This window comes from Lagenorhynchus albirostris, chromosome 2 (genome assembly GCF_949774975.1).
Source record: "Lagenorhynchus albirostris chromosome 2, mLagAlb1.1, whole genome shotgun sequence".
Classification (NCBI taxonomy): domain Eukaryota; kingdom Metazoa; phylum Chordata; class Mammalia; order Artiodactyla; family Delphinidae; genus Lagenorhynchus; species Lagenorhynchus albirostris.
In genome coordinates this window covers 154,056,162-154,199,653 of record NC_083096.1, presented here as the reverse complement: position 1 = coordinate 154,199,653, position 143,492 = coordinate 154,056,162, and the positions used below count along the sequence as shown (strand labels likewise).

General features: G+C 46.3%; 3 protein-coding genes across 9 annotated transcripts; 1 reads left to right on the top strand and 2 right to left on the bottom strand.

The window, feature by feature from the left end:
* Nucleotides 1–38,889: 38,889 nt before the first annotated feature.
* Nucleotides 38,890–82,581, bottom strand: TRIT1 (tRNA isopentenyltransferase 1). Of its 2 annotated transcripts, XM_060140451.1 has the most exons (11): nt 82,408–82,581; nt 56,587–56,727; nt 52,031–52,129; nt 51,177–51,322; nt 48,330–48,472; nt 46,197–46,308; nt 45,726–45,838; nt 45,395–45,472; nt 42,698–42,807; nt 42,264–42,381; nt 38,890–39,707 (listed from the first exon to the last, which is right to left on the bottom strand). In XM_060140451.1, exons 1-11 carry the CDS (start codon nt 82,579–82,581, stop codon nt 39,538–39,540), a joined length of 1,404 nt encoding a protein of 467 aa, XP_059996434.1. In that variant the 3' UTR covers nt 38,890–39,537. The 2 variants fall into 2 exon arrangements, with proteins under 2 accessions (XP_059996434.1, XP_059996435.1); XM_060140452.1 differs by lacking the exons at nt 45,726–45,838; nt 46,197–46,308.
* Nucleotides 82,582–92,455: 9,874 nt separating this feature from the next.
* MYCL (MYCL proto-oncogene, bHLH transcription factor) lies at nt 92,456–99,644 on the bottom strand. Its single transcript, XM_060140453.1, has 3 exons — nt 99,437–99,644; nt 98,574–99,078; nt 92,456–95,613 (listed from the first exon to the last, which is right to left on the bottom strand). The coding sequence occupies exons 1-3, from the start codon at nt 99,515–99,517 to the stop codon at nt 95,015–95,017; spliced, it is 1,185 nt and encodes a 394-aa protein (XP_059996436.1). The 5' UTR covers nt 99,518–99,644; the 3' UTR covers nt 92,456–95,014.
* A 27,943-nt stretch (nt 99,645–127,587) lies between these two features.
* MFSD2A (MFSD2 lysolipid transporter A, lysophospholipid) lies at nt 127,588–139,158 on the top strand. 6 transcript variants are annotated; one of them, XR_009538978.1, is made up of 15 exons: nt 127,588–127,824; nt 129,265–129,396; nt 130,578–130,702; nt 134,289–134,412; nt 134,523–134,601; nt 134,965–135,122; nt 135,578–135,668; nt 135,787–135,908; nt 136,132–136,215; nt 136,759–136,842; nt 136,936–137,048; nt 137,497–137,640; nt 137,832–137,907; nt 138,292–138,417; nt 138,690–139,158. XR_009538978.1 is itself a non-coding variant. In XM_060140450.1 (14 exons), the coding sequence occupies exons 1-14, from the start codon at nt 127,732–127,734 to the stop codon at nt 138,751–138,753; spliced, it is 1,584 nt and encodes a 527-aa protein (XP_059996433.1). In that variant the 5' UTR covers nt 127,588–127,731; the 3' UTR covers nt 138,754–139,158. The 6 variants fall into 6 exon arrangements, 3 of the variants coding, with proteins under 3 accessions (XP_059996433.1, XP_059996432.1, XP_059996431.1); XR_009538976.1 differs by having other exon boundaries at nt 137,731–137,907; XR_009538977.1 differs by lacking the exon at nt 138,292–138,417.
* The last annotated feature ends 4,334 nt before the right edge of the window (nt 139,159–143,492 follow it).

Sequence of the window (143,492 nt, the reverse complement as noted above, 5' to 3'; positions counted from 1 at the left end):
CTCCTGGCGCGCCCACCCGCCTGGTTTCCGCGCGCTCCCGGCTGGCGCCTCCGGCGGGCCGCCCTGGCAGCTCCAGCAGCCGCACTGCCACCACTAGGTCTGGCTGGGCGCCCTTCGGACCCCGGTGCGCGCGGGATACGCGCACCCGCTTCCCGCCTCCCGCCGGTCAAGGAGCTCTGGTGCCCTTCCTGAGCCTTTGCGCATCTGAATTGTCACGGCCCTCAGCGGCTTGCGAGAGAAGGCTCCTCACGGAAACTCCTCCATTGACTAGCCCCGTTCTGCACACCCTGCTCTTCCCTAGGCGCCTTCTCACCGCATTTATTCGTTTATGGTTAAGGCGCCGCGCTGAGAGGAAGAGACACTTAGACTGAGCTCTGAAGGCCGGAAGGAATTGGTTGGGTCGAAGGAAAGGTCAGTGGGAGGAGAATGTTCCAGGCAGAGGAAATAGCTTGTGCGAAGGCCGAGACTCCAAGGAGCATAACAGTGGCAGGTGACAGTGAGCACCGTCCATGTGCCAGCCGTGTTCTGTACCATTTCTTCGTGCTCACACGTTGTCATAGGGTGGGTACCTAACCGCCCCTCCCCCACCTCACTTAACAGACGAGGAGGCTGAGGCACACAAGGGTTAAGGGACTTCCCTCAGGTCACACAACACTGGAGCTGGGCTGCAGCAGGTGGGCACATGCAGGTGAGCTGTTCAGTGGAGGCTGGAGAGCCTGGGGGGCAAATGGTCAGGTGAGGGTGAGGCTGGAGACACTGACAAGGGACAGACTACAAAGGGCCTTGGAAGGCTAGAAGCGGGCTCTTGGCCCCTGACCATAATGGTGCCCTAATGTAAATTCAAGATTAAACTTTAAAATTATGTCCAATAAAATTCACGTTTTTCCAAGATCACTTAAAAATTTAAGTATCAAATAAATCCTTAAATAATCATCTGCTGTTGCCTTAGCAACAACGCCTAGTCTGTCTTACCCAACAGATAGATTTCCACACCACATGTAAGGTGAGATAAGAATGCTGAACTTTATCACAAGGATAATGGAGATAAGCCATTGAAAGTGCCCAAGACAAGACCAGAGCCTGGATGCAGAAGGGACTCCAGGTAGGAAGGAGGGAGACTAGAGTCAGGACCCAGGGCAGGTACAGTAATAGGAGGGCAGGAAGGAAGACAGTAGCAATGGGTGGAAGGCAGAGGAGAAGTCTGTTTAGGAGGCTGAATCCACAGGGCTTGGTGACTGCATGCAGAGGCAGGGGACCGAGTTAAAGGGGTGTCCCCTTGTCACACTTTGTCAGGGTCTCTGAATCTCCTGCCCCTTTCACTGTCCCTGTCTATGTCCCTGGGCATCCCTCTGCATTCCCCTTTGAGTCCACACCACATCACTGGGGGGTCTCAGATAGAGCCTGTAATTCTCTGGTTGTGTACTGTACAATGCTGGCCTCCCAGCAAGACTGCAAGCAGCCCAGTACCAGTATTCTTGTAATAGCTGAGATCATTTATCTCAATTTCAGATGAGTGGAAATAACTGTGATCTTTAAACAATAGGCTCACATTCCCATAAACCTAAACAGCAGGTTATAGCCAGTCCAAAGGGCATCACCCCACAATTCAGTTTAGCAACAACCACAGGGGGCGCTCTGTGCTGTGCTCCAAGCCAGAGATGAAGCGGATCAGCTCCCCACCCCCAAGAGGCCCCCACTCTAACAGGGGTGGCCATCAGGTGAACGTACAATCTTTTCCAAAAGCAGAATGCGCTCTGACAGAGGGGCCAGCAAAGTGCCTGGAAAGACAGAGGAAGTGGGGACAGGTGATCCTGGAACTCCTGAACTGGAGGGGAACTGAAATGAGGAAGGTTTCTTGGAGAAAGTAGTGTCAAACAAGGGCTTCCCCAGCCACCTGGCAACTCTGTGACCTTGGGCAAGTTACTGAACCTCTCAGGCTGTCTCTCATCTGTCAGTAAGGCTCACGATTGTAGGACTGTGATGGGAATTACATGAGAATGTACACAGAGCACTTAGCACAGTGACTGGCACACGGGAAGCACTCAATACATGTTAGCTATGGTTATTGTCACTATTATTAACGTATTATAATTACACTATTCAAAGCACTAAAAAAACTATTTTTCCTGATTATGAAAACAGGTTGCTTATTGCAGAAACTTTTGAAAATACAGAAAGATTAAAAAAATAACAAAAATCACCAAACCCATGTTCAAGAGATAATCACTGGTAATATTTGGTGTATTTTTCTTAAACACATCTGTACATTTTGTTTATTTGTTTGTTTGTTTGTTTTGCGGTACACGGGCCTCTCACCGTTGTGGCCTTTCCCGTGGCAGAGCACAGGCTCCGGACGTGCAGGCTCAGCGGCCATGGCTCACGGGCCCAGCTGCTCCGCGGCATGTGGGATCTTCCCGGACCAGGGCACGAACCCGTGTCTCCTGCATCGGCAGGCGGACTCTCAACCACTGCGCCACCAGGGAAGCCCCATCTGTACATTTTTAATGCAAAAAAAACACAACAGGATCACACTTGCTCTATTGACTTACAATATATTGCAATATTTCACCATGCCGTTGATTATTTCTCATGTGTTTTTTTTTTTGGCTTCATGGTATTTTTTCATCATATGGCTATCATAACATTTAACCAAGTATACATGATTGAATAATATAATATGTTTTTTTAATATTATGCACATTGCTGTTACAATCTTGTCGAATAATCTGTGCTCACCCATGGTGATTTCTTTAGGATAAATTTCTAGAAACGGAATATTTGGGTCAAAGAGCATACACAGTTTTTAAGGTTTTTGCTACGTATTATCTGCTGCCCAAATAGTATGAGGGTGCCCATTTTCTTTCACCCTTGCCAACACTAGGTGTTATTGTTAAATATGTAAATAAATAAGTATCTGCCAATTTGGCAGGTAAAAACACATCTCTACCGCTATCATTTGCACGTAGGGGAATTACTGACTGTTTTCTTCTTGAAACACTCTCCTCCCTCGGCTTCCAGGACCCCCGCTCTCCTGCCTCTCCCCTTTCTCCCGACTACTCCGTCCTACCTACTTCTTCTTTTTTTCAAACTTATTTATTTATTTTATTTTTGGCTGCATTGGGTCTTCGTTGCTGCACGGGAGCTTTCTCTAGTTGTGGTGAGCGGGGTCTACTGTTCGTTGCGGTGCGCGGGCTTCTCATTGCAGTGGCTTCTCTTGTTGCAGAGCACGGGCTCTGGGTGTGCGGGCTTCAGTGGTTGTGGCACATGGGCTCAGTAGTTGTGGCTCGTGGGCTCTAGAGCGCAGGTTCAGTAGTTGTGGCGCACGGGATTAGTTGCTCCGTGGCATGTGGGATCCTCCGGGACCAGGGCTCGAACCAGTGTCTCCTGCACTGGCAGGCGGATTCTTAACCACGGCGCCACCAGGGAAGTCCCAGGCTCATATTTAAGATTTCAATAAATATCTGTGAATTTACTAGTCTCTGACAAAAGAGTAGCCTCCAACCTTCATGAATCCTTCCACTAAGACTTGCTCACTATCGCATGGGAGCAATGAACAGAACAAAGCTGTATTGGAATGTGGGTGTCGGTGTCCAGTAAGCCTTCCTCTCTTGCTGTGTGCCTGGCTTTCTTGCATGCCAACCACAAATGTAAATCAATGAACTTTCATTACTGAAACCACAAGGTTAAATTCATGATCGCCAAGACCTACTCTATATAGAATATGAAAAAGAGACAGCAATTTAAAAGAGCAGAGGGAGGGGCTTCCCTGGTGGCGCAGTGGTTAAGAATCGCCTGCCAATGCAGGGGACACGGGTTCAAGCCGTGGCCCAAGAAGATCCCACATGCCACGGAGCAAATAAGCCCGGGCGCCACAACTACTGAACCTGTGCTCTACAGCCCGTGAGCCACAACTACTGAGCCCACGTGTCACAACTACAGAAGCCCGCGCACCTAGAGCCCGTACTCGCAACAAGAGAAACCACCGCGATGAGAAGCCCCGCGCAGCCCAACGAAGAGTAGCCCCTGTTCGCCGCAACTAGAGAAAGCCGGCGCACAGCAACGAAGACCCGACGGAGCCAAAAATAAATTAATTAATTAAAAAAAAAAAAAAAGCAGAGGGAGTAGCTTGGTGGCCTAGTGATTAGGATTCCTGGCTTTCACTGCCATGGCCTGGGTTCAATCCCTGGTCAGAGAACTGAGATCCCGCAAGCTGCGCCAGGCAACCTAAATAAATAAATAATAAAAGAGTAGGGACAAGTTTCCCATAAGAGATACTACAGGAGTGGAGATTATCCGATGTTATCACCAATACATGTAATCTTTGCACTTTGTGATCTGAGGACCTATCACAGATATGAATACGATCACAGGATCCTGTCCTGAGCTCCTATCTCATGATCATGTCAGACCCACAGGCTGCCTTGGTGTAGGCGCACTATAATGCCTCATTAAATGACCAATGAGAGGCCTCAGAGGTGCGTCACTCACCTTCCTGACTGCATCCAGGATGCTGGGAAAATCCAGTTCATCATGCTCCGAAGGTGTGATTACATGGCAAGAATAAACATGCAGACATAACGAGACAGTCTTGTCTTCATGGGGAATCTCCAGCCAGTGGGTAAGGTCACCTGCCATTAATGGACTAAATGCTCCAATTAAAAGTCAGAGATTGTCAGATGAGTTAAGGGAGAAAAAAAAAGCAAGAACAAATGATAAGCTGTCTATGAAAGATGCACTGTAAATACAAAACACAGGTTGGAAGTAAATGGATGGAAGAAATATATCATGCAAATAAAAAAGTAAGAAGGCTAGAGGGACTGTATTAATATCAAGTAGACACTAGACTTCAAGATAAAGAATGTTAGCAGAGATAATGATAAAAGTGTCACTTCATCAGAATCCATCCTACTGAAGCAGGAGGGTAATGCACCTGAACATGACAGGCTCAGGCTACACTAAATATTGATGAGTATGGTTCCAAAGTGGTTAAAAAGTCCTCATGTTTATTTTGGGAGTCAGTGGAAATGGGTGTCTTTCCACCTGAAATTAAATCCATTTTGTGACCCAAATGACACCAATGGATGATTGGATTGGGGATGGGGGTGGAGGTGGGGCAAACCTCTCGAAGTGACGTTTACATATCGCCAAATCTGAATCAAACCAACTTTGGTAAATTCTTTGTGGCTGATGCAGAACCCTGGCAACAGTTTGTTTAAACACACAGAGCAAGGAGCTGCCTCTCTGACAAGCAGAGATACAGACATTTTGAGCCTTCCTTTCTCCCCTAGGAGGGTACCCTGAGCCAAAGGCACATACAGGTGGAGGACCCAACAGCTTTGCCCTCCACGCAGCCCAGATTTCATCCCTCACCTTATGGGCATCTGTGAGGTTCATGATGAGGTTGAGATCCCCGTGCACAGGCTGGCCCTCAAGCCAGCTTCGGCTCCACCTTGTACAACCAGTTGACCACGGCCAGCAAAGTGTCCATAAACTGGCCTGAAAACAGCAGGACCTCCATCAGCTTGGGCTGCCTGAGAAAAGCATACAAACCTTCTCAATTCAGGGGGTCTCTTTTTTATGAATAGCCCAACTGAAGGGGGATATTGATTAAACCCTATATAGAGAAGGACCTCCATATTGGAGGTTAGAATGGTTAGAAATGCAGTTAAAAGTTATCAAGACGATGGGAATTCCCTGGCGGTCCAGTGGATAGGACTCGGAGCTTTCACTGCAGTGGCCCGGGTTCCATCCCTGCTTGGGGAACTAAGATCCCGCAAGCTGTGCAGCAAGTTATCAAGATGACAACAAACCCACAGACAACAAAAGAAAAAATAGATCAATTGGACTTCTGGACATTAACAAAATTTAAAACTTTTGTGCATCAAAGGACACTATCAATAGAGTAAAGGGATAAAAGGCAACCCACAGAATGTAAGAAAATATTTGCAAATCATATATCTGACAAGGAATTAATATCCAGAATACATAAAGAACTCCTAAAACTCAGCAACAATAAAACAAACAACCAATTTAGAAATGGGCAAGGGACTTAAATAGACATTTTTCCAAAGAAGATGTATAGATGGCCAATAAGCACATGAGAAGATGTTCAACATTACTAATCATTAGGGAAATGAAAATCAAAACCACAATGAGATACCACCTTACATCCATTAGAATGGCTATTATCAAAAAAACAGAAAATAAAAACTGTTGGTGAGGATGTGGAGAAATTGGAACCCTTGTGTATTGCCAGCAAGAATGTTAAATGGTGCAGCCAATGCAGAAGACAGTAAGGAAGTTTCTCAAAAAACTAAACATAGAAATACCATATGATCCATGAGTTTCACTACTGGATATATGTCCCAAAAATCGAAAGTCGTGAGTTGAATAAATATTTGTACACCAATGTTCACGTTATTCACAGTAACCAAAATGTGGAAACAATTCAAATGCCCATCAACAGATGAATAGACAAACTGTGCAGTATACATACAATAGACTATTATTCAGCCTTTAAAGGGAAGGAAATTTTTTTTTAAGTATAACGAAAATAATTTAATGGTCAGTTTATAGCATTTCTATAGTTTAGTCTCAAAATTATAAAAGGAAAAGGTGAAAATATAGTAAGATAAATACATTAACTGACAGTATACTATAGATGGTGTGGTCTGGCAATGAGATACACATGTTTAAGTTGTATGATGTTTGAAAACTTTGAATCTTGTCAGGGTGTCTCTGTTGAGACAGAGACAGTATTATTATAGTGTAATGTATTATATTACATTATAATAACAATAATGTAAACGTTATTATTTTTAATAGTAATGTTTACATTTTTTTTACATCTTTATTGGATTATAATTGCTTTACAATGGTGTGTTAGTTTCTGCTTTATAACAAAGTGAATCAGTTATACATATACATATGTTTCCATATCTCTTCCCTCTTGTGTGGGAAGGAAATTCTGACACATGCTACAACATGGACAAACCTTGAAGACCTTATGCTTAATTAAAGCTAGGCACAAAAGGACAGATATTGTGATTCCACTTATATGAGATATCTAGAGTAGTCAAACTCATAGAGACAGAAAGTAAAATAGTGGTTTCCAGGAGGTGGGGGAGAGGGGAGTTTTTCTGTTTTTTTTAAGTTAATTAACTAATTTATTTATTTATTTATTTATGGCTGCGTTGGGTCTTTGTTGCTGCACACAGGCTTTCTCTAGTTGCAGCGAGCAGGGGCTACTCTTTGTTGCAGTGTGTGGGCTTCTCATCACAGTGGCTTCTCTTGTTGCTGAGCACAGGCTCTAGGTGCGTGGGCTTCAGTAGTTGTGGCTCGCAGGCTCAGTAGTTGTGGCTCGTGGGCTCTAGAGCACAGGCTCAGTCGTTGTGGTACATGGGTTTAGTTTCTCCGCGGCATGTGGGGTCTTCCTGGGCCAGGGCTCGAACCCATGTCCCCTGCATTGGCAGGCGGATTCTTAACCACTGTGCCACCAGGGAAGTCCCAGGAGTTATTTTTTTTAATGGGTATGGAGTTTCACTGTGGGATGCTGAAAACGTTCTGGAGATGGTTGGCAGTGATGGTTGGAAAACATTATGAATACACTTAATGCCACTGAACCGTACACCTAAAAATGGTTTAAATGGTATCTTTTGGGACTTCCTTGGTGGCGCAGTGGTTGGGAATCCGTCTACCAATGCAGGGGATACAGGTTCGAGCCCTGGTCCAGGAAGATCCCATATGCCGCAGAACAACTAAGCCCGTGCACCACAACTACTGAGCCTGTGCTCTAGAGCCCACAAGCCACAACTACTGAGGCCGTGTGCCACAACTACTGAAGCCCATGCACCACAACTACTGAAGCCTGTGCACCTAGGGCCCGTGCTTCACAACAAGAGAAGCCACAGTGATGAGAAGCCTGCGCACCGCAACGAAGAGTAGCTCCCGCTCGCCGCAACTAGAGAAAACCTGTGTGCAGCAACGAAGACCCAACACAGCCAAAAATAAATAAATAAATAAACAAACTTTAAACAAAAAAGCAACCCCCAAAAAATTAAAAAAAAAAAAGATATCCAGTCCACTGAACCTTCCAATTTCTCCCTATCCATCAACTCTTATCTGCCTTTTATTTTGCTCTTTACCCAACTTAAGTTTCACGTTCCATTGTTTTTTTTTGGAATCACGTTCTATTGTTTTAATCACTTCCTGCAAACATCCTGAACACAATTGCCCTCAGCACTTGCCTAACAAAACTCCAAACTCTAGATGAACCTAACTGCCCATCTCCTTTGTGCCTGCATCCAGGCTGCTCAGCACTGCTGAAGAACACAAACAACCGGCCATATAAGTGACACTGTAAATTCATAGTCACCAGCCTCAAGGCTGCTAAACACTTCTATTATGTTTTGTTGTTTAGATACACTGTTCTCAGACTTCTGTCTTCCCTTCTACCCTGCTCATGCTCAGCAGATGACCTAATGTTCTACTTGACAGAGAAAATAGAAGCTATCATACAGCTGCCTTCTCCTCCCTTCCTTTCCTCCTATCCAAGGACTCCTTTTGTGCACAGAATTCCATCCCTCCAGATTCCTGGGAACTTTGCACTATTCTTTGGAGGGAAGTGATATAGTGTGAAGGGAGAAGAATTAGGAGAGAGCTGCAGAGGTGCTTGCTTTAAAATGCAAATCTGGGGCTTCCCTGATGGCTCAGCGGTTGAGAATCTGCCTGCCAATGCAGGGGACATGGGCTCGAGCCCTGATCTGGGAAGATCCCACATGCCATGGAGCAACTGGGCCCGTGAGCCACAACTACTGAGCCTGCACGTCTGGAGCCTGTGCTCCGCAAAAAGAGAGGCCGCGATAGTGAGAGGCCCGTGCACCGCGATGAAGAGTGGCTCCTGCTTGCCGCAACTAGAGAAAGCCCTCGCACGGAAACGACGACCCAACACAGCCAAAAATAAATAAATTAATTAAAAAAATACTTTATAAAATGCAAATCTGGGTATGTTCATTCCCAACAGGTAACCCTACAGCACCTTCCTATTGCTCTCAGGATTTTAAAAAAATGCTTGACATGGCTCTCATCGATACATAGTTCACAAGAAAAGAGATGCAAGCAACTTTTAAATATATTGAAATATGCCAACTTCACGCATAATAAGAAAAGTACAAATTTAAATTACATTGAGCTAAAATTTCTCACCTATCAAAAGAACAAAAAAATCAAAAAGTTTATCAACACAGACATGATGAGGCTGTGAGGAAATAGGTAGTCGTAAATTCCTGATGGGAGTACAAAAATAGTACGATCTCTACAGAGGGCAATTTGACAGTACCCTTCAAAATTTCAAACACATTTACACTTAGACCCAGCAATCCCTCTTCTGAGAATTTATTTTATAGGCATATCTCTGCACTGAGAAATGACATATGTAAAAAGGTGATAGTCAATATATTTAATAAGTGGATATGATCATTAAAATGTATACATATATGTGTCTGTATATATGTATAACAATAATTTAAAAATAGTCCCTCTTATTGTCTAATTTATCTAAACTATATCTTATATGACTGTCTAACAAGTGATACAAATTGTAGGTGCTAACCTATTCATCAAATTCTTCTAATGATTTCCAAATCATATATTGGTTTTTAGAAGTTGCGGGCATATTGTTCGTATAATGCAGCTGTCACTAGCTAAGTGATATTCTTGTCTGAGCCATGATTTGACATTAAACTCTTCTAACGCTTTCTCCACTAAATTGATCATCTGTAGGTGACGTGTCCTCTCAATCAGTAGAGAATTTATTCTTAAAAGCAGTCATATTATTCATAGGGCTGAAACTTTTCTTCTGCTATAATTGCTCTTAGGTCTTCTGAAGTAACAGCGATTATATTCAAAGTCCTTCTAACAATTATAATACTGTGTGAGATTTAAAAAAAATATTTCAGGGTTGTTTACTGGAGTCGGTAACATGAAAAGTCTTACATTTGTATATCAAATCATTGAAATTGTATAGAAAAATATATATACAGTGAATGAAGCTGAGCATCCCTTTAGAAGTTTTACTACTGATATTCTCCAGTTCAGATATGTGAGGTTTGTATGTATCATACAATATCTCTATTACCAATCAAATCATGAAGGTCATTAATTTGAATGTCATATTTAAATAGTTGGCTTAAGGTTGTTGATCTTTTTTTTACCTTCAACTCACATAACTTTGCAAGCATCCTTTGACCAAGTTTCAGGATTCAGTAAGAAGTTAGGAGAATTTAAAGTTCATTGTATATTTTACTTTTGTTCAAATAACCACTTTGGCTTGCTACAACGAAACGTGCCGGGCCCTTGGCCCTGAGTTCCTCAGCTATGGTGCAACCCACTGCCTGTATAGGTTCCAAACTGGCCCCACTGTATCACCACAAAGGTCTTGGAGGCGTATGTTTGTACGTGGGGGAGAGTGAGCCATTAAAGTCTTTCCATTAAGGATGGGTTTGCTTTCTGGCTTCCCTATCATCCTCTGTAGTTATTGACAATTGCCCTCCCCTTGGGCCACATTCCTTTTGTTGGGTCCCCGATAAAGAGGATAGTTCTAGGAACCGGGAGCATACACTGACTCCTGGTTCTATATAAGCAGTATGAGTCTTGTACCTTGTCCACAGAGACCATGCTCCAAAGACCATAATCAAAGACCCACCGGGAATTCCCTGGCAGTCCAGTGGTTAGGACTCCACACTTCCACTGCAGGGGGGCTAGGATCCCACAAGCCGCATGGCGTGGCCAAAAAAAAAAAAAAAATCAAAGACCCACCTTTTACTTTAGCCACCAAGCCACAGAGATGACACAAGTCCCAGGTCAACAGATCAGTCTAAGCTCTCTTGTGTGGTTGCAGTGGGTATGATTGTATGCATGTATGGTTGTCCACACCTCCTGTTAGATTTGAATTAATGCCATAGTTTAAGCAGCACAAGCACCTACAGCACAAGAAAGGAAGCTCAAAGATTATCTGAAACAACCCCTACCGATCCCTCTGGGACTTACGCATTTGGCTGAGTCAGGGATGCTGGGGTGCACGAATGAGGTCACTACTGCAGCCTGGCCTCACACTGCTGATTGGGGTTCTGCTGATGGTGTCTAATCCAAGTTTCTGATAGGATGGCCTATTCATGCGAAGATTTGAACTCATTTAAAAATGTGTAGGGCTGAGGGGTTGGATTGTTGGGAAAGGCAGCCACCATGGGCCCTGAGAGCCCCTGTCTATCCTTGCTGGGCTAAACCAAACTACCTGACACTGAGCAGTCTCTGCAGCTTTTCACAAAGATGGTGGGACAGGTCAAGGAGACCACAGGAGACTGATGGACCCATTCACTCTCTGGAGGATGAGACTGGTTTGTTTCTTGCTTCAAAATGTTCTGGGCCCTTGCAGGCACTGTGGAAAACAGTATGGAGGCTTCTCAAAAAACTAAAAATAGAACTACCATATGACCCAGCAATTCAATCCTGGGTATATATCTGAAGATAAACAAAAACACGAATTCGAAAAGATACATGCACCCCAATGTTATAGCAGCATTATTTACAATTGCCTAGATATGGAAACAACCTAAGTGTCCATCAACAGAGCAATGGATAAAGAAGATGTGGTACATATATACAATGGACTACTACTCAGCCATTAAAAAGAACAAAATTTTGCCATTTATAGCAACATGGATGGACTTGGAGGACATTATGCTAAGTGAAATAAGTCAGACAGAGGAAGACAAATACTGGGGGACTTCCCTGGCAGTCCAGTGGTTAGGGCTCCGTGCTTCCATTGCAGGGGGCATGGGTTCGATGCCTGGTCAGAGAAGTAAGATCTACACGGCGTGGCCAAAAAAAAGAAAAAAGAGAGAGACAAGTACTGTATGTTATCACTTATATGTGGAATCTAAAAAATACAACAAACTAGTGAATATAACAAAAAAGATGCAGACTCACAGATACAGAGAACAAACTAGTGATTATCAGTCAGGAGAGGGGTGAGGAGAGGGGCAAGATAGGGATTGGGGATTAAAGTATATAACTATTAGGTATAAAATAAGCTACAAGGATATACTGTACAAAATGGGGAATATAGCCAATGTTTTATAATAACTATAAATGGAGCATAACTTTAAAAATTGAGAATCACTATATTGTACACCTGTAACTTATATAATATTGTACAGCAACTTCACTTGAATTAAAAAAAAAAAAAAGCCTCGAGTGACTTCCCTGGCAGTCTGGTGGTTAAGACTTCACCTTCCAGTGCAGGGGCTGCTGGTTCAATCCCTGGTCAGGGAGCTAGGATTCCACATGCCTTGTGGCCAAAACAACAAAACATAAAACAGAAGCAATATTGTAACAAATTCAATAAAGACTTTAGAAATGGTCCACATCAAAAAAATCTTTAAAAAAAAAAAAGGGGGCTTCCCTGGTGGCGCAGTGGTTGAGCGTCCGCCTGCAGATGCAGGGGACACGGGTTCGTGCCCCGGTCCGGGAAGATCCCACATGCCGCGGAGCGGCTGGGCCCATGAGCCATGGCCGCTGAGCCTGCGTGTCCGCAGCCTGTGCTCCGCAACGGGAGAGGCCACAACAGTGAGAGGCCCGCGTAGCGCCGAAAAAAAAAAAAAAAAAAAAAGGCTGGGCCCTTGGCTCTGGTTTCCTCCGGTGTAGCTGTGGCACAACCCATATTTCGTGTGCAGCCTCTATCCGGGCGCATCACGTCACCCGTGTGGGACTTGGAGGCAAGGGAACGGGCACCATTATACTGATAGTCCTGCCATTGCTGTGCTATGAGTAATAGCTCGCCTTGCTCAGCCTCTGTGGAGTTGTGGCAGTGTTGTTACCTGCCGTCCACTGTGAGGTTAGAGTTCTTCCCTGACGGTCTTTTACTCTCTGTTTTGTATTTCCCATCCCTTTGTCTCTCTGTGACTGATTCTGGGTACTTTTTTCTGACCAGTCTTCTAGCTCACTAACTGTCATCCACTGAGTTTTTACTTTGAGTCATTGTATCTTTCAACTTGATTCTCTGTATTCGTTTCTTAGGGCTGCAGGAACAGAGGTCCACAAACTGCGTGGCTTAAAACAACAGCAACGAATTCGCTCATAGTTCTAGAGGCTAAAAGTCTGAAATCAAGGTGTCAGCAAGGTTGGTTCCTTCTGGAGGCTCTGGGGGAGAATCTGGTCCACACCTCCATTCGGGTCATTGCCGGCTCTCCTTGGTGTTCCTTGGCTTGTGGCTGCATCGCTCCAATCTCTGCCTCCATCATCACATGGATTCTCTCCCTGTGTGTTTTCACATCATCTTTTTGTAAGGACACCAGTCATCTTGGATTAGGGACCCACCCTACTCCAGTACGACCTCATCTAAACTTCTAATTACATCTACACTGACCCTATTTCCAAATCAGGTCACATTCTGAGGTATTGGGGGTTAGGACTTCAACACATCTTTTGTGGGGGACACAATGCAACCCATAACACTTTCCTTATCATTCTCTCTAGTTTCTGGTTCTCTGCTGAAATTCAAGCTTGCCTTTTATATCTTTGAATGTAGAAAGTTAACTCCTCATGTGCTTGTTGTGTGTTTGTGTGTGCACTCATGCATGTGCTGGACAGTCACTGTATTTGGAAAATTCCTTGGAGGAATTTCAGGCTGAGGGTAGTGTTAGCTTCCTCCAGAGAGTAAATCCAGAGAGGACTTACTTTTTTGTTTTTGCCCAGCACCTGGAGAAATTTGCAATCCGGGATCGCCTTAGTACAATTTCAGGGATTGTGATGGTACGGGAGTGGAGGTGAATTTTTTTTTTTTTTGGCTGCACCCTGTGACATGCGGGATCTTAGTTCTCTGACCAGGAATCGAACCCGGGCCCCCTGCATTGGGAACATGGAGTCTTACCCACTGGACCGCCCGGGAAGTCCCTGAGGTGCATTCTTTATTAAGATCTATCTACTTCCCATTTGTCCTTCCATACTCCCAGAGGTTAGCCTTTTAGTGTCCTAACTCAAAGGGAGGGGTGTTCACCAAGGAGCCCTCCTTGATGGTCCTTGACTCCAAATCCTGTCCCTCTTACCCTGCAAATTTGTGGAAGTACTACTCAGCTTCTAAGCCTCCCCCTCAGGGGAAAAGCAGCCCCAAATGTAAGCTCACCTCCCTGAACCTCTACATTCCCAAGAGTCTTGGCCCAGTCTTGGTAACTCTTCACTAACTTATTACCACTCCACTGCCTTTGTGCTAGTTATTGATTGCCAAATAACAAATAATTGCTAAACTTAGCAGCTTAAAATAATAAACATTTATTATCTTACACAGGTTCTGAGAGTCAGGATCCAGGATTGGCTTAGCTGAGTGGTCCTGGCTCAGGGTTTCTCATGAGGTTGCGGTAAAGCTGGTAGCCAGGGCTGCAGTCATCTGAAAGCTTGACTGGGGCTGGAGGACCCACTTCCAAATGCACTCACACCTGGTGAGATGGTGCTGGTTGTTGACAGGAAGCCTCAGTTTCTTCACCGCGTACACCTCTCCCTAGGGATGCTTGAGTGTCCTCATAACATGGCAGTTGACTTCTCCCAGAGTGAGAGCAGGAGGAGACTGCAATCTCTTTAATGGCCCAGCTGTTCACAGTCACTTACACTCTATTTTATTCATTAAAAACAAGCCACAAAGTCCAATCCACACTCATAGGAGGGGGAATTGGGCTCTACCTCTTGAAAAGAGGCATGTCATCAATAATTGGACACATTTTAAACCCATTCACTTGTTAAGTAGAATGATTTTTAAATGATTCTACTTTGTCCAACTTTTGTCCAACTTTTCTATTCCTCAAAAAGAGGATTGATCAGAATTACCCCGTCCATAATAACCTGAAGCACAAGACTATCAATTTGCTTTTTATTCTAGAAATGCAAATTATTAGTCTTATTTTGTACTGATTCTTGCATGTTAATAAATATTCTAGGCTCTTCAGATTTGGACACAGCAATAAACGATATCCCAGGCTGTGATGGATTATTATTGCTATTTCTTCTTTCTTCTTTCTCCCCGGAAAGGAAGATTTACATTTAAAATATTTAAAAGAGGGACTTTCCTGGTGACGCAGTGGTTAAGAATCCACCTGCCAATGCAGGAGACACGAGTTCCTGGTCCGGGAAGATCCTACATGCTGTGGAGTAATAAGCCCGTGTGCCACAACTACTGAGCCTGCGTGCTGCAACTACTGAAGCCCGCATGCCACAAGTACTGAAGCCCGTGCATCTAGAGCCCGTGCTCCACAACAAGAGAAGCCACCACAGTGAGAAGCCCGTGCACCGCGACTAAGAGTAGCCCCTGCTTGACACAACTAGAGAAAGCCTGTACGCAGCAATGAAGACCCAATGCAACCAAAAAATAAATAAATTAATTAAAAAAATAAAATATTTAAAAGAAATGTTAAGAAACATCCAACATTTCTTGTCTCTTCATTTTGGTGTTTGTTTTTAAAGTTTTACTATAAATCTTAAATTTACAAATATCAAAGCAGTGCCTTCATCCTACTGAACAAGAATGAAAATGAACCAGTAGAAGCTCAGTGAAAACTAAAATATTTATAAGCAGTAGCAGCTAGATAATTAGAAGAGAATGATAAACGGTGATGGTTCTAAAATACAGAGTGTTCTGTAAAGACTTCTCAATACATCAACACAGTCACCCTGCAGCATGGGCTATAGTCCTAACTGGTCCTGGCATTTCTTTTTTTTTTTAATTTTTATTAATTAATTAATTTATTTTTGGCTGTGTTAGGTCTTCATTGCTGTGCGCGGGCTTTCTCTAGTTGTGGTGAGCAGGGGCTACTCTACGTTGCTGTGCGTGTGCTTCTCATTGAGGTGTCTTCTCTTGTTGCAGAGCACAGGCTCTAGGCGTGCAGGTTTCAGTAGTTGTGGCATGTCGGCTCAGTAGTTGTGGCTCACGGGCTCCAGAGCACAGGCTCAGGAGTTGCGGCACACAGGCTTAGGTGCTCCACGGCATGTGGGATCTTCCCGGACCAGGGATTGACAGGCAGATTCTTAACCACTGTGCCACCAGGGAAATCCCAGTCCTGACATTTCTCATCGTCCAGAAGGCCCATTGGGCAAGTCCTGACATCCTACAACCATAGCTTGAACTAAAGAGTTATAGAAGAATTGTATTAAGTTATTGATTGTTACAGCTACAATTGTACTATTTACCAAACACTACAAGAGTATTTCAATATTTTAACAACTGGTACAGCCTTCCCGTGATACTCTTGCTTAATTATCAGCCCTGGGTAGGCAAGTTTATTCACTGCAGTATTGTTTGTGATAGCAAAAGTCTGGAAACAACCCAAGTGTAATTAAGGAAGGAGCTAGCTAATAAACTCTGCTACATCCCATCATGTACTAGAAAGCTCATAGAAGAAAGCTCTCTATGGACTAATTAAACTACAAAGCACCTTTTCAAGTGAAAAAGGTAAGATACAGAGCATGGTATGCCCTCCTTTGAGTAAAACAGGGATGTGAATGAATAAGAATGCATATTCCTATTTGGTTGTATTTATTCACCTGAAAAGGATACATAAGAAACTAATAAAGTGGATTACTTTTAGGGCATGGCTGAGGTAAGTGAATGAACGCAGACAGAGGTAGCAGAAAGCCCTTGTAAAGTATATCGTTCTATATGTGGTTTCTTGGATGTTGTGACTATATTACTTAACCATAATATTAAATAGAATAAAAATGTGTTGAATTAATGAATGTTCCATATGACCCTAAGGAACTTCTTTTCCCTAATCGAAATCTCAGTCTCCCCACGTGGCCTGGAGGACCACTGAGGGCCTTCCCATCACTGGTTCCCCTACTTTGCGTACAGGCTCTAGGACTCTGGTCTACTGCTCTGGCCCCAGGCCTGATGGAGGGTCGGAAGGGATCTGCCTCATGTCAGGTGCCTCCCTCCTCTTAAGTCAGGCTCAGGGGTGTCAGCGCTTCAGTCCCAGTGCTGCTGCCTGGGGCCACTGAGCCAGAGGGACAGTTCTCCATTTGGTCCTCCAGTGGGATGGGGTCAGCAGGATCACACTGAGGGGCCAACCAAGCTCTGTGCTTTACCTAGAAGCCGAGTCTGTGCTCACCTGCTCAGATGGTGCCCCTGCTGGGGTTGAGGGCCGTGGTGGGGTCTTGGAGCTCTCACCGCATTGCATGCCTCTGTCCCCTCCCTGCCCACAAATGTGACTCCCCACTGCACTGATGTTGGAACCCTCCTTCCCAACTGTAGGCACCTGGCTTCTGTCTGGTGGCCACTGTGGGCTACGTACTTCTGTATACTACCTCTTTGCATCCTCACAACAGTTCAGTTTGGCAGATAAGGAAACTGAGACCTAGAGAGGGTTTGGGGCTACAGCAGAGGTGGGGAAGGGGGAAGTAAAGACAGTTGAAGTAACCTTTCAATGAACTCACCTAAGTAAAGGGATGCTGGGAGCTGGGTGTGGTCAGAATATGGGGAGCAGAAAGGTGCAGGGTGACTGAGGCCGCAGAGGCAGGCGGGGTCCCAGAGGGCTTGGCTGAGCAACTTGGACAGCCGTCCAAGATGGGGCATTGGCAGATGGAGCAGGGTTGAGGCTTTTGGAGAAATCCAGATCATGAGGCCTGGTCTAAGATGTACAGGGGATACAAGAGGAACCAGAACCAGCAGGCCTTGGTGACTGGTAGGACGTGGAGGGGGAGGAGAAGAAGGGGTAATGATAATGATGGGCAGGTATTGGGCACATCCTGTGTGTGACCCAGTAGCAAGTGTTTTATATTCACTGTGATACTTAATCCTCACAACATCCTGATGATGTTGGTACTATTATTATCCCCATTTAACAGATGGGGACTGGGGCTCCAAGGGATAGGATCCTTGGTGGAGGACACATAGCTAGTGCCCAAGTCCTTGGGAGTTACTGTTTTCTGGCGGCCACTTCCCCGGGGTGCTAGGCTGCTAATGTCCACCAGGGAGCAGAGAGAAGCCAGGCATTCAGACTCGGGCTCCAAGTTTGCCTGAACTTCCTCTTGGCCTTTCTTTGTGGTGAGAGATCTTGGTGATCAGGGATCTGACCTCTGTTTCTCACTTTACAATAGGATAAACCAAGGCCAGGGAGGTATAGTGACCGACCCAGGTGGCACAGCCGATCAGAAGCAGAAGTGGGACCAGAGCCCAGGACTCCAGCCTCCCAGCAGCTATGACCTTGTCCCTAGACTCAGGTGACACTCAGCCCCTGGAGGGGAGATGGTGTGGGCATGGATTCTGGACTGTGATCGGGGCTCCTCCCCTAGCTGTGAACTCCACAGACACCCGTGGCCCCATGCACAACCCACACTGCCCTACACACAGAAGGGATCCAGCTGCATCTCCTGAACAAGGCTCATCCTCACTAAGTCATTACCCAGCTCTTTGTAAAACGGGGAGAGCGCCTCGCTCACAGCGCTGGTGTGAGGATTCATGCAAAGCACTAACACAGAGGAAGTTCTCGAGAAGTGGTGGCTATATTATTGTGCTGTTGCTGTTTTTATTATTAATAGGAAGTTCTCCAGCAGCCAAGGGAGACGGGCATCATTTAGGCCCGTTCTGCAGAAAAGGAGGTGAGGCTCAGGGAGTCCCACGGCAGCAAGGGCCGGGGTCCTGGCACCCCGGGCCCGGGCAGCCACACCTGCCCCAGGAGGGGCCTCTTCCTCTGGATGATTCTTTCACTCATTCATTTGTGCAGGACTCACCCCGAGCGGGCCCTGTCGTGGGTACAGGGTGCCATGCCCTGGGCCCTGTGGTGAATGATGGGGACTGAAATGAGCAGAAACACGCTTGCAGGCCCCGAGCCTACGGGTTCCCTGGTCTGGGCACTGAGCAGTGAGCCCAGGGGCCAGAAAGCCAGGCCTGAGTGTGCCGGCTCCATGCCACCCGTGCCTGATCTTCCACACAGACTGACACATTGCAGGTCAGAGCATCTCCTGGGTAGCATTCTGCCCCCAGAAGAGCCTCGAGGCTACCAACAGAGCTGGGAGCTCCTCATTCAGGGGCTACTCCGGGGCCAGGGAGTGCTGCCTGGGAAGAAGTCTCCTCCCAACGGTATTGGGAGCTTTTTCTAAGAGACCCCTCCTGAGTCCTTGCCCTGCTGTCTGGAGTTGGTTTGGGCCAGTGAAGAGGGGCCACCTCTGAAATGGCCTCCTTTTGTCCAGCCCGGGGAATATCCAGGTCAGGGGAACAGGGTTTGGCCTGGGAATCAGGGGCCCAGGGTCATGGTTCGGGGATTATCCTCCCAGGCATTGTTGCCCCTGCATAAGACAACACAGCTTGGATCTGCGCACGCTCACATAAATGAGAAGCAAACGGGGGTTGAAGGCCAGCTCCATGCCCTGCTCCGCTTAGCACAGCTGGGGGCCCTGGAGGAAGGCTGTGTCCACCTGGAGTAAAGAACTTCCTTTTCTGAATCATCATTAAGCACCACACGGGCTGGCAGTGGCCCTGATGTCAGGGGTCACTAGAGCACGGTGGTGGGGTATGCCTTGATGTCGGCCAGGGCTGGGAGCTGGGCCTGGGGCTCTGGGCTGGGCCCTGTTTGAATGAAAGAGCTGCAGTGTGGTGGTCTCTTGCCCAGATTTGTGCTCCCGAAGTTTTGCTCACAAGAAGGAAGGAAGGAAGGAGAAGGAACAGGCTGGCCACCCCCTCAGGAGGCTGCACCTCCCCTTTGAGGAGCTTCTAGTGCGTTGCTCAAGATATGTCTAACACAGGGGCTTCCCTGGTGGCGCAGTGGTTGACAGTCCGCCTGCCGATGCAGGGGACACGGGTTCGTGCCCCGGTCCGGGAGGATCCCACATGCTGCGGAGCTGCTGGGCCCGTGAGCCATGGCCGCTGAGCCTGCGCGTCCAGAGCCTGTGCTCCGCAACGGGAGAGGCCACAACAGTGAGAGGCCCGCGTACCGCAAAAAAAAAAAAAAAAAAAAAAAGATATGTCTAACACGAACCATACCACTGCCCTCGGGGGTCCAGAGTCTTTTCCACTTTTCACTCTCCTGGGCCCCTGGTCCAGACTTACTCTCCCAGATGCCTGGTGGCATGTCCAAATTCCTCTGCAGGGCCATTGGTTCTTTACCACAGACTGACGTCTGTCCGGTCTGCTCCTCTGAGCAGCCATGGCTGTTGAGACGGACCTCCTGGCTGGGAGGAATGCCAGGCCCTAGAGCCGTGAAGCCACCTGCCCTGTGAAGACCCTTGAGGGGGGCGGGGGATGGCAGTAACAGGAGATCCAGCAGCCCAGCAGAGCCCCTGGCTGGGAATGCGGTGAGATGAAGGCCTCCCTCTGGGACGCCCATCCCAGACAGTCAGGCAGGCGTTCCAGGCTGTGCATCCAGGCCTCCCCGTGGCCTCCTGAGGCCGTGTAAGGACCCGACCTGGCCTGGCCCGGAGGTCAGATTCCTCAGCTGAGGCGCTGCAGGCACAGGAGAGGCGGCCAGTGGAGGCGGGAGGACTCCTTTGTTCCAGGTATTTTCTCAACGGCGGGGCCGGGCTGCCTGCCAGGTGCCAGGGCGCGGCTCTGGCCCCCCCGCGCACGAGCAGCTTTGCCGCCAAGCTCTGCGCCCGGCCCAGCAGCTCCTTCCCGTGCTTCCTCTGCCAGTCCCGGCAAAGCAAGAGGCAGGACCCGGGGTTGGGGGAGGGCGGACAGAGCGGGCCCCCCAGCCTCCTGTCAGGACTCACTCAGGGCTCCTCGTGGTGTTTGGCATTGAGAACTACTTTCTTCCGGGAGAATGGGTTAAAGATGTATAAAAATACAAACCTCGGCTCAAGAAAATATGATAAAACTGCAACGTTGGGCATGGGCTCTGTCTAGATGTGAATCCCAGCTCCATCACCTCGTAGCTGTGTGACCATGGCAAGTTACTTACCCTCTCTGTACCTCAGTTTCCTCATCTGAAAATGAGGGATGATAGTTGTACCTACCTCGGGGGAATGTTGAGGATTTAACAAGCTATTACATGTAAAGCTCTCAGAACAAAGTCTGGGGTAGGGTAGGAGTTGTAGAAGTGTTTGCTGAGAGTGTGATGGTGACATCAGTGAGGTTAACGTTAGCCAAGACTCTCGATTGCACAAAACAAAAACCGCTCCAGCAAGTTGAGTAAAAGAGGAATTTAATACAAGTCTTCTGTGGTGTCACACGGAACCCAAGGGTAGGGGGGCAATCAGACCTCAAGGGAATGAGGATTCTGATTAAAACCATGGAGCAGACAGCAAGCTTCTCTCCCTCCCTGGGCCTCACTGTCCTAAACACACGGCCAAATGTGACCCGCTCTTGGTTCTCAGGGCAGGTGAGCAGCAGAAATGGACTGGCATCTCTGAATCCCAACAGCAAAATCAGGGGAGGGAGAACCCTCCCTGGGCTCTGCACGAAGAGCCCATCAGCTGTGGCTGAGGGCGCAGCCAGGCACCCAGTCCTAGTGCCCGGAGACAGCAGCACGAGCTGGACAGCTGTTCCCCAGAGCATCTACCTGCCCCAGGGGTGCTCTGGAGTAGAGTTCAAAAAACGTGTGCACTAATCCTGGTGTTGCCTCGGGAAATCTCTATGTCTCTGGACCCTCTTCCTCTTCCACGGTCCTTTATCTCGGCACTTGGGTTGTATTATAATTATGTGTTTGTGTATCTGTCTTCCTCACTAGGCTGTGATTTTCATTCATTCTTTCAACATAAATGTCTACCAAGCACCACCCATACGTTAGGGATACAGAGATGAATCCAACTCAGTGCTTGCTCCTTCCCAGGGGCTCCTTCCTCAGTGTGGCGTGGGGTGTCATCGTGTGAAACAGGTCAGCTTCAATGTCCAGTTCTGCCCAAGTTCAGGTGCTGCAGACTTTCCCACACCACTGATACTCAGCGTCAGGATCCCACCTTTTGTTTTATGAGGCTTAGAATGTCCCTGAGCTGTTGTGGAAAGTGAGTGTCCACAGGAAATGGCTCACTTGGGGCATGGCATGGGTGGGCATCACTCTGCTGGGTGATTCAAGGGCAACAGCAGGTAGCTGACAAGAGAAGGACTTCACCGGCAAGTGATCGTGGCTCCTCAGCACAGGTGGTGGCAGTGCTGATGCAGGGGGCCGTGAATGGTTACTGATGTTGGCTTGGCTGTCATAGCACAACCTCGCCCAGCTGCCGGGCAGTCTCGACACTGACTCTGCTCCTCTCCACATCTTTGCTTCCATCTCAGACCACCCTGATCTCCAAGATCAACTCCTGTCCCCATTCTCCACCTGAGTGACCCCTAACCAGCCTTCCCTAGGCATCCTTCTATGCTCTTACCCGTCCACCACTGGGGACTGAAGAGCGGGTGGGTTATAAAGGTATAAACTTTACACCGTGCTTCCTTTAGGACCCCCTATTTGGGTTTCCATAAAGCCCACCACTTGGCTTTCAGTATTATTCACACTGTCCACATTGAAGCCTAGTTTGGAAGTTGAAAACCTAAGCATAGGTATTTTCTCTCCTTTCTCTTTGTATTGTACTCTTGCTATAAAAATACTGCTTTTTTTTTTTTTTTTTTTTTTTTGCTAAAAATACTGCTTCTTGAAGGCAATGTGAATGACTCTGAGGGACTAGGCGGAAGGTCACATACAAGGACGTGTAGAAAAGAAAAGCACAAAGATTTATATTTCAAGATGTTTTCCTCCTACACACATCATCAAATAATTGTAAAAACAATATGATAGGGTCTCTAGTTCAGGTCTGCAGAGTTTCCAGAGTGCTGGCATGTGGTGGGAAGAGACAGCAGGGAGGCCTGTGCAGAGGAGATGATACTGAGCTGAGCCTTGAAAGGATGAGTAAGAATTTCCAGGGACACAGGAGTGTCGGGAGAGCATTGCAGACAGCATCAGTGGGTCTGAAAGAATGTAGAATGATGGAAGGAAAGACTACTATGTGCCAAGTACTGTTTTAATAAGAAGTACATTTAAAATATTAATTTAATCATCACAACAACCAGATTTTTTAAAAGATGAAACTAAGGCACAGAGTGGTTAAGTTATTGGCCCCAAAACTAATCTATGGCAAGTGGTAGAGCTGGGATTCAAGCCTGAGACACTTGGCCACAGAAGCTCTTTAACACACACTATTCTGTATATGGAGGCATCGAAAGTGGCTTTGTGAAGGCGGGAGGGAGATTCGGCTGAAGGACTGAGGGGAGAGACCACAGAAAACCTTGTACAGCATCTTAGGAGCTCAGACTTTATCCTGAGAGTAAAGAGGGGTCCATAAAAACTTAACCAAGAGACAGGGGCATACAAGATGCAATTTCAACGATAATGGATCGGAGGGGGCAGGAACAGAGGCAGAGACCAATTAGGAAGTGGTATTATGAGTCTACATGAGAGATGACATGACCTGAAGAGCAGAGACAGAACAGATGGAACAGGAATGTTAAGTGGGTAGAATGGTGTTAAAGAGCCACAGCCTAATGACAGGAACCTGTGGATGTCACCTTATATGACAAAAAGGACTTTACAAATGTGATCAACTTAAGGACCCCCAGATGGGTAGATTATCTTGGGTCATGTGGGTGGGCCCTATGTAAATCACAACGGTGCTTAAAAGAGGAAGACAGGAGATCAGAGTAGTAGGAGGAAGGCAATGGGAAAGGAAGGCAGAGACTGAAGTGATGCAGCTATAAGCCAAGGAATGTAGGCAGCCTCTAGAAGCTGAGACAAGAACAGACTTTCCCCTGGAGCCTCCAGAGGGAACCAGCCCTGCTACACCTTGATTCTACCCCCGTAATACTCATTTCTGACCTCCACTACTGTCAGATAGTAAAGCTGTGTTGTTTTGAGCCCTTAAATTTGTAGTTATCTGTTATATAAGCAATAGGAAACAAATACACATGGTTAAGACCCGATGACCATGTAGTTGTGCAAGAAGGAAAGGGAGGGGACACAGAAAGGGTTGAGGATGATGGCCAGGATTTGGGCTTGGGTGATGAGGCTGGTAGTGGGATCACTATAATCAGGATTGAGAATAGTGAGAAAGGGGCAGTTTGGGGACCGGTGGGAGGGTGGGATGTTCACTCTTGCACATATCAAGATTGAAGTGCCCAGGTGTGCCCAGGTGTGCCTGTGTGCACAGGCTCTGGTCTGAAACTGTTGGGAGACCCCTGTGGCCAGAGACATGGGTTTCCTTTTCTAGCTCATACCCTGTGATATGGGGTCAAAAGGCTCTCCTAAATGCAGCCGTTGAGCACCTAAGGCCCCGTCCTAGCACCCTCCTCATACCCCTCTTTGGACTGGGTGGCAGACTTGGTCCAGGTGGCAAACAAACTTGACTCTTCCAAAGAGGTGCCCAGTATCACCTTTGGTGGCACAGAAGCCTCACACCTGCCAGGGCCTTGCAGGGGGTGTGACCTTCACCCACAGGGCAAAGGTCCAAGTAGATGAGCTCTGTTGAGCCACTTCTGGGTGAGCTCTATGGGATCCCACTGGTTCATTGGAAGACGCAGTGTAGTGCATGAGCCAGTTTACCTCAGCTGTACCTGGGGACAGCACCAAGGTGTCTCTGACAGGGACAAAAACATCTCAGTGGAGTTTCCCATGGGTCAAACTGAACATTCAGACTCTGAATACAAAGTGCGTAGGGTGAAAGTCACATATGGTTAAAAAAACAAAACAAACAGAAAACCAAAGCCTGCTCATCCTGCAAAACAAGTGGGAGCTGAGGCCTGAGAGCAGATGAGATCATTGAGATCATTCAGGGAGGGCTTGTGGCCCAAGAGGAGAAGAGGGCCAGGGGACCCAACTTCCAGAGGGTGGGCAAAAGAAGACGGTGGGGGGGAAACCCTGACATCCTCAGCTTATATCCCCAGGGCTGACATCCAGTGGGAAGTCAACAGATGCTCGATGACTGGATTCATTTGTATTTTATCTTCTGTAGAATATAAAAAGGAAAGAAAGAGTATGTGGGGAAATATGTGTACCGATAAAAACACCACCACAAAAACCAAATGTACATTTATTTTCCAAATAATTGAATTAAGCATGTAAGTGTGAAACTGGATTCTACTCCGAAAGGGCTTAAACTATAAACAAGATGAATATAAAGTGATCTCAGGAAAATGATGGTCTTACCGGTGAATAAAATAACTGCAAATTCAGTTGCCTTAAGACAACATTATAGGCCCATAAAACTAGAAAAAAACAAAGATAGGTAACGAAGCCCCAAGTTGGTGAGGCTGTGGGAAACAAGGGCACCACCAGCCACAGGTGAGAGCAGTGTGGCCATCTGGACAGCAGCTATAATAGCATGCATACCCTGGAACAGGGGTCCTTAAGTTGCACATAAAAGAAATCCATTTAAGCAAAACTGGGGTTTTAATAAGGAAGCGGAGGTATCCAGAAACCCAAGGAAGCACCTGAGGCCTGGGCGGGGTCAGAAACCAGGAGTTGGGAAGCCAGTAGGAACCTCTCTCTCCTCCTCATCTGGGACTCCTTTGCACATCTGCTTCTTCTCTCCTTCTCTGCAGATCTTTTTGCCATGCACCCATTCACACAACAAATATTTATTTTACGTATATGCCCAAACATTACATTTCTGCATTCAAGTGTACCCAGCAAAGACTGAGTCGCAATTTGAAATTCTCGGGAGGAGGAGTCTGACTGGCTCAGCCTCGGGTCCTGCACTGCTCTAATCAGCTAGAACCCAGCGGGGCAGGGTATTTATCTCCAGGTGGGTTGGAAATCTCTGATTCCTTTTTCCACAGGAAGACCTCCATGTAAATTAGTAGATGTGATTAGATAAACTGGGGAGGGGATGTCCCAAAGCAGAGAGACAGCTAACATTAACCATTAACCCACCTAGAACTTCTGAACTCCAGGCCCTGCTTCCGGCCAGAACATCTTTTTCCTGCTTCCACATTCCAAATCTTTACAGTCCATTCTCCACATAGCAGCTAGATTTATCTTTTTTTTCGGTACGCGGGCCTCACTGCTGTGGCCTCTCCCGTTGCGGAGCACGGGCTCCGGACGCGCAGGCTCAGCGGCCATGGCTCACGGGCCCAGCCGCTCCGCGGCATGTGGGATCTTCCCGGACCGGGGCACGAACCCGTGTCCCCTGCATTGGCAGGCGGACTCTCAACCACTGCGCCACCAGGGAAGCCCTAGATTTATCTTTTAACATGCAGATCAGACTATATTCTTCCACTGCTAAAATCAAACAGACAAAACAAACCAAAAAAAAAACCTCTCCAACTCCTTCCAGTGGCAATTAGGATAACATCCTTACTTACCATCACTCTAATTTTAATTTAGCACCTCCCCTCCACCCCGTTACCTCTCTGACTTTATCTCTTATAAATCTCCCCCTCCTTCACTCTGCTGTAACACCTCTGACCTTGCTTGTCCTCGAATAAGCCAAATTCATTCCCATCTTAGGGCCTTTGCATTTGCTCTTCCCTCCCCATTTTCGCACAGCTGACTCCTATCATTCCAGACTCAGGTGACACCACCACCTCAGAGGCTCTTCCCCGACTGTCCCATCTAAACTAGTAACACCTACCTCAACACACATAACTCCAGTTACCCTCTAACCTGTTTTTTAGTTTTTTCTTCATAGGACTTAATACCTGTTGAACTTCCCTTGTTTGTTTACTAGTATATTTTCTTTCTCTCCATATTAGAATGTAAAGCTCTATTTGAGCAGGGACCTAGATATTTTCCCAGCAGCAGAACTGAGTCTGGTACATAGGAGACACCACATAACACGGAAGGAAGGCCTGAGTAACTTGGTTTCAGTGTGGGACCACCAGGCACGGCACTCCGCAGCTAAGGCTTTGGAGCTGGCCGCCTGGCTCACCAGTCCCCCACCCCATCCCCCCCCGCCCCCGCACTTCCTGTGTAAACTTGCACAAGTTGCTGGACTTATCATATGTAAAATGGGGAGGATAACAGTACCGCTCCCATGGTATCGTTTGAGGACTGAATGAGTTCACACATGTAAAAAAGCGTTTACAAAGTGCTTGCCACAGAGTAAGGCCTCAACGTGTTTTCACTTACTATTCATTATTAATCACTAGTCCATTCATTGTTGAATTCTTAAAATTCACCTTTCATTGTTCCGCCCTCCATATCTCCAATTTTATCTTCTTTTCATAGCGTTATCGGGCGTCCTCCGGGTTCTGGGAGACCATCTGAAGTTGGTTTTCCGTACTAAATCAACTGACGGTGTTCAACCTGGCCGTCACTGCTTCTATGCAGTTTTTAATTCAACAGCCACATTTTTAATCTCCCCCCAATCCTTCCTTATCCTTCCAACAAATGATTCATTTGTTGGATTGCTAGCTCTGCATTACTTATGTACATCTTTTTGAAGCCTATTGAAACATCCATCAGGCATTGCCTACATTTTCTTCTGTTCCTTGCGACAGGTCTTTTTCTGAGGTAGGCAGCTCCTCTGAATCTTCAGAGAAGTGATAAACCACCCTCTTTGCAGCTGCAGAATATTTCTTACTTAGCCTTACGGAGGGAAGTCTGTATCCAGGGTAACCAACCATCCTAGTCTGCCCGGACCGAGGGGTTTCCCAGGACATGTCACTTTTTCGTGCCAACACCAGGAAAGTCCCAGACTAAACAGGACGAGTTGGCCACTCTACCTCCAGCTGTAGACGGCGTCAAGGAGGTGCTCTGTCACATTGGTACCGACGCTCCTCCAAATCTTTCACAAAAGGAGGAAACCATTTTCTAGTACTTAGAACTACTAGCCCTTCCAAGCAGCATTTAAACATGTGACAGTGTCTCAGAAATAAAGGAAAACACCATCAACTCCAAGCCTCCCACTGGCTCTCTCTGTCCTTTGGTAACTTAAAGATCAGACCACACTCACTATGGCCACTCTCTCTCCTCCTGTTTATTCCTCAAACTTCTGAGATATGGCTTCCACTTTCTAACCATCCAATGAAACTTCCCTTGCCAAGGTTATCACTGATGTTGTCACTAAAATCCACTGAAATTTTTCTCATTCCTTATCGTATGTGGCCTCTCTACACGTTCTCCCCTGCTGCCCACTCCCTTCTCAAACTCTTTCAGTGATCCCAGCCTCCTGGTTTCTCCCCTCTCACTACTCCTCAGTTTCCGATGCAAGCTCCTCTTATGCAATTGTCGATGTTCCTCAAGTTCTGTTCTGGACCTTTTCTCTTCTCACTACACCCCCTGCTCCAGTGACCTCATCTCGCACAGCTTCAAATACCATGAGTGCTGATGACTTAGAGATCCCTATCTCCCAGAATTCTCTCCGGGCTCAACCTGAATATCCAGTTCCTTACTGTACCTCCCATTAGGATTCTCTGCAGACACTTCAATCTCAACAAGTCCTCAACTGAACTCATCTGATGCCTCAGGCCAATCCTCAGACATTCTCTTCCTCCAGTGCTCTCCATCTTGGCCAAAGGACCCACCATCAATCAACTGCTCAATTCTTGACTCCTTCTCCTCCTCACAATCATCAAATCCTGTCAATTCTACCTGGTAAATACTAGAACCATCCCCCCGGCCTCTATTGTCTCCAGGCTGTCTCCAGCCTATTAGAGTGATTTCTCCAGTAAACATGTCTGAGGTTGCTCTCTTGGGGTTAATGGTTTACAGGGCCCTCTATGACCTGGTTCCTACAGACCTCTCCAGACTTTCTCCTAACTCTTCCCTACCTGACTCACTCCTGTCACTTTTTCTGGTGTTTTCTTAGATGTCATTTCCTCAGAAAGTCTTCCCAGACTCCTCTGAACTGGGTCAGGTACAATCATGAGTACTCCCTGGACATCTCTATTATAGCATTTGTCACACCCACTGAAATAGCCTGAGAGACTTGAACTTCTTTGAAGACAGGAACTGTCTTGTTCACTGATATACCTCTAGCACCTAAAATGGTGAAGAGCAAGCATTAAGTCTGTCGAACAATTTAAACAGACATTCCTCATCTTAAAGCTCTTATCTGTTTATTGGATTAGGCTCCCAAAGTTCTCGACTTGCCTTCGTGTCAGTCCAGTTCAAGTTACTGTGAGCCTGAAGAAAAAAACAACTACTCTTTTGGAGTGCTCATTCAAAATAGCCAGAAGCAGCATCACACAGTGGAAAGAACACAACTCCTAAGCCAGGAGACCAGGGCTCCAATCACAGCTCTGCTGCTCTTTGTGCTGTTGTGGGTGACCACTTAGCCTCTCTGAGCTTCAACTTCTCCATCTGCGAAATAAAATGGCTACTCTAGATCAGTGATCTTCAAAGTGTGTTCCACAGGGGAGGAGACTGAATCGGAGGGTCCAGAGGCCCGTGACCCACCAAGACCCCAAGCCACTCTGCTCCTATCTATATTATATATTGGAATTCAGGTGAGGTTTTCCTTAGAGAACGAAAAAGAAGGATCCACAGCGAAAGCAAGTTTGAAAACTGAACCATATGATCACTGAATTCCCCGCTCTCTTTACATGCTGACATTTAAAACAAATGAAAGGCAGGAGTGTCATTATCAAGAAGGTAGTGTCTAAAAAGCATGTGAGGACTCTGTGAGCATCTGAAGAGGTGGGCTGGCACTTCCGTCTGCCATTAGGAACTCACTGGTTGTCATGCAACTTCACCTCATTATGCAGATCTAGTAGGACGCAGAGACTTTTTTTTTTTTTTTGCGGTACGCGGGCCTCTCACTGTTGTGGCCTCTCCCATTGCGGAGCGCAGGCTCAGCGGCCACGGCTCACGGGCCCAGCCGCTCCGCGGCATGTGGGATCCTCCCGGACCGGGGTACGAACCCGTGTCCCCTGCATCGGCAGGCGTTCTCTCAACCACTGCGCCACCAGGGAAGCCCAGAGACATTTTTGAATCCACAAATAACATCTATATAATCATCTTTATCCCTCAATCCCCTTGATAATAACCAGGAAGCTCAGACCAAAAAGATACAGGCCTAAATGGTTCTCGTTCAAGTCTTGCTTTCAGATGGCTCATCACTCCAAATCTGGTGACTCAAAGGCTGACCCCAGCCTCACAGGTGAGATGCACTGTCCTGGGGGCCTTGCACAGAGAGGGCCTTCCTTTTGCATGAAAAGTACTCAGCAGTTAGTGTGTGTGTGCCACTGAGGACTGCAGTCAGAAGACTTGGGCTTCTCTCCTCATCTGCCACTTACTTGCTCTGTGTCACTGCTGTGGACACGTCCGGTTTGCTCTACTCAGCATCAATCCCATCCCCTCCTTCTTTCTGAAAACTGTTTTCTTCCCCCAGCCCCATTCTAATCCTATGGTTCTAGAGTGAGTTGCCAAGTTCTCGGGTGACTGGTTCTCTTGATTAATCTGGGGTAGGGGGTGGACAACAGAATTCAGCTCTACTCAGAGTCCTTCCTTGGGATTTCTAAATTTTGGACTCGGGTCCACTTCTGACATGAGGCGTGGAAGCTTCCAGCGATCAACTGGTTGGTGTGGAGGAAAGAGTGAAGTCAGCATACAGAGAAGAGAAAGGAGGGGCAGATAGTGTTGGTGGTGCGAGTCCCTGGTGGCAGTTGTTCCTGATGCCCAGAGGCACCTGACCTGCCCTTCAGGAGGGGCTTGGTTGTTCAACTCGTCCATAGGTTCCATGAGCCAATAAATCCTTCTTTATACCTAAATTAGTTCAAATTGGATTTTAGTCCCTTAACAACTGATACCAACCCTACATTAAGTCACTTAAATAGTATCAGTCTGTTTCTTCATTTGTAGAAACTACTTCAAAGATTTTTGGCAAAGACTAATGAGATATGTAACTCTGTTAAAACCATACTGAGCTGTAACTATGTAAGGAGTGACTACGACTGATGTCTAATGCTGAAGATAAATGCAAGTGCTAGCCCAGTGGTTTGGACATAGCATAAGACCACCCCTGCTGCTACAAGAGCAAGTGTCTTGGGCTTCCCTGGTGGCGCAGTGGTTGAGAGTCCGCCTGCCGATGCAGGGGACACGGGTTCGTGCCCCGGTCCGGGAAGATCCCACGTGCCGTGGAGCGGCTGGGCCCGTGAGCCGTGGCCGCTGGGCCTGCGCATCTGGAGCCTGTGCTCCGCAATAGGAGAGGCCACAGCGGTGAGAGGCCCGCGTACCGCAAAAAAACAAAACAAAAAACAAGTGTCTTGCTGACCAGAAGGCAGTTACTCCACAGTGGATACCCACTGCTTGTCTGTCCAGTTACCCTCCCTCCCAGCAACCCACACACCCTACCTCTGGAAATCACTCCACTTCCATTCCATCCACTTGGTTTCCATGGGAACTGCCCTATCCTTTCAAGACTCCATCCTAGTCTGGTTGATGGGCCTCAGGGTAAGCGCCAGACCCAAGCTAAGCTAATGAATCCCTTTCCTGGGACTCTTTTTTTTTTTTTTTAATTGTGGTAAAATACATGTAACATAAAATATACGATCTTAACCATTTTTAAGTGAACAGTTCAGTAGTGTTAAGCACTTCATATTGTTGTGCAACCAATCTCTAGAGCTTTTCCATCTTGCAAAACTGAAACTCTATACCCATTAAACAACTCCCCATTTCCTTGCTCCAGGCCTGGCAACCTCCATTCCACATTCTGTCTCTATGAATTTGACTACTTTAGATACTTCATATAAGTGGAAACATACAGTATTTGTTGTTGTTGTTGTTGTTTTTATTTTTTAAAACATTTATTTTTGGCTGCACTGGGTCTTTGTTGCTGCGCGCGGGCTTTCTCTAGTTGCGGGGGCAACTCTTCGTTGCGGTGTGCGGGCTTCTCATCGCGGTGGCTTCTCTTGTTGTGGCTCACGGGCTCTAGAATGCAGGTTCAGTAGTTGTGGCGCACGGGTTTAGTTACTCCGCGGCATGTGGGATCTTCCCGGACCAGGGCTCAAACCCGTGTCCCCTGCATTGGCAGGCGGATTCTTAACCACTGCGCCACCAGGGAAGCCCCAGTATTTGCTCTTTTTTTGAATGGTTTATTTCATCTAACATAGTATCCTCAAGGTCTATCCATGTTGCAGCATGTGTCACAATTTCCTTCTTAAGGCTGAATAATGTTCCACTGTATGTATCTACCACATTTTGTTTATCCATTCACCTGTCGATGGACACTTGGAGGTTATTTCAACCTTCTGGACTACTGTGAATAATGCTATGAAAGTGGGTGTACAAAAATCTCTTCAAGACCCTGCTTTCAGTTCTTTTGGGTATATATCCAGAAATGGAATTACTGGATCCTATGGCAATTCTATTTTTCAGTTTTTTAGGAACCACCAGACTGTTATCCATAGCAATTGTACCATTTTACATTCCCACCAACACAAGGGTCCAATCTCTCCATATCCTCATCAACACTTGGGTTTTTTTGTTTTTAAATAGAATCCGTCCTAATGGGTGTGAGATATCCCGGCACTTTTGAACTTAGAACCAGAGAAAGCATCAGCACAATCTCTCTCAGATGTAAAAGCTGGAAGAGGTAAAGCTTAGGTGCTGTGGGCAGTCCTGTCTCCCACCAAAGAGAAAGCCTGTTTGCAGTGACAGAAACAAGAGAGGGAGACTCCACAGCACCAGGGTAGGTGGTACTGGTTGTACCTGGGGCCTTGATCCTTTCCTGTGCTTGAATCTGATGAGGCACCTCAATAACCCTATCATAAGATCACCTTTTTGCTTAAGGTCATTTGAACCTGGCTTGTTTCATTTGTAACCGTAAGTCTTACCTAACAGAAACATCTTAGTAGAAGGGTTACTTCTTCAGGAATCTTTTTTTGCTTTTTCTTGTCTTGATTCCTTCTTATACATAGATGGGATATAAATAATTTGTACATCTGAAAACCCCTAAAGGAATGCCTTTAGAGAAGTACAGCTTAATGGTTACAGCACAGGTTTTAAGGCAGCCCAAACTGGCTTCATATCCCCCCTCAAGGAATGTTTAGGGACTTCCCTGGTGGTCCAGTGGGTAAGACTCTGTGCTCCCAATGCAGGGGGCCCGGGTTCGATCCCTGGTCAGGGAACTAGATCCTGCATGCATGCCCCAACTAAGATCCCGTGTGCCGCAACTGAGACCCAGCATAGCCTAAACAGATAAACACATAAATAAATAAATATTGGAAAAAAAAAAAAAGAAAGAAATGTTTACCGAGTGCCTTTCAAGCAGCAGGCCCCTTGTAGGTGCCAGGGATAAAGCAGTTAACAGTGGACAAAAATTCCTGTCCTCACAGGACTTTCTCTCTAGTCCTCAGCAAATATTTGCATGTCTACTCTGTGCCAACCATCATTAAGCTCTCTGTATATATATGCTTGTTTATAAAATGGGAATAATAAATTTCCTTGTCCGTTTAAAGAAATCATTATAAGGTATGCATGTGCTTAACACAAAATGCCTGACACACAGCAAAACACCCAATGAAGAGTAGCCATGTTTACATTCAGACATGGAGTCATGTCCTGTCTAAACCAGCCTTAGCATCTATTGGGTACCCACTGTGTGCCTCACATTTGCCTTAAGATAGGACTCACGTCATGGCAGGACTTACTCTCCAACGAGAGCATGAGATAGTTACAGGTGATATGTGCTGTAGCAGAGTAATGAGGAGGGAAAAGAATATGGTGGCTAAGAACACAGACTTTGGAGCCACCCACCTGGTTTCAAACCTCAGCTTGCCCTCCAGAAAATCACTTAACTCTTCTACTCGGTTTCTTCAACCGAAAAACAGAGCTAATAACAACAATGATGATGTAAGGACTAAATGAATTATATGTAAACTACTTAGAACATGCCTGGCACGTAGTACCATATGCTACTATTATGTAGTAAACTGCTATGGGAACACGTAGGAAGGAAAAACTAAACCTCCCTAAGGAGCCAAGGAAGCTTTGTCTAAGGAGAGGACATCAGATCTGGGCCTTGAAGGATATGCAGGAGTTCACTAAGTGAAGAGTAGGGGAAAGGGCATTTCAGGTGAATGAGACTGTTTGAGCAAATGAGCTAACTCATGAAGAAATCATATGCATTAAAAAACAACAACAGGGCTTCCCTGGTGGCGCAGTGGTTGAGAGTCCGCCTGCCGATGCAGGGGACACGGGTTCGTGCGCCGGTCCGGGAAGATCCCACATGCCGCGGAGCGGCTGGGCCCGTGAGCCATGGCCGCTGAGCCTGCGCGTCCGGAGCCTGTGCTCCGCAACGGGAGAGGCCACAACAGTGAGAGGCCCGCGTACCGCCAAAAAAACAAAACAAAACAAAAAAACAACAGTAACGACTAACAGCTGAAGCCTGGTTGGATGACAGATAAAGCCTGAGGCCCAATTTTTAGCCAGTAGCCCCATTTTTAGCCAGTAGCCCTGTGGACCACCAAACCAGTCAGTTTTGAGTCAGAGCTTGTCCTGATAACTTCTGGGAACTGACACCACACTATACACCAACACTTTAGTAACATTAATAATTTTTTCCCCAATGAAGCAAATAAATCCAATTTATACCTACCACTTACTAGCCACTGCAGTGCCAAACACTATGCTGCTTTCAGAAGGACGTCATTTAATCCTTACAATGTCCCCTGGAATGGAGGTAATAACTCCATTTTATATACGAGGAAATTCAGGCTGCTTGAACAACCTTCCCAGGGCCGCACAGACAGCATATTAGACAGGAAAGCCTTCAGCTGCAGGTACAAATAGCAGTTTCTTTTTTTTCCCCCCACATCAAAAGAAGTCTGGAGGTAGATGGTTACAGCCCTTAGTTCAGGTATTCCGCAATACCACCAAAATACCTTCCATCTTTCCTTTCCACCATCTTCAGAGCATTAGTCATTGGCCCCAAGGCTCACTCAGTCTCATGTTCACTGTAACGATTTTTAATTCTCATCTTAAAATCTCAGCAGCCAAGATTTTGTCAAGCTTTACTTTTTGAAATATTTCAGGTCAGCTCATACAACTCACTAATTTCACAGATGGGGAAATAGAGAGATTTGCCCCTAGCGAGCTAGCAGAGCTAATTAGTTAAACCAGTGTTCTTTCCATGAGACTAATTTAGTGGAGACTCCAAGTTGCCCACCAAAATCTGTTCTCCCATTCTTTCTTGGCTTGACTACATTTCTCAGCGGCCTTTGCAGGTTAGGTGTGGCCACGTAACTAAGTTCTTGCCAAAATTAAGTGAGCAAAAGTATGTGTGCCACTGCAGGGTCCAGGCCTTAAGGCATCTGGCGTGCCTGCTCCACGCTTTGCCGCCTTCCCACTGGCTGGAACCAGAGATGAGCCAACTTTAACCAGGCAGGTGTTGACAATGCCCCCCAGAGGGTGGAGAGGCAACATGATACAGGGAATCTGTGTCCCTGAATGACCGCTTAGAGTGGAGCTGCCCCACTGACCTGGACCGCTCACTTCGGAAATGTTAACTCCCCTCAGAGTTGTTATGTGAGGAGGAAACAAACTTCTTTGTTCTTTAAGCCACTGTATTGTTGAGTCTCTTTGTTACAGCAGCTTAGCCTTTTACCCTAACTAATACAACCAGGCAGCGTCCTTTGTACGTATTCAAAATAGCTTTACCAATGACCCGTTAGCCATCTTTTCAGAAAACAGCCCTAACCACCCAAGTAGGTGATAATCAAATAATGAAATTCCTTCCTGTGGCTACTATCCCAAGATTTCTTCATCTTAGTTAAAGGCTATTTAACAATTAAAGCAGATTATTTATGCAGAAATCCACTTAACTGTGAGGCTTTCACGCAACTAATTCAACAAATATTTGACTTTCTAGATGCTGGGGATATAGAGACAGGTTACTGCGTTCATAAAAGCTTACTTTCTAGTGTTTTTCTGTGTGTTTTTATTGTTGTTGTTTTAATGTTGTGCTGAGTGTTTTAAGCAGAAAAATCTTCTTTGTAGAATGTGGGATTGAGGCTAAGAACATAAATAATTGCTGAGAATTACAAAGGCTCAAACCATGGACCTAGACTATAGATGAAATGTTCTTTTGCTGAGCCCTAAAAAACAAGCAAAGTATTTTAAAGACTAAGAATCCACCTCTCTTTCTGGAGTCAAAGTATTTCCTACCTACTTAAAACAGCATTGTCTGAACTACAAGAAGTGTCTAAAGTCTAGTCAAGATTTCTGCTTTATCTGTCAATTATCTCTCAATAAAACTGAGGGGAAAAGGTTTTTACTGACAGAGGTAGATGGACCTAATAGCTTGCTGAGTGCTGGAATTAACCACCATGGACTGGAGACTGGGTACCTGCGCTGAAAGGCTCTGCTGGTCTAGGGATTATCTGAGGCAAGATGGTACAAAATGGCATTCCTTATCCTCACTCCAGGCTGAACAAAACGCCCAAAGCTGGCCCCTTCCTGCTCTCAAATGAGATTTGGTATGAGATTGGGCAGTTGAGTGAGAGAGGAGACCTCAGGCTTGTTCTGGCTTTGTCACAACTTGCTCTGTGGCTGTGGAACATCCATGTTTTGGGCCTCAGTTTCCCCATCCATACAAGGTGCTAAGGAGCCTTTCATCTGTACATATAGGAAAATCATTAGACAGAGCTACTCCCTTCCCTACGTACAACAGCAAAGTCATTCAGAGGGCAGCAGGCAGACAGGGGACATCTACCTCAAGGCAGTGCCTCAGGCCAGGGCACCAAGGAGAGTCCTAGTGAGGGTCCTGCCTTCCTCAGGCCCTCTGCTGCTGGTAAAGGAATTCCATCCTGCTGAGTCTAAGAACAGGGGTAGCAGGCACAACCACAGTGCCTTAAACGTAGTTAAATATTGGGCACTTTGATTCTTCTTTTTCAAGAAATCCCTGATTTCCAACTGCCAGAGAGATAGCAGTAAGTCAGTTCAACGAGAAGTTACTGCTCCAGGTATTTCAGATGGACGGATTAAAGGTTTTTAAGGAAGGATTATTAAAACTAGTTTTTCCTGCTTCTCCACTGAAACTTTTTTTTAAGCTTTAAAACATAGTTAGCAACTTGTGTGAAGAGCATTTCAGAGACTAATGTTCCTCCTTAAAACCAGCCGCCTTAACACAGGGCTCAACAGCTTGAACTCTTAATTCTGTGGCCTCACCTCAATTCCGGCTTTGCCACTTACTAGCTGGGTGCCTCTGCTGAGCCCGTTTCCCCATTGGTAAACATGTATAGAAACAGCGTCTCTTTCCCAGGGCTGTATGAGAAGCTAATGTATATAAACTGCTTGGTCCCCCTTGGCTCACAGTAAGTATTCACCTCCACTTCCAGTGGGAAGATGCCGCTTCCCACCCCATTAGCTCCTGAAGTGGTTAATAAACTGATTGGGAAAATTACACATTTAATCTAAAGAATAAGATGACGTGGATTCGATGACAATTTCTTCTCTGACCAAAGAATACATTTATTCTTGAGATTCAAATCCGTTAACGTGGGTAAGTCTCAATAAAACTCAAGGGGGCCAGGATATCCCACAGACTGGGGGAGGAGAAGCCACTGAAGTCAAGTTGAGAAGCCCAGCTTTCCAGATCACGGGGTACCACGCGCAGTCTTGGCTTCAGACTCCTGCCCCAGCATCCTGCTGTGTCACACCATGCACCTCGACACACACCTCCCCACCCCCACACACACTCCCACACACCAAGCAGGGGCAGGACTGTGGCTTACCTGCACTCACCGCGAGTGTCCTTTCTTTATAGCCCTTACTACAGCTGTAATTATTTGATCAATGTGGACTTTTTTGATCATTGAATTCCCAGAGTCCAGCACAGCACCTGGCACATAGTAAGTTCTAAAATATCTGCTGGCTGAATGAAAGGGCTGGCCATAGCTTAAGATTTCCTCAGAGGCTGGTTTTGGCCTAACCCTGGCATCTGAATGAAGTTCAGTATGCTTATGGCCTGTGCTCAACTGGGGGACCCTCGGGAGGGTGGTAAAGAACAGAAACAGGAGACCTACCAGAGGAGGCAGGGGAAACCCATGCACACCCAGGTACTGTCAACAGGTAAGGTAACGGATAAAGACAGTATGTGCTCTTTGTTATCTTTTGGGTAAGGGGAAGAAATAAGAATATATATTTGTATTTGTTCATATTTATTGATACTTAAAAAAACCCTTGAGAGGTATGTAAAAAAACTAATAAGTGGTTATCTATGGGAGGAGAAGGGGATGGAGGTAGGAGCGAGATTTCTCAATGAATGTCTTTGTCTTTTTATATTATTTTGATTTTTGAAAATTGAACTATGTAAAAAAATCTAGTGAAAAAATAAAACTTTTGCATAGCTAGCTCACATACATTCACAAAGAACTGCTTTTTCAGGTCCCGCAGAAATGCGCCTTCTTCCATGATCCCTCCCCTCTTCCCTCCAAAGTGAAATTCTATACAGCTCTTACGGTCTTTGATAGTCTCTTACCTAAATTTGTTGTCTGTGTATATATAAGATATTTACAAGCTCCCTGAAAGCAAGAACCACATTTCATTGTATCTCTGTATCCCTCTAGCCTACTCTAGGGCCTCTCATATAGTAGATTCAGAACAAATAAAATACTGCTTGAGTGAGGAGTTACTGCTTAATGGGTGCAGAGTTTCTGTTTGGGGTGATGAAAAAGTTTTGGTTGCACAACATAAACGCTGCTGAACTGCAAACTTAAAAATGTTTAATCTTACGTTATATTCATATATATGTATACTCACGTTGTTGGTAGCTCAGGTCACTCCAATAAGAGAGCTTCAATTGGAGATAACAAATCTCCAATTAAAAAAAAGATCCTCTCCAGATGTTTTCCAGGAATATAGTAAGTGCTCAATAACCATGTGCTAAATAAACAAATAGATAGCATATTAAGAACATCGACTTTGAGAAAAAGCTCTCACGTTGAAAACAAAGCATACTGTATATAAGTTAGACATGAACATAAACATCTTTTTAAGGATGAGAGAGGTCCTTGCAAACTTTTTCTTTATTTAATTTTCAATAAAAATATAGTCTCCTAACTCAATAGAAAGATAGCAGTGATTATCACACAGGAGGAGCTCAACAAATGTCAGTCTTCAGTTTTCAAGTTCCATGTCACAACCACTTCAGTCTGATTCTCTCCGTCTCGATGGAATTCCAAAAACGGTTTGGTTCACTTAATTATCTCACTGGGGCTGATCCTTTACTGCCATTCACCCAAATCCAGAACTCTTGAATTGTGGCTCACAATAACTCAATCATCTATACAAGTGTCCGGAAATTAGATATTTCCAGCCAGAGTCAAGGATATAAAACTTTTTTTTAAGGGATACAGTAAATCCCAGTATTCATCACCAAAAAGATCAAATGTAAAAAAGTGCAATCTGTGCCTCTTTCAAAAATAGAAACTTTAAGGTTAAAAGAAAAAAAAAAGCCCTTCCCAAACTCATTACCAGACCAGACATATCAGCCACACAGGAGCTAACAAGGCCTGCTGTTTCCATGACAGAGAACATGAGAGGTTAAAACCACACCACTAAAAAAAAAAAAAAGAAAAGAAATAAAAAAATAAAACCACACCACTGAATGAAAGAACTGGACCCCTGCCACCTTTGCAAAGGCCACTGGACAAGTCCCTTAAACGCTGGATTTCAGCTCTTCAACATTCTGCCCTAGGGATCCCTTTTCTTTAAGCTCTTTATCATGGTCTGGGGAAATACTCTGACTTTCTATGGTAGTGATGGCATCTGAGTCCAACCTTCTTCTTTTCTTCAGTTGGTGCAAGTGGGACTTGGATTTCATGTGTGCTAAGGTAAAACAAACAAAAAAAATTAGGATTTTCTACAACTAATCCTGGAAGCATACAAAATTAACTATACAATCCTTTTCTTTAACAATAACGGGATCAACACATGTACTGGTACAGCTGCTTAGCATTTTTAAGAGAAGAATAAGTCATATGGCCAGCTAGCTAGCAAACTAGCTACCACATATCACGTATACCTGCTGGGGGCTTTACATCACTAAATCCACACAACAATCTTGCGGGACAGTATCATTCAGCTCATTTTATACAGGAGGAGACTGATTTCAGAGGTCTTACATTGTGTCCAAGGTCACATAGCAGGTAAGCTCTTCGGATTACCTGTAGCTCAAAACGCGAGTCAATTTTCCAGAATAGGGCTCCAGACTCAATTTTCCCATATAGGGCTGCCTGTTACAGATACATTTCAACTCACACATCTCAAAAGTTACAAATCCAGGGCTTCCCTGGTGGCCCAGTGGTTAAGAATCCGCCTACCAGTGCAGGGGACATGGGTTCGAGCCCTGGTCCGGGAAGATCCCACAGGCCGCGGAGCAACTAAGCCCATGCGCCACAACTGCTGAGCCTGCATGCCACAACTACTGAAGCCCATGCGCCTAGAGCCCGTACTCCACAACAAAAGAAGCAATGAGAAGCCTGCACACCGCAACGAAGAGGAGCCCCCGCTCGCCGCAACTAGAGAAAACCCTGCACGCAGCAACGAAGACCCAATGCAGCCATAAATACATAAATAAATAAATAAGTTACAAATCCAAATTCTAATCTGTATTGCAGGACAGATGGCTCAGGCCTACGGTACCCAGAGCCGCCCTTCCCTCTTCTTAACCAGCTCGCTCAGGTTGCCCCTCCTGACGTGACATCCCTATGCCTGGGTCAGATAAGCCATCTGAATGACTAACCCAGATACTCGCATTCTCCAGCACACAATGCACCAGAGAGATCACAGCAAGTATTCTTTTCTGATGATCCCTTTCACGGATCCACAGAAGCAGTAAAGCTGAAAAGCTACTATTGGCTGATACCAATTTCTGACCTCTCACCCTAAAGACAGTTCTCAGCTTCTGACTAACTCACACAAGCTCCTTTTTACCATCCTGTTCTTTTTCAAGGAAATCTTATCTGGAAACACCTATAAAGATAGACAACGAGATTAAGTTCTTTTATACTTACTTAAAACATCATTTTTAGGGATTTGGAAGCAAAAGTAGGTAAGGAAGAGGTTAGAAGTCAAGGAAAAGTTTACTTGAGGGAAAAAGTCAGTTTTGTCTCCAGCTAGAGCCTACGGCAAAAAGTGGCCTTCTGGACTGACTCTCCATGGCAGCAGGAGATGGGAGAGCAAGGACTTGACAGATGGCACTATAGAAGGGCTTACACAAGCTATGCTCACAAAGGCTCACAAATGTTGCTTCTCTGTGGCAATCCCTGAAGGACATTCGACAAATCAAACCACTAAGTTTCCTTTAGAAAAAACAATCAGACACTCTCTTTCTCTTCCCCTTTCATCATTATGAACCAACGATAATTGAGGCTTCTTCTGCTGCTTGGGCAATCACAGCCATCCCCAGTCTCTGACAATGCAGTTCATTTTGCCAGCGTTAACAGTTAATAGAACTAATCGTTCTATTGGTTGGTATGGGGGGAAAAATCCACTTCTATGAGAATGCCATGCAAAGCAGTACTCTGAACGGGATTCCAGCCGCTGGGTAAAATACAAGCCCTGCTTGTGCCTAAAAGGAGTGAGCCTTCAACAAGTTTCTAAATACAATGTAAATTCAAGGCTTAGAGGCTAAGGCCCTTTTGAGCTTTGCTGGATTACTGCAGAAATCCGACAGGGGAGTGCAATGTGACTCTATGGCAAAGACAGATCCAGGCTCTGAAACGGGGAACTAGAACCTTGGTGCGGGGCTGTTCCTGGGTTGGTCAGGAGCGCCTTATGAAGAAGACAGTACCCTTTGACCACCGTCTTTCGGCGTGTCTAACCGTCTTGCTTTCACACAGTTTCCCTTAACACTTTTCATCACAGTTTTTGCAACCAACACCATTTCAACGTATTACCTTAAAAGTTACTGGAGAGACACCACTTTTGAAGAATGTACTCAGGAGGAGTAACTGCACTTCCTGTTCCCTCCCAGCTGTTTCTGCTCCTTTGGCCTCTTGGGTGAGTTGCCTGGCTTCCCTTACAATCCTACCTCACCCCCACTGAGGTCTAAACATGAGACCAAGAAACTACTCAGGCAGGATCATGAAAGTCAAAGGAGCTCTGGCAAGTTAACTGCAGACCTCTCAGTAAAATATCTACTCTAGCTGAAGCTAGAGGGCATATGATCTTCCTTTGAAATTGAGAATACAGAGATAACTCTCCCGTTTGAGAAGGCCTCTCCATGAAATTTGAACAAAGGCTGTTAGAGGAATCTGGTCATTTTTTTTTTTTTTTTTTTTACAAACAAGCAGACTCCAGCATTCAACCTACCAAAGACCTTAAATTTTTCATGAAGTCAGTGTGACCCACCCTTACAGATTTCTCTATCCTAGACTCTACCTGCCCATTCACGGTCCCCAATGATGATTCGATCACAGAGGTCACACATGTGATAACTTCTCTTGTTCTCAGTTTCACTGCTTGGCATCTTTACTGGAGTAGCTGCAGGCTTGTGGCCCTGAAAAAAAAAAGGCAGGGATGGGGGAGAAGCATTTGATTCAAAGAGATTTGGATATTATACTCTGATATTAAGAGGAGTGAGATTTTCCCAAGATTCCTTTTTCTCATCCCAGAGAGCAGGTGGGCTGTGAAGAGATTTTAACAACAACCTTTCTGAAAGTGAAAGTAGAAATGCAGCCTCCAGGGATTTAAAAGCAGCCTTCTGCTCTATTCCAAGGAAAAGAATGCTTGGTTCCCAGAATAGCAACAAAGGTGTCAGCAAAGGAAAGCTTTGTGAAAACCAGACAATAGACAGTACCATGATTAATAGTCACCTGGATGAAACTTCGCACAATTTCAAGAGCAGGTTCAAGAACAGACTCTTCCCACTTCGAGACGTCAGACACTTCTAGGCCATATACTGGGGGAACACTGGGACCAGGTCCTAATGACGACAAAGAAAAGCTGTGAGAGGTCAGCCTCCAAGACCCAATCTATTCTGCTCCTAGGACTCCAAAATCCTCAAGGGAAACATATGGGGTCAAAGAAATAAACATTCTGACCATGCCATTCAATCTAACCAGAAACATGAACCAAACAGCTACACACAATCCAAGAAAGACCCAGAAGGTTGACTGGTCTGCAGCCAATAAGTCTAGCTGTATAATCCAGAGTCTCAGGTGCAGGATCTTCCAGATCAGTCAGGAAAACAATATAGAGTAACAGCTCTAGTGACCACTGTATGGGCTACAATATAAAGGTAGCACGTGACAGGAGGCAATTAGCAGCTTGAAGTGAGTGCCTGTTCTAAGGTCCATATCATCTTACAGTGATGTCATTCTGTGGCAAAAGAGTTCACAGCTTTCTTTAGTCTCAGGTTTGTATACATCCCTTCAGCAGTCTAGCATTCACGAAACTCATTAATACCATACTGATAATCATGGGCTGGTAACAGCAGAGTATCAACCAGTGAGCTGCTGAATCTGAAAATTAGAAAAAAGCCTTGGAATTGAACTAGTTGAGCCCTGTCTCTAAGAAACAGATCTAGAGGAGTATTCAAGAAATACCCTTTGGTGAATACTTCTGAAGGGAGATAAGACTGGAGGTAGCCGCAAGTATAGCTATAAGCATTTCATCCATCTGAGCCAACTACGTTTAGTCTCTGCTGGTAGCTTCCCCAGTATGTGGATACACTAAATTGCCTTCCACATCCAGGTTAAGTCAGTTGCCTAAAGGCAAAGAGCATTGCCCCATGGACAAAAACATCAAAGTCCTCAGAATGCCAACGGCTGGCAGGTGCTGGCCTTTTGATAGTGCCAACCACAAATAAGATTCTTCATAAACTGGACTGGGCTGCACCTGCCACCACACGGAAAGGTGAGACTGGGAGGGTGCAGGCAGCACCCACAGCACACCTGGCCTTGGCTAAGCTCTGCACCTGTTTCCAGGCCACTCTATATTTTCCTTTCCCCTCTAAGTCCTTTGTTGGGCTTCTGTGCCCTGTCTAAGTACCTTTCAACAAGTTCTCGGCTCCCAGCTGCTATTTCTGGCTTGGGTCCAAGGCCAAGCTGGGGTGGGGAAGTCCCTCTGGCTTCTTGCCAGAACCTTACCCCAGCAGACCAGCCCTTGGCCAATCACACACGGCTCCTGATTTACAGGGCAGCTGTGCCTTTCACCCTAGCACCAGGACTGCGCCGGCATACACATGAATGACGAACGGGCATACGATGCCATCAAGCCCTCATGACTCAGAGATGGGGGAGTTATTGTGGCTTTACCACAGGAAGAAGTTCCAAATCATTATCCCAAAAACCCATCTTTTGTTACAGACTAATTGTTAGCCCTGCGGAGAAGAGAAGCTGCATTAGAAATTTGTAGTAGGGAACTTTGTTTCAGCTGACACAAAGACTTCTATCTAAAAGGACATGCAGAGAAAGCAAGGTAAGTAGAAGAAAGTGTAAAAAGCCCCTTGGTGTGAGAACTACACTGGAGAGCTCTAGCAGAGGGTGAGAACTGAGAGAGAGATCCAAGGGTCAACAACATGGCCCAAGGTGTTTCTGTTCAGAGGCACTGAGAGGAGGGTGAGACCTCAGCTGTGCGTATCTGTAACTGAAAGCAGAAATCCAATGGCAAAAGGTAAACAGGGATGATTCAAAAGCATATTAAAAAAGGGCCCAAAAGATAAAACTAGGGTTTCACTTATGCTTAATCTCCTTTAAATAATCTCCTTTTAGCTCATAACCACACAATTTCTTACCCGAGGCCCGATACTAATGCTGTCCAGCTAAAGTTATAACTAAAGGAAATAAGAAGCATGGTGTAAAGCTGAGCGTGGACTTCAGAGTCTGGCCCGCATTCAGTACTCTACTGCTTATTAGCTAGGGAAATTTGGGCAAGTTATTTAACTTCTCTAAGCCTCTATTTACTTATCTGCAAAAAGAAAAGAATACCACCCACCTTGAAGGCTCAGTAACATGTATGACACCAAATTTAGTGCTAAGGATGCAGTACAGGGTCCAATGAATGAGAATTTCGTTCCCTTTTCCTTAAAAGTGCTGTTCAACTGAAGTTAGAGTTGCAGCTGCCTGAAGCACTATGTATCTGAACACAGAAGCGATGCTGGGAGAATTGGTGAAAGTTTTGTCTTTTTATACTACTTATCTGGCCCCCAAACCATTTTAATTAGGAAAGCCTCCCTACGGAAATCTGACTGTTCTTCAGGTACAAAATCTGAAGCTAAAAACAACCCTGAGCACCAACTCCGCTAAGAAGGTATTGCTATTTTGTTCTTCCCTGTCTGCAGCCAGCACTCATGTGTTCAAGGCTTAAGGCAGATTCTTCCTGGGGAAGAACTGTTTTCTGAGGCATCACAGGAAAACACCCCTGGACAATCACTTATGCAAAACCCCCCAGGTCAGGTCCCAAATCTTAGAACAGATCCAGAAACTAAAGTTCACTTTCTGGGTGAGCTGAGAACATCTATGTTCCACCGAAAGCAGACCCAAGGCATCAGGAAAAACAAGGGCACTTACTGCTCAAAAAACGGTTTTTAATCCATCGGTTTTGCTTCCGGGCATATCTCTTAGTCACTTGTTTCAGAGCCTCAATACCTGAAAGACAAGGTAGATATAAGAACCTCTATCTAACCACTTCTCACTCTGCTGAAAGGAAGGCCCATCCAGCCCAGCGTTAGAGAAAACTAGCCACGTCAGCACACTGGTGGATACTTGGTAGGTGAAAATCTCAATTCTGAGCTGAAGGCCGTTTGGGTCTCTTTTAGCCTCAGCTCCTGCTCAGGCCATAGCAGCAGGACACTCTGTCACCCAAGGATGTCCAAGGCTAGGTTAGATGGAGAATTCACACCTTTCTTTAGGAGCTGGTTTCTAGTCTCTGGTGTGCACTTTCCCTCAGTGATCAGGTACTCGTGAAATTCCTTGAAGCCAATTGATTGGAAGATACCATGTTGATAGTCCTGGCTGGGAACAGGAGAGCATCAGCAGATGAGCCATTGAATCTGAAAGCTAGCAGGGCACTGGAGATGATCTAGCTGAGCCATTTCATCTCATAGATGAGGAAACTGAGATCCTTAGCAGTTACTACCCTCTGAAATCCTTCCTCCACCTTCCCCCACCAGCTCCCAGGTTACTTCCCTTGAAAATTAACTTCTGGGAATGTCTGAGATTAGAAAATTGCAACTGTAACAAGTACACCAAACCTCCTCCCAATGATGAAGGGTAGCAAACAAGTAGATCCAAAGCCAGTATTATATGTTTACGGTCTTTTGACCGTAAGCAAGGGGCGGAGAGTAGGTGAAAGTAATAGCCAAATTCTCACCTGTTTTCCACAATTTTCTTCTCATTATAGCGTCTGTGAAAATCTCTTAGTTCATCCAAGAGCCCAGCGGCGAGCATGTTATCCACCCTCTTATCCAAGCGCTCATCTAGAACTTGAATCAAATTAACCCATCAACCAGCAAGCTTGCCGAAGGTGTGTACTATACATGATGAATGCATAGGCTGCCATAAAGAAGAGAATTTGTTCAAATGGAAGAAAAGGTTCAGAGTCCAAAGATTATACAATAATTCATAATTATATTTAGTCACACTTAAAACTCGGCAATTCCAATAAAAACAGCCAGAATGAGGCATGTCTTCTTATGTAAAGAGCACACAATTACAGCTACTAGGAACAACAAATATTTTATTCTTGTATGGAATGTATATCCATTGTTTATTTTAGAGGCAGCTGAGAGCCCCGTTTTACTCTTACTTTTTTCCATTATATTTGTTACTCTAACTTTATGCTATTTCATATTTAAGAACTCTCAGATGACACCTTAAATAGGAATGAAAAACTTTAAACCAAAGCCATCCTAAGTATATCTTGAACTACTGAGCCAGACAAAGGAGCAGAGTGAGAGATGATAATCATTCCAATGTGGTCAAACACAGCTTTATTATGAATCAGATACCACTGTTGGATGCTGCACTGTAACACATGTTTTTATTTACAAAATGTTCATTATTAAAACATTACCTTTTTCTATAACCTTATAATTTAAGTTTGAGATAATATAATCTGAGATTAATTTAACAAATTTCCACCATTTCAATTATGCTCTTCTACATCTCTGCCATTGCTATTTCTTGGCTTACAATGATAATAACCTTTTTTTCTACCTTCCTAGAAAGTTTGCATTTATTGAGGACTCACCACGTGCCAGGCACATTCTGAGCACTTCGCATGTATTATTAATTCATCTAATCCTCAACGAAGCTATGAGATATGTATTATTATTATCATCCCCATTTTATAGAAGAGAAAAGTGGGACACAGAAAGGTAAACCAACTTGCCTTAAAACTCACATAGCCAGAGACGATGGAGCAGGAATTTGAATCCAGACAGTCTGGCTCAGAGACATGTTCTTAATCACTAAACTATACCGCCTGTTCCCCTAACGATCTCATTTTTCTAGACCTAGCTCATAAGTTACCTTTACAAATTGGTCCCCAGAAAATGCTCATCATCCCTTCTCTGTGGCCCCACAGCACCTTCTAGCCCAGCGTTTATCACAACAGAGTATCTACCTCGTTATTTGTTGCCCAACTAGACCGGAAGCTCCTTAAGGGCAGCTACTGTCTACATTCATCTCTGAAATCCAAGTACTATGTAGAACACTTGGCAGTTCATTGAATGCTTGCTGTTATATTTGTTGCATAAAGAAGTTACTATTATCACAGGGCATTAGCAAAAAACCAAAAAGAAATACTATCAGTTAGCTAGCTAACCATCATTCCCACTTCTCAGGCCTACTGATTCCAAAATAATCAGTGATCCAGGCTTTAGCCAGAGAGTCAGATCTCCTTCCACAGGAGACTTCCTTCTCTTTCTCCTTTGGATTTTCTCTGGATGGCAGTCTCTTTCCCATCCCATCTTATCTCATCCTCATCTTATACTAATCTTTTTTTTTTTTTTTTTCCGGTACGCGGGCCTCTCACTGTTGTGGCCTCTCCCGTTGTGGATCACAGGCTCCGGACGCGCAGGCTCAGCAGCCATGGCTCACGGGCCCAGCCGCTCCGCGGCACGTGGGATCTTCCCGGACCGGGGCACGAACCCGTGTCCCCTGCACCAGCAGGCAGACTCTCAACCACTGCGCCACCAGGGAAGCCCTATACTAATCTTATACTCAACTCATGTTATACTAATGCCAGGGCTACCTTTACCTGCTTTCCAGAAAGATAATGGCACTGTGTCTTACTAAGTCAATGAATAATGATCATGATAATAAAATGAATAGCTAACACTTGTTTAGTGCTTATTATGAGCCACTCAGAGTTCTAAAGCATTTTTTTTCAAAACAACTTTTTATTGAAGTATAGTTGATTTACTCTGAAGATTTTATATACAGTAATGTATTACTATAAGCTCTGTCTCAGATTAACTCTAGGACACCAAAGGACTTTTACCTGTCTGTTCAGCATGAAGCCAGAGGATGCACGGGTTAGGGAACTTCAGAGGGCCTCCAAGGGGACCACCACCTTCCTCGGAATGTTGACGATGAAGAAATTCACTATGAGAGATTCCTGTTTCTTCAAACACTTGCAAGCTCCTAAGTCATTTGAAAGGGGAGGGTGGGCACACCCATAACAACCATTAGGAAATATTAATTCTCAAGTGAAACAGGGGAGAGGCTATTTATTATAGAATACCTCACTGTCATTTTCACTGCATAAGCCCCTGAACACACGAAGGTCTGGGGTTACTGCAAACCTATAGCTACTCAGAAAAGCGTTCTAAAGAAAACTTTAGGTAAAGAAAGAAATAAAACTATTCTAAACATATATAAAATTTTCTGAAATCAGTTAAACAGGTTCAGAAACAACAGGTTTCTACTACACAAAGAGAACAGGACATATTCACTTTCGGGTAAGCAGTAAAAGCTTGTCTGGGACACTTTGCTATAAGCCAACAAGTCTAGTCTCGCTGGAATGCCTTTCCCACAGTACAAAAGTATGCTGTATATCCAGCTCATCAACTTTCTTTTTAAGTATGTCTAAAATTAATGAAAAATGCTTCCGACTAATTCAGTACTCTACTAGCACAAAGATCACTGAAGAAAGAACTACACACTTATTCTTAAGCCGCTATCCGCCCTGTCAGCATCTATTATGTTATGCAGCACTAGGTAATTTAACTCTCAAATCTATACTCCACCACTCTGGGTGATTGCAACTTATCAGCTTGAAAGTGATCTTTCCCTTCCTGATCCAATTCTACTTCCTGAAACCCTAACACAAGAGTAGAGACCCCTCGTCTTTCCCTATCACTGGTCACTCAGAGAGGACCTAAGAAGGAAAAATGTAATAGATATCTTACTTATCTGGAGGCTAGAATACAGCCTCAAACTAAAAGAAAGATGAAAGAAGTCCTCCAATCTTCTTTTAGAGACTCTAGAGCTCTTGCTTAGAACCTACTGTTCTTACGAAAACACATTCTCAACTCATTACTAGTTTAGAAGTCGCAAAATAAGGAGAAATGATAAGAACTGATTAATAAAAGGGGCAGATAGTAACAACCAAGCTCTAGACTCATACCATAAAACGATACAAAAATGAATGTTCATCAGAGTGTCCCTGAGTTTTCCAAAAAGTTTTTGGAAGATTTCTATTTAACTGTTTAAAAATAAAGTGTTTGGATACTGGAAAGTATAAACTTTATTTATCTAGAATATGTATTATCAACAGGGTGACACTGCCCTCAAGGGAGCCAAAAAACCTTAGATATTACAATGATGTGTGGCGCTCTCCCAAAATCTTATTCTTCAGCATTAAAATTTCATTGAGGGGAGGGAGGGAAGCACAATTAGGAAAAAAATTTCTAAAAAGGCTTCAGGGGCAGGGGGGATAATAGAAAAGGATTAAGAAACACCGATCTAGAATGCTCATTTGAGTGTAATACTTCATAACCCCTGTCAATACCAAATGTTCCTATAAATATCTAATGTGTATAACCATCCATATAGTAGGTCCCCTACTCTGCCAGATAAGGTATCGCTTCCGGCACTACAGAAAAGTACACCTCAGTGGTGATCACTTTGTAATGTACAGAAATATCAAATCACTATGTTGTGCACTAGGAATCAACATAGTGTTCTAGATCAATTATACTTCAAAACAAACAAACTCATAGAAAAAGAAATCAGATGTGTGGTTACCAGAGGCTGGGGGTGGGGGAAGGGGGAACTGGATGAAGGGAGTCAAAAGGTACAAACTCCCAGTTACAAGATAAATAAGTACTAGGTATGTAATGTACAACATGATAAATATAACTAACACTGCTGTATACTATACATGAAAGTTAAGAGTGAGGCCTGAGAGTTCTCATAACAAGAAAAAATCTTTTTCTTTTATTTTGTGTCTATGTAATAAGTACACTAAACTTATTGTGGTAATAATTTAATGATATACATAAGGAAAATCATTATGCTGTACACCTTAAACTTACACAGTGCTGTATGTCAATTATATCTCAATAAAACTAGAAGAAAAAATAGATTAAATGACTGATAAAATGAAGATGCAGTCAGAAGTGAACAGAATATGGAGCCAATGAAGATGCATATTTACGGAGGAAAAAATAAACCATCTAATCTTAGGAAGGAAGGGAGGGAGGGAGGGACGGAAGGAAGGGAAGGAGGGACGGAGGGAGGGAGAGAGGGAAGGAGGGAGGGAAGGAGGGAAGAAGGAAGGAAGGAAGAAAGAAAAGTATACCTAACACACGAGGCTGCAATTTCAAAGCAACCTAACAAAACATGGTTAATGAACTAATAAGGTCATCTCTCTCTTCCCTTCAAGAAAGTCTCCATGTGTAAAGGTGAACTGATCTATAAGACAGTTTATAAAACCTGTCTCCCACTGGGCAAGCTGCTGGGGCAGAACTCAGCATTGCACAATCAATTATGAAACCTAAATCACAATGTCAGCTGACTGCATGCCAGAAAAAATGTATATGAAAACTGTTATAAAAGCAAAGATCAAATAGAAAATGAAGCAAGATTACATAGGCCCTAGGGAAAAACGGTACTGTATTATGCATTTTAAATGTAACAACAACAAAGTAGGGTGCAACTATTTATTGAGGGAGTTGGACTGAGGCAATAACTCTGGGCCTCCTAACCTCCTAACCTGCTGAGGTAAAACACATCAATCTCCACTAACCGCTATTACCAAACCTGTCTCACCAGGCACACTTAACAACTGACCGCCCTCTAACGCTGAAGGGGCCTGGCGCCAGCTGGCTCCCGGCTTTCTTACCTGGCCACTTTGCGCTTGTCATGTGGGTGCAGCTTGGCAGCCATTTCTGGGTCCACCTGGCTTAGGCGTTTGTGGAGCGCATGGCCATCCTCCTTTTCAAGCTCAACTTTCTGGTCAATCACTTTCTCAGTGCCCATCTCCCAGGGCTATTAAATGAAGGTTTAGTAGTAAATTTAATTCAAAAATTCAACAAACACTGAAACACTGTATGTGCCAGGCACTTTACTAAGTGTTCAGGAACACAGAATAGAGATGAATCAGAAGATCTTGCCATATAGTGAGAGACAGATCATAAACAGAAAATTCCAATACACCATGGTAGTGCTGTGAGGCCACAGTAAACAAAGAGGAAAGAGGACTAGGTGTCTAGGGAAGTATTCAGGGAGTATAAGCTACCCAGGCTAACACATCTATATTAACACATCCAGGAGTCTAGTCTTCTCAACAAGTATAACCAAAGAGTGGACCAGAATTTCCAGCACATTATAGTTTGCAAAGTCCCACCCTACGCAATAGCATCTCTGTAAGAATGGTTAGTGTCAGATATCTCCCTGACATATAGATTGTTTCAGCCAGGAAATGCTGAATCAGACTAACGTACTGTTAACTTACATGGAGATGCTAATTAATCCACAGAGGAGCATTTTTCCCACACACAGCCCCTGTCCTTAGGCCAGCCTGGAGAAGCACACTTCACATATGGAGGGGGCATTTGCTTCAGAATATTAAGTAGGAAAGTTAGTACAGTTGCTGAGTATAAGAAACACGCAAAAGTCAACTTTCCTCCCATTAAAATTAGCGGGCAAGAAAGAAGAACCCATTTCCTCATTGAATTACAAGTGAACTAAACATACCTTAGCATTGACAAGAACTTTCCAGAGCAGAGCCTCAATGTAATAATTGGTTCCTCCCACGACAATAGGAATTTTATCTCGGGAAAATATATCTTCAATGTGAATGTTAAGAAAGACATCAAAATATTAATATCAAGAAGAAAATCTGACTCACTTGGAAGTAGGGTATTAGTAAGAAACCACATTCGTCATATTTTTGATACTAGTCTTCACTGTTTCTCATGAGTTCTCAGAATCATTTCCTATCAGTTCTGGAGGGACTTGCATAAACCAGAGACAGATGCATGATGGTAATTCCTTCCAATTCGAGAACTTTCTAGGCCTTGCTGCTAAAACTCAAAGCTTGCTTAGTATTCAAAATTAGCTTAACAAGCACAAGCCTAAGGACTCTCACAGAATTAAGTGTCAACTGCTCAGGAAGCCACCAAGATGATGTCCACTGTGTGACTTTGCCTTCTAAGGCAAATTACAAACTGGTTTCTCTAAGCTGTAGTTCTTAGACTCAGTCTTCACCATTCTGTAGCAGTAGTGTACATTTCAGCCACTTGAGACTCTACCAGATGAACTGGGAAGCACAGGCTATGAAGACAAATAGATTTCAATTACCAGCTCCAACACTCAGCAAGTCATTCAACTTGTCTGAGCTTCAGTTTTCTCACCTGTAAAATCCTCATGAGTTTTTTTTTTTAATTAATTTAATTAATTAATTTATTTTTGGCTGTGTTGGGTCTCCATTGCTGCGCGTGGGCTTTCTCTAGTTGTGGTGATCGGGGGCTACTCTTCGTTGTGGTGCACGGGCTTCTCATCGCAGTGGCTTCTCTTGTTGTGGAGCACGGGCTGTAGGCTCATGGGCTTCAGTAGTTGTGGCTCACAGGCTCTAGAGCGCAGGCTCAGTAGCTGTGGCGCACGGCTCCGAGGCACGTGGGATCTTCCCAGACCAGGGCTTGAACCTGTGTCGCCTGCATTGGCAGGTGGATTCTTAACCACTGCGTCACCACAGAAGTCCCTCGTGAGTTCTTATGAGCATTACACGTGACAGTGCAAATAAAATCCCTAAGACAATGCCTGAAATATTTTTTTCAACTGAGTAAGCACTCAATTTAGTCATTACTGTTTTTACACCACTGCTACTTGGAATTTTTCTCTTTAGAATCTCTGTTGAACAGATAATTATCTGCTTTAAGAAGGGCTTTCCTTCTGAGAATAACTGATAAAGAGACTTTCAACCCAGATAAAGACTCATTTACACACTTCTTCCCCTTGCCAGCCAGTCTGTGGGCGTAGAGATAGATGACCTCTTTTCTGACAGAAGTCCTCTATAAGAGGTTGGGGTAGGGTGGGGAGAAAGATGTTACTAATCAGGGAGCATAAGGAAGAAACGTGTCTATTCGTTTTTTTTTTTTTTTGCAGTATGCGGGCCTCTCACTGCTGTGGTCTCTCCCGTTGCGGAGCACAGGCTCAGTGGCCATGGCTCGCGGGCCCAGCTGCTCCGCGGCATGTGGGATCTTCCCGGACCGGGGCACGAACCCACGTCCCCTGCACCGGCAGGCAGACTCTCAACCACTGCGCCACCAGGGAAGCCCCTCTATTCGTTTTTTAAAAAGAGAAACAAATTCTATATCCCCCCCTATAAATTAAGTATAAGAAACATACAATTACACAGCAATTGTAATAAAACTTCAAATATATAATCTGACTAACAAAGGGAAAGGAAGCAAGGAAAATAAAAGGGGAAGGCGAAATGGTGAGATACCAGAAGGGAGAGATGGAAAAGAGGGAGGGAGATGGGATAGGAGTTATTTGGTGGGAAAAGGTTTAACATGTTTGCCCAAGCCATGAAACAACTGTGATCCTAAGCAAAAACCTTTCTCTCTGGGCCTCAGTATCTACTACCCTCACCTGTCAAATCGAGAAGGTTGATCGAATACTTCTTAAGGTACTTTCAGTTCTGACACTCTGATTCTAGGTTCTTACTTAAATTCACAAATCTCCAATCCTCTAAGTGATCTGATTAAGTCATCCCCTGTTGCTGCTGTCCTTTAACTCTTTTAATTAGCTCTCCACTTTCCATCAGTCGTTTCTGAACAACTGACCTGTCTTACAGCAACAATGTTCATTTGGTGATATGTTGTTTTTTTTTTTTTTGTGGTACGTGGGCCTCTCACTGTTGTGGCCTCTCCCGTTGCGGAGCACAGGCTCCAGACGCGCAGGCCCAGCGGCCATAGCTCACTGGGCCTAGCCGCTCCGCGGCATGTGGGATCTTCCCAGACCGGGGCACGAACCCGCGTCCCCTGCATCGGCAGGCGGACTCTCAACCACTGCGCCACCAAGGAAGCCTGGTGATATGTTTTAATGTGCAAAGGCACACAAGTGCCTTATAAAGCAGGTAGGGCAAGAATTATTATCTGTGTTTTAATCTCTGCCCACTTGATAGGCAAAAAAATATTATCTCATTATTTTGATTTGCATGGCCTCGATTAACAGCAATGGTAAACTCTTTTTCATGTTTATCACCATTTATATTTCTTCCTTTGTGAATCACTACTCATGCTCTTTAAGTATTTTTTGAGTTCTTCATATGTTAAGTATACTAATGTTACAGATATTTTTCCCCTGGTTTATAGTCTGTTTTTGTTGTTGTTTTCAAATTTTTTATTTTTTGGCCGCATCTAGTCTGTTTTTTAATTTTGTTTCTAGTGAGCTGGGTTATTTTTAATTATAAAATATTCAGTACATACAAAAGAACATATGCAGCATATGTAAATAATAAAGCCTAAAAATAAAACAAATACTCATGAACCCAATGTAAGAAAGTGAACATTATCAATTCTTTTGAAGCTTCCTATGTAGTAATTCCCATCACAACCCCTTACTGCCCCTCTCTGAGGGAACCACTGTCTTGAATTGTTTTGTGTATTGTTTGTTTTTCATCATTCCCTTGCTTTTCTTTACATTATTACTGATGTATATAAAACCCTAAACAACATATTGGTTAACTTTGCTTGCTTTTTAACTTTTATAATAAATGGTATGACCATGTATGTATCCTTCTATAATCTCCCGCATTTCATGTTGTTTCTGAGATTCTTCCCCATTGACTGATGCATGTAACTGCAACTTATTCATTTTCACTGCTGAAAAAGTACTTATATGAACAAAGCACATTTTATACATTCTTCTGTAAGTAGGAATCTGGGTATTTATATGTTTTTGCTGTTAAGAGCAATAATGTTAAAATTAGATCTACCACCTATCTCCTGGTATACTTGTGGCAAGGCTTCTCTAGGGTAGATACCTAGGAATTGAAATGGTTGAAATACTTTCTTGCCAGTACAAATTCTTAATTCTAACATATCCAAATCTAGCTATTTTCCTCAAAAAAACCCAAAAAACAAAAAAAACTATTATGGCATAGATAGATGGTAGTGATGGCTGCAAAACAATGTGAATATATTTAAGACTACTGAACTATACACTTATAAATGGTTAAGATGGTAATTTTTATGTATACTTTAACACAATAAAAAGGAAAAATTGAATTAAAAAATCCTTAAAAAAAAAAAAAAAGACTAGATCTACAAAGTCCTTCCCTACTCTAAAATCACATAACTACTCAATTATATGTTATCCCATTTGTTTCAGTTTCGTTTAAAAAAAATACATATTTACTTAACTCTGAAATCCATCTGGAATTTATGTCCATATAATAAGGAACTGATTTTTTTTCCAAAAATAATTAACTGTTCCAGGAATAATTATTAACTACTACATTCCTTCTCCACTGCTTTGAAATGCCACCTTGATCGTAAGCTAAATATATACATCCATTTGAATTTGTATCTGACTTTTCTAATCTGTGCCATAAATTTGTCTAGTATTATGTAAGTTCCATGCTATTATAATTATTATGAATTTTCAATATGTTTTAATATGTAGCAGTCCAGATATTAAAGGCAGTTTGGACATTAAAATATAAGGGCAGCCCCCCACCCCTTATGTTATTCTTTTTTCCAAAATTTCCTGGTGCTACCCAGAACTATTTTTTCCTAATCCCTTTGGAATTCTAACTATAATTCCATTATATTTATAAATTAATTTCTTATCCCCATTTAAAGGTGGGAAAGTGAAGCTCAGTGGGGTAAATGCCTTACCCAATTAAATTTTTGTGGTCAGACGAGGCAGTTCTAAAACTAGGACATGGATTTTCTGGCTCCTAAATCAGTGTTCTCTCCACTAAAACAGCACCTCTCAAATTTTAATATGCATGTGAATCACCTGCGACTCTATTTAAATGCAGATTCTGATTCGGTAGGTCTAGAATGAGGCCCAAATTCAGCACTTCTATAAGCTCCCAAGTGATGCTGATGCTGCAGTCTAAGGACAAGACTCAGAGTAGCAAGAACACTATATCTTTTCAATCCGAACAGTTCTCATGAGGATGCTACTATTGACCTTGGGTACCTCTGCTTAGGAGAAATTGTCACGAGGAAGAAAACTTTCTTGGCTTGGGCTGCCTTGCAGCCACCAAGCCTAGTTGCTGTCTTTCCTAAGGATATCAGAGCAGTTGCTTTGTTCCTGAAGTCCACCACTGTGTAATTTGTCACAAGAGGATCCACAAAGCTGATCATGTGGTGCCGGCACATTCTCTGCTCTTGGGCAGAAACCTTGTTGGTGATGATGTCTAGGCCTTCATAAACCTAGGGGAAAGAAGATTAGCATGAGAAAGTCATCTATCTCCATAAGATGCACACTTGATGGGCAGAAATGGTGATCTATTCCTCCCTGCAGCCAAACACTTGACTGACCCAAAGCACCAGGGGAAATGTGTTCTAACCAGAGCACAGCCAGATCCACATAACCCAAGACAAAGGAAACAAAAGAAAACAGAACATTGGCTTTCTTAACAAATAGTGGCTATTAACTCAGACTTAAAGATAAAAAGTATATGTAAATCGGTGCCCAAATAAGAACTAACTCTGCAAGATTAACTGGAGGTTCTTTGGCCTGAACTTCAAGCATTTAGAAGTGGGCAGGTTGTTACTACTTAACACAAGTCTCCAGAAAGGTAACATTTTGCATTGCTCATAGTTCTACTTCAAATGCTTAGATATTTTTTGGATTTAAATGCTCTGAAAGGTTTTTAGAATTTGTAAAAGATTGGCTCCATTTGTGGAGAAGTGGCCTATCTACAAAGATATATATATAAAACACACACATACACACTTTGAAGTCAGAACCCCTAATACTGCTGAACTGTAGTAGAACAGTGTGCCAAATTACTGCTTCAGGAGGTCAGCAAATACAGTCTAAATACTCAAAGGCAATATCCTGTCTGTAAGCTCTTGATCTGCCAATTAAACTAAAAAGTTCAAGTGTACTTTTTCTAAATGCAAGGTCTCAGATGGAGAACAGATCTGAAAATACTAGTTTGAAAATAGGGATGAATGCTTTGAGATTAAATGTTCTCTCTGTAATCACTGATTCTACAGGGAGCACTGAATGAACAAATAATAAGTTCCACAGAGCCCACAGAGACGTTAAGAACATTTTAATCCCACATTTCCCTTTACTTGTATGGGTGTCAAATAAGTACAGTACAGTATAATGGTTAGGAGGAAGGACCCTGGTGCCAGGCTGCCTCAGATCAATTCCTAGCTCTGCCACTTACTAGTTATTTGTACTTGGAGGAGTCAGTTACTAACCTCTGCGTGCCTTAATACCTCATCAGTAAAATGAGGAGAATAATATCTATCTCATATGGTTGTTGTGTAAATTAAATGTTGTGTAAGTTAATACATGTAAAGAACTTAGTTTTTGCCTGGCAGATGGTAAATACTATATAAGGGTCACTATATTACTACCCATATTACTACCATCAATACTATCACAACAACACAAGAAGAATGGGAAATAATTTTAGTGTCACTATCACTCTGAGGCCTCTGTGCCCTTAGCTACTGAGGTTACTTACTCAACAAGGATATAAGCTATCTTCAAGCAAAAAGAAAATTGTTAATTAGTAAGACAGCACACAAGAATCTAAAAAAAAGGTGGATATATGTATATGTATAACTGATTCAGTTTGCTGTACACCTGAAACACATTGTAAATCTATACTGCAATAAAAATTTTTAAAAAAGAAACAAAAGAAACCTTATAGTACAACTTTCTTTGAAATAAATAAATCAACAAAACAGCCCTCTTAAAAAAAAAACAAAACCAAAAAACAAAAGAAAACAACACACAGAAAATATATAAATAGAGCCATAGAGAAAGAACTAGCTTTGCCTTTAACTAACTCATCTATCTGTGCCTGACAAGAGAACTGCATTCTTACACCTGAACACTGACGGAATCTTAAATCATAGGGTGTTCTTTTCCCTGTATCTTGAACAAGACTTCCTTCAAACATTAGACCACAGTATACAGTAGGGTACACTGTATACTGTGGTCTTCTGTGCAAATTAAGAAAACTAAAGGAGGGAAAAAGAATTAATAATTGTGTGTGCCTCTCCTTCTTTTCCCACAGCCTTCAGTTGGCTCTATTGAAGCTTAGATTCCAAATGACCCAATGTTAAAGAATCAAGCAACAACTTGATTTTGCCAAAAGAGGACTTCTGACCTCTGTAAATAGATTCTCATTTTTAACACTGAGATAAACGTTAAGAAAATGTATAGTTGCAAATGTATAATTACCAGCCCCCACCTCCAAAAAAGCCAAAATGTAAACATCTCTACCAGCACATTCTATCAGATACGTAGATAAATTTTAAGATATATTTTCATCCTGTGTTCTGCCTTTAGGTGTATCTTCTAGAGCCCCTTAAAATGGCCAGTTTTAACAGATAAACACATAAACATAAATCAAACAGAGGGGACTTCCCTGGTGGTGCAGTGGTTAAGAATCTGCCTGTCAATGCAGGGGACATGGCTTCGAGCCCTGGTCCAGGAAGATCCCACATGCCGCGGAGCAACTAAGCCCGTGTGCCACAACTACGGAGCCTGCACTCTAGAGCCCGTGAGTCACAACTACTGAGCCCACATGCCACAACTACTGAAGCCCGCGCACCTAGAGCCCACGCTCTGCAACGAAGAGAAGTACCACAATGAGAAGCCCGAGCACCGCAAGAAAGAGTAGCCCTCTGCTCGCAACTCGAGCAGCAACGAAGACCCAACACAGCCAAAAATAAGTAAATAAATTTATTAAAAGAATAATAATAAATCAAACAGAAGGTAACCCTAGAACTAAGCTCACCTTATTTGCTGAAGGAAGTAGCCTAATGTACTGTTTATGGTATATATACAAATGTCAATGAATATCAGGAAGAAGAGCATTAACGGTTTAAAAAAAACAGAGTTCTTGCTGGTAGAGTGAACAAACTAAAACTTGTAACTGAATCTTGGTTAACAATGTAAACTGTCATCTCTGAGTGACCTGTTAACCCTTTGTTTCCTGTACCATCAGATTAAAAGAAACTGAGCATCAAGATATAGGTGATACAAACTAGGTATCTGATGATAAAAGAATTATTGTTAACTTTTAGGTATAATATGCTTTTATGGTTATGTTAAAAAAAGAGTCCTTAACTTTGAGGTATACAGTATTTTGAAGTACATACAAATGAAAGTATATGATGTCTTTTTTAAAAAAAGAAATCAGGGGACTTCCCTGGCAGTCCAGTGGTTAAGACTTCACCTTCCAATGCAGGGGGAGTGGGTTTGATCCCTGGTTGGGGAGCTAAGATCCCACATGCCTCAAGGCCAGAAAACCAAAACGTAAAACAGAAGCTATATTGTAACAAATTCAATAAAGACTTTAAAAATGGTCCACATCAAAAAAATCTTTAAAAAAATAAATTTTTAAAAAGAAAAAAGAAATAGGAGCTGCATAGGTAAAGGATTAGTGGTTGCCAGAGGTGGGGACATGGGGTGGGCAAAACAGATGAAGGCAGTCAGAAAGCACAAACTTCCAGTTATAAAATAAATAAGTCACAAGGCTATAATGTACAGCATGGTTAATAATACCGCTATTGCATATTTGAAAGTTGCTAAGAGTAAATGTGAAATTTCATCCCAAGGAAAAAATAATTCTGTAACTATGAGCGGTGATGGATGTTAACTATACTTATCATGGTGATCATTTCACAATATATACAGATGTCAAATCATTTTGTTGTACACCTGAAACTAATATAATGTTGTATGTCAACATTTATACCTCAATTAAAAAATATTAGAGGTAATTCAAGGCTATGTCTATAATGATGTTGCTTCACTCTTTTCCAATATAATATGACTTCTTTTGACAGGTACTGATATGCTGTTATAGTTGTGTTTACAAATGACGAGGCAGCTTGTGATCATAGTAACTGTGTATTGTTAACAAGCAAGAAGGCAAGGGTAGATGAAGGCATATGTAAAGTATATCTATACCTGCACTGTACAAGAGCAAGAATGATGCTGAGAAAATACTTGTTAATAACGACACAAGAGGTATGGATCACTGAATCAAATACACAGCTATGATGCAAGTAAAATTCACAATACACTACTTATATTATAACATTGTTTTATGCTTTATTTTGCTTTAACAGAAAAAAAGAAAGTTTATATATTATAAATCAACTATACTTCAATTTAAAAATTAATTCGTTTTAAGTTTATGATGACTGGGGTCTGCGTTCCAATAGTGGGGGAGGAAGGACAGATTATAATTGGAACAAGATTAGACAAGTGTTCATAATTATTGAGGCTAGGTGACAGATATATGGGAGTTCAACTACTATTCGCTCTATTTTTTTATATATTGGGAAATTTCCATAACAAAAGGAGTCTTTAAAAATTTTTGGAAGCACTTCACACCCATTAGGATGGCTATTATTAAAAAAACAAAACAAAACAGAAAATAACAGATGTTGGTGAGGATGTAGAGAAATTGGAATTCCTGTGCACTGTTGGTGGGAATGTAAAATGATGCAGCTATGGAAAACAGTACGGCGGTTCCTCAAAAAATGAAAAGTAGAATTACCATATGATTCAGCAATTCCGCTTCTCGGTATGTACTCATGAGAACTGAAAGCAGGGAGTTGAACAGATATATATATACACCCATGTTTATAGCAGCATTTTTCACAGCAGCCAAAAGGAAGAAGCAACCCAAGTGTCCATCAGAGATAAATGGATAAACAAATGTGTTCTATACTTACAATGGAAGATTATTCAGCCTTAAAAAGCAAGGAAATTCTGACATGGATGAATTTGCTATGACATGGATGAACCCCAAAGACATTATGCTAAGTGAAGTAAGCCAGTCACAAAAGGGCAAATATTATGATTCCACTTATATGACACACATAGAATAGTCAAATTTTGAAACAGAAAGTAGAGTGGTGGTTGCCAGGGGCTGGGGCAGAGAGGAATGGTAGCTTAGTGTATAATGGGTACAGAATTTCAGTCTGGGAAGAGGAAAAAAGTTCTGGAGATGGAGAATGATAATGGTTGCAGAACAACCTGAATGTGCTTAATGCCACTGAAATGGTTGGTAAAATGGTAAGTTTTACATATTATGTATATTTTCCCATAACTTTAAAAAGACTTGATGATAGGTTTTAGATACAATGAGAAACCAGTGAAAATTAGCAAAATAAAATTAAAATGTCAAAGATTTGTTGAATTTTTCAATTCTTTTGAATATATACCCAGAAGTAGAATTGCTGAATCATACGGTATTTTTCAAAATTATTGAGAGGGCTGGTAGTGCTCTATTTCTTGAACTGAGTTGTGGTTACACAGGTATTTTCACTTTTTGATAATTTATTGAACTGTGCAGTTATGAATTATGTGTTTTATGGTGCACATTATTTATCAATTAAAATCATACTGCTAGGCCAGAAAGCAAAAACAGAGCAATATTTTATATATTTGCATTAAGGATAAATATCTAAACAAACCTAGAAACCAATCAGCTTTATAAATGTCACATTTGGTCCATATTCTTATTGTAAATGCCACAATTGGGCTTATAATTTTATTACCTGTCTAGAAAGCATCATTGCACGATAACAGGTTTGTAGCTGACTGCTTGACATTTTGTCTATTTTCCATCTTTAATTATAGTTTCAGTGTGACTCTACCTATAGCATAGTCAGCTCTAGGTGCTAGAAGAACTAAAAGGATCTGTGTTATCTTTTAAAGGCAGCACTTCACTCTGTTCCATTTCCCATTCTCCCAGAGGACACCTGTGATCTGTGTACATAGAAATGACTAGATAAAATGCTTCTCTGCACAAATCAGATTTCGACAATACTAAGGGAACTCTGGCCTCTTTGTAAGACTTGATAACTGAAATACGCAGAGAAATTGCAGGTTTAACCTACTTAGCCAATTATCAACAAAACTGGCTTATCTCAGCAAACATTTACTGAGAGTCTACTGTGTGCCAGGTACTCTGCAAGACATTAGGAGTGCAAAGACTTAGAAAGGGTCCTTGTCCTCAAGGAGTCCAGCTAGCTAGAGACACAAATATACTATAAGGAGATAAGTGATATAAAGTTTATAAGAGAGAGATTAAAGATTGACTTACAATCTTCTCTAAATATTACGATCATTAAACATTTAATGTTCTAGGTATTTAACTGGGTACTATCGGGAAATAATGCCTCTTTGTCTCACCTCTGTTGAGAGTTTATTTTCAGACTGAAAAAATTCTGGAAAAAGGCTACAAGGCCGAATAACCCAAACTCTCCAAACCAACAGAGCTCAAGTGCCCAGAGGAGCTAATGAAGGTGAGGGAAATCTACAACAGAGACCTAGAGGAAAACCAGCAGAATCTAGAGCTGTGGTTGTTTGTAAGCCGGAAGTGAATTAGTCCATCAGGGGATGCTTGGCAACGCCTAGAAACATTTTTGTTGTCACAATTTGGGGGTGGGGATGCTACTGGCGTCTAGTGGGTAGAGGCCAGGGATGCTGCTAAACATCCTACGATACACAAGACAACCCCCTGCCCCCACAACAAAGAATTATCCAGCCCCAAATGTCAAGAGTCTCCAAGTTGAGAAACCCTGATCCAAAGAAATTTCACCTCGGAGAAACACCCCAAAAATCTGTACAGCCAAAGGTCCCACTCCTTGAAGCTCCAACCCTTTGGGGGTAGGATGGCCCTAATGAGTGTGCTAACCAGCAGAGACACTGGGCAGATCCTGGAGCTCTGTGCAAGTGCTGGCTGGCTATGATGCACCAACACAGCTGTCTACAAGCAAAAGGAAAAGCTACCCCCCACTAGTTTGGTTCCATCCTCTCAAGTCATCTTCCCCCTTTTGACTTCATTTACTTCCTAATCCAAATTAGATGCTGAAGCCCTTCAATCCCTTTCTTGCCTCTAGGGATTACACCTGCCTTGAAAACCACAATCTTGGATTATGCATCAATATAACTATCCATCCACCTTCTCTGCTGGCTGCCCACCACTGCTCCATGGATATCTCCCTCACTGAGATCACTAACGAACCCTGACTGTCAAGTATAACATTCTTCTGCTAAGCTCTCAAAACATGTAATGGAAATACAACAATCTGATACTCCTGAGCTCTCCTTCATAAATCATTCTCCTTTGGGGACTTCTCTGGTAGTCCAGTGGTTAAGAATCCTCATTCCAATACAGGGGATGCGGGTTTGATTCCTGGTCAGGGAACTAAGATCCCACATGCCACGAGGCAACTCAGCCCATGCGCTGCGACTACTGAGCCAGAGCCACAACTAGAGAGAAGCCCATGCGTCGCAACGAAAGATCCTGCATGCCGCAATGAAGATCCCGCGTGCCGCAACTAAGACCCAACGCAGCCAAATAAATCAATAAAATAAAATTCAAAATAAATAAATAAATCATTCTCCTTTGGGACTTCAAATGGCACCATCTTCTCCAGGTTTTCTTCCTATCTCACTGGACCTTCCTCAGTTTACTTTACTGAGGCCAGCCACTGATCTATTAGCAATGTCTGTCATGGGAATAATATGGAGAAATGGCAGTCTTTATGTCATCTACCTGCCATTTCTGTACTACAAACTTTCTCTGGGTGACCCCCATGGCTTCTACAACCATTTTTTGTGCTGATAACTCCCGAAATCCTATCTGCAATCTAGTTCTCTCTTATGATGCTAGAACTGTACATTTAACTGCCTAGTGGACATTTCCATCACCTATGAGAGGTATATAATATAGTGATGAAGCGGTTAACAGTACGGACTCTAGAGTCTGCTTGCCACGGTTTAAATCCTGGCTTCACAACTTACTAGCTATGTAACCTTGGGCAAGACAGTGACCTCTCTGTGCCTCATAATCCTTATTTATAAAGTAAGAATAATCTTAAATCTACCTCAAAGGATTATTGTAAAAATTAAATAAATGATACAGCAAAGCATATGGAATAGGCCTGCCCTATAGGAAGCAGCAATAAATGTTAGGTAGCTATCATCATCATCATCATCATCATCACCCCAAACAGGCACCTGAAACCTGCTATGTCCAAACTGACCTCCTTATCTTCTAACCCATACTTGAGTGAACCACCTCGATAATCAAACCGAAAATCTTTAAGTGATCCTAGTATCTCTGTCTCTCTCCCCTCACATTTCCAATCTGTCTCAACTTCTATTCACACAAGTTCCTAAAATTATCTCAAAGCTTATCACCATTACATTTCCCACTGCCATTACATCAATTGAAGGCTTCATGATTTCACAGCTGAACTGTTCCATCAGCTTCCTCATTGATCTTCCTTCCTTTAGCGTATAACTGTTCCAATTTAGTCCACACTACAGCCGGTGATCTTTCTAAAATGAAAATATGGCTTCATGCAGCCCCAAACTCTTTAGCACCATCTCTAATGAAAGCCTGCCTTGAGATCTCTCCCCAATCCTCCTCCATCCATGCTTGTCCTCCATGTTTCCACAATACCCTGTATTTACCTCTATCACAGAACTTCTTGTACATGTGAAGTATTTTGATCTCCCCAACTAGACTACCAGTTCTGAGGGAAGACTGTATTTTATCTCTAGTCTCAGCACCTGGTACAGTGTCTAATACATGGAATATACTAAGTTAGTACTCTGTGCCAGAGGCACAGAGTGCCAGATCTTATGCTAAGAGTTTCACACCCTATGAAATGATGTTGCCTCATTTCACCAGTGAGGAGATAGAAACGCAGACACATTAGGTAACCTGCCTGAAGTCACATAGCTAGTTAGTGGCAGTGACAAACTTTGAATCCATGTCTTCTAACTTCACAATCAGTGTTCTTTTCCCACTATGTTGCTAATCTCTGCTCCGTACAGATCAGCTTTGTGACTCTGGAAAGTCAGTTTTCATTTCTGGAACCTCAAGTTCCTCATACCTAACATCCCTTCTAGTTCTAATAGCCCAAGCTTCAGGAAAAGTTTTGGCATAGGAGGATAAAAGGAAAACTTTTTTTTTTTTAAAGATGTTGACACTAGCCAGAAAGTTGATTTTCCTTTTTGATTAAAGGAATTTGAATTTGGTTATTCAACTGAAGAGTTGTTGAAGAGCAGAGAAAAAGTCAGTCTCTTGTCTAACTTTTCTTTAATAAAAGGATACCTTTTTAAAAAATTTACACTTCACTACATTGGAAACAATGGATTAGCTGCAGGAACATCATGGCAGGCAACTACTCCTTTTAGCTTTGTTTAGCAGAGATTCAACTGCAGACATGTTGAATAAACAGCCAGATTAAGATGCCCAGGAAGCAGGAGAACCAGTACCTTGACCTGTTCAGTCAGTCTGGTAAAAGGAGTGGTTTGGAATTTATAGTGCCAATCATGACTTTTATTTTCTTATGGCTATCTCTCTTCAAAGGAAAAGGGATTAGAATCACATAAAGCTATGCTTATCAAATTAAGAAGTGCACGCAGGGCTTCCCTGGTGGCACAGTGGTCCACCTGCCAATGCGGACACGGGATACAGGTTCGATCCCTGGTCCAGGAAGATCCCACATGCCACGGAGCAACTAAGCCCATGCACCACAACTACTGAGCCTGCGCTCTAGAGCCCGTGAGCCACAACTACTGAGCCCGCGTGCCACAACTACTGAAGCCCGCGCGCCTAGAGCCCGTGCTCTGTAACAAAGAGAAGCCACCGCAATGAGAAGCCTGCATACTGCAACGAACAGTAGCCCCTGCTCGCCGCAACTAGAGAAAGCCCACGCATGGCAACAAAGAGCCAACGCAGCCAAAAATAAAATAAAATAAAATAAATAAATAAGAAAAAAGAAGTGCACACAGCAAGTTCCCTGGTGGCCTAGTGGTTAGGATTCTGGGCTTTCACTGAAGTGACCTGGGTTCAATTCCTGCTCAAGGAACTGAGATCCCACAAGCCTCACAGCACAGCCAAAAAAAAAGTGCATACATAATGTTTGTGATATATTCTTCCAGAGCATCAATTACTTGGTGGCAACAAGAATTTGAAACATTTGTACGTCTGAATAAATACAGACAGATAAGAACAGAGAATGCAAAATGAGCACATACTTGTAAGTTAAAATGAGAAACTTTGCAATGCGGAGTCTATGCTGTGGCTGCTTAGAAGTCCACCTGCAGGGGACTTCTCTGGTGGTCCAGAGGGAAAGAATCCACCTTCCAATGCAGGGGACAGAGGTTCACTCCTTGGTTAGGGAACTAACATCCCACATACCGCGGGCAAACTAAGCCCACGCACCACAACTACAGGGCCCATGCGCCCTGGAGCCTGTGCGCCACAACTAGAGAGAGAAAACCCGCAAGCCACTACTAGAGAGAAGCCCGAGCACTGCCAACGAAGAGACCGCGTGCTGCAACGAAAAGATCCCGCGTGCCACAACTAAGACCCGACGCAACCAAAAATAAATATAAAATTTAAAAAAAGAAAAAGCAAAACGTTAAAAAAAAAAGTCCACCTGCAAACACCGATGAAGCATGGATGTTAGGAAATTCAGAGATAACGTATCCAGTCTTATCATCTAAATTTTATGTTGAGAATACTGAGGCTCAGAGAGCTCCCCTGGCCATATAGTTGATGGTAGTGGAGGCAGGACTAAAGCCTAGATGCTCTGCCTATAACCCAAGCTGTTTCTGCTGCCTCTTATCAGTAGAAGTTTTATCGTCATTTGACTCTGGTCTGTTCGCTTGCTTGAAGTAATGAATTCCTACTGAGGTGGAATTAAATTCAAGAAGCTGAGGAGAATACAGCTACCATACTCTTGAGAACCTTGAAGGGGTTCAGCGTAAGTGTGACAGAAAGCTAGAAATATGCACACAGACAATGCCATGTGACTATAATGCTGAGACAGAAACAAAAGGGCTACTTTGAGAAAAAAACAAAGTTAATGATACAGTTTCTATTTTGTGGCCATCTTTACAGCCTCAAGATTGGCCCACTTTTGACGGTTTGAGTGATATTTTCTCTTAGGATAGCTATGATAGAGTATAACAGCTGAGATGCTCCATTATTTGGAGGTATATGTCTAAGTTAGGGAGAGGAGTATAGCATAATAGAACCAGAAAATCCAGGTTCAAATCTGGCTCTACAGCCCAGTTAGCCTTCATCTGTCAGGTTATTTAAGTATCTAATTTTCCTTTGCCTCAAGTTTGCCTCTGTAAAATGGGGATAATAACAGCATCTCTACTCCTCACTGGGTCATTCTGAGGATTAGAGTTAATACATGTAAAATGTTTGGAACTGTGCCAGGCAGATGGTAAGCAGTACACAAATGCTTGATATTACCTACATTTAATTGCTGGTGGTTAAAAAACATTTTCCTTGGCTCTTTGAGATAAGTTCCCTGACTAGGGTTCGAAAGGAGAGAAACAAAAAATACCAGAGCTGAAAGGAGCTTTAGACACTGAGACAGACAGACACTGTATGGCCCACAAAGCCTAAAATATTTACTATCTGGACTTCAATGAGTCTGCCGATCCCTGATCTAATCCAATCAGTTTCCCCTCCCTAACATATCCAAAGAGGAAATTAAAGCCCAGAGAGGAGGGGCTTCCCTGGTGGCGCAGCGGTTGAGAATCCGTCTGCCAACGCAGGGAACACGGGTTCGAGCCCTCGTCTGGGAAGATCCCACATGCCACGGAGCAACTAAGCCCATGCGCCACAACTACTGAGCCTGTGCTCTAGAGCCTGTGAGCCACAACTACTGATCCCATGTGCCACAACTACATAAGCCCATGCACCTACAGCCCGTGCTTCACAACGTGAGAAGCCACTACAATGAGAAGCCTGCACACTGCAACGAAGAGTAGCCCTCGCTCTCCACAACTTAGAGAAAGCCCGTGCGCAGCAACGAACACCCAACACAGCCAAAAAAAAAAAAAAAAAAAAAAAAAAAAGCCCAGAGAGGGGTAGTAACTTTCCAAAGTTATATATACAGTGAGTTAGTAGCAAAGCTGGGACTAAAACCCAGTTTTCCCAGTAAATAAAACTGCCTACCAGGCTAAATAAGTGGGCTAAATAAAAACCTTAAAGACTGACTATAAATTAGGAGAGAATACTGGCACCTGAAGAGTTAGGCAAATCACCTAATCCGAATCAACAGGTATTTATTGAATACTATAAGCCTAGGCATCAGTATTTTTTTAATGCTCTCTAGGTGATTCCAATGTGCAGCTGAAGGTAAAAACCATTGTTACAAGTATCGTACTAGGCAGAAAGACGTTAAAAACAAACAAACAAAAACAGAGAGAGAGAGAGCTAGGAAACTGGGTAGCTAACCAAAGGTATCCAGACCTAAGTAAGCCTGGACAATGCAGGATCCCATGCTTAATCTGCATCTACCTGCACAAATGTGTAGGAGAATCCAAGGGGAGAGCAACATGCACAGTGAAGGCAAGGAGGCCCAGGATGTATCTTCATTCACACTAGAGAATCAACAATACCTTTTATTCACATCTGTAAATTCCAACAGTTCAATGGATTATAAACTTCAGATGTCAACTCTTTCTAAAAGAATACTAAAACTAACTTGTACTCCTAAAAAGTGTATAAGAATATACAAATTAAAGAAGAAGAAGAACCTAGGGGCAGGACAGGAATAAAGATGCATATGTAGAGAATGGACTTGAGGACATGGGGAGGGGAAAGGGTAAGCTGGGACAAAGTGAGAGAGTGGCATGGACATATATACACTACCAAATGTAAAATAGATAGCTAGTGGGAAGCAGCCACATAGCACATGGATATCAGCTCGGTTCTTTGTGTCCACCTAGAGGGGTGGGATAGGGAGGGTGGGAGGGAGACGCAAGAGGGAGGAGATATGGGGATATATGTATATGTATAGCTGATTCACTTTGTTATACAGCAGAAACTAACACACCACTGTAAAGCAATTATACTCCAATAAAGATGTTAAAAAAATAAAAACCTTAATATGGCAAAAAAAATTCATAAAAGTCAAAAGACAAATGACCAACTGAAAAAATATTTCCAACTCATGAGACTGGACAAAGGGTTAAAACTCATAATACACAAAATGCTCTTACAAATTGATAAACACAAAAATGAAAAACATTATACAGAAGTAGGCATAATAGGTATTGAACAGGAAATTCAAAAAAGAAAAACACAAATGGCCAATGCACCCTTAAAGAGACAATTTACCTCAGAAATGAAATTTAAATAAAATCCATTTCTTGTCTACCAGACTGACAACAATGAAAAGATTGATAACACACAGAATTGCAAGGGTACAGGGAAATAGGCATACTACCGGTACAAACTTTTTTGAAAGCAGTCTGGCAATATGTATCAAAATGTAATGTGTGCAGCTCAAACAAAAAGAGAAGGGACCCAATTTAAACAAAACAAACAAAGGACCTGAATAGACATTTCTCCAAAGAAGATGCATAAACAGCCAACAAACACATGAAAAGATGCCCATTAGTCACTAGGGAAATGTAAATCCAAACCACAATGAGATACCACTTTCACACCCACTAGGATAGCTATAACTTTTTTTTTTTTTTAAGGTAAATAAGTGTTGGAGAAGATGTGGAGAAACTGGTGTCCTCATACATTGATGGTGGGAATGTAAAATGATGTAGCCATTGTGTAAACCAGTTTGGCAATTTCTCAAAAAGTTAAACACAGAATTACCATATGATGCAGCATCCACTCCTAGGTATATACCCAAAATAATTTAAAACACATACTCAAATACATTACACATATGTCCATAGCAGCACTATTCACAACAGCCTAAAGGTGCTAATGTCCATCAACAGATGGACAAACTGTGATCAATACATACAATGGAATATTATTCAAGCATGGAATGAAGCACCGATACACGCTACAACCAATGTAAGTGAAAGAAGACAGCCATAAAAGGTCACATATTGTATGATCCCATTTCTATGAAATATCCAGAACAGGTAAAATCTATAGAAACTAAAAGCAGACTCGTGGCTGTCAGGGGCTGGGGGGGAGGGGAAACTCAAAATAGTGGCTTAATGAGTACAGGGTTTTCTTTTGTGGTGATGGAAACGTTTTGGAACTAGATAGAGGCAGTAGTTGTTGTACAACACTGTGAATGTACTAAGTGCCAATGAATCGTTCTTTTCTAGTTTTTCTTTTGGCTACACCGCACAGCATTTGGGATCTTAGTTCCCCGACCAGGGATCGAACCTGTGCCCCCTGTCCAGGGAAGTCCCTGAATTCTTCATTTTAAAATGGTTAACGTTATGTGAATTTAACCTCAATAAGAAAAATAATATAAAGTAAGCATATACTCTTGGGACTTCCCTGGCAGTCCAGTAGTTAAGACTTTGCCTTCCAGTGCAGGGGGTGCGGGTTTGATCCCTGGTCAGGGAGCTAAGATCCCACATGCCTCAAGGCCAGAAAACCAAAACATAAAACAGAAGCTATATTGTAACAAATTCAATAAAGACTTTAAAAATGGTCCACATCAAACAAACAAAAAAATCTTTTAAAAAAAAGTATATACTCTAATAAAGCTCTTAGAAAACTGGAAGAATAAGAAAGTAACATGTACATCCTCTCATCCAGCAATCCCATTCCAGAAATTTACCCTGAAGAGAGAATCACACAAATGCAGAGATGTTTGTGCAAAGATGTTCATCTCAGCATCATTTATTAAAGCAAAAAGAAAAAACAAAAAAACCCAAAAAACTAAACCTACTAAATGTCCTTCAGCAGAAACCTGGTTAAGTAAATTATGATACACCTATAAAATGGAATACTACACAGAGATTAAAAACAATAATGTAGAAAGTCGGACAGCTTAAACTATCAAATTTCAAGACCTATTATAAAGCTACAGTAACTAAAGACAATGCAATACTGACAAAAGAACAGACACACAGATCAATGCAACATATGAGAGGCACCAGAAGTAGACCCACACAAATACAGTCAACTGGTCTTTGACAAAGGTGCAAAGGCAGTTCAACGGAGAAAGGACAGTCTTTCAAAATCAGAGCTGGTACAACTGGACATTCATACGTATCTTACACCTTTTACGAAAATTCACTCAAAACAGATCACAGGCCTAAATGTAAAATGAAAAGCTATAAAACTCATATATAGGGCTTCCCTGGTGGCGCAGTGGTTGAGGGTCCACCTGCTGATGCAGGGGACACGGGTTCGTGCCCCAGTCCGGGAAGATCCCACATGCCACGGAGCGGCTGGGCCTGTGAGCCATGGCCACTGAGCCTGCATGTCTGGAGCCTATGCTCCGCAACGGGAGAGGCCACAACAGTGAGAGGCCCGCGTACCGCAAAAAAAAAAAAAAAAAAGACACTGTGAAGAGAATGAAAAAATAAGATACAGATTAGAAGAAAATATTTGCAAATAACATGTCTATATAAAGGATTTGTATACAGAATATATGAAAAAAAACTCTTAAAATTCAACAATAAGACAGCCCCCCCCAAAAAAGATCTGACAGACACTTCACCAAAGATATACAGATAGTAAATAAGCATGTGAAAAGATGCTCAACACCATTAACCTTTAGGGGAATGCAAATTAACCACCATAGATACCAGTACACACCTATTAGAACTGCTAAAATTAAAAACAACAATACCAGGGCTTCCCCGGTGGCGCAGTGGTTGTGGGTCCGCCTGCTGATGCAGGGGACACGGGTTTGTGCCCTGGTCCGGGAAGATCCCACATGCCGCGGAGCGGCTGGGCCCGTGAGCCATGGCCGCTGAGCCTGCGCGTCCAGAGCCTGTGCTCCGCAACGGGAGAGGCCGCAACAGTGAGAGGCCCGCGTACCGCAAAAAACAAACAAACAAACAAAAAGAAACCAAATGCTGGAAAGAATACAAAGAAACAGAAATTCTCATTCACTGCTGGTAGGAATGCAAAATGGTACAGTCATTTTGGTAAATAGTTTAGTAGTTTCCTATAAAGTTAAACCAGTCCTGTAAAGTTAAACCACTAGCTATGTTTATAATAGCTTTCTTTACAACTACTAAAAACTTGACACTCAGATGGCCTTTCACAGGTCAATGAACATATTACGTACAATGGAATAATACTCGACAACAAAGAGAAATGGACTCATGCAACAACACTGAAGAATTTAAATGTATTTTGCTAAGTGAAAAAAGTCAGACCCCAAAAGCTGCATGTTGAGTGACTAAATGTATGTGACCTTCTGGAAAAGGCAAAACTATAGGGACAGAAAACAGATCAGTGGTTGCCAAAAACTGGTGTAGGTAGAGGAGTTGACTACGAAGAGGCCACATAAGGCAATTTTTAGAGTGATGGAAGTGTTCAGTATGGTACTGTGATGGTGCATATCTGACTCTCTCCATTTGTAAAAACCCACAGAACTGTGCACAACAATGAATGCACTCTACTGTATGCAAATTAAAAAAAATAATAGCCAGAATGTCTGAAGAACCAGGACAGAACGCAGACTGCAATAACTGAATCTAATTATATTACAAATGTATGATATAACCTCACTGGAGGGGGGGTGGGGAGGAGCTGACCTAAGTAACTTTGTAAAACAATGTTATGACTAGATACTATATGGCTAAAATGAACAAAAAGAACTGAACACAAACATCATACTGTAGTTGGTAAATTTGTTCTCACAGTATTAACTACTTAAACTACTTTACAGGTTGTACAAATAAAATATTTGTAGACAAGGAGAGCCAGTTTCCTTACTCTGAGAAAGAAGTCACAAATAAGCAAGAAGGGAAGATTAATATAAACCCTGTAGTGGAGCAGAGTCAGAGATATCAGTATAAATTCATGTTTATTTTAATATACATACAGATAGATACAGAAATATAGATATTTGTGTATACATGAATTAGTATATATACATATGTTTCCTAGCAACAAGCACATTTAGCACCCAGCTCTTGGTATCTAAATACCATTCACCAAAAAAAGGAGCCAGGGGGACTTCCCTGGTGGCACAGTGGTTAAGAATCTGCCTTCCAGGGCTTCCTTGGTGGCGCAGCGGTTAAGAATCCGCCTGCCAATGCAGGGGACACAGGTTCAAGCCCTGGTCCTGGAAGATCCCACATGCCGCGGAGCAACTAAGCCCGTGCGCCACAACTACTGAGCCTGCGCTCTGGAGCCCGCGATCCACAACTACTGAAGCCCGTGTGACACAACTACTGAAGCCTGTGTGCTTAGGGCCTGTGCTCCGTAACAAGAGAAGCCACCGCAACGAGAAGCCCGTGCATTGCAATGAAGAGTAGCGCCCGCTCGCCGCAACTAGAGAAAGCCCGCACGCAGCAACAAAGATCAAACACAGCCAAAAATAAATAAGTAAATTTAAAAAATAAAAATAAAAAGGAACCAGGGCTCCTTGGAGAAATGGATGATTCTAGGACTGGAGCAGGACAAATGTAAGTTGAAAGCATCTTGTAATGCCAGAAAGGAAGTGCTAAACAAACAAATATGGGGCATGCCAAAGGACACAAGAGTCAACATGAAAGAGCACCCAATAACCAAGTTGAAATAATTTGAACAATAAAATAAATAACTTAGTACTGGATTATAACCCAAGAAATAAAATAAATATCCCTACTGATGTAAGTAAATAGGAGAGAGAGGACAAATCTCTGCAAAAGAATTTCAATAAAAGTAGGAGGACTTCCCTGGTGGCGCAGTGCTTAAGAATCCACCTGCCAATGCAAGGGACACAGGTTTGATCCCTGGTCCGGGAAGATCCCACATGCCATGGAGCAACTAAGCCCATGCGCCACAACTACTGAGCCTGTGCTCTAGAGGACGTGAACCACAACTACTGAGCCCTCGTGCCGCAACTACTGAAGCCCGTGAGCCTAGTGTCTGTGCTCTGCAACAAGAGAAGCCACCGTAATGAGAAGCCTGCACACTGCAACGAAGAGGAGCCTCCACTCACCGCAACTAGAGAAAAGCCCGCGTGCAGCAATGAAGACCCAATGCAGGGACTTCCCTGGTGGCGCAGTGGTTAAGAATCTGCCTGCCAATGCAGGGGACACAGGTTCGAGCCCTGGTCCGGGAAGATCCCACATGCTGCGGAGCAACTAAGCCTGTGTGCCACAACTACTGAGCCTGCATTCTAGAGCCCGCAAGCCACAACTACTGAGCCCGCGTGCTACAACTACTGAAGCCCTCACACCTAGAGCCCATACTCTGCAACAAGAGAAGCCACCTCAATAAGAAGCCCACGCACCGCAACGAAGAGTAGCCCCCCGCTCGCCACAACTAAAGAAAGCCCGCGTGCAGCAATGAAGACCCAACACAGCCAAAAATAAAAAGATAATAAATAAATTTATTTTTAAAAAAAGACCCAACACAGCCAAATAAATAAATAAAGACCCCCAAACATACACATAATTTAAAATAAAACAGAAGTAGGAGGAATGAAGGAAATTACCACAATAATTATAGCAGGAAAGATTCATTGATAAATGTTAAAATTAGGAGGTGAAACTTTAAGGAAAAACAAGATATCTGCATTGCCTCAAGCAACTCCCCTAAAATATTAATTACTGTGGTGCTTTTAACATATGCCCACAAATTCTTTGATAGTCCTCCCTTCAGGATGTGGAGCTTAAATCCCCTCCCGTTCAATGTGGGATGGACTTAGCAACTCATTTCCAACAAAGAGAGTATAGAAAGGAAAAATAGGGATTTCCCCAGCGGTCCAGTGGTTAAGACTCCGAGCTTCCACTGCATGGGGCGCAGGTTCAATCCCTGGTCAGGGATTGAACTAAGATCCCACATGTCACACGATACAGCCAAAAATAAATAAATAAATTTTAAAAAATGAAAAGAAAAAGATTTAACTTTACAGTAGAGGAAGCTGGCAGACACAACCTAAACCAAATGATCAAGGTTAATGTCACTAGTTGATGTTAAATCATGCTGACATTATACCCTGATACGATGCAATGAGAAAGGTACTTCACCTCTGTGGTATGCCTTCTCAAAATTCATAATCATGTGAAACCATCAGACAAACCCAAACTGAGAGACAATCCACAAAACAGCTGACCAGTACACTTCAAAAAGTAGCAAAATCATGAAAGACAAGGAAAGACCAAGAAATCTGTCACAGATTGGAGACAAGCAGACATGAGGACTAAATGTAATATGGTATCCTACATTGGATCCTGAAACAGAAAAGGGACATCAGTAGAAAAACTGGTAAAATCCAAATGAAGTCTCCAGTTTAGTTAACAGTATTGTGCCTGTGTCAATCTCTTGGTGTTGATAAATGTGCCATGATGATATGTTAATTTTAGAAGAAGCTGGGTGAAGAATATACAAGAACTCTCTGTACTATCTTTGAAACTCTTGTGTAAATCTTATAATTACTTCAAAATTTAAAAACTAACAGTAATGTAGAACAGGGTTTCTCAACCTCAGTACAATATATTGATATTTTGGGCCAGATAATTCTCTGTTGGGAGGAGCTGTTTTATGCATAGTAGGATGTTCTGCAGCATTCCTGGCCTCTACCCACTAGACGCCAGGAACCCACCTTTCCATTTGTTACAACCAAAAACATCTCCAGAGATTGCCAAGTGTCCCCCTGCGGGAAGGGCCGGGCAAAATTACCCCAGATAGAGACCGAGATGAGGGTTCAAGAAAGTAATTTTTGGTAGGGGTGAGATAATAATAGGGCCTACCTAATAAGGTTGTGGTGAGGATATTAAATGAGATAATATATGGCAAACTTCTAGAACACTGCCTGACATATATTTTATTATTGTTATTATTTTCAGTGTTATTATTATTCATGGTACAGTGGTAAGAGCTTGAACTCTGGCTGACACAATGAGGAAGGAGCAGCGGTAAAGTTCCAGCTCAGAAGTAGGGCCCCAAAGGTAAGCAAAGAGACAAACAGGACGCTGGTCTGATTCAAACTTATCTAAAGAATCCAACAAACTATACAGGAAACCACAACCAGTTCAGTTAAGCCATACTAGAGTATATGCAGAGGACATAGGTGAATTCCTATATACCCAGATAACTTAACACCCCTCAAACATACATTCCTTCTTGAAGTGGAGCTGTTTCAACACCCTGCCCCAGGCACTGAAACATCAGGGCAGCACCTCATCCTCACAAATCTGAAACTACAAGTCCCATTTGTGCTCTCCTATGGTTTCCCATTTAGCCAGTAGTCACTTCTCTTTCCTTACATAACATGGGAGGTTTGACTCTAAAGTTCTTCCCACAGCTGCAAAGAAACTGAATATATATGTACAACCCACCCAAGCTTAATACTGTAGCCAAAGGAAAACCAAATTCACTCACAACGGATCTGAACACAGGGACCTAGAAATTAATATATATATTTTTAGATGAGTCAAAAATTTTGAGATTTCCTCTGGCCTACTCTCAAGCTCAGTCCTGTAAAACACTGCCTCTGTAAGTTGTGGAAGGTAGCCTCTGGATAGCCCTCGTTTCTCCTAGTTAACAGATTTTTCTAGTTTTCATTTTCATGTCCTAGTAAGCCACTGTGATCCACTATCCCATCTCTACTTTCATATCTCTCCCCCATGCAACCCAGATCTCCCTTGAGCACTAGCAAACAGTCCTTTGGTAAAAAAACACTGCTCCTAAATTATGTTCCAAAGCAGACAAAGAATGCAGAACTCCACATTTATTAGGTGACACATAGCTTGCTTACTAGTCAGACTGCCAAAAATAATTTGCTTCCCCTTTTGTAGGTTTAGGCAAACACAAGGGCACTGTGCTCCTATGTATGACTACTGCTTCTCCACAGGACTTGAAGAACTAAGGCATTAGAGATACTTCCTCTCTATAAACCCAAATAGAACACTCTGTTTATTTTCTCTTGGCATATAGTTGGTAGTCTGTATTTCCAGGCAGCTATTGTACATCTTTTGGCAAGTGCCTTCAAATTTCTCAGTACAATGTTTCATCCAGTCACTGAAGGCAATGCATTGTACCTTAAATTTACATGCCAAGAAAAAGACTCAGACTGAAAAGAAGACGTTCAGTATCATCTTCCTGCAATATATCAGACACTACACATGAGTTAGAAGACCCAGATCCAATTCCCAGGTGTGCAAGTGTCTTGCAGTGTGATCTCTAGTCTGCTCTTTAATCTTTCTGCACCTCAGTTTTTCCATCCTGGAAAACAGGGATTGTATTACCTGTCCCTCCTTGAATTCAGACTCTTACTGCTAGCTGAGAATATTTATGCTTCTACAACTTGTGAAACTGGGGTTTGGAAAACTCAGAAAATTAAGCACAAAATGTTTCTCACTTTTGTCAGACCTACCATGAAAAAATCCACAGTTGAGCCCAGCAGAAGTCCCTAAGCAAGTAATCCCTCAGAAAGTTAGTTCTGACTTCCCACTCAACAGACCACTGACACAAGAATGAGAAGTGAGGGGCCAGGCAGGACCTCAGGTGCTACATGGCTAAAAAAGCAAGTCATTGTCTATTATGTTCCCTGACAGTATTATCACCCTAGACACACTACCCCTTAACACTCCATTGTGGTTTTATCTCAAAGAAGCTACCTCAATACTTAGAGCACTTACTTCTTCAATGTTTACGAAAAACAAGCACTTTCCCTGGATGGGAAGTGCCCTGCTGGGATTGCCTTGGGATGACCCTACAGTTAAGGTAGGACAAAGGGATGACAAAAGAAGTATGGTATGAGGTGCAAGAGAATTTAAGATTTAAGGCAGTGTTTTATAATCCTTTCTGAGTCACTGATACAATTTTGAAATACAAAACTCTGGGCAGCATTCCAAAAGAGATTATTAAAATTCAAATACTGGTTTTTAGAAAGATCAATTTGGAAACTTGAAAAACCTTTCCAATTATCCACTTTCCATTAGGTCCCCCTTTAGTCTGCGTGGCTGTCACAACAAGGAAGTTTACTGCTCGGTCTAGGCTCTCCACAAGGCCTAGTTTCCCTCTGTTCCACTAAACACTGCCTTTGGTATCTTCGAATTATTGACATTAAATTATATCTCAGCTGCAGTAAGTTTCAGCCCCCTAGCAATGCATCACATGGCCAAAACTCAGCTCAACACTCAACTTGAGAGATATCACTATGAATTCACACTAAGATCCACGATATGAATCCTAAAATACATTTTATACCCTGATCAAAATGTAGCACACTCCTGTGAAGGATCAGTGTCATACAAGTTAAGAAATACTCTCTAATAATTGAATCCCACAGCTCCTGCCTCATTTAAAGGGATAACTTTGTGTATAGATAAGGCAGGCACTGAGCGTGGAAAGTAGAGACCTATGTCCAACTCCAGGTCTGCTACTTACTATAAGACCTTGTACCTGTTTCCTTAACTGTGAAGTGATAATAATGTCTACCTTACAAGGTTATTGTGAGGATAAAAAAGCATATGTAAGCATTTTATAAACAGTGCTATTCAAATTTAAGTTATTATTCTGCCTGTGGATTTAACTAAAGCTGAAAAAGTTCTTTTAAGAAGCTGGTTAGGGACTTCCCTGGTGGCGCAGGTTAAGACTGCCTGCCAATGCAGGGGACATGGGTTCAAGCCCTGGTCCGGGAAGATCCCACATGCCGCGGGGCAACTAAGCCCGAGCACCGCAACTACTGAAGCCCATACGCCTAGAGCCCGTGCTCCACAACAAAGAGTAGCCACCGCTCTCTGCAACTAGAGAAAGCCTGTGTGCAGCAACAAAGACCCAACACAGCCAAAAATAAATAAATTAATTAATTAAAAAAAACAAAGCTGGTTAACTCCAACATTAAGAATGTCATTTGTTCACATGCTTACAAAAATTTTCTGAGTCAACCTCAAGTCACTGAAAAGCATTATCTCCTTCCATTGGCTAAAAAGCAAGCAGAGTAGCACTACCTTACGAGGGGCATGGTAAGCAAGGGGAGAAATGAAGAACTGCGTATACCCACAGTGAATGGGGCAGAGATACTTTATTTCATTATTTGAACTGAAAAGTAAACATCAAAGGTCAAAGTTTTCCAACGGGTCTGAGAGGAATATATCCACGTTATGAATATTAAACACAATCTATTGCCAGTTCAGAAAGCTCAATTATCTTCAAAGTGTTTTTCACACATTAATTAATCCTCACAGCATCCCAAGGATGAAAGAAATTTAATTTTCATATTCTAGTTATTTATAACAACAGGAAGAATCTAAATGGATCGTGATGTGCCATTTTGATAAGACAGGTCAGCAAACGTTTCATCAAACGTTAAGGATCTACCATATCATCAGCACTATATAAGGCACAAAGTGTCTAACTGATGTGGCCTATTTCACATCGAGCAAGACCTCTAGCAAGCTCAACCTTATGGTACACAGCTATGCGTAAAGAAACATTTCTGAATAACGGATAACAGCAATTACAGAGCTATAACCAATCCTTATTGCCAGAAGCTGCTAATTTACTTAAAAACATTTGTAAAATTAAGATGTTTTATTGAGAACGCTTTCCTGACAAGGACTATGTGTGGTACATGAGGAAGAGGCAGAAACAGGGAGCAACAGTGTGCTGTGTTGTTTTAAATAGGATTGTCAGAGGCCTCAATAAGATGACATCTAAGTAAAGACCTGAACAAAGAGAGGAAGCAAGCCACATGCTTATGTAGGGGAAGACATTCCACCAGGCAGAGGGAACCTCTGAGTGTAAGAGTCCTAACACGGGATCATACCTGCTGCATTCTTCACACACCCACTAGACTTTCCCCATGGATGTCCTGCTGCAACCTCCACTGTGCCCCGCCAGATCTTCCTAACTTCCAGGCTCACCATACTCTCCCAGGCACACAAACCTGAAACACACTGTGTGCACTGCTCTCTTCTTTCCACAATCAGTGACCAACTCATACTGTAACATGATACTACCTTCAAAATGTTCCATCTTTCTCTTCCATTCATTCCCACTAACATACCAGCCCCAAATTACAAAACATTAAGACTGCAATGGACCTTAGATATTATCAGTGAAACGCCATCTTACCGAAGCCCGTATACCCAAGTCTCGGAAGTATCGAGCCAAAGATCTATAATTACTACATTCTTGGACTTTTTTTTGGTATGCCCCTCCCACCCACCCCCAAATTCAATTCATCAGCATACTGCTCACAAATGAATGCTTCTTACACACTGTCTTCATCATGTTACTCATCCCCCATTCCACAATTTCTACAATACCTGTTAAATAGTCTCCTTTCACTGTCCTACATGCACACTAAGTTCATTTCACCTTCTAAATCTTCATTCACAGTCCTTCCTTTGATACAATGCCTTTTCTTCTTTATCTATCTAAAACTCACCTATCCTTCAAGTCCCTTTTCACAGAGCTTTCCATGACTATATCAGCTTTCACTGATTTCTCTTCTCAGAAATTCTATGGTTCATCATAAGATCTAACACGGTAGTCTCCCTCCTCCCCACCTCCCATCCCCACCCCTTGCAAAGCATCATCAATAACTCAGTTCAAACACGTATTAACTTGCTTTGTTTCATGTTTATCTGGACTAAAACTCCTTGAAGACAGGATTGCAGTTTTGTCTCTCCAAAAGGGCCTTGCAGAAAATAGCACCTAATCATATTTTTAGCACTTACTGTGTGCCTGATATTGTATTAAGTGCTTTACATATTTAATCTCGTTTAACCATCACAATAATATCATGTTATTGATATTATTCTTCCTCTTTTACAGAAGAAACAAAGACATGAAGAGGTCAGGCTGAGGTTGCATATCTTAGAAAAGGCAAGGCTGGGATTTGAGCTAAATTCCGCCTCTCAGAGCCAGCACAAAGCAGAGGTTGTGAACAAAGGTTTGTTGAATTATCCTAATCATCTGATGTGTGTTGATGGCCGTGTCATCCCACATGAATTAATGAGGGTGGAAACCATGCCCAGAGTTTACGGGGTACAGTGGGGAGAAGGCCTGCCCCTTCCTGCTGAATACCCATCAGGCGCTAGGTTCAGCACCGGGCATTTCACCGAGCATCTCATTTACACTGTGAAAACTCTTAACTTGTAATTCCTCCATCGGAGATGTACCCCAAATGTCACCCATCCTCAATCGGAGCACAAATGTTCCCAGGTGTGATGTGTACACACTCCTTCTGGGCCTCCCTGCGGCTCAAGGAAGAGGGCAAAGCCTGCTGATTCCCATCAGCCGGTAAGTTAAAAATCTCAGCATCATAAAGCATTTGCCAAGTGCCTGGACTTTTTCAGGACAGGCCACCCTGCTCTTCTTTCTAACACTCATGTTCTCACTTATTAAGCACCAGAGCCCTGTGAAGTAGGCGGCATTTTCTCCACTTCTCAGATAAATAACGTCCCCCCAAACCGACGCTGTTTAGGTCACGTGGCCGATGGCAGATGAGGGAAGAGAATCCAGGTTTCCTGACTATCCACCCTGCTTCATTCCCTCAGCAGACACTCGTAGATGGTAAATGATTTATCCTGGTGTCGCTGGGAACTCTAAATAGCAAAAGCTCTGGAGTAATTTTCCTTCAAAAGGTATATAATGGACCCCTATAGGTCAACCTTATATGTTCAAATACCATCTCCACGTATTCCCTTAGTGACACAGAGATAGTCGTTTCACCTCCCTAGGTGAATTCCCTCATCGGTAAATGGAGATAATAACAGTACCTACACCAAACAGTAATATCCTGAGAAGTAAATGAAATGATGGCAGTGAAACAGCTGGCACGATGTCCGGCATATAGTGGGCGCCTAGGAATTATGGGTGCCCTTTCCCGGCCCCCTCCGCCCCATAAGCCTCGGGGTTCACCCACTACCATTAAGCCACAGGGTATCCACTCAGCCAGAGGCCCACGCACGGCCTCCGGTTTACCAGGCTGGGGACAGCCGCACTGTCATACCTCCATGGAGTCAGCGCTGACGATCTCGCCACCGAGCCGCTGGCCTAGCTGTAACGCCAGCGTGGATTTGCCGGTGCCCGTGGCCCCGAGAATTACTACAAGAGGCAGTGTCCGTTTTAGGCCCCGGAGCCCAGGGCCCGCAGACACAGCTCGTGCAGCCGCCACCGCCGCCATCTTAAAGAAGTCTACGCTTGCGCAGGAGCAGCTGTCCCCATGGCAACCGTCAGTGCGCCTGCGCGGACCTCGGGCTCTGAAGGGAGGGTGCGGAGGGAGGAAGGAGGTGAGGGACCCAGGTCCCCATGCTCAGAAGCTCCTGCTGTGACTGCCGTCAACTAGCTGCTGATGTGAGAACCTCAACTACCTCCTCTCTTAAATGGGGCATGGCAGTCGTATCTAAAACAGATCTATCCGTATTATTCTCTCTTTCACGGCACCCAGTTCTTTTTCTTCATAGAGCTAATTACAATATGAAACTATATATTGACCTCTTGTCCATTGTCTGACTTTCTCTCCAGACTGTTAGTTCTATAAAGGCAAGGAACAGATTCTGCCTAGGTCACTACTGTATCTCCAGTACAGTACCTGATACCGAACAGACACCCAATAATTGTCGGTAGAGGGGAGAATGGCTTGCATATCTAGTGCTACAGCCAGTGAGCTCAGAGGTGTGGTGTTCTCCAGGATCAGATCTACCCAGTTCTCAGGCAAGGGCGGCTGCTCTAATGTTTTCATCCAACAACTCAAACTGAGACACAATCATAAGGCAGAACAAGATTTTTCATCTATTTGGCGAAAGGATGCAAGAGATGGGGTGAGAACAGATAAAAAAACAAGCAATAAACAACCCACAACATACAAAGAGAAAAAATAAGGAAGGCAGAAAGGATAAAACAGTAGCAACCCAGATTAAAGTGGGGGTGGGAAAAACTAGGTCCAGAGAGGACCAAAATTCTGGGGACTACACAACCTTTAAGAAAGGGCTATGGGAGATTTCCCTGGCGGTCCAGTGCTTAAGACTCCGCGCTTCTACTGCAGGGGGCACGGGTTGGATCCCTGGTTGGGGAACTAAGATCCTGCATGTGGTGTGTGGCCAAAAAAAAAAAAGAAAAGAAAAAAAAGAACTTTGGAACCAGATGAACATGGGTTCAAATCCCCACTCTGCCACTTTCAGCTGAGTGACTTCACACAATTCGCTTAGCCTCAGTTTTCTCATCCTTAAGTACCTCTCAGGACTGCCATAAGGAGAAAATGAAGTAATGCCTGAAAGGTGCCTGCTACAACGCCCTGGCACATAATCACCACCATTTGTTAAACATTTTGTATTATAATAGTAACACCCCATCTGCCTTACTAAAGAGGTTAGAGCAGCAGCCTAAGGGCAGAGGAATTTTCAGTAATGTGTGAAAGTGCCTAAATACCTATTCTACTAACCCTTTGTTAGCCAGTTTAAGAGTCTTAATTGCTTTCTGCCTGAGATTACTACCTGGCTCTGCCTAGCTCACAGGTCATATCACCCTTGGGTCAGAGGAATCACCCCTGGACGGTTAGAGAATATGATAGGCCTGCCCTGAATGACTGCCAATAAATACATTTCTCAATCACTTGGATCACCCCTGGCATAATGGCCATTCTTGCAGACCCAGTCTAAACCTTGTAGTCACATGTATCCCAGGGTCCTTGTACCTCCTTTTCTCAATCCAGCCTGCTTTGATCAAAAGCCTTGTTCTCTCTAATTTGTGGTACCCGCCTGGGGCTGGTTTTAAAATCAAGATGTGTGGCCACATATTGGCAGACACTCTCACATGATGGTTGTTAACTGTAGAGCCTTTGCCTGCAGATTTTCCGAGGGTACGGTTACCTTGACAACAAGCAGAAAGAAGGCAGGCCGGAGAAATGATGCAAATAAAGCAAAAGGGAGGCTAATTTCATGATGACAATCTGACCATGACAGAGGAGGCTCACTCACAGATGGGAAAGTACTGTCCAAGTCATGACCAGGTGACTGTTACGAGAGAGAGAAAGAGAGAGAGAAGGGGCGGGGGGTGGTGGTGGAATTTACCACTGAGAGACCAGAAGAGGGAGAGGCTGGTTACCAAGGCAACTGGGGAGCAAGGAATGAAAAAATGGGGCTTCACCACAGCCGCAGAAAATTGCTTCTAGCCAAGCAACACAGGACTGTTGCTATAGAAACAAAGAGAACAGGGATCCTGTAGACCATGGGGAGAATTATCACTGAAATACTGAGCAGGAAAGACTCCTAAATCAGAATGGAGCCTGTGGTCCAAAACAAATGAGGAGAAGTGAGAAAAAAAACATCATACCATTTCCATTCATTGTAATTCTGCCAGCCCCACCAAAGGAGAATGGGAACATATTTTTTTAATACCTTTAGGCTATTTTATTTGTACCTCTGTCTCCCTAATGATCTTCTGAACTCTAAATTATACTAAGAATAGTTCCTGAAAGATAATCTGTAACTTGAAATCCTAATTAGAGAGATTAAGTTCAAGGGAAAATTGGGAAATTGAAGTCTATGATCAAGAGTTAATAAGTATTTATAAAAAACAACATAAAACCCTCTAATGGGCAGCTTTGCAGGGTAATAAGGAGACAAAAGGCGGCAAAAGGGAGTCAGAAAAGCTATTTGTGGTCATGCCCAGGTATTAGCCCTGACCCCTCTCTGCCTTGTATGAGGCCAGATGGGAAATAACTTATTCTGAAAGATAGCTCAACAGGAAAGGGAGTCTTTCACTCAAAGTGTATGTGTATATCTAGAGGTGAGGATGCAGAAGCCCATCTCAACACACTCCACTGCTTACAGATTATTTGGGGTTAAAAAAAATCTAGTTTACAAGGCAAAAATGCTGGGATACGTTCAGTCTGGAAGAGGATGTCTAAAATGCAGGAATGAGGTACTAGGGAGACTCAAATTACTTGGAGGGTAATAATTCTTGCCTGCCCTTCTGAAAGTCCACAGTCAGCCACCTAATTGTTACCGCTGGTGTGGGTGTGCTGTACCCTAGGGCAGATGGGTAGTCAGGTTGTCAGGCAACCTCTAGGTTGCCTCACATTCTTTAGGAAATTGAGAGCAGTACATGGGGTGGAATGGGCATGGGAATATGGCAGAAAAGGAGAAAGGGAGAAGTGCGGAAAGTTAGAGGGGAAATCTAGGTGATGACCCAATTTAAAAAATTTTTACAAAAAGAAAGAAATATAGGGAGAAGGTAAAGGTGAAGCCATTAAGAGTGGAAGGATCATTCAAAATGGAACATCCAGGAAGTTTGAACTTTTTGGAATTCTACAGGATGCTGCGACATGGAAAGGAGGAGGTATATGCCATGGAAGGCCTGAAGCATCTTCTCCCAAGAGAAGAAAGTTGGGTCAAAGATAAACACTAGCTCTTTGGTACAATCCAAAGTGCTGAGAATTCCCTGGCAGTCCAGTGGTTGGGACTCTGTGCTTCCACTGCTGGGGTCCCAGGTTCAATCCCTCATCAGGGAACTAAGATACTGCAAGCCGCACAGCCAAAAAAAAATTATTTTTAAATTACAAATTAAGGGCTTCCCTGGCGGCGCAGTGGTTGAGAGTCCGCCTGCTGATGCAGGGGACATGGGTTTGTGCCCCGGTCCGGGAGGATCCCACATGCCGCGGGAGCGGCTGGGCCCGTGAGCCATGGCCGCTGAGTCTGCGTGTCTGGAGCCTGTGCTCCGCAACGGGAAAGGCCACAGCAGTGAGAGGCCCGCGTACCGCAAAAAAAAAAAAAAATCACAAATTAAAACAAAAAAGCAAAACGCCTTTGCAGCCTGACCCCCATCCTAATTAGAGACCCCAAATAAAAAATGTTTCATGCAGGAATATTTCATGATGAACATGGTGCCTGTATTTGTTTCCTAGGACTACCATAACAAATTACCACAAACTGGGTGGCTTAGAAAACAGAAATGTATTCTCTCACAGTTCTGGAGTCTAGAAGCCCAAAATCAGTGCATTGGTAGGGCCACACTCCCATGCTTCCCCTCTAGGGGAGAATCCTTCCCTGCCTCTTCTAGCTTCTGGTGGTTGCTGGGAATCCTTGACATTCCTTGGTTTGTGGCAGGATGACTCCAATCCTGCCTATCTCACATGGCCATCTTCTCTGTTGTACGTGTGTCTCTGTCCGAGAATTTCCCTCTCTCTCTCTTTTTTTTTAAATAAATTTATTTATTTATTTGTTTGTTTCTTTAATTTTTGGCTGTGTTGGGTCTTCGTTGCTGCATGCGGGCTTTCTCTAGTTGCAGCGAGCGGGGGCTACTCTTTGTTGCAGTGCGCAGGCTTCTCATTGCGGTGGCTTCTCTTGTTGCGAAGCATGGGCTCTAGGCACGCAGGCTTCAGTAGTTGTGGCACGTAGGCTCAGTAGTTGTGGTGCACGGGCTTAGTTGCTCTGCGGCATGTGGGATCTTCCCAGGCCAGGGCTCAAACCCGTGTTCCTTGCACTGGCAGGTGGATTCTTAACCACTGCACCACCAGGGAAGCCCGAGAATTTCCCTCTCTTAAGGACACCAGTCACTGGATTAGAGCCCACCCTAATCCAGTATGACCTCATCTTAACTTGATTATATCTGCAAAGACCGTATTTCCAAATAAGGTCACATTCACAGTTTCTGGATAGTCATGAATTTAGTGGGGGACAATATACAACCCAGTACAGTGCCTGTGAGTAATCACAACACCTTCTATTGGTCTGGTGAATGGCTGTTTCCATTACTGTTGCCATTGGTGATTGGCCAATTCAAATCTAGGAGCATCGGAATGGCTCAAAACAAGTGAGGGGAAGAAGAGAGTAGAGCTCACCATAAACCATGGAGTTACCACGGTTTCTGTAACTCCTAAAGTTGAGTTATAGTTTGCTTCAGAGCACACCAGAATGTTCTCAAAGAGAGCTCACTTCCTGCCTTCTCAGATCTCCAAGACAGCCTACACACGCACAGGGATCCCCGAAGGCTGCAAAATCAGAGTGGGGAGGTGCAAAAGGGGAAAAGATGCAGAGCCATCAGAGGTCCTTTCCGGTTCTAATCTCATGGCTCCTTCAATCCCTCTCCTCTACTTCTCTGGCCCTTTCTCTTTCTTGTGGCTTTGGCACTGTGGGCCTTCATCATCTTCATATATTGATGAGTCTCAAATCTGTGTCTTCATTTCAACCCCCTTTCTAAAGCTTTAATGTCACATTTCCAACTTCCTGTTGGGTGCTCTATTTTGAATGACCCCATTACCTCAATCTCATTGTGTCCCAAACCACAATCAGTTTCTTTTCCTGACTTCCCTATTTCAAAGAATCACAGAGGATGTTTGTGGCAAAAAGATCCTCTTAGAAATCCAGTGCAACCCCTCTTGTTTTGGAAAAATGAGACCACCTGGCCTGCAAATCAGACCAGATTCCTCCCCCTTCCCCAGATTCCACACAACCTTCCCAATCCTCTCTTCCGAATAGCTATTCCCTTAGCTTAGAACACCTTCTTCCTCTTCACCTAGCCAAATACTCCTGGAACTCGTATTTCCAGTTAAAGTCACAGTATCTCCAACAAGAACTTTCTTGACGACTCCAAAGTGCTCTCTTTCCCTTCTGAGGCTTGCAGCCCTTGTCTGAGTCGCTTTACTTTGTGATCATGTTTGCACACTCATAAACTTCCATAAGGAACCATCACTTCATATATCATTGCTCTTACTATGTGGGCACTATTCTAAGCACTTTATTTTATTTTAATTAATTTATTTATTTACCTATATTTGGCTGCGTTGGGTCTTTGTTGCTGTGCGTGGGCTTTCTCTAGTTGCAGCAAGCGGGGGCTACTCTTCCTTACGGTGCGCGGGCTTCTCATTGTGGTGGCTTCTCTTGTTGTGGAGCATGGGCTCTAGGTGCACAGGCTTCAGTAATTGTGGCTTGAGAGCTCTGGAGCGCAGGCTCAGGAGTTGTGGCGCATGGGCTTTGTTGCTCCACAGCATGTGGGATCTTCCCAGACCAGGGATCAAACCTGTGTCCCCTGCATTGGCAGGTGGATTCTTAACCACTGCGCCACCAGGGAAGTCCTAAGCACTTTCAATATAGTAACTTATTTAATCTTTGCCACAGTCCTATGAGGTAGATGTTAATATTATATCCATTTTAGAGAAGAAGGAAACTTCTAGGACTCAAGGGTGTTGAGTGATATTCCCAAACATCACATAGGTAGTAAGTAACCTCAAGTCCCTGTTCTTAACCATTTTACTATGCCATCTATACCACCTTCTGTAAATATTTTTGTATCTCCACAGGACATGGCTCCAACCCCTTGTTCCAATGTTTTTCTAAGTGTGACCTCAGGAAATCCACCTCCCTGCTTGCTTGTCAGTAATGTAGATTCCTGGTCCTGACCTACTACATCAGGGTCTTGGGGATGCATAGATTCTTAAGGTCCACTCAGGTTCGAGGATCATTGCCTTAACCAAAATAGGCCTTAGAGGATTTAAAGACTGAATGGAGTCATTGACTCCAGCGCAGTCTGAAGACACTGCAGTGCCCAGTGAGGACAAATGGAGGGCCCTCATGTGCAACAGCATCACAGACTCACAGCTTCTGCCTGCCATGGGTCATGAGATGCTGTGGACCAATCAGAGGCTCAGGTCTTTGCCCTCCTTTCTCCTCTGTTCATCTCAGTCTCCCAAAATCCTGTCTACTCCTTCCCTGATGATTTATTGCCTCTTGAGACATTAATATGTCCATTTCAGATTACTTTAAGCACTCCTTCCGGGAAGATTTCTTACTTTACCAATCCCTTCTATCACCTTCCAAATATGACTGATCTGTGTGGCTTGTTAGATGGTTTAAATAATACTAATCATTTACTGAGCACTTAATATTGTTCACAACAACCCAAAGAAGCAGGTACTATGATTTATACCTGTTTTACAGATGTGGAAACTGGGACTGGGAGATGTTAATAATTTGTCCGAGTTCACAAAGCTGGAAAATACAGAGGCTGATTTGGAATGGAGCTCTGTTGGGTGTGGGAGGCTACTTAACCATACGGCTTCCCACAAGTTTAGAGGCAATCCAACACTTACTTCCTGGGCACCGACTGGACCCTGGCACTGAGTCTTATTGTTTAGTAACTCACCTGATTAGAGACTTGAAGAACATATTTAGATTTGCTCACCAAAAGAATGGTAATCTTAATACAGTTGATCCCTTTGGCAACAGTTCTAAATAAAGACATTAAGAAGAGCTGTCCACTGGGCTTAAAGTAGAAATGCCCACACCCCAACGGAACCTTAGCTGACACATTTACAGACCTCCCCTTTACCTTCCCCAGTCACCCAGTCATCAGTCACCTCCCAATTGGTTATCTTATCCTTAGAATCCTCTTTCACACTCCCTATCACCTTCCAGATCAACAAAGCCATCCCCATCATCCCCTGCTCCTTCTAATGTGCATATTCTGAAATATCCTGACCCCAGGGGGCACTTAAGACAAATTCGACACTTTTGAGATAGTTCCACCCGTCTCAGTTCCCCAGGATAGCTGCCAATAGGGGCAGGAGTTAAGCACTTGGTTTAGCCTTTGATTGTCTAACAGAGAGGATGGCCTTTCTTTTCCACTCCACGTGTGGCTTCTCAGCTGTCCTTTATTGTCTACGTCCACAACCCCGAGTTGTGTACTTAGTCCCTTAGGTGTACTATTCAGGGGAAAACCTCATTTGTAGAAATTGTTCTCCGAAATCCAGGAATAATCTCATGGCTATTTTCAGACAAAGATAGAGGTAGGAGCCCGCAGAAGTGAGCTAGGAAGGAGCTTAAAATACTTCACATACCAGAAACACCCTCCCTTCCCCCCAGGAGATGGCTTTATTCCCACTCCTTTCTCAACAGTCAGACTCAAAGGAGCTGAAGCTTAGAGGCAGACAGTTGGTACTAGCTGCCTGGGCTCAGACAAATGACTTAAATGTCTCTGAGCTTCAGTTTGCTCACCTGTGAAACGGGGCTGACACCACCCTGATCTCCAGGTTATTGTGAGAATTAAGGTATGTAAAACAACATCAGCATCAGCGTTAGGGCCTGTACCTAGGAGTCCCTAAGATTTTATTGAGGACTCATGAATTCTTTTAAGGTCTAGTAAAGCGAGAGAAGCCCTACAAACTAGTGTCTTGACAAGTGGAAGGATGAACGCACTGGGAACAGAGTGACTATAACTAAAGGAGGGAAATGGAGTTTTTTTAAAAAAATTATTTATTATTTATTTTTGGCTGCGCTGGGTCTTCATTGCTGCACGTGGGCTTTCTCTAGTTGCGGCGAGCGGGGGCTACTCTTCGTTGCGGTGCACGGGCTTCTCATTGCGGTGGCTTCTCTTGTTGCGGAGCACGGGCTCTAGGTGCGTGGGCTTCAGTAGTTGTGGCTCGTGGGCTCAGTAGCTGTGGCTCGTGGGCTCTAGAGCACAGACTCTGTAGTGGCGCACGGGCTTAGTTGCTCCGCGGCATGTGGGATCTTCCCGGACTAGGACTCGAACCCGTGTCTCCTGCATTGGCAGGCAGATTCTTAACCACTGCGCCACCAGGGAAGTCCTGGGAATGGAGTTTTAAGAAAAGAATCCCAGTAATCCAAGTCTGTTTTTATCAAACAGCTATTTATGCCCTGGGTTTGGGGACATAGGGGCAGTGGGGGTGGAGTGGAAAGTTTACCTGACAGGAGACTGGGTTTGGGATTAGGATTCTGTTCTGGGACCTTGAGCAAGAAACCTGTCTGGGGGAATTCCCTGGTGGTCCAGTGGTTAGGACTCTGTGCTTCCACTGCAAGGGGTGTGGGTTCAATCCTTGGTCGGGCAACTAAGATCCCGAAAGCCCGCACAGTGCAGCCAAAAAAAAAAACCTGTCTGGGCTCCAGTACCAAGCGGCAGACATCGCTTATTTACCAGGTTGTGATGAGGGTCACTTTGTAAATGTGAGGAATTTACATCAATAGTAGCTTTTGGACTCAACTCAGGCTTCGCAGGAGTGCAGGTGGGCAATACCGACCTAGGTCTCAGCTGTAAAGCAGGATTACATGAGACAAAGTGGCCTTCTCCCACCATGATGCTCGTGCCTCTCTGAACAGCAACTGTTTTCCTTACACAGTCCCAGAAGGCGCCTCTCTGGGGCAAGACGAATCTACCCAGCCCACAAAGGCAGCAGAGTGGCTGGTCATGGAACATTTGCTCCACTTCATCCCAATAAGTGGCAGGCACAGTGGCCCCAAGGAGAGACAATTCCAGCAAGCAGCTAAGTGATGAAATTCCCTACTTCCTCCACACACCCCATGCTACCAAAACAAGCTGATCATTATTATGCAGTGGTTCACACCTCTGGCTCTGCAGAGAGGCAGAGCTGGTTTCAAATCCCTTGAACTCATTTACTTACTAGCTGTGTAATACTGGACAGTTATGTTTCACTCTTAGAACCTCAGTTCCCTCTTCTGTAGGCCTTGGCCTGTGGTTGGTGTGGTATAATGTGTAGGAAGGAGCAAGGTGCTTAGACACAGGCAGTGCTCCATCAGGAATGGCTATTAATAAATTCTCCCCTCTTGCATTTACGGCAAGTTTCTGAGAACTATGGGAGGTAAAGGGAGCCTTCATTTTCCTTTATTAATCAAGGGAGAAAGAAAAAAAATCACATCACATCACCAATTCTCATAGAATTTTTAATAATCTCTTTTTTTTTTTTTTTTTTTTTTTGCAGTACGCGGGCCTCTCACTGTTGTGGCCTCTCCCATTGCGGAGCACAGGCTCCGGACGCGCAGGCTCAGCGGCCATGGCTCACGGGCCCAGCTGCTCCGCGGCATGTGGGATCTTCCTGGACCGGGGCACGAACTTGTGTCCCCTGCATCGGCAGGCGGACTCTCAACCACTGCGCCACCAGGGAAGCCCCCTCATAGAATTTTAAAAAAGACATCCTGCAAGCGACTTCCCTGGTGGCCCAGTGGTTAGGACTTTGCGCTTCCATTGCAAGGACCACAGGTTCGATCCCTGGTCAGGGAACTAAGATCCTGCAAGCCGTGGGGCATGGCAAAAAAAAAAAAAAAAGGCATTAAAAAGATGTCCTGCAAATACCACTAAGGTAAGAACAGTACCACCCTAAAGGATTTAAGGGTTTATAGTTTAGAAAGTGGTTTAAAGTCTATACTTTGGGAATTCCCTGATGGTACAGTGGTTAAGACTCTGCACGCTCACTGCTAAGGGCCTGGGTTCTATCCCTGGTCGGGGAACTAAGATCCCACAAGCCGCGTGGCCAAAAACAAGAAAAAAGAAAAAAAAAGTTTATCCTTCATTTAATGCCTGCCAACCCCTTGTGAAGTAGCATTTATCCCCACTTTACAAGTAAGGAAACTAGGGCTTTTAGCTTTTAGGTAAAGCTAAAAGCACAGGACGAGTAAATGGTGGAACCCTGGGATTTCAAGCCTTCTAAAATACAAATTCAGCACTCTGCAATTCACAAGAGTGCTTACCGAGTACTGAACCTACATTGTTTAGACATGTCTGAAATGGCATTTCAGGAACCCAGAGTGGAGTGACCAGGTTAGCAACATGGTTAGAGATCACTCGTGGCTACCCTGAAACAATTTTCCTTGGTTCCGGGGGATGCGGTGGGCATAAGCTCTGCCCCCACTCTGACATGTTTGAGAAATCTTTTATTAGAAGATGTTTCAGAAGGCAACATTTTCAAATCAGGCAATCAGTAATCACAACTAAATACAAAATTTCAGGTAAACCTGCCTTTTAAAATAAATCAGACTCTTGCAACAGGAGAATTGCCCCAGAGCTTTTTTCTTGTACAAAAACAATTAACACCACTTTGCAAAAGGCATACAAAAATACAGTATTAAAAAAAAAAGAAGAAGACTGCTCCCGGCATAATACCCAACAGCAGCTCATAAAACACAAGCTATTCAGGTGAGACATCAGTAACCTACATCTCAACTGTTCTCCAAAGACAGTTCTAGAAGTCAGTTGGCTCCCAAAAACCATGCTCCAGAAGGTAGGGAGGCTTTTTCCTAACTTCCACTGGGGTTCTCTGAGGCCAGGAAGCAACCTCAGGAACAGACCCTCATGCATAATAGGTTTGGAAGTAGCAGCCGGCTTCCCAGAGCCACGTATAGCGCTCTACCATCCTCCCTTCCCCTACTTTCAAACCCCCATCCAGTAGGCACCTGCTGCCCTGGGCAGAGTTCTGGAGGGGCTGGTCTTTCTTCCAGGCTAGGCTTAGGGGCTGCTGAGATTGCCCACATGACACCTGTTGGGGTGGGTGTCTTTCTCAGAATGGAGGCTGCGCCTGGAATCCACTTGGAGAGGCTCAGTCCAGCTGGGGTAAAATCCATCATGGTCCACTAAGCAGCGCTCCTGGAAGCTCCTTATAAACCCACCAGGAAGCTAGTCTGCCTTCCAGAGCACTGGATGCGTCCCAGCAGCTCTCCCAGTAAGAACTGCAGTAGGCCCAGATTCTGGGAAAAGGATCTGACTCATGTCAAGCTGGCAGGAGGCCAAGGGTAGCTACAGAGCCAGCAAGCTCCTTGGAGTTGCATGAGAAGGACAGGTTTGCATGGTCCTAGTAGAACTTCAAACTTACCAGTCAGGGATTGAGATGAGAGGGAGGTGGGAAAGAGGAAGTGGTACAGTTCTCCCTCCTCAGGTGCCTAACATCTGCTTTGAGAAAATTCTAAGATGGAAAACACCTGGGCAGGGAACAGGTTTACAGCCAGGAGTCCAAGCCTTCCCCAGGCCACAGTGTGGGACACTTTGCCCTGTGTCCTGGGGAAATATTTCTGACCTGTGGGAAAGGGGGTGCCTTAGAGCCCATTGCATAACAAAGGCAGAAGGAAACAAAAAATTCCCTGGTGAGGACTGAATGGTCTCTGCCCTCAGAGGAAAGGACCCAGGGGGCTTTTAGACAAAGAATCTAGAGCCCAAGTTCTTTAAATGTTCTCAAGGTCGCAGCCTGGAGAGTGGTGGGAGGAGGGGTGTCATTTAACGTCAGAATATATATATTAAAGGTGTCCAACTCCTCAGCTACTGTAAAGTGTCTGACAGTGAGGTAATGGTCCCTGCTGATTAAGTCTGCGAGCTCGTCTTCACCCAAGACAGCTTGTATGTCTCCTGGAAAAAGGAGCCTCAGGGACAGTGTCCAGGCCCAGCTGTCCCAGCGTCACCCCAGAGACACCAGTGGGAGCATCCTTTCCCAGCCTAAAGCTCATCGGGAGTGTGAGATTTCATGCAGGCTGGAGCCCCCCGACAACGTCCACCACCTGTTGCATAGCATCTGTCGGGCTTTTCTTCGGAGCTAGTGAGCTAGGCAGACCCCAAGGCTCCTCAGTCAGCTGTCTGCCTGAGAAGCCAAAGGCGTCAGAGAAGCCACAGCGCTCCCATGAGTCAGGGCAGAGGGAGAGTTGGGCTGCGAGGTTTCCAAGAATGCAAGCCCTTCTTGTGTGTGCTCCGGCTGCAATGCATTCTGGGATCTACTGTCCAGGCTGTCCCACTGAAACCAAAATGTGCAAATTCCTATGGGGGATAGGAGAGGTTAAAAAATAAATTCGGGTCTTTGTTAAGACAGAGCAGTCAGGCTTTTTGGTCAGTTAGTAGCCACTGAGGTACGCAATTCTTTTCTGCAGTTGCTGCTGCCGACACCGGAGCTGCCTTTTCTCTGTAGCCATCCTCTTCTCAGCCCCCACTAGGGCTTGCAAGTATTCCAAGGCCTTGCTCAGGATCACTACTTTGGGGGCCTTGGAGCAGCTGGCCAGGGTGGGCACCTGGTCCCTCAGGGCCAAGAACCTGGAACGGAGGTCATTCCGTCTTTTGCGCTCCAGGAAGTTGTGGTTCTTCCTCTTGGTCACGTCCTCAGTGTCAGAACTGACAGGTTTGGGGTGGCAGGACTGGGGAGGCTCTCTTTCTACAGGCGGGGGGCTCACAATTTCTTCATCTGCCTCATCTTCCTTTTCCTCTGGTACATCTCTCTCCAGACCCTCTTCTTGGGGCCCTCGCCCTGGAGCCTCTCCTTGGGAGCAGCTTTCTGGAGGAAAACGGGCGGCATAGTTGTGCTGTTGTTGATGGATGGAGATGTGGAAGTGTTTCATGCAGGGGTCCAAAGGGTCTGCTCGCACTGTGATGGTGACCGGCTTCCGGACACCCAGGGACTGTCTCTTCTCCACGGTCACAACGTCGATTTCTTCACCCTCTGTCCAAGAAGAGAGATCAACAGAAGAAACACACCCCATGAGAAACACATACTCAGACCCTATCCTGGAGTTTGGGAAAGGAGGTGACATTTTCCCAATTCAGATATAAACAAATTCAAGGGAGGAGAAAGACAGCTGATTCATCTGTAATGAGGCTAAGGGCAGTGTGAAGGAAAGGAGGTGAAATAAGCAAGGAGGAAAATATTCTCCGATTTCTCTTTGCACAGCAAGGCTTAGATAAGAACAAAAGGCAGACCCAAGCCAACAGCCCCCAGTCTGCACAGGCTCTCCCCTCCCCCACTGGGGGATGGAGAAAAAGAGCTATCAGCCTGGGACAAAGTTTAGCTCTAAAGATCTTCCCCAGTCGGGCTCTTTCATGCCCCATCAGAATTGTAAATGAGGGGTCTGTGGGCAGAGCTGCCCTTTGTTCCAGCCCAGCACAGCCTGCACTTGGGAATTGTTACTTTTCACAAGTTATAAATCCTATTATTCCCCCACCTCTCTATTCTGCCGCCCCTTTCAGCTGAAGAGTCGGAGAAGGGAGGGCTACAACCCATCCCTCCTCACCCAGAGGGGAGGGAAAGGGCTTGCCTTAGCAGCATTTTGCTCCTGGGTTCAATGGGTTTCTAGAGTCATCCATCATTTATAGGTTGCCTGCCCCACCCCCTTCCCTGACCAGAAGAGGGTTGGATTTGTAATCACAGGTCTGCAAAAGCTGCAGGAACTTCACAAAGGTACAAGCGACCATTTCCAAGCTACCTATGCCAGGGCAGGAACTGAGCAGCATGGGAATGTTCTGACACAAGGGCCAAAACACTAGCAACACCTGGACATGCCCCCATCATTCCGTTGCTCCAAGGTCTTTTAGGTTACCCCAACCAGGAGAGGGACAATTTGGGGAGAACCTTCCTGCTCCACACGTTTTCCAGCCCCCGCATAGAAGGCCACCTTAATGCATTTCAGCCTGACAACAGAAGAGCTCAGTTCTCGGCCTCTTTTGCATATCAGGATGCTTGAGCCCCTTTGTCAGGAAGGCTTCCATTGTGTGGACAATCGCATTATTTCTCCATTAATAAAACCTGACCGTTCAGCCCTCCTGGCCCCTAGGCCTGTGATTGGCTGGCTAAGCGGTGTTTTGAAGGCTGTCTTACCCAGCCCCTGGCCCCTATTGGCTGAGCTTTGCCATCAGTCACTCTTCCCACCCCCCTCATTGTTTGCAATCTGTTGCATTTTGTTCTGGGCCATGTGGCCTATGGGTGAACCAGGAGCTTGCAAACAGGTTCAGGTTAAAGGGCAGGTTAGAAAATGAATCAGGAGGCTTCCCCACATCCCAAACCTTTAATATTTCAGGGTTAAACCTCATAGCTGCGGAAGGCTCTGCCTAAAGAAGAAATAAGGTACAACACGATTCTCCTTTCCGGAGAGTAGTGCCTAACTCTACCCAGACAAGGAAGTGTCCTCGGCTGGACAATCAGGTCATACTCCATGTGCAAAGGGAGAAACTGAGACCCAGTTCGGCCAAGTCCACACATCACCTTTGTAATGTTCTGGATCTCAAACTAAGATCTCCAGACTCCCGAAACAATGGTCTTTCCATTCTACCACTCAATCAGCCTTTGTAGAGATACATCTTTATTGGTTTCTTGATCTCAAAGTTCCCATTCCAGCCATTAAGCAAACAGAAGGTCTTGGTGTAGAAAGCAAGCAGGTTAAAAATGACCTTAACACAGTGGACCGAAAAAATTGACTTTTAATTGTTCTTGTTATCCTTATTTTTACCTTCAAGTGTATGACAACCTCCATACCCATTCCCCAGTTCCCTCTAAATGGTCATGTAAGTTATTCTTAAAAGCTACAGTGAGGTTTCAGTCCTGATTTTCCCGATGCGAGCCTCAGTTTGCACCCTATAAAACACCCTCGCCAATATTTCTCATGGGCACTTCTGAGAAGAGATTAGGCTAAGAACAACATAGTCTGGTGGCACAGGATGCAGCAGGCTGTCCTCAGTGAGGTTTACACTTGCCTTCAAGGATAGGGAAGGGGAACCTGGAGCTCTGTATCTGTGACCCCAGCACCAAGCCCAGAGCTTAGCACAAAGTAGGGGCCAGCTAACATTTGTTGAATACAAATGAAGCAGTTGAAAGCCCTCAGACGAATTGGGCGGGACCTAGAGGAACACCTTCCCACATCAGGCCAGAGCAAAAAGGCAAGATGTACCACTTCTCAGATAAGCTACCACGAAGTTCCTCTAAACCTCAGAGAAGTGCCTGGTTGGGATGGAGGATTGAGCAAAAGAGGCTGGCTGGATGGCAGGAAGCTGGGGTTCACTTCTGGTGATTTCCTATTTCTAAGCCTGTTTCCATCTGTTAATGGGGAGTGGTCATTCCTCCGCTACCTGTCTCATGGGTGATGGTGTGGATGCAAACATGGTAAGGGGTAGCGGAGCAAGAGAAGCCATTATTGTCTTTCAAAAGTAAACCAGGCAGGAGACCAGGTTTTTGAAAGGATGAAGGCTTTGGCTTTGCACAAAGACTCCTCAGCTTCTTCTCTCCTCAGGGGAGCGAGTTTCCCAGAGAAAGAGACAGGAAAAAAAAAAAATTCAAGCCTGGAGTGACACTTAAGGGACCCTTTCCAGCCTTAGGAGGACAGAAATCCCCTACGGTCCAATCCCTGTATTGTCCTCCTAAGCGCCAAGCCCCAGCCTGTCTCCCTGTCTCCCTTGTCCCCTGGGGCTCCAATCATCATCAAAGGGACGCTGGCTCCCACGCCACTTCTTCAAACTGTTTACTAACACACCCACGTGCCAGACAGACACCGCTGGGGGCTACACCGGCAGCTTCAGCCACAGGAAGGGGGAGGTGGCGGAAGGGCTTGCGCAGACCCACTGCCTGACCTCAGCGGCAGAGGTTTGGCCACCCATGAGGTGCCCCCCTCTTTGATGGCCCACGGCGGTCCTTACCCGAGTCGCTTGGGCTCTCGGACCCCGAGCAGGCCTGGGTCTTGGGCTCGCCCAGCGGACAGGGGGCAGCGGGCGCCGGGTTGCCGGCTTCGAGGCTGGGAGCGCAGTCCAGGGCGGCGGGCGCCTTGGGCGGGTTCCCCCGGGGCGCGCCAGCAGCGAGCCGGTCGCTCACCGCTCTCTCCAGCCGTTCCCGGGCCGAGAAGCCGCTCCACATGCAGTCACGGCGGATGATGGAGGCGTAGTTCCTGCCCCAAGCTTTCGAGTGACCCCGGGATTCTGCCTCGTCCCCGGCGCCCCCTCCGGGCCACGGCTCTGGAGGACCAATTCCGGGGGCCGGGTCCCCGGCGCCGGGACCGGAGCCCCAGGGCGGCGACGTGGGGGGCGACGGCACCAGCTCGAATTTCTTCCAGATGTCCTCGCTGGGCGCCGTGGAGCGGTAGAAATCCTCCCCGCAGTCATAGTCGTAGAAATAGTGCTGGTACGAGTCGAAGTCCATGTCCGCTCCCTGCGGGAGGGAAGGGGGACGTGCTGACCCGGGTGCAGGCCCGGGGAGGGAGGCGTCCCCCCGTCCCCCAGCACAGCTGGCTGCCAGGCTCTCGTCCCTCTCCAATCGCTCGGCTTGGAGCCCGCGCCCTTCTCTCGCGACCCGGCAGCCCGGCCGCGGGTCAGCGTGCCCAGGGAAGCCGGTCACAGCGCGCGGACTAGGGTGCAGGGAGCGAGTTCAAAGCAAACTTTGCCAGCGCCGCCCGGAGCGCAGCTCCCAGGGCCCGGCCGGGCCGGGCGGGGGCGCGCTGTGCCCAGAAGGCAGCCTGCAGCCCGTCCCCCGGGACCCGAGCCCGTTCCCCGGCCGCCCGCAGCCTCACCTCGCTCCCGCCGCCGACCGCCTGGAGCGTACCGGCTCCCCGCCGGCTCGGGGCAGCCCGGCAGCCCGCACACATGCACATGCGCGCCACCGAGCGCGCGGACCGCACTCAGGAGCTCGCCCCCCCGCGCGCGCTCCCGCCCTCGCTCGCGCACGGCGACCCGGACGCTCCCGGGAGCGGCGCGGGAGCGCGAGATGCAGGCGCATTGTTTCCCGGCTGCCTTATATCTCGTCGCGCGCCCGGGGCTCAGGGACCGGGGGCGGGCCCTACGGGACAAGCCCCGCCCCTCCCCCGCCCCTCCCGGTCGACAGGTGGGGGCGGTAGAGTCCCAGCCCCACCCTTCCAAGCTACCCTCTCTGACTCTATTCTATTCCCTGTACCCCTCGAAATGAATTGCACACTGGGGAGCGCAGAGCAGGCGGCGAGCTCATGTAGCCTGGCGGTCGCCTGGTGGGGGCGTGACTGTTTAGCGAGGCCCGGGTGGTCCCCTAGAGACCGAACGAGAACCGCGCTCCTTGCAGATTCTGGGCTGGGGAAGAGAACTACTCCCCGCCCCACGAGCCTGCTTCCCCGGGCTCGCCCCTCTTGGTTCTGGTGCGTCTGGCCCGCGGGGAGCAAGGTAGTTGGGGGCAGCCGCACCTCCACCGCGCCACCTGGTGGCCCTCAGCCCTGAACTGGAACTGGTCCCCAGCACCCCAGCTTCATCACCTTTTGGCCCGTTTCATCAGCTCGGTGTTCCTAAACCTCAGCGAAGCAAGGTGGTGAAGATTCCGGATTTTGAAGCCTGTAACTTAACCTTTCTGATCCTTGGTCTCATCTGTAAAATGAAGGGATGGTAATACCTCACAGGATTGTTGTGAGGGTTTAAGAAGATAGACTATCTAGGGAAGGGATTAGGCCAGGAGAGGCAAGTAGAACAAACTTAGCCCCTGGTATGGGTGGTAAGGAGAATTTTTCCCCAGGACCAGGCCAGGGCTGAGATTCCCCTCCCTAATACCACACACCAAACACTCTGTAGCAGCTGTACTAGCAGAGGAAAGAATGGAGATGTGGAGTCTGGAAACTCCCTTCAAGCCCTTGCTTTGCTACTTGCTAGCTGTAGAGCCAAGTCCTTTGAAGCCTCTGTTTACTTATCTGTAAAATGGGAACTTTGCTTGCAGCTGCATCTCTAGCCAAGATGATGGACATATAAGCCTTGTGTCCTCTTCTATGCAGACTTCCTTCAGTAGAAGAGGAAAAGCTAAACTATAGGGGCATTCTATTTAGACCAAGGAAAGTAACTTGGGGTAGCAGCCAATACATCATCGAGAATGCTCTAACTGGCATTCAAGGTCTGGTCTACAAGCAGCAGCCTGATTACCTGCTATCTTTCTCTCCCACCTCTGTAGTCTAAGAAGCCAAACTACTCACTGTTGAAATCCCAGCAGAGGGTTGTGAGATGTGCAAGCAGTTCAATGTGTTTGGAGCGTATGACACCAGGTGTGAGTTGATGTATGGGTTGAGAGAAAAGGGAAGGAAGATGACACCCTTAGTTTTGCATATGTTAGCTCCAAGATGCATACCTCTGAAGGCAGCAACTAGCTCTTACTAGCTTTGCAACCTCAGTACATAGAACAGCTTCTGGCTGAACTTACTGAGTGACTCAGCCAACCAGATTTTAGTGAGACAGCCTGTGTGCCCTGCTTTGTGCTGAATGGAAGGTACAGATCAGAGAGGTTCCAGGTTTGGTTGCAGCCCTGAGGCAGAAGGGTTGGGAACTGCCTTTTGGGGACTTGTTCTCTGGTCCACAGATGTCTGAAATGGTTGCCGTACCAGTCTGAGTTCTTGGTTACAAATGACAGATACATTTAAGCAGAAAATCATTTTACTGGAAAGATTTGGGGCATAGGATCCATGGGAGGCTGGGAATATATGCTTGAGGAGTGGGTCTTCTTTCTCTATCTAGATGAGATTCCTTACTCAACAGCCCCTCCCCATGGTTCATTGTAGTAGGTGATATCTGGGGACAACCAGGAGGTGGCCTCACCTCAAGAACTAGAATAAAGTGAATTAAGTTGTCTTCTGAGCGTTAAACTGCTCCTTCACTTTGCATACTTTGTCTTCCTCACCAAACTGTAAGCTCAATGAGGGCAAGGACAAATGTCAGTCTTGTTGACCACTGTAATTCCAGAGCTTAGAACAGAGCCTGGCACAGCGTGGGTGCTTTGTAAATGCGTTGCCTGTTTGGACACAAGCTTCTAATGCTTTAAAGTAGAAATGTGTGGATGAATTGGGAGATCAGGATTGACATATATACACTATTGATATTAAGTATAAAATAGATAACTAATGAGAACCTACTGTATAGGAACTCTACTCAACGCTCTGTGGTGACCTAAATGGGAAGGAAATCCAAAAAAGAGGGGATATATGTATATGTATAGCTGTTTCACTTTGCTGTACAGTAGAAACTAACACAACATTGTAAAGCAACTATACTCCAATAAAAATTTTTAAAAAAGAGGAAAAAAAAATAAAGTAGAGATGTGTCAGTCTACCTGCTGGAGACAAATCACTGTCAGGCCCAGTCTAGACTGTAACCGGAAAAAAGGTATTAATGCAGCTAAAGAGAAGAAGGTGCCAGTCAGGAGGGGTCTGGAGAGATCAAGAAGGGCTGTCAAGGCATTCACCAGAGTGTCCATCCTGGCACTGTCTGGGGACAAAGATGCTGGTCCAGGAGATGGAAGCATCATCCTTCGAAACCACCCAATTCATCCCCCACTTCACTTGTGCTCTGGATCACCAAGAGACCTGCTGAAAAACCACTCTGTTCCCCATGTAGATCCGCCCACAGGGAGAGAATGCACTCATCAGTGAACAAGATGATTCAGTCTGCTTCAAAGCCCTGCTTCCCCTTAAAACTTAATGAATTGGCATCTGATTTGAAGTATCAGTCTCATGGGCCTGGTTAATGTGTGTCTGTTCTGCAGAGACGCTGCTGCTTTTAGGGCTAATAGCTCTGCTTTCTGAGTGATGTCTGGACCCAGGATGGTGATGAATTCACGAAGGTAACAAATGCTACTCTAGGGACACTCTGCAATTTTTAATTTCCTTTATTATTTTTTTTTCTTTTATTTTTTAAAGAAGATGTTGGGGGTAAGAGTTTTATTAATTAATTAATTTATTTTTGCTGTGTTGGGTCTTCGTTTCTGTACGAGGGCTATCTCTTGTTGTGGCAAGCAGGGGCCACTCTTCATCGCGGTGCGCAGGCCTCTCACTATCGCGGCTTCTCTTGTTGCGGAGCACAGGCTCCAGAAGCGCAGGCTCAGTAGTTGTGGCTCACGGGCCTAGTTGCTCCGCGGCATGTGGGGCTCCCAGACCAGGGCTCGAACCCGTGTCCCCTGCATTAGCAGGCAGATTCTCAACCACTGCGCCACCAGGGAAGCCCATCCTTTATTTTTCTTAAAACATATTTTGAATCAAAATAATACATGTACATAATTTTTCAAAATCAACTAAATGTATGACAAGGTTAAAAAAAAAGGCAGCCTTCTCCCCTACCCTCACCACCCCTGATTCCCACTCCCCAAAGGCAACTACTGGTTTAGCTGTTTTTTTTGTTTGTTTTTTTTTTGCGGTACGGGGGCCTCTCACTGTTGTGGCCTGCTCCCATTGTGGAGCACAGGCTCCGGACGCACAGGCTCAGCGGCCATGGCTCACGGGCCCATCCACTCCGCGGGATGTGGGATCTTCCTGGACCGGGACACGAACCCGTGTCCCCTGCATCCGCAGGCGGACTCTCAACCACTGCGCCACCAGGGAAGCCCGGTTTAGCTGTTTTTTGTCCCTGATATCTCCTTCCACATTTTGACCAATACAGATAATCTATTTTAAAAATTGGGGGGTGGGGTGACATAAAAACAACATAAATTTATTTCTCACAGCTATTGGCTGGGAAGTCCAATAGGAATTTTAAAATTCCTATTGACCTTTTTAAAATTAATTAATTTTTATTTATTTATTTATTTGGCTGTGTCGAGTCTTAGTTGCAGCACGTGGGATCTTTTTTGTTGCAGCGCCGGGCTTCTCTCTAGTTGTGTTATGCGGGTTTTCTCTTCTCTAGCTGTGGTGCACAGGCTCCAGAGCACATGGGCTCTCTAGTTTGCGGCATGTGGGCTCTCTAGTTGAGGCGTGCGAGCTCAGTAGTTATGGCGCGAGGGCCTAGTTACCCTGTGGCATGCGGGATCTTAGTTCCCCGACCAGGGATCGAGCCCCTGTTCCCTGCATTGGAAGGTGGATTCTTTACCACTGTCCCCCTATTGACATTTAAAATAGAAGGAGAAGTAACTCTTATATTTCCCTTCCCACCATACATACTTTTTAAAAAAATATTTATTTATTTATTTTTGGCTGCATTGGGTCTTCATTGCTGCGCACGGGCTTTCTCTAGTTGCAGTGAGCAGGGGCTACTCTTTGTTGTGGCTTCTCATTGCGGTGGCTTCTCTTGTTGTGTAGCACGGGCTCTAGGTGCACGAGCTTCAGTAGTTGTGGCACGCAGGCTCAGTAGTTGTGGCGCACGGGCTTAGCTTTTTTTTTTGCATTATGAACCTTCAAATCTGAAAAAATAATTGCACTCTGCAATAATTTTTTTGAAAAATTTCCCCACTCCATTCATTTTTTTTTCTTCTCTCTTTCTGAAACTCCTGCTATCCTTTTCTTATCTTTTCTTCAATTTCTATCTCTCTGTGTGTGTGGTTTTGTTTTGGTTTTTGTTTGTTTGTTTGTTTTTGACTTTCTGGGAGATTTCCTCAACTTCCAACCTATAGATTTAATTTTTGGACTACTATATTTAAAAAAAATTTTTTTTAGAGCTCTTTTTTTTTTGGTTTCTCAAATGTTCCCTTTTTTTGGTTTCTTTTTTTTTCCATGGACACAATTTTTCCCCCTCTTTTCCCTCTGAGGCTATTAATAATAGTTTTTATATTAATTATAAATTTTGAAGTTTTCTTCCGCTCCCTGTTTTCCCTATTTCCTTGGAATCTGTCTCCCCAACCCCGCACTTGCTTTGCTCTTTTTCTTTTTGTTAGAGGCCTTTATCAAATGTCTGGTGATCCTTGCTGTCAGCTTTTACTTATATTAAAGAGTGAAGTATTAAAAGCTGATTGAAAGCTCTATGTGTGTGTGGTGGGGACTGGGCGGGCGGTGGTCTTTTAGCTATGGAGCTTCCCTAAAGGGTGAGTAAGCAGATACCTGGCAGTTTTACCAGGAACTCTTCAACTGTCTGTATCTGTGGGTTTTAAAATTTCCATGTAGAGAAGTCCTCTAATCTTCTACCAGGGGCAAGGTAATAAGCCTGCTTGACAGTGTTCTGGGAACCAAGAGGGGAAAAGGAGTGAGAGGGTCTTATAGTTCAGCAAATCCCCCCTCATTACAGTACAGTCTGTCACTCCTATTCTCAGCTGTGCCTGGTGTTCCCCAGTCCAGAGCCTCTCAATTCAACCTCCTGACAAGCTGGAAGAGGGCAGTCACTTGGCTGCAGAGGTTGAAGGAGGGGATTTAGGAGTCTAACTCCTTATGCTTCCATGCAGGCCTCCCCTTTTCAGCCCCATCCTACAACCTGCCTTCAAATGTATCCAGCGCCTCCTGTTCCTGAGCTGTTTTTCTGTTCTGATGCAGTTATAGAGCTGTTTCTTGTTGGCATTTCTCTCTCTTCCTCACTCCCTGGATAAGGAGTTGTATTTCAGCTTCCTCTGGCCTTTTGCTAAGGCAGCCGGCCCTTATCCATCTGGTTTCCAGCTTCACATCTCTCAATTGCTGTTATCTCCCCTACTCTTTCTTTCTTTTTAAAAATTAAAGTAGGGAATTCCCTGGTGGTCCTGTGGTTAGGACTCTATGCTTCCACTGCAGGGGGCATTGGTTCAATCCCTGGTCAGGGAACTAAGATCCCACATGCTGTGCAGCGTGGCCAAAATAAATGAATAAAGAAGTAAATAAAAAATTAAAGTAAAATTTGCATAACATCAAATTCACCATTTTAACCATTTAAAGTGTACAATTCAGTGGTTTCACAAGGTGGTACAACTGTCACATCTAATTCCAGAACATTTTCATCACTCCTCCCCCAAAACCCGTATCCATTAAACAGTCATTCCCTGCCCTCCTACACCCTGGCAACCTTTAATCTGCTTTCTGTCTCTGTGGATTTACCTTTTCTGGACATTTCATATAAATGGAATTATACAATATGTGACTCTTTGCATCTGGCTTCTTTTGCTAAGCACTGTGTTTTCAAGGTTCATCCATGTTGCAGCGTATATCAGGATTTCACTCTTTTTCAAGGCTGAATAATATTTCATTGTATAGATATGTCACATTTTGTTCATTCATCAGTTGATGGACATTTGGATTGTTTCCACTTTTTGGCCATTATGAATAATGTTGCTATCAACGTTCATGTACATGTTCTCGTTTGAATATATGACTTTGATTCTTTTGGGTATATACTTAGTAGTAGAATTGCTGTGTCAGGTGGCAACTCTATGTTTAACTTTTTTTTTTTAATAACCTGATATTTATTTTTTAATTTATATTTATTTATTTACTTATTTGGCCACACGCGTGGGATCTTAGTTCCCAGACCAGGAATCAAACCCACGCCCCCTGCAGTGGAAACACGGAGCCTTAACAACTAAGCCGCCAGGGAAGTCCCCTATGTTGAACTTTTTGAGGAATGCCAAACTGTTTTCCACTATGGCTGCACTATTTTATATTCCCTCCAGTAACGTATAAGGGTTCTGATTTTTCCACATTCTTGCCAACACTTATTTTCAGTTTTTATTAATGTTATTTTTATTGCCATCTTAGTGGATGTAAGGTGGTATCTCACTGTGGTTTTTTGGCGGAGACGCGCCTTGAGGCTTGCAGGATCTTAGTTCTCCGACCAGGGATCAAACCCAGGCCATGGCAGGGAAAGTGCCAAGTCCTAACCATTGGACTGCCAGGGAATTCCTCTCGTGGTTTTGATTCACATTTCTCTAAGAACTAATAATATTGAGCATCTTTTCATGTTTATTGGCCATTAGTATGTCTTCTTTGGAGACCGTCTCTTCAAATCCTTTGCCCATATTTTAATTGAATTGTTTGTCTTTTTGTCATTGTCTGGATACTAGACCCTTATCAGATACATGATTTGCAAATATTTATTTCCATTCTGTGGATTGCCTCTTCACTTTTTTCATAGTGTCCTTTAATTCACAAAAGTTTTTAATTCCAATGAAATCCAATGAATCTACTTTCTCTTTTGTTGCTTGTGGTTTGGAGCATCATATCTAGGAATTCGTTACCAAGTCATACAGATTTACCCCTATGTTTTCTTCCTAGAGTTTTATAGTTTTAGCTTTTATATTTAGGTCTTTGATCCATTGGAGTTAAATTTTGTATATGGTGTGAGGTATGGGTCCAACTTCTCCTGTTCCTTTCCTTCCTTCCTTCCTTCTTTCTTTCTTTCTTTCTTTCTTTCTTTCTTTCTTTCTTTCTTTCTTTCTTTCTTTCTTTCTTTCTTTCTTCCTTCCTTCCTTCCTTCCTTCCTTCTTACTTTCTTTCTTTTCTTTCTTTCTTCCTCTCTCTCTCTCTGTTTCTTTCTTTCTTTCCTTCTTTCCTTCATGCAACCATCACCACAATTTCCAGGACATTTTCATCACCCCCAAAAGAAACGCCACACCCATTAAGCAGTCATTCCCTTCCCTTGTGAGTTTATACTTTTTTCCTAATCCATTTACTGTCATTTTAGTGGAATTTCAGGGATCAGTGGAGATAAACCCATGTGATCAATCCTCATGTTCAGCCAGAAATCTGCTCTCCCTTTCAAACTTCAACAATTCTCACTTTCATTAGGCAGATTCCTGAGCCAGGTGGTCTGAGAGGGCTTACTGGAGAAGGGAAATTTCATCTGAGCCTTAAAGATGTTTAGGATTCCAGTGGAAGTTAAGGAGATGAAGGTGGGAGAAGATGAGAAGGGAGAGTTAGGGAAGAGAAAGGGGGAAGGAGGGGAGATGAAGGACTCTGGCGTCAACATCAGAAAAATTTAATCAGATTAAAATCTGGTTTCTTATCCCAAGTCTGTGGCTCTGCTTGAGTTTCACTGAAAAGCAATCCTTTCCTTAGAACCCTAAGAAATGTGGCCTTGCCTTGAGTACAGTGAGAAAGGAGTTCTGGAGTCTTTGCACCTCAGTCTGCAGCCAACCTGGGGAAGGGGCCAGGTCTAGAGAGACAGGGACAGCTTTCAAGAATGGAGATGGGTAGGCTAAATATAAAACTTCTCTGTTTGCAAGCTGTGTCACACTGAGTCAGCTTGTACTGCCTCTCAGTTTTCTCATCTGTAAAGTGGTTATCCTTATCTAGTAGCATTATTGGAGAATTAAATAATACTGTTGGCAAGGCATTTGGCACAGTGCCTGGCCCAGAGGAGAATTTCAAAAATGTCAGTTTTCTTTTCTTTCTTTCTTTGGAGATTCAAGGTAAACAATATAGGTGGGGTCTCAATCAAGGCCTTGACTGTATGGTGAAGGAGCTTGAACTGAAGCTGAAAGCAATGGAGAATTATTGGAGGTTTGTGAGTGGAGGAGTGACACAGATATATCTGTGCTTTGGAAAGATCACTTCTGGAAGAAGAGAGTCTAAGCATAATGCAGGAGAGGTAGCCCCAGCTCTGCATCTAATTGACCCCTTCTTCTCATATGTGCCCGACACATATGAATGGTCCTCATCAGTGTTTCACTAGTGGACTATGAGTTATGTGAAAACTTACGCCCTGATACAAACAAGGCACTCACAAGTTTGCCTTTTTTAGAGGTAGACTTGATGGGGGTGGGGGGAGCTGATGTAGCCAGCCTGAACTATCACATGGGGGATGAGATGGAATTTTTGAGAAGCTCTGGAGATCATGATCATGGCTGTCGCCCAGGGGCCCTCCACGACTGCCCCTCAGAGAGATGGAATACCACGTGTCTCGTGCCTGAGGATAATTGTGAAACCATATGAACTCTCCTTAAGAAACTTTGTCCGTGGCGGATGACAAAACCTCATCCACACCCTGCTCTGGGTTCTGACCTCTGGGCACAGGTGGAGCCAGGGAATCACCTGGAATCACTCTTTTGTCCACTAGAGGGAAACCCAGGCTAGAGAGACGGTGACTCCTGAGTGTAGGAGCCCTGAGGCAGCAGAAGGAGCTGCCACCCTTGGGGCCTGAGTGACCTAGGCCCAGTGCTGTGCTGGAGTTGTTGCCTTTTCAGGAATCGTGGGAAGAGGTTGTTACATGTGGTCATTAAAAATTAAATTATATAAATTTACATTTAAATAAATATGAAAAACAAAGATAATAGAGACTCCAAACTCACCATTCCCCAGTTGTTTTACTGTATTTTACTATTATCTACTATACCTGTTATGGTGGAAGTATTATAGCACGGTGTGCTACTGTCCAACTCTCAACTAGAAAGTTTTCCCCCATCAGAAGGGTGCTTCCCTCAGGAAGCACCCACCTGGGTCTGTCTTCCCAGGCCTGGCTCCAGTCCCTGGCCCCAAATGTTGGATCAGCTACACAGAACACTGTACAAGAACAAGCAAGACGCTGGTGTCAGACAGATCAGGCTCCGCCATCCCCCCACTGCCTGATCTGAGAAAGGCACTTAACCAATCTGGTCTTCAGTCTCCTAACTTGACAAATAGGGGTAGGAATACTCATCATGCATGACCATTGTGAAGATTAAACGAGATCATCCGTACAGAGCTCTCAGCTGGGCCTTCGCATCACCTAGGAAGGTGTTCTCATGACGTAGAAGCTACTATTATCATACTTGTGGAGGGGTGGGGTAGGTGCTGAATTTAAATTGGCTCTGAATCCTGGACCACCCTGACACTCGGTGTGTCAGGGAAGGGGCGTGGGACGGGAAGGACCAGGAGGCAACAAATCCGTCGTGGCACCGCTGGCTGACCTGCCCAAGCACACAGCCAGGAAGTGAACCCACCCCGACTCCAGGGTTGGGGCTTGGGGGGCGGAGGGCGGCAGCCGGACGTCTCAGGCCCGGCGGTTGTGCGCAGGAAGCGGTGGCCGGGGCTGTCCCGGAGCCTCAAAGCGGCGGAAGGGAGGGAGCAGCCGGCACCTGCATTGTGCAAGGCTCGCTCCCGCTGAGTCGCCGCGGACCCCCTGGAGCGCGTTCTTGGCGTTCGCTGGTGGGGCGGGGCCCGCGACGTTCAGGCAGGTAGTTACTGGGCAGGGAAGACTCGATCTGCCTTCATGCCTTCATGCCTTCACTCATTCACATACCCATCAGTTATTAAGGTGCGGCAGGCACAGGTCCATGATCCCAAGGACCTTCACAGTTGGTGGCTCTGTGGTCAGATGGCTGGGTTGGAATCTTGGCTCCGCCACCCGGTAGCTGTGTAACTTGGGCAAATGACTTAACCTCTCTGGACCTCAGCGGGTGGAATGTTGGATTAAATGAGCGGACGTAGCTCCACTACTTCATGGAGTGTTGGATTAAATGAATTCCGTGTGAAGCACTTGGAATCGTGGCTGCAATCAGTCAGCATTAAGTGTAGGATCTTTTCAAAAAATAATTTTTATTATTGCAAAAGATCATTTCAAGAGTGGCGTGGAGGATGCACTAGAGGGGCCAAAAGTTGCACACTGGAGGCCTGAACAGTCGTTTTAAAGATTTTGAAAACTGATTGCCAACCTTTGAAAATTGTGAAACTTCATCTAAAACTCAGATTTGGGCTTCTTTTTAAAAGATTGATGGTCTGGAAAGCTTGTGTTTCATAACCTGCTATTGGCTATTGTGCTAGAGGCAGCCTCTTTATTTATAGTGTGTTTTCCTATGTCTTTTGCAAAATGCTGTTAATTGTTTTACTAGAAAAAAAATTAAAAACGCTTGGGCAATTCCCCTGTTGCAAGAATCTGCAAGGCAAATTTATTTTGAAAACCAGATATTATATTTAAGTTGTGGTTATTGGTTGCCTTGGTTTTAAAATGTTGCCTTCTGGGACATCTCCTTAAAAAAAAAAAAGATTTCTTAAACGGGTCAGAATGGGGCAGTTCATGTCATTTGCGTCCCCTGAACCAAGAAAAGATCTTAAGTTCTTTGCGTCTTCACAGCTGGGCTAGAGGCCAGAAGTTAGTGATTAAGTGGAAGGTGTTGAGACCTTACCAGGAAGTGAAGTGGAGATGGAGAGAAAGAGCAGACAGGTGTCAGGAATTTCAAAAGTAGAATTGACAGCATGTGGGGAATGGGGGAGAAAGAGGAGACAGTTTGACTCTTGGGTTTCTGGCCTGAGGGAATGGGTGGAAGGTAGACCCATTCACTGACCTGAGGGTCCAGAGGAGGGGAATAAGTTTGTATTTAGCCATGTGGGGTCTGAGAGTCTGCGTCAGTCATGAGATCAGTGAGGTATCTCAGATCTGGTGCTCAAAAGAGAGAGCCAGCACTAAGACACACTGTTGGTGAGACAGGAGGCCTGGTTAAATCACCCCAGGGGGGGACTTCCCCGGTAGCGCAGTGGTTAAGAATCCACCTGCCAATGCAGGGGAGACGGGTTCAATCCCTGGTCCGGGAAGATCCCATTTGCCATGGAGCAACTAAGCCCATGCACACAACTACTGAGCCTGCGTGCTGCAACTACTGAAGCCCACGAGCCTAGAGCCCGTGCTCTGCAACAAGAGAAGCCACTGCAACGAGAAGCCCATGCACCGCAACGAAGAGTAGCCCCCGCTCGCCACAACTAGAGAAAGCCTGCACGCAGCAACCAAGACCCAACACGGCCAAAAAAAAAAAAAAAAAAAAGTCACCCCAGGGATGTGTGGGAAGAACAGAAGGCCCAGGATGGATCCTGAGGACCTGTTTACATTAAGGGGTGAAGGCACTGAAGGAACTGGAAGATGTAAAAGGAGGAGGAGAGGAGGCTGCAAGAGTTTGCGGGGCCCAGAATCTCTTCCTTTTACACCCCCTGCCTTGCCAGGGGGACTTATCCTCCACCTGCAGCACCGGACCTCTCCCCAGTATCTCACCGCAGAGGTGGACTAAAGAATAGTTAAGGGGCTTCCCTGGTGGCGCAGTGGTTGAGAATCTGCCTGCCAATGCAGGGGACACGGGCTCGAGCCCTGGCATGCTCCACATGCCGCGGAGCAACTAGGCCCGTGAGCCACAACTACTGAGCCTGCGCGTCTGGAGCCTGTGCTCTGCAACAAGAAAGGCTGCGATAGTGAGGGGCCCGCGCACCGCGATGAAGAGTGGCCCCCGCTCGCCGTGACTAGAGAAAGCCCTCGCACAGAAACGAAGACCCAACACAGCAAAAATAAAAAAAAATAAAAAAGAATATTTAAGGAGGAGGGGTTCTGACCAGAGCCTGATGTAGCCTGAATGGTAAGATGGGGGCAAGACCCCAGTCAAGTTCAGAACACCTAAGTGCCCTTCAGAAGCTGCTTCTTGCCCCCCAGGGTCACTTGGTGGGCCTCTGGAACACTATCGGGAAAGGGAGCTCAGAGGAAGAGCCCAGCTGGGCCCCTCTGGCTGCAGAGTGAGCAAACAGGGCACCCAGGACATTCTCAGCTGTGGGGAAGTTGGGAGTCCAGAGGTACCTGGAGCTGCCACATGGTAGGATAACAGGTCAGGTGAGGGAACCCCAACCCTTGTGACCAAAAGGTATTGCGACTGTTATTGGTAGAGGCCAGTGATCTTACTTGGAAGCCAGAGATCCGGGCTGGGGCAGGGCTGAGCTTTGAAACATGCATTGACTCTTACTATGTGCCAGGCACCACCATGCATGTTTTATCTGATCGTCATAAAAAGTCTATGGAGGAAATGCAATCTTCTCCATTCTACAGAAGAAGAAATTGAGGTGCAGAGAACATAAATAACGTGCCAAGGACACTCAGCTGGTGAGAGGCAGAGTTGGGAGGCCAAGGCTGGAGCTCAGGCTCCATCCCTACGGTTTCTCCTGGGGTGGCCCCACTTCTGTGATGGCTTCTCAGTCTCCCTGACACTCGGGCTCTACCTTGGGTATCCTCCTAGGCTTCATCCTCGCCCTCACACTCAATCAAAAAATAATTACTAAATCCTGTCAATCCCCCTCTACAGACCTTGTATCTGTCTGCTTCCCTCCAGTCCTTGAGTCACTGCTCCAGTTTGGGCCTTGTGATCTCTTGCATTGGCCTTTCCATCAGCCTCTTCCTTGGTCTCCCTGACTTCCAGTTCTCCCACCTCCACCCCAGTCCACGTGAGCAGCCGGCAGTCTCTCCTAAAACCCAAGTCTGGCCACATCATTGTCCTTAACACCTGCCAACGATATCCCATTGCCCTCTGGATAAAGTGCAAATTCCATAGCAGGTAACCAGGCCCTCTGGGCTCTCACGCTCACTGCTCCCCCGGCCTGCTCCAGCCGAACAGGATCTACTTCACCCTCCTCTGAACAGACCCTGGGCTGGGCTTTCTTGACTCTGGACCGTTGCACCCACTGCCTACTTGGCCTACCACAATCTCCTTCCTCCATCTCTGCCGACTGAAGTTCTGGCCATCGTCAAAGGCCCAGCTTCGTGGAGGGCCCCTTTGCCAGAAACAAGTTACCTTGGATTAAAGTTCTTGGTGTTCCTGACTCTCTCTCCCCTACTGGGTAGCATGTCCAGCGTGTCTCTCCCTTTGCACCTAGCACAGTACCTGACGTACTGGGGAGGTTCTGTAAGCATGAGCTGGGACTCCCTTAGCCTCCATCCCCCAATCCCACTATCCTGGCTCTGGTTGCAGGTTCAGTCCTTGATATGGCCTGGATTCACTCCAGCAACAGCAGCTCCAGGTCCAGCTCCTGGCTCAGTCCCAACACTGATTCTAGCTCTGACCTGCTCCAAGCTGTAGCCCCACCCTCTGGCCTAGCGCCAGCTTTGGCTCTAGATCCAGGACAAGTATAGGCTTAGCCTATAGCATTGGGTCCAGACTCACACTCCAGCCAACTGTTTCCTACCCTCCCAATCTCCAGCTCCACTTTCCTGGACTGAGGTTTCCTGCCTCAGTACTCCCTAGTTAGAAGGAGGGAGAGAGCATGGGAAGAGGCTAAACAGAGCCCCATACAGCCTGCTCACTTCTGGGGTTACCCCTGCCCTCAAGCCACATTGCTGCAGTATCCCAGCTCAACGTCAGGGCCCTGACAAGTGCTATGGGGACAAACAGTCCCAGGTTCAAAGCACGAGCCTGCCATTTACCGGCTGTGATCCTTGGCGCCCCAATTCTCTTGCCTATAAAATGGGACAACAGTGGATGTGAGAATGGCAGGAGACAAGGCTGTGGAGTCCCCACAGGCATGGCACCTAGAGGAGAGTAGATGTCAATAACCGTGAAGGCCTTTCCTCTTCACCCTTCCCCAGGTCCTTTGGGTCAGTTCCTGCAGGTGTCCTTCACATTCCAGTGCCCATTGCATAAGGGTTTTCCTGCCACTATGACATTGGTAGGCCTGGCGCAGCCTTGTTTCTAGGGGACAGAGCCAAGGCACCCTACTGGAATACTGGAGCCCCTGCCCAGAACTACATGTCCCTGACGTCAGGTGCAAACATGAGTCCATAGAGTAATAGGGGAAAGGCCAGTCTTCCTTCTTTGTTGGGGGCTGAGTATATATATTTCGGTTGGGGAGGTAGGGTGCCTCCTTCTCCCCTCTGATTGCCTCACTGAGTCTCCGTCCCATCAAAGCTCAAAAGGCAAGGGTTCCTATGGATAAGGGAACTTGGGGACCCTGTCCCCCAGACCCAGGAACCACCATTAGTGGGGGTCTGGGTGTGATGTGCAGGTGGGTGCATGTGTAGGTATTGATGTATATGTGGCATGGTGTGTGGTGGGTATAGGCATGTTAGAATATAGTGTGTATACGTCTGTAGGTAATGTGTGTGTCTATAAATGATAGAGGGTAGTTGGAGGGCTGCGCCTATATGTAGCATGTGTGTGATGTGACTTTTGTGTATGGATAACTGTATATGTGGAGATAGGTATGTGGACCTGAGTATGCGGTCCAAGCAATGTGCGTATGTGGTATGTCTGTATGTGATATGGGACAGGGTGAGAGTGTGAGCTGGAGAGCTCTGTTAGGCAGTGGGCAGTGGGGAGGTGTTGGCATATCTGAATTCCCCGCTGAATTCTCTGAGGTGACCCGGGCCAGGGTCATTGTCCCCTTGCTGAAAGAGCAGAGAAGGGCAGTATGCGTGAGTCAAGGGGGTTGGGTCTCTTCTCCAGAGAGCCAGACACTCCATGCCCAGCTGACTGCCCTGCCCTGACGTCTGCAAACAGCCCGGGGAAATAAATATAACCTTTGGAAGGCCTGGTGATGTGTCTGGGGAGGATGCTACAGCTGGTAGCTCATGTGAGCACTGCCCTGCCTTTGACCAGTGGTCGAGGCTGCTGAGGCCAGTGGCCTCAGCAGCCTCTAACAGGCCCTAGATGATTATCTCGAACTGCAGCCCAGCTCCAGAGCTTCCAGAGCCTCCCTGCTAAGCAGAGTTAGCCCAAGTGCAAATCGGCATCTCTTGGAACTCTAGGCCGGAGAAGGAAAGTTTAGGGACTTCTAAGTCCAAGCCATATTCAGGCAGCTGATCTCTGGAGGAACTTAATTTTAACTCAGGTTGGTTCCTCCCTGCCCTTCCTCTAGGTGTGCCTCTTTCCTCAGAACGGGCCATGCCTCCCCTCTCAGCATCATTCCTTAGATAATGTGATCTTGTGTCTTCACTCACTCCGTGATGGAGACACCCTGAACCACTTGCATTTCCAACAATGCACTCCGCAGCCCACTGCCTGAAACACCCTACTCTGCCTGGCTGACTCTGACTCATCCCTCGCAATTCAGGTCAAGCATCAGCCCATCAGGATGCTTTCTGAAGCTGAAGCTACTAGTTGTCCCCTAAGATCCATTACCCTGCTTGTCCTTGGTCATAGAACACTGCTCTTCAGCTGGGCACAAAGTTTGCCTGGAATAAAAGCTCTATTTCCCAGAATTCCTTGTAGCTAGGTGTGGCTCTGTGACTAAGTGCTAGTCAGCTTGCGAGCAGAAGGATTTTGTGCAACCTCCAGGAACTGTTTCTAAAGGGAGAGTGTGACGCTTTCACGCCTTCCTCCTTGGGACTGACTGGAATGCAGCCGTGATGACCAGAGCTTGAGCAGCCATCCTGGACAACGACACGGAAGCATTGTGTTAAGGATGGCGGAAGATGGTAGAGCAATAAAACAGAAAGCACTGGGTTTCTGATGGTCATGGATCCACCAGACTAGCTCTGGACTAGTTATTTCCAGACTTCTAACTGGTTGTAATGACTGCGATTTGGGGTTTTCTGTCACCTACAGCCAAATCCAAGCCTCACTGATACACGTCCCTTGGATCGGCTATCTCTCTTGTCCCCTCAGCTCTGTCTGCCAACACCCTCCATTCTAATTGCCTAGTTCTATTTGCTCAGCAGATTGTGAACTCAGGAGGGCAGGGTCCACGTCATCTACCAAGCACAGTGTCTAACAAATCAAAAAAAGTTAGTTTTTATTAACAACCGTGTGAAATACACGTTGAGGCATCCAGATTTGGGTGGAGCTGTGATTGAGGAGTTATTAGTATATTAGTATAGAATATAATACAGTCTATTAGTATAAATATGGTCACTGAACTGGTGGGAGAGGATGGGGTAAATAGAAAAGAGGGTCAAAGGAAGAGGTCCTTTAAGGTCATGCTGAGGGGGCAATGCCCTAGAATGAGGCTGAGAAAAAAGCCTGAGAGCTGGCAAGGATCAAGCAAAGGGCTCTGGAGCAGGTGAGCTCGGAGACCACATGTGATTCCGGGGTTTCCTCCAGCAGCTTGCAGTAGACTGGCATAGAAGCAGAGAAAGCAATCAGTTGAGTTTGACCCAGGATGAGGACAGGGGAATGTGTCTGCAAAAGAAATGCCAGCCCGGTGGAGGAAAGACAAAGTAAAACTAGGAAGGGATGCTAGGTTGGGAGAGGATGGGGGTGTGTCAAGGGATGGGAGGTCCTGATGGGGTTGAAAAATAGGTGGCATGGACATGCAGACATGAGAGACCTGGAGAGAATTTGACATTTTTTCAGGGTGTAACCATGCCTAGGATAAAAACACGGTCACCAAATTGTGTATGTGTTTTTTTTTTTTGGTTCTGCAGGACCCCAGCCTCCCTCAAAGTCCTCCTGGGAGCTCTGGGCATCCCAGGGGCTTCTCACACATGCCCGGAGAATTCACTCATGAGGCTCTCTCCTTTTTTTCCCTTTCTGCTTAGGATCTCAGTGGAACCATTGACTCTTGTCAATGCCGATGGCCAGTGAAAGCACTGCTGCTGGCGAAGCCCAAAGGGGGGCTGATGTGACTGCTGGTGCCCACCTGGCTCTGCACTGAGGCCACCCCTGCCCAAAGCTAAGGGCCCTAGTGTTAAAAGAAGCAGTGGTCAATGGCTCAGAGTTCTAGAGTCCAGGACATCTGAGTTTCCATCCTGGCTCTGCCACTAGCTCTGTGACCTTGAGCAAGTTAACTAACTTCTCTGTGCTTATCTGCAGAGGAGAGGATATTAAAGAACTTACTTCACGGGGATGTGGTGAAAATGAGAAATTCACTGAAACCGCTTAGTACAGTGCCTGGCGTAGAGTGAGTGGTTAACAAATGTTGGTTATTATGATTTTGGTTATTATAGTCCTTCTTGAATTCATTAACTCATTTAACAAAAAGCTCTCGGCATTCCCCCACATATGCTCTGTGCTTCAGCCAAAATGGACTTCCTGACATTTCCTAGCACTTAGCATCTTGCCTCACCCCTCTGTGGCTTCATACATGCCGTTTGCTCTGTCTGGATGGTCCTTCACTCCTCGTCTGCCTGGCAAACTTGCCCTTCGAGCCCCAGCTAATGCCTGTTATCCTCAAGGGACTTTACAGACTGGATCAGATGCCTCCTCTGGGCTCGCACGTGACCAGGGCAGTCTCGTTGCACAACTCTGGAGGGACCCATCATATAGACCCCCAGACTTGTGCAACATGGCAATCCTGCCCATATCTCTCCTCTGTTTCCTTCTATCATAACTTTTCTAAGTCAAATCCTTACTGTAATGATTTATTTACCAGTTGGTTTCTCCCTCTAGACTCTGAACTCCTTGAGGACTCTGCCTGACACAGAGTCAGGGCTCAGTGAATGCTCATCTGAATGAAGGGATCTTGGTCTCATCCTTGCATCCTGGGGCTCCTGAAGACTGGGAAGACAGAATGACCAAACATGAAACATGTTAAGAACTGAGCATGCTCAGGAGGTTCACAGCCCTGTGTGTTTTAGGTCGAGGCTTTTTTAAGACAAACAGAGCTGTAAGGGAGGATTCAGTGGTCACAGTGGGGGACCGGAGCTGAGATGTACAGAATGAGTATGTACTTGGGAAACCCAATGCTCCACACTTCTGGAATGCTTCACTCTGGGACAGGAAGAATTCAAGCCCTCCATTCCCCAGGATTTTCATCTGGTCCAAAGTGAAGGAAGTAATCATTTCAAAGCTCTTAATGGGACTTCCCTGGTGGTGCAGTGGTTAAGAATCTGCCTGCCAATGCAGGGAACACAGGTTCGAGCCCTGGTCCGGGAAGATCCCACAGGCCGCAGAGCAGCTAAGCCTGTGTGCCACAACTACTGAGCCTACGCTCTAGAGCCCACGAGCCACAACTACTGAGCCCACATGCCACAACTACTGAAGCTTGTGCGCCTAGAGCCTGTGCTCTGCAACAAGAGAAGCCACCGCAATGAGAAGCCCGCACACTGCAACCAAGAGTAACCCCCACTCGCTGCAACTAGAGAAAGCCCACACGCAGCAACGGAGACCCAACGCAGCCAAAAATAAATAAATTTATTTTTTTTAAAAAAAAGCTCTTGCAAGGACATTAGATACCCAAGAGGCACTATCATAGGTTAATGCTCTTTGCAGGCTTGTTTTTATACATGGTAGGCTGGGGCATAGCCTGAAACAAGAGGATGTGCTCAGAGGATCTGCCATTGCTCTAAAAGATAATTCGAGTTTTCCCCACTATGGGCAGGGACCCAATTATAAGGCTCTTAGGAAAGTGTTTTTCTTCCTCAATATGGATTTAGACTATACTGTTGCTGAGAATAAACACTTGTATTTTATAGGCGTATGTGTGTATGTGTGTTTTTGATCTGCATTTAACCACTCTATCCCCCAACCCGCCATCCCCACTCACCCAAAAGGCCAAATCTGAACAATGAGGAGGAGGCATAGCTTGTTACTTCTCATTGGTGGAAAGACTTTAAAGGGACAGGACACTGAGAATCAAAATTGCCAAGCCCACCCTAGGCTGCTTGGTGAAGGCTATTTCCTGTACCTTTGCATGCTCTTGCTGTGAAATTCGTCTAGACTGAACAATTCAGACTTTGGCGCATGTTCTGCTGAGTGTTTCTTATCCTGTTGATTTGATCCCATGTGGCTTAGGGGGTGAGGTTTCCTGCACAGAGCCTAATGGAGACTCTGCCCAATGAAGAACTGAAAAGGTGGTCTCTTTCCGTGGGTGTGAGGGAAGGAAGATCTGAGACAGGAGAATAAAGTTAGGAACTGAGTGTACTCATGAGGGGACATCCTGTTAACAGGTTTTGGTTGTTTTTTTCCTCGGGCAGTCATGTGTCATGTACAATTTTCAATGATTTTTCCCAGTTGTATTTCCCTACAGGAATTCCTGCTCCTTCAGTGAATTCTGTCACCAGCACATAGGCCTTGCATTCATGGCAGCGTCGTGGAGTGAGCATGTCCAGCATTGGGGCTGGGGAGGAGTCCTGCTGGGCAAAAGGCTCCAGAGCAGATGGGGGAGGAAGGGGAATAAAATGTGGAGAGGTCCATTGTAAGGGAGAAAGCAGTCAGGGTAAGGGGATGGACTTGAGCAAAGGCTTCGGTGAGCCCTGGAAATTACCACTTCTGGGGCCCAAGAGCTTCAAGCCCTACTCCTGGCTGGAACAGAGAGTGGGGTGACATCTCGGGGAAAGGAAAGGAAAGGAAAGGTGGGGGTAGGAACCCCTTGCTCTCACCTCATGGTTGCCATGAGCTGCACCTGTGCTTTCTCACTACACTCTGCTCTGTGGGAAGGTCCTTGATAACAAGCAGAATAGATCCTGCCCACCTGAGGACACCTCCACATGCCACCTGCCCTACCCTTCACTTCTCATTCTTCCTGGTGACCAGGGAAGTCTTCGGCACCTCAAGGAAGGTTACTACCACCTTCACTTTGGCCTTCTTCTCTGGGAGGAGGAATTAAAGCTGAAAATCTCCAGGAAGAGAAGTGGGGCAAAGGGAGAAGCTTAAGAATTTGCTACGCTCCCTTCTGTAACCCCTTCCTCTCACCCAATGTAAGCCCAGAGCCTGGAGTTCAGAGGACAGAGGTCACAGCTTACCACCTAAGGTTTAGTACTCAGCCCACCCCAGCCCCAAAGTACAGCTCAGAGCCTTGAACCCAGAGCCCAAACAAGCCCAGCCCTGGTCCAAAGTCCAGCCCAGAACCCAGACCACAGAGCCCAGAGCACAACCTGGCCCAAAGGCTAGCCAGAGCCCAAGATCAGAGCTCAGAACTTAGAGCTGGACCCTCAGCCTACAGCCCAGGTCACAGCCTAGAACCCAGAGCCAGAGGACCCAAAGCTCAGAGTCCAGAATTCAGGTCAAAACAAAGCCCAAAATCTAGAGCCCAGAGCAGCCTAGAGTCCAGCTCAGAACCTGCCCCAAAGCCTAGAACCCAGCACAGACTCATCTTAGTTCCAGAACTCAGAGCCTAACCTACTAGTTAGGGTGGCCTAGAACCCCACACTCAGCCCAGAGCCTAGCAGATCTTTGACGCTCTTCCTAGAGGCAGCCCCAAAGGCAGAGATCAAGACTGCAAGCCGAGGTGGAAGAATTCCAGATCTCAACCCTACTCCTGGCAGGAGGGAGTAAGGAGCTGGTGTTTGTGTGTGTGGCAGGGGGAGTGTTCTGTGGTCCTCCCAGTCCTGATCTGGAGGGTTCATCTTGGGACTCAGATACCAGGCAAAACAGGGCTTTCTCTGCAAGGGCTGGCCCTCAGAATCCCAATGGGATGGGAAACAGAGTCCCTCCACTGATGATTTGCTTTGTGACCTTGAGCAAGTTCCTTCCTTTCTCTGGTCTCACTTCTACCAGAAAGGAAATTAGGAAGCGCTTTATGTAGACCCATAGTCCCAGAAACATGGAGGAAGGGGCTATTACAGCCCCTTCACTCATTTAGTCTTTCACTCATCATACATTTATTGAGGACTTCCCTGGTGGCGCAGTGGTTAAGAATCTGCCTGCCGATGCAGGGGACACAGGTTCGAGCCCTGGTCCAGGAAGATCCCACATGCCACAGAGCAACTAAGCCCGTGTGCCACAACTACTGAGCCTACGCTCTAGAGCCCGCGAGCCACAACCACTGAAGCCTGCGCGCCTAGAGCCCGTGCTCCGTAACAAGAGAAGCCACCACAACGAAAAGCCCGCGTGCCACAACGAAGACCCAACGCAGCCAAAAATAAATAAATTAATTTTTTTAAATGTTAATTTCTTTCCTCTGATCCCTCTGATTGGCAGGATGTCTTTGATTAATAGACAGTGGAAAAACACTTTCTGATCTGGGTTTAAAACTTAAAGGTTGAGAGTCTTAAATTTAAAAAAAAATAGAATACTTGGGGGAGCTGTAATGGTGGCCTTGTCAGTACTTTCACTGAGACTATTCGGTGTCCACCCAGCAACACAGAGATGAATAAAGCATGGATAATCTTATCCTCTGAGAAAGTAACATCTAATCATAGAGACAAGTGTAAGCAGACTAAGTTATGGAATGATGTGACAAAGGCCTTATAGAGGTCTGTCTGAGTACACATTTGAAAACGTCAGCTTCTGTCTGGGGGGTAGAAGTCTGCGAAGGCTTCACAGGAGGTGGTAATGCAACCAAACCCTGGAGAATGAGTAAGAGTTCCTGAGACAGGGATGGACATGCCAGCCACAGGGAACACCACAGACATGGAAGTGTGTTGGAGGATGGTGGGTGCAGGAATACTGAGCAGCTTGGACTGGCTGGGCATTTGCTGGCTGGGGATCTTGTAATCCCTGAGGCTGAGAAGATGGAGAGAGGCCTTGTATCCTCATCCTGAAGACACTGGGGAGCCATTAAAAGGATTAAATGCAGAGGAGTAAAATGACCACATCTGTACTTTATAAAGATGACACTGTCACTAGCCATCCTCAGACCCTCATCTCATCTCTCCTGGACTGTTGCAGCAATACCCTAACTGGTCCCCTCTGAGCCAATCTCCAACAACAGATGAATCTTTTTTTTTTTTTTTAGTTTGGCCTCGCCACGTGGCTTGCAGGGTCCTAGTTCCCCGACCAGGGATCAAACCCGGGCCCTCAGCCCCTCAGCAGTAGAAGCACGGAGCCCTAACTACTGGACTGCCAGGGAATCCCCCAACAGATGAATTTTCAAAAAACAAATATGACCTTTTCATCCCCCTATTTATTGATTGATTGATTTTTTATTTATTTATTTTTGGCTGCATTGGGTCTTCATTGCTGCACGCGGGCTTTCTCTAGTTGCGGCGCGTGGGGGACTACTCTTCCTGGTGGTGCGCAGGCTTCCCATTGCGGTGGCTTCTCTTGTTGTGGAGCCCGTGCCCCTGCATTGGCCAGGGAATTCTTAACCACTGCACCACCAGGGAAGTCCCCAAATTAACATTTGTTGAGAGCCAACTGTCAGGTTTGTTTTGTACACATACATTGTCTCACCTGATCTTATAACATGATGATCTGATAAATTACAGATCAGATAAATGAGACTTAGAGAACTTAACTGACATGCCCAAAGTCACAGAGCTGGCTAGAGACAGAACTAGATTCAAATCCTGACGAGCCTGACTCCAGGCCACACTCTCTAAGGGCCCCAGCTATGCTTATCTCTTGCACCTAATCACCATGAGATCACAGGGTTACGTGTCTGAAGGTAGCCACCAAAAGCTGGAGGTCTCTGCATGCCAGTGGAAGTGGAAGCAGCCACTGCATGGTGTTGGGCTGTCCAGAGTGCTTTTTGTATAGATAGGTAAAAGGAGGCCCAGATGGGAGGCGGGACCTCAGGCAGGTTCTGCTTCTGCCGCGTTGGTCTGAGTCCAACAAGTCACTTACTCTGAAAGAGTCTTCCGGTTCTCAGAGGGTCAAGGCCAGCAGACCGAGGCACAGCTGCTATGCAGGAACAAGGAATGAGCATAAAGAGAAGGAAGGCAGAGGCCTGGCCAGCCTGTAAGAGAGCAGTATCACTCAGGCTTCAGTCCCCACCCCTTCTTCTGAGGCCAGGCTTTGGGCTTCTGCCCAGAGAGCACCTCACCTGATCTTGTACCCCGGAGCCTACCAGGCAGGTTGGTCCAGCCACTGGGGCTCCCTCAGAGCTGTGCCACGGCGTGGCTTTCTGAGCCAAGGCTGACCTACCCAGCTTCTTCCACACTATCATTCTCATGTCACCTCAGCAGTCAGAGTCTTCCTGGGAAGTAGGGCTGTGTCTCTCTTCTGGAGAGGACCTTGAACCTGGGGGAGTCAAGGATGAGAAGATGCAGAGGCTCTAGGTAGGGAAGGGGGCACCAAGTATCCCAAGGAGTCTCTGGGCACTCTCCATGTCCCTCAGCCCCAACTGAGGCTCAGAAATTAGACCCGTCACCCAGCTCAGTCCTGAAGCCCGGATAGGAGGCTTCCCCATGGAGTGATCAGCCTTGAGTTGGGGGATCAGCCTTGAGGCCTCTCCTGTCTCTCTATTGCCCAACCAACATCCAGGCAGGAACTGGTAGCCCTCAAATGACTTCAAGGGCCCTCAGCTACTTCCTTCCCAAAGAGTCTCTCTTGGGACCCTCAAGAGTCCCTCCTTCTTACTTTCTGCCCTTCCATTTCCCCGCAGGGCAAACAAAAGGGCTAGGTGGGGGAATAGCCTCAGGCAATAGCTTGCCCAGCCCTAAGCTCTTCAACCTGGCCATTCCCTGGCCTCAGGCCTCAGACCATCACCACTTAGGGTATAAACTCACTAGTGGCTCTTGAGATAAATATGTTTTAAGGCATGGGCTGGGCTCCTTTTCTCCAGAAGTCAGGGTGGTAGATCTGCCAGTTAGGGACTAAAGAGATCTTACCATTGGATAACAGTTTGCAAGCAAACTATCCCACTTGGCACACTGGCATCTGACAACATCTTCACTTAGCAACAATCTCCTAGCACCAGCACCCCAAAGGCTCTACCTGGTAATCCTGCCCTGGAAGAATCCCACAGGGCTAGAAATACCACCTTGAATCACCAGATATAAATCTAGCCCCTAGTCATTTACATCAAATTTTCTCCCCTCTGACTTAAGTGGCCTTACTTTGTGTGGCTTTGCCCAGGATACTACTAATGATGATGATGGTGGTGATGATGTTAATGATGACGATAAAACTTTTTAAATGCTTACTATAGGCCAAGCGCTGTTCTAAGGACCCTACTAAATCCTCATGATAACACTGTGAGATACACAGAATTATTATCCCCATTTGACAGGTGAGGAAAGTGAGGCTCAGGAGACTTTGTAATTTGCCCAAGAGTAAATTGTGTGGTAGAGATAGGCTATGAAGCCAGGTGACCCGTCCTCGGAATCTTTGCACTTAATTCTGCTGCTCTGTCTCCCAAGAAGATCAGGGGACCCGGTGGCCTTCCCCAAAGGCCTTCAGGGGAGTACGCTAGGATATGATGAAGCCCACCAGGCTGGGAATGGTGCCCTGTGAGGGCACAGACAGGTGGAGAGCAACAAGGGGATCTCTGAAATGCATTTGTCCTTGACTGTGAGGCTGGGCTAGATCCAGAAGAGGTCAAGGTTGGCCACAAGGATAGTACCCCTCAGAGTGGGGAGTTGCCTTTCTGTTCCTAAGGGAGAAGCCCTTGTCCTCACTGCTATCCTAGATGAAAAGAATGTTGCTATGAAGAACGGGCCCAGGTCTCTGCTCCAGGCTCCTGAGGCTAATGGAGCTGATAAGGTTGCCCTCTGCCCACCTTGGATGGGAGCCTAAGCAAAGCCTCTTGGGCCCCAGGCCTGGTGGTGTGGGGGAAAGGGGGTAGGAACAAGAGTAGCCAAGAGGGCCATGGAGACACATTGTCAAGACTGTGTGTAGCCAGAGGACAACATCTCTAAGTGATGAGTTTACAGACAAGCTCATGGTCTGAAAAAGTGGCCTGACTCTGGGTGTATAAAACTGGTCGCTGCTTTCCCTCTCTTAGCCTCAGGTTCATCGTCTATAAAGTGGGGGTAATAAAAACTACCCTCCCCAGTTATGTTGTGAGTAAATGAGATGGTATATACCTAAAGCACTCAGCACAGTGCTTGCCCAGCAATAATTGGGAGCTGTTGTATTATCAGGGCCCTGATTCGGTCAGTGGTGAACGAGTGTCTCTAGTGATGTGTTATGGGGCTCTGTCTTGACCAGCAGGCTGGATGGTATAGTTGAAGTCGCCTGGAGCAGCCTGGATCTAAACTTAGGGAGAGAAAACAGGGGGCAATAGAACCAGCATTCAAAACAATTTCGACAGGTTGGAATAAGCAAGATGACACTGTTGTTCTGTGAGCTTCAAGAAGGGGGAGACACTACACAAAGCAGAGGATGAGGGAGAGACCTGACTTGACCCCAGCTCCAGTGAAAAGGATCTGAATGATTTAGTTGACCACAACCTGATGGGAACTAATCATGGGAGAGAAAGGCTCCAAAGCCCAGCAGTCTTAGGCTGCATTAACAATGTGTCGTGTCCAGACTGGGGAAAATAATAGGCCTATTGTGTTGGCTTGGTCAGGCCATATCTGGAATCTTATATGCTATGCTGGCAGACTGGAACTGGGCCAGGAGGGGGGACCAGCCCAGCCTGGGCTCCCAGGCACTTGTGCTAAGCACTTCCCCTGCATTTTCTTGTTTCATATCCAAAACAGCTCTATTAGGTAGTCACTTAATATCTCCACCTCATACACAGGGAGGTTAACTGAGCTGCCCAGGATCAACCACACAGCTAGTAAACGGAGGAGCCTGGGGCTTTTCTGAATGGGCTACCCTTATGCTTATACCTGAGGGAGGCTGAGCAGGCATCACTGAACACATCTGAGTCAGGCCCCCGCTAGTCAATGGGGATATGGCCGTGAAAAAGATGTGGTTCCTACCTTCCCAGAGCTCACGGTTTGGCAGGGGTCTAAATCACTTGTGTTGTAGTGTGATCCCATCGGACTGAGGATGTTAGCGCTGGAAGGGATCGTACAGTCACCTCAGCCAACTCAAGCCCAGAGAGGGGAAGAGACAGAACAGTGTCACACCACTCATGGCAGAACCGTGGGGGCCAGTTCAGCCCCTTTTCACAGTATTCAGCTGCCTCATCTTGGCTCCCTTAGGCTCAGCAGTGGCCAAAATCTGTGTGGCAAGATGGGGATCTGCTAGGGCAGATGAGGAAGCTTGGTGTGGCCATCCTGGGGCAGCCAGACCTCATCTCTCCTGCTGGCAATCAGATTTTATGAAAGAAAAAAGGAAACTGACACTGAGCAACCACAGGCACAGGAGTGAGTAGCCTTTGAGCATCCCAGCAACCACTTCACTAGTCAGTCTCAACTGGCCCCCTCCCAGCCTCTTGAGTGCCTGGGAAGCCAGGGCTGATGGTGACATGAGGGGCCCAGAGGTGGTAGAAGACTTTTCTGGCATCTGGGTCTAGCCTCCCATCTTCTTTCTTTTTTATAAATTTATTTATTTTTGGCTGCGTTGGGTCTCTGTTGCCGCATGTGGGCTTTGTCTAGTTGTGGCGAATGGGCGCTACTCTTTGTTTCAGTGCACGGGCTCTAGGCACGCGGGCTTCAGTAGTTGTGGCACGCGGGCTCAGTAGTTGTGGCTCGAAGGCTCTAGAGCACAGGCTCAGCAGTTGTGGCACACGGGCTTAGTTGCTCCACGGCATGTGGCATCTTCCCTGAGCAGGGATCGAACCTGTGTCCCCTGCATTGGCAGGCGGATTCTTAACCACTGTGCCACCAGATTATTCAGCACTCTTTCAAACCTTTCCTTGATTGTTTCAACCCAGAGCTTTGTATCTCCCAGGGCTTCTTTTTGGCCGTGCCACGCAGCTTGTGGGATCCCAGTTCCCCAACCAGGGATCCAGGGATTGAATTCTGGTCCTCGGCAGTGAAGGCACGGAGTCCCAACCACTGGACCGCCAGGAAATTCCCTCTCCCAGGGCTTCTTCTTGGGGAGACTGGTTTACCCTTCTCATAATTTTTGCTGAGAGGGATAGCACAGGGCTGTGGAGAGGGAAGGATGTGAAATGGGGCAAAACCTTATAGGCCTGCCTCTGCCACATGAGCGCTGTTTCATTTCTCTGAGTTTTCCTTCCCTCAGCTGTAAAATGGGGATAATAATAGCACCACCCTCACACGGTGGTTATGAGGGTTGAATTAGATCATGTTAAGCATGGAGGGAGCTCTCCGTAAAATGCCGCTGATATCATCATTGTGTGCTGATGGCTGTGGTCCCGACTCCTCTCCACAACTTAGGAGCTTCCTGCCGGCAGCGACTGCGACTGCGTTGCCTCGTCTTTCTCTCCCATCGCGAGGGCCCCACAGATGCCAATGTCGGGAAGAAGAAATGGTCCGTCTTGGAGGAGGGGTGAGGGGTGTCGGTTAGGAAAGTGTCAGCGCTATATGCTCCAGGTTTGGAGCAGAGGGAGACTCTGAACTGACTCCAGACGTTAAAGGGGGCAGTAGGTTTCCAAGCCTCTGCCTTTCCTAGGCCTGGGGGTTGGAAGTCTAGGGATGTAGATCTCACTCAGGTAGAACTCACTCTGGGGGACCTCGGGCAGGTCACTTCTAGCCTTGGACCTCAGTTCCTCGTGCTTGTCAAGTGGGTCTCCGGCTTTAACCCCGGGGTTGCGCGGAGGCGCGCAGCCGGACGCGGGCTCCAGGCTGGAGAACGTGGCTTGGTGGCACAAGCCGCAGAGGGGTTTGGGCCGGCGGGAGGCCCGACGGGCTCCAGGATTGGCTGGCGGCGGTGTAGCGGAGCTCCAGGATTGGCCAGTTAGAGAGGGCAGGGCCCAACCTTTTAAGAGGCGCGTGGGGAGTGCAGTGAGCGAGTCAGCGGCGTTCGTAGCGGCGGCGGCGGCTACAACTACAACGCGAGCCCGGGCGGAGCGGAGGCCCGCGGAGCAGAGGAACATCGCGGAGCAGAGGAACATCCCGGCTTCCCGGTCCGGGGCGGCGTGGCCCGCGGCTCATGGCCAAAGGAGAGGGCGCCGAGAGCGGCTCCGCCGCGGGGCTGCTGCCCACGGGCATCCTCCAAGCCGGTGAACGCCCGGTCCAGGTGAAGGTGAGGGCCGGGCACCCCGGGTGGAGGGTCAAGGGTGGGCGGCAGGCTGAGGTTGGGGCGTCACGGGATAAACCTGGTTCTGGGACACCTTGGGCTAAGCCGGGAACAGGAGGACCCAGAGGCAGGAGAGGGCCCTGGGGTGCCCTGGAGGCAGGCAGTGATGGAGAAGGTTTGTAGGCGCTGGCCCCCTTTTGCCCACCCCCCACTCTGGGTGTCTCTGGGGAGCGGCCCCACCGGCGGCTCCACGTTGTGCCCGGCTCCGCTCTGCCTAGTCGGTTTCCGTTCCTCTGTGACCAGACGCTTAATTTTGCTGCCCTAGACGCCAGAGAGACCCCAGAAATCTGGGAAACCCAACTTGGTCCCAAATCTCTCATCCCCCTGCTCTCCACCCCCACATGCTACGCCTGCTTCTCAACTCCGCAGTGAGGGCCGCTCAAGTTCATTCATAAGAGCAAGGGCTCTGCTCTTAAAGGAGCCGCATTCTGCAGGCGTTTGTGTCAGTGTAGGTGTCGGCCCGCGCGCGGCGCTTTGCGCGTCTTGACCTTCGGCCCCATTCCCAGCTCTCTGGACATAATGAAGGACCCAATGACATCAGACGGCCCCAGGGAGGGATCCCAGGCAAAAGATATCTAGATATCTAGGAGGTGACTGCCTTTTCGTTTTAATTTTATTAACCGATCCTTGGAAGAAGCCTGGGAAAGCAATTATGCTGCTCCCACGTATGAGTAATCTACTTTCCCTGGGCAACCTTAACCTCCCTAGTGCCCCACCCAGAGAGGGTCCAGCCCTGCACCTAGAGGACTTTCCTCTCCTCTCCAAGATCCTCTGGGAACTGGGGGAGGGGGACAGGGAGAGAGGGAGGGTAGGACAGCTCCTGGGTTTGCCTGAAGGTCTGGCTGCCTCCAGGGGCCAGGGAGGCTCTGGGACAGATGGAAGGAACAGCTGGGCCTAGAGCCAGCTGGGTTGGGCCCTTAGGGATCTCTAGAGCCCTCACCCAGTAGGCAGGTTCACTAGCCTCTGAACCAGGGCAGAAGCCAGGGCTGGGCTTAGGCAGCTCTTGGCGGCAAGAGGATTTTCAGGTTGTGGCAGCTGGTGCCAGGTGGGGACAGGTCCATTGCTGGCGCGTGCTCCCTCTCCAACTTGGAAACAAACAGAACTGAGGCCTTTGGAGGAGTCATTAAGTGAAGACGAGCTGATAAGGATCTGGGTTTGGGGTGGGGTGGCTTAGGGGCTACTTCCTCAGTATGGATTCCCCTTTTCCAGATTTTAAGAACAGAGAATACCTTTCATTTCTTGTGGGAAGTGAGCTCTCCCTGGGTGGGAATAGGGCAAGGCAGACTTGTTCCTCCTGGCAAAGTTCCAGAGTTTCCTGTCTCTGGAAACTTCCAGGATGAAGGCCAGGATCGTGGATCTCTTTTCATTCTTTCCTCTTCTTCCCAGAAGGAGTCGAAGAAGAAAAACCAGTTGTCCATTTGCAATAAACTTTGCTATGCAGTTGGGGGGACACCCTACCAGGTGACGGGTTGTGCCCTGGGGTTCTTCCTGCAGATCTACCTGTTGGATGTAGCTCAGGTGAGTGAGCTGAGCCCGCTAGGGCTCCTCCATCACCCCAAGGTGGGAGAGACTACGGACTCCAGGGTAGGGTCAGTTTCCCCATCTGTGAAATGGGACTGGGAATCCCTACTCTCCTGCCTCTCAGAGTCACAGCGGGTGAGAAATACGAGGCTTTGGAGAGTATCCAGAAGGGGAGTCTCTGCCCCAGGCATCTTAGCTGGCAAGGTCAGCTCACTCCTCCTTGCCTGGCAAGAGCAACAGAGCCTGGAGGGGTAGGCGGTGGTGTGACAGAATGGAGCCCGCCGTGATGTTCTTAGAAGAGACAGGCACACAATACCCCCAGCTGGACAGCAGTAGCTGGCTTGGCTCAGGGCTTGGTGACTTTGCAAGCAAGACATCTTGTATTCACTTAATAGATGGGGAAGCCCAAGCCCCAGAAAAGACAAATGACCTAATTTAAGCAGCTAGTTTTTGAGCAACTCCCATGGGCCAGGCCCTAAATGGGGTGCAAATATGGGGAACCTGCTGTCAAAATGTAAAAAGTTAGAAAAGTCAGACTGGGGAAACTGCAGTGTGGGAGAGGCCTCTCCAGCTTCCTGGAGCGATAGTAATAGTAGAGCCTTGATGGATGAGGAGGAGTCCAGAGAAACTGTCTATTTAGGCCTAGAAGGTTTGGGGGGAGGGGGATAGCTTGAATGGGTAGTGATAGTAACAGTCTACTTTTTCAACATTTTTTCTATTGATTTCTTTTTCCACATCCAAGATAGAGCTTGACCCTGTAAGATAGGGGTCATAACCCCATTATACAGATGGGGAAATTGAGGGCCACTGCGGTGACCCAGCAAATGCTATTTCTGATATCAGGTGATTGGGGCTTGTGAAAGGGAGGCAAGGAACTGAATTCTGGATTCATTCTAATTGATGGGAGTGTTTTTCAAGGGCAGCGGAGGGGAGGACCTAGGGGGAAATATCTGGGAAAGTTTCCAAGGAGACACACAGTGCTACTTCTGTTGGGAAACTGTTGTTGTCATTATTAACAAGGCAAGTGATGATGCTTAAGGCCTGGGTGGGAGCAGTACAGGGTCCTAATGGCCAGGCTGAAGTAGGGAGGGAGCCCTGCCTTTGCCCATCGGCGAGGGTGGATGTTGCCCATCCGTTGAAGGATGAGGAAGTCATCTTTTGCCTGTTCCCCATCCCAGGTGGATCCTTTCTCTGCTTCCATCATCCTGTTTGTGGGCCGAGCTTGGGATGCCATCACAGACCCCCTGGTGGGCTTCTGCATTAGCAAATCCCCCTGGACCCGCCTAGGCCGCCTCATGCCGTGGTGAGTAGAAAATGCTCCTTCTGAGGTGGTAGAAGGCGGGGCTTCTGACATGTCTGCTACCCTGTGGTCCTTCCACATGGTTTGTCACAGGCTGGGGGGTGAGGAGAAGGAATGATGCAGAAACCCCAGCAAGGTCTCAGCTGCCCCAGGCATGGGCATTGGAACTCCTGCCAGTTCATACCCAGGCCGGCCGAATTGCTAGACTGAGCAGCTTCCCCTGGCCCAGGCCCCATTCCTCCCCAAGGTCCTTTTCCCTTCCATGAAGCTGGAATTCTAACTTCTCCCGCTCCATCACTTCCCATAATCGTTGAAAGGTTACGCTCTGGAGCCAGCCTGCCTCATTTGGAATACCGACTTAGCCACTTAGAGCTGTACGACCTTGGGCAAGACATTTAACATCTCAGCCTCAAGTTTCTTCATCTGCAAAGTGGGGATAATGATTATGCCTGTCTCACAGGGTTGTGGTGAGAATTAAATTTTTTAATACGTAACGTGCTTAGAACCATTTCTGGCACTTATTAAGTATAATTTGGCACCCCTGCAGAGTGGCTCCTGGTGGAGGGGTAAGCGTGGAAGGTAAAACCCAGAAGGGACAGCATAACCTCTGGCTCCTTGGACCATGAGAACTACCTTTTCCTTTGACACAGAGCCTACACGCCTCAGCCTCAGGCTTTGAGGCAAGGCTGGGGGGTGGTGGTGCTACAGATCAGCTGGCAAAGGCAGGCGCGAGGGACAGGCTGACAGGCCAGGGCTCTGGCTCCCTCCAGGACATCCTGCTTGGTGGTTGGGGGGCGGGGGGGGGACATGCCCCTTTCATCTCTAGCCCATCCAGGCTCGAGTGGGCGCCTTCCTGCCCCAGGGGCGCCCATACCTGGTCTCCGGCCTTCAAGGCCTTCAAAGCTCTTCCCACAGTCCCTGCCCCCCAGCACAGCTTCCTTTCCCATGAGGTCCCCCTCCCACTGAAATCCCGCCAGCCCCTGGCAAAGGCCCAGCTTGGGGCCTTTGATCCAAGCTTCAGGGCCAGTGGGCAGGAGAGTCTGCCTTACCTGCACAGGCTGCTGGGGTTCCCGGTGAGCCAGCCCCTGAGACTGGGCCTGGTACCCGCCCCCCTGGCAGTCACTCAGGGGCGGGGCTGAGCTGCCACATCTCCTCATAAGACACAGCCAATGGCAGGCAGCTGCCCGGGCCAGCCTGAAGCAGCAGCAGCAGTAATAGCAGCAGCCCGGGCCAGCCCGAAGCAGCAGCAGCCCGGGTTACTCCCAGCACATTTGGTTCCACAGCCCCGGCTGCTTGGATGGAGTGTTTGGGGAAGGCTGCCAGAGGAGCCCTGGTTCTCTGAGGATCTGGGAGGGGTGGGGTAGAGTAAGGGCGGGAGAGCAGAGGAAGCCCTCCCTTTGGGAGGTGAGATCTGAGGACGTCTCGCCCACGCAGGCACGTGCGGCAACCAGCTTGGTGAAGTAGCTGAGGGCCCTTCAGGCTGGTTTGTGATTCAGCACGTGGCCTCAGCTGTCAGGGTGAGAACTCCTGGCGACACCTCTGAGTGGTACCCCCACCCCTGTCTGAGCGCATGCTGAGGGCTGCCGTGTAACGTACATGACCCTCCTCTTCATCCACCCCCGTTAGGACCTGGGACCTGGCACCCCTTCTGCTTTCGGTGTAGAAAGAGGCTGGGCCTTCCAGGGCTCCTGAGCCCTGGGGCCCCCTCTCCCAGGCCTCAGACCAGTCCCTGCCCTCAGCCAGCATTTAAATCCTCCGTTTCAGACGAGGAAGACTCTGATGGAACACTTTCCTGGAGTTCCCGGCCACCCATTGAGAGGCAGAGTGTCAGCAGGGTCCCATGGGAGATGCAGCAGGGATGGATCTGAGGTCTGATTCCCAGCCCAGTGCTCTCGGCAGCTCCCTGAAGTCTCCCGCTGAGCTTTCCTGGTGTGATAATCACAGCAAACACTTGTTGTGTCCCAAGAACTGTTCTACATTTTAATATCAACTTAAGTCTCAAAACGACTTCAACCCTGTGAAATAGAGCCAAAGTCCTTACAATGGCCTATTGGGCCCTACATGACCTGGCACCCCATTTCCTGTCCAACCTCATTTCCTAATTCCATCTCCCATGCGCACGCCACTCTCTCTGGCCCCCTGGCCTCCTTCCTCCTCCCCAGGCCTGCTGGGGCACATTTCCCACCTGAGCCCTGTTGCCCTGCGACCTCTGCCAGGCCAACTGCCTCCTCTCATTCGAGGCCTGGCACAGAGGCCACCTTCTCAGTGAGGGCTACCTTGGCCACCTGCTTGTGAATCGTACCCACATACTCCCAATCCCCTTTAGCCTGCTTTCCTTCTTTTTTCTACAGCACTTAATCACCGTCTACGATGTTATGTGGCTTTTTTGGTGTGTGGTAGAATACACTATTTAAAAATTTTTTAATTTACCATTTTAGCCATTTTCAAGTGTACAATTCAGTGGCATTAAGTATAGTCACATTGTTGTGTGACCATCTCTCCAGAACTTGTTCCAAACTGAAACTCTGTACCCGTTAAACACTAACACCCCATTCCTTGCTCCCCTCCAGCCACTGGCAACCAACTACTTTCTGTCTGTGAATTTGACTAAGTGGGATCATGCCAGATTTGTCTTTCTGTGTCAGGCTGATTTCACTTAGCATAAGGTCTTCAAGTTTTATGTTGTAGCAAGTGTCAGAATTTCATTCCTTCTTAAGGCTGGATAGTATATATCTTATGTTTATTTTTTGTTTGCCAACTAGAATGTAAATTCCACAAGGGCAATGACTTGTCTGTTTTGTTTACTGATACGTCCCAAGTCATTAGAATAGTGCTCAGCACAGAGTTGGCACTTGAATATTTCTTGAGTAAGTGTTGAAGGTAAGGTAGGTGCTATTACTATTATCGTTTGTAAACGATAATTTGGTAAAATGAACCTCAAAAGTTAAATAACTTGCCCCAGACCAAGTTATTTATAGTTACTGGTAGAGCCAGAACTGGATCCCGGAAGTGTGGCTCCAAAGGCCTTTTCACCATGGTTCTCTGCTGCCTTTCTATACTGATGCCGTGAAGTTGGACCATCCTGAGATCTAACTAGGATGGTGTGGGACTCACATGTGGGGAGGCACTGGGCCCAGTCCTCCCCTCTGGCTGCTCCAGAAGCAACACCTTCACCTGGAGTTGGCCTCCCCCACTCCTGTGTATGCACACATGGGTGAGATCCCACTGGGATGTCTCCTCCCCCACTGCCTCCCTGCCCCACCATCTGAGGTCTTGGCCTGCATTCTCAGCCCCTCAGCCCATAGAAAGCCCCTGTCTTTGGAGCCTTCACACCTGGGGAGATGCAGGCAAGACTCAGGAGGGTCTGACCTCATACCCCATGCTCAGGATTGTAGGCTGGGGGCCCTGCCTCAGTGTGCCCTTCTGGGCTGGGCCATCAGTCCCTTCCCAGAGACCCTGGGGCGGGTACATCCAGGGGGATGAATTTCCTTCCTGCCGGGCACCCTGTGGGGCTGCAGAGCAGTCCAGCCTGGGCCCTGATCCTGGGGTTTTGGCATCCTGCCTCCACTCAAACCCTCCCCTTCCTCAGGATCATCTTCTCCACGCCCCTGGCCATCATCGCCTACTTCCTCATCTGGTTCGTGCCTGACTTCCAACAGGGCCAGACCCTGTGGTACTTGCTTTTCTACTGCCTCTTTGAGACGCTGGTCACGGTGAGTATGGGCAGGGGTGCGGGAAGTCCCTGGGGCCTCCGGGGTTGGTGCCCGAAGCCACATCTGTCTGTCCATCGTCTGACTGGCCGAGGGCCTCTCTTCCATGCCAGTGTTTCCACGTTCCCTACTCAGCTCTCACCATGTTCATCAGCACGGAACAGAGTGAGCGGGATTCTGCCACTGCGTATCGTAAGTCTCCCCAGCCCACTGAGCCCACCCACCAGGGACCCAGGGTCTCCACTCCCTGACCCTCCTACCATGTTTCTTCCCTTGTGGGCCCAGCTCCCTGCTCTTGGGAGTGGGTGTGAAACCATCTTAAAAATAACTTATTGCTCTGGTGAGACCAGGGAGGTGGAAGGACCAGGGAGAGGTCACATAGCGAGGCCATGAGTTTAGGCCAAGGTGCTATCTACCCCAGTACCCAGTACCCATCCTATCTGGAGCTGCTACTATCGCCTGTGGCTAGAGCTGGGCTTATATCCATCTGACCTTCCTCCCTGGGGGCCCACAAGCCGTGCGGCCCCTCAAAAGGACTTGCTTTTTCCTGCTCAGGGATGACCGTGGAGGTATTAGGTACAGTGCTGGGCACAGCAATCCAGGGGCAGATTGTGGGCCAAGCACATACACCTTGTGTCCAGGACGCCAATGCTTCTACAGTAGCCTTGGAAGGTGTCAATCGCACGCAGAGCGCCACCTCGCTCAGAGAAACGGTAAGGCCCTGGCAGGGCAGGGCTGGGGGAGATGAGGAACGATGGGGTGATTCTGCCATTATCCTCAAAATATTAATAATGGCTAGTGTTTGTAAATGTTGGGCATCTGTTATACAAAGTGTTAATGTGCCCACTTTGCAGATAAGGAAACTGAAGCACAGGGAGGCTAAATAATTTGTCCAGGGTAATCGAGCCTAGTGAGTTGCAGAAACTAGATTTGGGGAGCTTTGAACTGTGGGCTCTCAGACTCCACAGCCTGGCCTTCTTAACCTTTTGTTCACCTGGACTTGGCCTTGGGAAGCAACAGCAGGCGCAGGCTGATTTTCCCATTTCGCGGATAGAGACAGTGAGGCCCCCAGAGAAGGGACTGATCCAAGGTCATTGAGTAGAGCTGCTGGGAGCTGGGATGAAATCAGACTGACTGTTTCTCTATGTCACCTTTCCCCTCTTTACAGCAAAACGCATACCTGCTGGCGGCAGGGGTCATTGCCTCCATCTATGTCATCTGCGCTGTCATCCTGACCCTGGGCGTGCGGGAGCAGAGAGGTGAGGGGTCCTGGGGAGGGGTGCAGGCCCCAGCGTGGGGTGGTTTTGTCCCTTTGCCTGGGCCTCAGGCTTGGGGAGGGGCCTCTGCTCCTGCCTCACCGTCCCCTCTGGCCCCCAGAACCCTACGAGACTCAGCAGGCCAAGCCGATGCCCTTCTTTCGGGGCCTCCGGCTGGTCATGAGCCATGGCCCGTACATCAAGCTTATTGCCGGCTTCCTCTTCACCTCCTTGGCTTTCATGGTGAGTCGGGCCCTGATATGCTCAGCCTGGGCAGGAGCGGGTATGTGGAACGAGGGGCGGGGTAGGCCTCGGACTCAGGATGGGACAAAGCCCGAGGGACAGGTGGAATGGAGGCGGAGTGAGCAGGGGTCCCTGGAGCATGGGGAATGTCATGGAGGCTCAGCCCCAACTACATCACCTGTTTCCTTACCTTTCCTTCCCACCGCGCTCTCCTGTCCCCCAGCTGGTGGAGGGGAACTTCGCTCTGTTTTGCACCTACACCTTGGGTTTTCGTAACGAATTCCAGAATCTGCTCCTGGCCATCATGGTGCGTGTGGGGCCCCGAGGGTGGCCGAAGTGGCTTAGGCTGCGAGATGGTTCTTTGGATAGCCAGAGGACGTTTCCCAGACTGGCCCAAGGTCATGAGGGATGAGGGAGGCTTCTCAGAACCTTTGGATCTGACCTACCACTGCTTAGGTAGGACGATGAAAGAAAGAGTTTGGGTACATATATCAAATCTTTATGTTGTACACCTTGAACTAGTACAATGTTATATGTCAATTATATCTCAATTACACTGGGGGAAAAAGAAGAAAGGGTTTGGGGTTAGATGTTCAAGTAGAGAGCATAGCAAAAGCAAAGGTGTGGAAGCCAGAACTTCCGGAGCTCTGTGCTCAGAGAAGGCAGGAGATGAGATGGGGACTCGCTCTCAGCTCCCCTGAAGAGCCGTCGGGTGCCTGTCCTCAACTGTCCAGATGATGTCATCTGTCTCTTGAGCAGGGCTGGGAGCACCTTTAGAGCCCTGGGAAGAGCAGAGGGTATTCCATGGCTCTAACCCACTTCCCTCTCCTCCCCCTTTGCCCATCCACAGTTCTCGGCCACAGTCACCATCCCCATCTGGCAGTGGTTCCTAACCCGGTTTGGCAAGAAGATGGCTGTGTACATTGGGATCTCAGTGAGTGGGGCTGAAGGACAGGGCCTGGGCTGACTTGGGGGCTACTGATGGGAGCTTCCCAGCTGACTCGTATTCCTGTGCCCGCTCCCCTAGTCAGCAGTGCCATTTCTCATCTTGGTGGCCCTCATGGAGAGTAACCTGATTGTCACATATGTGGTAGCTGTGGCAGCCGGCGTCAGTGTAGCAGCTGCCTTCTTACTACCCTGGTAAGTATATCTAGGCCCACCTGGGTATGTTTCCCAGCCTCCCGCCCCCCAGTTCTGAAGCTCCTTAGGGAGAATCCTGTGGGGCTTGTCTCCCTGCAGGCCATTCTGTGGGTCCAGGTTGGGGGTGGGGCAGGTCTTCCCAGTACAGTTGTACAGGTTGTGAACTGCACAACCACATCTAGTCAGGGTGGGAAATGGGGGCTTAGATCTAGCCTGCACTCTATACCTGCCTAGCTGAGCAACTAGATCTGGGGCTACTTCATCTTGGAGGAAGGGGCCGTCTTTTTTATTCACATGAAGTTGCCCACTCCTCATTGAACTGTGTGTGAGCTGTGGGACTGCAAACTCTCAGAGGACCACTCTTATTGACACGGACCACATGGGCTAGTGGAGGTCTGGGGTTGCTAGGTGGAAGGGTGCTCACGGCTGCCTGTACCACCATGTACAGGTCCATGCTGCCTGACGTCATTGATGACTTCCACTTGAAGCAGCCCCATATCCATGGGACCGAGCCCATCTTCTTCTCCTTCTATGTCTTCTTCACCAAGTTTGCCTCCGGAGTCTCCCTGGGCATCTCCACCCTCAGTCTGGAGTGAGTGGGGGGGGAGTCTGGGCAGTGCTGGGCAGGGGTAGGTCCCAGGTGCCCCATCCTCACCACTCCCCTAACCACTGGGTCCCACAGCTTTACTGGGTACCAGACCCGTGGCTGCTCCCAGCCAGCACGTGTCAAGTTCACACTGAAGATGCTGGTGACCATGGCTCCCATAGTCCTCATCCTCATAGGCCTGCTGCTCTTTAAGCTGTACCCCATTGACGAGGAGAAGCGGCGGCAGAACAAGAAGGCCCTGCAGGCCCTGAGGTGAGTGGGGAAGGGACAGGGAGGTGGACGAGGGGACATCATCCAGTCTAAGCCCTCGGCTAGTACCTCCTGGGGCCAAAGCCAGATTTGCCTTCCACACATCTTCCCTGGACAGCTCCTCCTCTGCCCTTTCCCCCGGCTGATTCATCACCGTGGCCGTTAACATTTCTTGAACACAGGCTGCCTGCCTGGGCTGAGTGGTTTTACATTTATTCATTCAACAAGTACTTAATGGGACGCCTATGTGCCAGGCATTGCTCTAGTGAATGAAACAGATAAATCCCTGCCCTCAAGGAGTTTACATTTTGGAGAATGTACTCGTGATCTCCTATGGTCGTCCAACAACCTTGGGTGTCAGAGATGCCTATGATTCCCACTCTGCAGATGAAGACACTGAGGCTTAACCAGGAAGAGTGACAAGTGATAAGGGGCAGAGCTGGGGTTTGAGCCCTGGTGTTCTGACTCCAGAGCCCACACTCTTCACGGCTCTCCTGGTGTGCAGGAGCTCAGGTGCGGAGACCAGAGGGCAGGGTGGAGTAAGTCGTGCCAGCCCAGCTCGCCCAGGCCAGGGCGTGGTGCTGGGGCTTGGGGTGCCTTGTGGGCTGCAAGAACAGCGAACAAACCTACCAGCAGTTTCTGGGCTGAGAGTGGGAGTGAGCAAACTACGTCCTGTGATTTAGACCAGCCTGGCAGCGAGCTAAGACCTCAGAGCCAGGATCCTGCGGGGAACAAGCAGGTGGGTGAGGGTGCTTCCTCCAGCCCGTCTCCTCTGGCTTTTGCAGGGAAGAGGCCAGCAGCTCGGGGTGCTCTGACACAGACTCTACAGAACTAGCCAGAATCCTCTAGGGCCTGCTGGGTGGCCCGAAGCCACCATGCACAGGGCCTGGGTCGCCAGGCCAGATGAGGAATCTGGGCCTGCTTGCCTGCTCACTGAACAGCTGGTCTCCAGATGCCAGGAAGGGAGCCAAAGACTCAAGAGTGAGCGACTCAGGATGCCTCCTGTGCCCATCGTGAGGCGGGCTGTTCATACAGCCACCAGCCTCCCTCTGCCCACCACAGGGGCCAAGCCCAGGGGCTGCTACTGTGAACATGCCACCAGGACTGATCGGGCCTAGCCCGGGACACTAATGTAGAAACGTTTTATACAGAGACTAATTAATAACTTAATGACCATGTACATAGCAGTCTGTGTGTTTGTATATGTCTGTGAGCTATTAATGTTATTAATTTTCATAAAAGCTGGGAAACGGAGCTGCCTGTTTTCTGTCTTTGTCCTGACACTGAGCCGTTCTGTGCCAAGGTGCAGAGAGTGAGGGAACGCTCAGCCGCAGGTGCCCTGGGGGGCGAGAATGTGTGTGGAGGTGTGATAACAGCATCAGCTAACATTTACTAAACACCTGTCTGTACCAGGCCCAGGTGTGGAAGCTTTCCTCTCACTTTGCTGATGTTCTCACTTAATCCTGGGAACCATCCTGCTAGGTCAGGACTGTCCCCATTTTAAAGATGATGAAACTGAGCCCCAGTGTTGAGAGGGACTTAGCTAAACTCACACAGCCAAAAGAGACCTAACTGGAGTAACATCCCGGGTCTTCGAGACTAGCGCCTTAACCACTATCCACTGCTCCCCTGTGTCTGAGAGCGGCCAGTTTGCTCTGCTCAGGCCCGCATGCTCTGCTTCCCACCCTAGGCTTGCCTGAGCATGTGACGCTGGCTGTGCTGGGGCAGACTCTGTGACTGGGCCCCTGTGGGGTCCCCAGAGACCTGTGATTCTTCCTCTACCACTGATAATGACAGTGTTGGAAGGCAGAAATGTACCCAGCTGGGTGTATGTGTTGGTTGAGGGGAGGGGGTCTCACCACTGGTGGCGGGGAGGAGGATGGTGGGGAAGGCCTAGTTTGTAGCATTTGCCTATTTCCAAGCTGTAAATATTCTCACTATAGCCAATTTCAAGTTACCAGCAGGTGTTCTCTCCTGCAAAATTCCTGAAAATTTAATAATTTGCCCTCACGAGCTGGTAGGAACTTGCCTCAGCAAGTCATTGGGGTTTTTTTTTGGTTTTTTTTTGCGGTACGCGGGCCTCTCCCTGTTGTGGCCTCTCCCATTGCGGAGCACAGGCTCTGGACGCGCAGGCTCAGCGGCCATGGCTCACGGGCCCAGCCGCTCCGCGGCATGTGGGATCTTCCCAGACCGGGGCACGAACCCGTGTCCCCTGCATCAGCAGGCGGACTCTAAACCACTGTGCCACCAGGGAAGCCCCAAGTCATTGGGTTTTACACACTTAGATGAAACTCCAAAAAATGAGGAAAGCAACACTGGCAGGATCAAGAGGCTACCCATCCAACCCCTTTATTCTATATCGATGGGTAAATGAGGCCCAGAGAAGAGGCATGCTTAGACTCTTTAGGCTTGGTTTTTACTTTGGGTTTGGGGCTTTTTTTTTTTTTTGAGCTGGAGCTCCATTGTTCGGATGAAGTTCTACTCAACCACTTTTTTTTTTTTAATTTATTTATTTTATTTACCTATTTTTGGCTGCGTTGGGTCTTCCTTGCTGCGTGCAGGCTTTCTCTAGTTGTGGCGAGCGGGGGCTACTCTTCGTTGCAGTGTGTGGCCTTCTTGTTGCGGTGGCTTCTCTTGTCGTGGAGCGCAGGCTCTAAGGTGCATGGGCTTCAGTAGTTGCAGCACGCGGGCTCAGTAGCTGTGGCGCACAGGCTCAGTAGTTGCGGAGCACGGGCTTAGTTGCTCCGCGGCATGTGGGATCTTCCCGGACCAGGGCTCGAACCCGTGTCCCCTGCATTGGCAGGCAGATTCTTAACCACTGCGCCACCAGGGAAGCCCTCAACCACTTTTTAAAATTTATAAAGTGTTAATAACAGGCACTGTTACACATGCTTAATAAATATCAATTTAATTAGTCCTCGTAACTTCCCTCTGAGTGAGGTAGGTACATTTCCATTCAGTAGTTTTGCCACCACCAAGCCAGGTCCTGCTGCTGCCTTTGGAGCTGCCCTCAGGGTCAGAGGCTGCTCTGGTCTGACCTCCGTAGCTGGAGCGTTCAAGGACTCCGAGATGACATTTGCAGAGGTCCACTCATACCTCCCTTCTCCCTCCACTCTGATCAATAACCACCAAATCCCATCTTTAAAACAGAAATTTCCTAAACCACCCAAGCTTACTTCTTTCCCATCCCTGCAATTACTTCTCAGGTCTTATCTTCTCTCACCTTGGATGATTATACCAGCATCCTCACTGGCTGACTGACTGATTTGATCTCAAATCAGATTTGATTCCTTCCGCAAGCTATCCAAGATAACCTAGTAGATTTCCTGTTTAGAAACTCCTTTGAGTCCCCATTGTCTTCAAGAGGAAATCCAAGACCCCTGCTGACTTCCCCAGCTCTAGATTTAGATGCAGCCCTTTTTGCAGGTCACCTGCCTGGCCCTGGAACACACCTCTGGCCCTTGGTCCCCTTGGCAGACACTGGTCCAGTGTGCCTTTGCTCCAGCATGCCTCTCGAAAGCTATGCCTGTCCCTTGCATCTTTGGGGCAGCTCTGGGAATCCATGCCCTCGTCATGGTCGCCCACACAGCGCCCAGGGCCAGGCATGGAGGGGAGGGGTGGGGTGTGTGGAGCTGAATGAATGAGCTAAGACTAGAGAGGGCTTTGTCAGCCAGACCCAACTCCCACTGACCCACTAGGAGGCTTCCCCGGTCTCAGTTTCCCTCCATTGTACCTTGGGGATTTAGAATTGAAAACCCTTGCTTCTCCAGTTTCATGTTCACAGAAAGTGGTTCTCCTCAAAGACCCTTTGCTGACTCTTGGGGGTGTGATTTAGGAGGCTGGATAGGTGGGGGAAGTGCGAAAGCGATCTGGGATCCCAGGGACTCCTTGGATCATTGGCTGCTCCAGGTGCCTCTGGACAGCTCATACTTTCCTGTCCTTCGGGAGACGCTGCCACCTTGACTTCCTCTACGCTTGGATCCAGCAACACTACAACAAACCCTGCCTCTCCCTCTTCACTGTCCTGCCCTCAGCCAGGCAAAGCACGTACCCCTCCACTCCACCCCTGCTGAGGACCAGATGTGGCTTTGACTCCACCTGCTGGAAGAAAGGGGAAACACCTTTTAACACTGCAAAGAAGGATTTCCGGATCTGTCCTTGACTGGCTCTAGGACCCTGGTTATCCATTTACGCAACAAATATTTATAATGGGCCTATTATGTGTCATGCATCGATTAGGCTCTGAGGATAGAGTGGTGAACAAAACAGAGCTTACATTCTTAGTGGGAACCAATGACAAATAAATGGACATGCACATAAGATAATTTCAGATTGCCATAAGCACCATGAAAGAAATAAGCAGGGTGCACTAATAGAGGGAACTGGTGTGGAGGTTATTTTATTTATTTTATCTGGAGGTTATTTTAAATCAGGTGCTCAGGAAAGAATGTTCTGAGAAAGTGATGTTTGAATCAAATCACAAAGGAGGAGAATTAGACAGACATTTGAAGAACTTGGGGGAAAGTATTGCAGGTAAAAGCGACAGCTAGCATAAAAACCCAGAGGTAGGAAAGAACCTAGTGTATCTGAAGTACTGAAAGAACACTGTGCAGCCAGAGAGTCGTGAAGGAGAGGGTAGATGGTGTGACATGGATTTGGAGAGCTATGTGGGAACCAGCTCACCCAGGGCCTTGCAGCCCACAGTGAGAGTTTCAGTTCTATTTTGAGAGCAGCCAAAGCCATTGAAGAGGTTTAAAAATTGATTTACATTTCTACAAAATTGATTTACATTTCTAAAAAAGTGTAGGCAGAGGCAGATGGCACAGGGCTTTGTGAACCAAAAGGATTTTTCTCTTTATCCTAAGAGCAGACAGAAGCCATTGACAAGTTTTAAGTAGGGGAACCATATGATGATTAAGAGTTTAGAAAGACTGTATCATCTGCTTTGTGGAGAAAGGATTGAAGGAAGTGAAAGTGGAAGCAGGATGACTGATGAAGAGGCTGCTCTTGAAATGTTCCTGGGTAATGAAGAGTACCAGACAGAGGTGGTGGCAGTGGAAACAGAAAGAAGACAGAGTTAGCAGCTGTTCGGCCTGGATAGTTGACAGAGAAAGGGTGAGAGAGGGAGAGGGAAAGAGAGAAATGAAGGTGATGTCTAGATTTCTTTTTTTCTTAATAATTTTATTTATTTATTTTTGGCTGCATTGGGTCTTCATTGCTGTGCGTGGGATGTCTCTAGTTGAGGCAAGGGGTGCTACTCTTCGTTGTGATGAGAGGGCTTCTTATTGTGGTGGCTTCTCTTGTTGCATAGCATGGACTCTAGGCATGCAGTCTTCACCAGTTGTGGCACACAGGCTCAGTAGTTGTGGTGCACGGGCTTAGTTGCTCCACAGCATGTGGGATCTTCCTGGACCAGGGCTCGAACACACGTCCCCTGCATTGGCAGCCAGATTCTTAACCACTGTACCACCAGGGAAGTCCAATGCCTAGATTTCTAATTTAGGGAACAGAGAGGGAGCAATAGAGGAGCTCCCTCCATAATAGAGGGAGCACTGGAGGAGGAGCAAGCTTGGGGGACAAAACAATTC

What these genes read in the sequence shown, in the direction of transcription:
- TRIT1 (XM_060140451.1), bottom strand. Translation starts at nt 82,581, where the DNA reads ATGGCGGCGGTGGCGGCTGCACGAGCTGTGTCTGCGGGCCCTGGGCTC. An exon ending in TTGTGCGAAGTTTCATCCAG is followed by an intron (nt 42,382 to 42,697) that starts GTGACTATTAAT and finishes TTTTTTTTTCAG; the next exon opens with GGCCACAAGCCTGCAGCTAC. An exon ending in TGGGGACCGTGAATGGGCAG is followed by an intron (nt 39,708 to 42,263) that starts GTAGAGTCTAGG and finishes GTTTTACCTTAG; the next exon opens with CACACATGAAATCCAAGTCC.
- MYCL (XM_060140453.1), bottom strand. Translation starts at nt 99,517, where the DNA reads ATGTGCATGTGTGCGGGCTGCCGGGCTGCCCCGAGCCGGCGGGGAGCC. An exon ending in CGGTCGGCGGCGGGAGCGAG is followed by an intron (nt 99,079 to 99,436) that starts GTGAGGCTGCGG and finishes TCCCTCCCGCAG; the next exon opens with GGAGCGGACATGGACTTCGA. An exon ending in CGAGAGCCCAAGCGACTCGG is followed by an intron (nt 95,614 to 98,573) that starts GTAAGGACCGCC and finishes CTTCTTGGACAG; the next exon opens with AGGGTGAAGAAATCGACGTT.
- MFSD2A (XM_060140448.1), top strand. Translation starts at nt 127,732, where the DNA reads ATGGCCAAAGGAGAGGGCGCCGAGAGCGGCTCCGCCGCGGGGCTGCTG. An exon ending in TCTTTGAGACGCTGGTCACG is followed by an intron (nt 134,413 to 134,522) that starts GTGAGTATGGGC and finishes CTTCCATGCCAG; the next exon opens with TGTTTCCACGTTCCCTACTC. An exon ending in GCTGCCTTCTTACTACCCTG is followed by an intron (nt 137,049 to 137,496) that starts GTAAGTATATCT and finishes CACCATGTACAG; the next exon opens with GTCCATGCTGCCTGACGTCA.